Source organism: Cnephaeus nilssonii, assembly GCF_951640355.1.
Source record: "Cnephaeus nilssonii genome assembly, chromosome: 14".
Lineage (NCBI taxonomy): Eukaryota > Metazoa > Chordata > Mammalia > Chiroptera > Vespertilionidae > Cnephaeus > Cnephaeus nilssonii.
Window position 1 is genome coordinate 45,490,132 of NC_137085.1, and position 144,179 is coordinate 45,634,310.

Consider the following 144,179-nt stretch of genomic DNA (forward strand, 5'->3'; position numbering starts at 1 on the left):
GATGTGGATAGCCCGGATATCATTCTATTGAATTAGACGAATGGGTGTTACACTATTTGGCCTACTTTTACACATTCTAAAAATTTCCGTTATAAAATGTGTAAGTAAAAGAAAAGAGAACAGTTCAGCGTCTAGTTGCAGTTGGCAAGCAGCTTCGCAGACAGAGAGGGTGGAAGACGAACCTTTTCTTTCCACACAATAAGTTTCTTTGGGATAAATGAGAAACATTTGCGTCAACCTGTTTATTTAGCAAGGTTTTTATTACCTTTCTGCATTCCTCCTGCCTTTCAACGTGAGAATACTATTTTCTTCTCAGTGCTTCCACCGGGATACAGAAATCTATGCAAACATTTCCACAGCTTTGTTCTCTGGTGGCCACGGGGGAGGTAAGGCACTGGCTTTTGTATTTGGCTGATGAAGGAATGTAATGGCAGCTTCACGTGAGAGGAGGGTATTGCTTGAGCAACCATTAATAAAACAGCATCTGCGTTCACCTCTGTGGCCTTTCACAACCATCATCTTTTTTGATCCTATCTACTGGCTTACTCAGGGCATGATGTTCCTGGCTGGAAAGTGGACAAAATAAGACAACAGGGACGTCATTAATAACGTATGCTCAAGATGCTTTATGATATTTCTAAGAATTCCATTTCTTTTTCATTTTGAGCTTAGGAAACTGTTGATACAGGCAAGGAAAATATTTATTATCCCTTTTTGCAAGTGAGCAACCGAGGCTGAGAGAGGTGAAGTGACTTGTCCAAAAACCCTCAAGAGGCTCCAGGAATGACTTGGGTTGGTTATGCTTTCCGAGCCCAGGCTGGTCTACACAGCTGCCTGTAATCTTTATATGACGTGGATTCGTCTTGGGTCATTTCCTACCACCGCATTTTAGCCTGCCTCGCTGGCTACAAAGTGCAGTTCTGAAAATGTTATGCACGGAAAATGCCCCCTGATCCTCAGGGCGGTCTCTGCGTGAGAGATTTGCCACATTGAAGCCGGAGTGGAGAGAGGATGGGCGTGGAGGAGGGTATGGTATGGGGTGGGGGCGGCTTTGAGAAGAGCCTGCAGAATTTGTGTTCAGGGAGATCAAGTTGGCTTCTTCTGGAACAAAGAGCTGGAGGCTTGGGACGGGCTGGGGTGGGTTTCCTAGAAGCAGCTGGCACCTAGGGCCCCACAGCTACCTCCTGGTGGGAAGCATGCGGAAATGGGTTGGTTCTGCTTCAGATCTGGGTTCTGTTGTCTGAGTCCTGCCCCCAGGATAAGACAGCCTCTGGGAACTTGCTTCTTGAACTGTAAAATGAAGAGCTGTGAAGAGTCAGTAACCCCAAGCTGGAAGGGTCTGGCACTGAATCTGATGAATGGTGGGCCCTCAATAATGGTAATGGTTTCTCCTGTCTTTCCTGGCAAAGTCATACCAAGAATCAACACAAGAAGAACTCTCTCCATTCTTGGAAGTAGACGCTGAAAAGCTCGAAGGAGCAGGAATTAGACCCCCCACATCCCCTGGGCCCCCCTGGCAGCGAATCACAGGACCCCTACAACCTCCCCTTCCTCTGCTGGTGACCCTCCACATTTCCCAATGGATTACTGTTCACTTGCAATACCTCCTCAGACGCCTCCTGGAAATGGGAGGTGGCAAGGATCAAACGCTGCGGGTGTGCGCTGCTGCTCTGTTCCGGAGGCGACCATGGGACCCTGAGCCGGTGGTCAGTGGCTGGGTCGCTATGCCTCAGGCTCTGCTGAAGGAGGGTCGACAAGCCAGCCCCACAGCGCCCCCGCGCGGCCTCTTGCTCCAGGGTGGACACACCTGCTACTGGTTTCAGGGAAGCTGGGTCCTCCAGCAGTGACCCCAGCGTTTGGCAATGCAATCGGCTGGGGACCACTAGACACTGGGGGAGGATCAAAGCATTCTCGCTGGTCCGAAGCGCCCAGGGTTGCAGTTTTGTTAGCCTGGCCTCACCTCGCTAATAAATTTTCTGCGACAGAAGGGGCAGGAGTGGAGGGCTAAGGGGGCTCGGTGGGCCAGTGTAGGGGGCTGGAGTTTCTTGCATCTGCGCTCCCCGCCATTGCGTTAAATCGGCGTGAAGCAAGTGACAACTCCCCTTTGCTTGCCCCCTTCTACCTGCCCATCTCCCTCCTTTAGAACACCCGCTTGCTCTCTGAGGTCAGCCTTTTCCAAGAGAATCTATTTCCTGTGGGCTCTGAAAGTTTTTGTAGCACTTTGCTATAAGGGATGCACCCTCAAGCTGGACTTTCTCTCTCCCTGTCCCCTCGTTTTCCTCCCCGCACACTTCCTTGCAGAAACCTTCACATGAGCCTTTCCCATTTTTTTTTCACCCCATGTAGAAGTATTAAAAAAATATGGGGAAGAACATTGGAGATGATATCGTTCAACTTCGTCTTTCATTTTGCAGAGTAGCCAATCAAAGCCTAAAGGAGTGATGGTGAGTAAAATGGCTCAAGATCAAGGGTTACTTTAGCTGGAAAAGCTAGCAATAGAACAGGAGCGTCCCTGGAGTCTTACTATTTTTCCCCCCACCACTTATTTCATAGACTGAAAGAATCCCAGAACTCTGTCTTAGGCAGGTCAAGTACTTTTAGAGGTGTCTGTGTTTTTGCCAGTTGGCTCCAAGACATGGGATCATACTTCAGTCACTTGGATATATGGACAGTCACTTGTTGTCCATTTGAGAGCAAAGACTGAGCCAAATACAGTTTGATCCTCTCTTCTTATCCACTCCCTCCCCTCCCCACCTCACCCCACCCCAATCCACCAGGACAGACACTATGGAACATCTATGTGGTGCAAGTAAGTCCCTCGGCTGGAGGCTTCCTCACGCTAGGGCAGTGGTCGGCAAACTCATTGGTCAACAGAGCCAAGTATCAACAGTACAGCGATTGAAATTCCTTTTGAGAGCCAAATTTTTTATACTTAAACTTCTTCTAACGCCACTTCTTCAAAATAGACTCGCCCAGGCCGTGGTATTTTGTGGAAGAGCCACACTCCAGGGGCCAAAGAGCCGCATGTGGCTCGCGAGCCGCAGTTTGCCGACCACGGTGCTAGGGTAAAGCTTGAACATAGGGATGCTTCTGGTAGAATTCCAGGGGAACCCCTCCTGCCAGCAAGAACACTCCAGAGAGACTTCCCAGAGATAACAGCAAAGGAAATATTTTGGCCCTTCCCAGAGCCCAAACCCAGACCGCAGAGGCTGCTTATCACACAGGACAGGGCTCCGGAGGCTGGTTTCAGCAGGCGGGTGATTTATTTGTTTGCTTGTTTGTTTATTTATTTTTGCTTAAACTCCAGCCAGAATGGACCTAATCTAGAAGCCACAGGATCGTGGGACCTTTATGACTTGTGAGAACTCTTTGTCACCTGAACAAATCGTCATTGGATCTGGGCTCTAGGGAACAGCATCTTTTGCAAAACTATTCTGTTTTCATCTTTCACCAGGTGACAGGTTTTTTTTTGGTTTGGTTTTCACATTATTGACTAGGACTTTGTCTAGACAGGATCAGTCGCACAAGTACAGAGGAACAGAAATGTCACCAAGATGTCAAAATCAACACCAAAGTTTGTTTCTAATCCCATCCCCATCCCAGTGTGCCCTTGACCTTGTTACCTAAGCCATGAGTGCATCAAAAGGAAGTCAACATTTGTTAAAGTTTTTAATGTGTGAGATATAATTTAGAAATCACTGAGTTGTACTCCTTATTTTATAGTCAGGGAGTCTGAGGCCCAGGAAGGTGAATGGATTTGCCCAATGGCTCTTACACATGGATGAAATTAAGTTTCCTCCATTGTGCCTGCCCCATTAACGCTTTTGTTTCCCTTCTCCCTCTCTTGATTCTTTTCTACTTGGTAGTTGTACTGCTGGGAAAATATGGAGAGTGAGTGATTTCAGTGTGGATAAAATGTTAAGCACCAATATGGGATGGGAGTAGGGGTGGACAGTTCTCAGGGTTAAGGGTTTTCAGTTTTGGTTAATCAGGAGGTCCCCTAGGGGCTGCAGGGAGGCACAGAGCTGGAGTCCCCTGTGTGTGCCTGGCCTCCTGATGTGGCCACAAGCCACATGCCCTCTGATGGCTGCCTTCCACAGCAAGGACACCACCCCTGGGCTGGAACCCAGGGCCCCGCTACCTCCCCTGATGACCATTTGGAATGGGTACTGAGAAGTCAAGGAGGCCTGCGGTTGCCTCATCTCCTAGCTGAAAACTGAGTCACATTTTCCAGCATGGAGGATGGAAGTTTCCTGGTGGTGGGGTGGGTGGGCTGGCAGATCCTTCCATATGCTCTGTATGATTGCTTTATAGTCCCAGTATCTGACTCCAGATCCTGCTGCAAAAAATTGTATGAAGGCACGAAGGGCCCTGAAATTACTATGGCCTATTTGGCCCCATGCAGGCACTATAGGGTGTCCTCCCCAAATGTACACACACACTTTGAATAATTATAAAGGCACTGTTTATTAAAATACATTTCGTTTTCAAAATTGAGTTATCAGCTTTAAAGTGTGTATACATTTTTGGGGGACACTCTGTATTTATCCCAGGAACTTGTCTCTAAGCCTCAATTTTCCCCACTTGTGAACCGAGGGGCGCGCACTGAGCGCATCTTAAATGCCTGTAGGTTTAAACCCTGCTTTCCACGGAAGAGGGATGAGAGCCCAGATTGCATTGTCCTTTTCTTCAGCTCCCCCCCCCCTCCTTTTGTTTTGGACACGCAGAGCAGAAAACGAGAGAATTCTAACAGCCTCGAGAACAGCTATATCTCGCAAGCACCCCCCCCCCCCATTGCTTGTGACAGGTCGTATATTTCATTACGCAAAGCAAATTGGGAAATCATATCTCTGCAATCCCATCTGGGATTATTTATTTCGCCGCGTCCACAGCCGGTCAAAATTGTGAGACGATACAATGTTAAGAGGAGCTTTCCGCGAGAGGAGGTGGATTCGAGGTCAGTTCTTGAGAAACCAGAGCCATAATCAGGCCAGAGCAAAGCGCTTCTACGGAGCTGCCCAGAAACCCCCCAAATCATTCACCAACGTAGGCGGTGCACGCAGCAGGTAGAGATAGCCAGGCTAGCGGTGGAGGCGGGGTTCCCGCCGCCCAGCCTGTCTCCAGGCCTAGGCCTGGGGCCTAGGAAACTGGTAACAGAGCCTCAAGACTCTGCAGGTCAGCTCAGCGAGTTAAAATGGTAAGACTCGCACAAACATAGCTCCCAAGTATTGAATGTTCAGCATGGGCCATCACTGTGCCAGGGGTGTCTACAGGGGTCATCGCCTTTCAGGTTAATTCCACTGAGGAAAGGGAAGCGCAAAGGGAGGTTAAAGATCCTCTTCGCTGCACCCCAGCTGAGAGGCACCAAATCCCGCATTTTAACCCCTGTCTGTCCGGTCTGAAACCCGGGCTCTCGGCCTCCGAGCCCGATTGCCAGTGCGGAGCCAAGACCCTCCCGCCCCCCGCCCCGAGAACCGCCCAGGGCAGCTCAACTCCAGTGGCCGAGGGTTCGATGAATCGCGCGACAGGTGGCTGCGCCAGGCTGCAGAGGTGGCCCGGACCTGGAGCCGGACCCCAACCGCAGGTCCCTCAGAGTGGCCGGGGCCTGCCCGCTGGGACCCACAGCAGGGAGTGGATGGGTCAGCAGGAGCCAATGGAAACACACATACTCTTTTTTTTGTAGTGGTACTGGTGGTAAAAAAACAAAGCCCTCATCAAGAAAGAAAAGAAGAAGGAAAACTTTGCCTTTCCAGCTTTATTTTTCAGGTTCCCTCGCTGGACTTGCCAAGGCTTCACACCGGGGTGGGTCTGAGCTACGCGGGACCGGAAGGGGTGCGGGTGAGAGAGATGTGGGGGAAAGGGAGGGAGATGGGGGAGCCTCCGCGCCGGCCAGCTGGGAGAAAAGCAAACCCCGCGCCACCCCGCCCAAGCACACGGGCCGCGGCCGCGTAAACAGCGGCCCCGCTGCTTTGTCATGGACAAGAGGGGGCTCCGAATGGCATTTTGTACTTTGGTGTCGGTTTACAAGCCCAAAGCACGTTTGTTTCCTCACCTAACAAACAGGTCTTCAGCCGAGGCCGGACCTCTTTTAAAAAAGAGAGGAACCCGGAGAAAGGAGCAGGGCTCCCTGCGCTCTCGCCTTTCAGCTCAGCCAGCGAGGCACCGGAGGCGGGGCCTCCCAGACCTGCACGCGCGGCCGCCTCTGGGATAAATAAGTGTTAATTGAGCTCGTACGAGGTGAAGACTCTCCGTCCTCATTATTACTGCCTTCTCGACCTCTAGGCCGAGGAAGGCCCCTCTTCCCGTTTTGCACCTGAGCGACTGAGGCCCAGAAAACTCATCGACCAAGGTCATGTAATCAGTGGGACCACCAGCCTGGAGCCCAGGCTCTCTGACTCATGGTCTCCGAATATTTACTCTGCTAACCAGTTTGTGCACCTTTAGATTCCGTTTTAATTTTCCCAGGAAATGCGGGTAATTCCGCATTTCCTATCGAAGTTCTTCATCTCAAATCCCCCTCCCACCCGACTTCACATCTCAGCAGTGGGTGGGGTCCTGATTCTCTAGGGGAGGTCAGGGCCAGGGAATGGAGTGTAATTCAACTGGATGACAGGTGTACGCCCCCCAAGTGCACAAGATGGGGTGCCGGGAGGGTAGGACTAGTGGGGAGAGGGGGGCAGTGGGAGACGGGCAGGGAATTCTGGAGGAAGCAGTGGGACTGTGGCATAGGATTTTGGGAGGGGTTTGGGGAGCATGCCTGGGAGGAAACGGTCCTGGGCCCAATCCCTCCATGACGGGGGGCGGGGGGTGAGGGAAGGGGGGTGGCAGTGGAAGGAGGGGAGCCACTCTCCCCTCTCCGGGCCGGAAGCTGCGCGGCTTCAGCTCTTACAGTTTACTGTACACAAATCTCACTTGTTTCCTCCTCGCAGAGCAGCTTTTACATTTCGGAACTAGTTCGAGGGCTGCCCATCTGCTTTATTTTAGTAAACAGCTGCTCAAGCCCATTTCTCCTCCTGTTCCTCCCGGTCCCCCTTCTCCCCAATCTAGTCACCCCAAATTAACAAATCTATTTTCTTGATTTTGTTCCTTAATCTTCATAATAACTGGTGAAAGGCTAATGACTTCCTGCCCTCCCCCACCCTCCAAGCAATTAATAAAAGCCCAGCTGGCCAACCGGAGTACACAGAGCCTGCGGGGGCGGGGTGGGGGGGGGGGGACGGGTGGCGGGTTGTAGATTGCATACACTTCGTGGAGCTAGGTTTCAAAGGCAGAAATGTAACTAGCAGGGACACACACACACACACACACACACACACACAACATAAGAGTTGATAAAAACGTGCCCTGTCCTGTTACAGGAGGGCTGCTCCTACCGTCAGGTACTACAATTAGTAGGGGTGCAGGGAAATAAAATAAACGCGAACCCGTTGTGAGTCTTTCTGGCTGGTAGCGAAGGGCTCCAGGAACTTTCTAAGAGCAGAGGTCGACGCAGTACCAAAGTGCTCACCAGTCCATTGCCCTCCCACTGCGTGACCAGGGCTCCTCTCTAAACCTCCGTTTCGTCGTTGGAAGATCTGGGGAAAATAACAATTCTTCCGCAGTCAAGAATCCAAACTCACCTAGGTGAGCAAATGTACTTGGGTAAGTACAGGAGGCTACGCCAAAGGTAAAACCCATTGGTGTGACTGAGTGATGCCAAGCGAGAGGCGCGCGCGGTTGACTCTGTCCCATGTCTGAGCCTGCACGGCTCCCAAGTCACCCTCCGAGCCGCGCGACAGAGCTGCCCGCAGGAACTAACAGGACTGTTTCTGCTTCCTTCCCTAGGCGTCGTCAGCGGCTCCGGGGAGAAGTACCGCACACGGAAATCACACCTGGGCGCCGCCTGGGGAGAACGTGCCAAACTCGCCCAAGGTTGGAGGGTACCTGGGCTTCCAGCGGATTGCGTTAGTTTCACCGTGTTTCCTAAGCTGCCTTGTTCCAAACTCTCTGAGCTTTGTTAACTTCTAACTTCCTGAGCGGCTCCCAGAAAAGTAACGTTCAATTCAGTTCCGCAATTTCCTTCCTTTAACTTACAAATAATGGTTGCCAGCCTACTGTGTGCTCAGTGCAATGGCACTCAATTTCCTAATCTGTCTCCTAAACTGATTCCGAGAGGTATTTAAAAGTGTTAACTAGAAAAGCGTCTAAGTGATTGTAAGTTTACTTCAAGATAGAGAATGCAGCATTTAATTAGGAGACTAATTCCTTTCCACATGTAAATTTAACTGTTATTAAACATTTATATATGATTTTTTTGAGGGAGACAGGAGGTCTTTTTTTCTTTATAAATTCATGCACACTAAAAAAGTAACTTTTTTTAAAAAAAGTTTCGTTTAAAAACATGCTTAGAGGTAATATATGTTATGTAAATCTCTTAAAGGCAAGTCCGTTCTCCTTCAAATCAACTGTAATAGTAATTAACATAGTCGAAAAATGTTGTGACAGGTGATTTGGCGACCTGCCTGTCTCACAGGCATGGTTAACTTGGCATTTCGATGAGAGGTGCGAGCCACAAACATATCTACAGATCGTTTGTCCGCTTATCCGGCGCTGCGGTGCAAGGTATTTATTTAGTCTTGCAAAAGAAAGTAGGATGGCGCTGTGCACCTGATTAGAGAGGCGTCATTTTGCACCCAATCTAAGTTAATGATTGAGTTGCAGAAATACTGGTGATGCTGACAACATCGAGATCCACAGTAGCCTTTTTATCTCTGCCAAGTCTATTACCTCCTCTGTGGACAACGCTATTCGTAATAGTGTGTTTGTTTTCTAGTCGGGGAGATAAATGGCGATTTCACCCCTAAGGCGCTGTTACGCTTTGGGTTTAGCGTCAGTACCCGCAACCCGGCTGCACCGAAGGCCGCGCGGGAGTCTTCTGGCGGGGCCGGGCGGGGAGGAGCGTGGCGGCTGCACGGCAGGCGGGGGAGCTCTGGGCGGCGCGCCTCGGCCAATCAGCGTGCACACCGCCTGACAACTGGCCAATCAGCGGGCGCGAAGTTCGGGGGCCGGAACGGATAATACTGGGAAAGGCAGCGGAGGCTGGAGACTGCTGCGGGGAGCGCCGCGCCTCAAGTCGCTGCGTGCGCCCGCCCGCCCGCCCGCGAGTCCGCGGTCTGAGCCAGGCCTGGGCGGCCTGACCCTCCCCGCCCAGCTTAGGGCCGAGGAAGCCGAAAGTAGTAGCTTCAGCGAGGTTTAGCGCCCCGGACCTCCGAGGACCGGTCTGATCTTTGCAGAGACCGGGATGTGTGGGGCGAGGCCGTAAGGACTTGACTCACCTTCTCCATCCCCTTTCTACCCAACTCCCCATCCGGTGGGCTCCGGGCCTCCAGCTGTCAGCCCCCCGAGATTTCTGTTTGCAAGCACAGCCAGCAGTTCAAGAGCCAGGTCCCAAGGTTGGATCTCTTTTTGCCTGGGCTGCTAGCCCGGGCCTCAGAGTCTTGGTGAGTGCTGTGATGTTGCTGGGGTGTCCGGGAGGGCAAACGGGTGCTAACCACCTTTCCTTATCTGTTCTAATTTACCTGAAAGCCTTGCCTTAAAGTGCAAAACATGCCCTGTGTGCATAGAGCCTGCACGGCTCAGCCCAGCATGGCCCAAGCACTGCTGATGCTGGAAGGGCATCTGCATCTCCCGGCCCGGCGGCCCTCTGGGGCTGTAATGACAACCCCCAACACTTTGGTTTGTCAGTCCCTTATTAGCCGGGGTGGCAACGGGAGAGGACAAGTCCGAGCCCCAGAAGGGGTCTTTGTGGTGATGTAGGGGGATGAGAGACATTTGGACCATAGGGCGGTACCCCTCTGAAGGGCCCCTCGTGATCAAAAGGAAAACAATTCTCTCATTGACATTTTTATATTCAGCATGGCCATCGCAGTTGGGGAAGGGGAAAGTCTGACCAAGGGGTCTAAGCCGGCCTCGCTGGACACAATGTGATTTGTTAAAGCGTGTATAGCTAGAGAGGCTGCGGTGAAAGGTCAGGTGTCCACAGAGCACTTAGAATTAATAGGTAAACACTCGTTAGGATGGGGGTCTCTGGGGGCCCAAAAGATACCAGGCAGGCACGTGTGGCCTGGCTGTCAGGAGCGGGTGAAGAGCAGGGCTGCTCCAGGGGCTGCAGGCGGGACGACCGGGAGGTGTGGGCCCAAGGCCTGGGGACGGTGCCTCACTGCGGCCTGTGGGTCTCGGGGTCTCTCCTGTCTCACAGGGTGCCGGCGACCGAGCGTGGGCCACGCGCTATGGCCGACCGGCAGGCGGGCCTGGCGGCCGGGGACTGGGAGATCGACGTGGAGAGCCTGGAGCTGGAGGAGGACGGCCGCGGGGCGCTGCCGCCGCTGCCGCCAGGGCCCAGCCCGCCGCCGGCCGACGGGGACGGCGAGGACGACGAGGACGAGGACGACGAGGGCGACGACGACGTGGAGGACGAGGGCGACGGCGAGGAGGCGGGCGCGTCCCCACGGGCGTCCGGTCGGCCGGAGCAGCAGGGAGGCGTCCCGCCGAGGCCGTCGCCGGCGCCGCAGGCCCCGCAGGCCCCCGCCGCCGGGCACCCGGAGCGCGGCGCGGGCGCGGGCGGCGGCGCGGAGCCGCGCAAGCTGAGCCGCACGCCCAAGTGCGCGCGCTGCCGCAACCACGGCGTGGTGTCCTGCCTCAAGGGCCACAAGCGCTTCTGCCGCTGGCGGGACTGCCAGTGCGCCAACTGCCTGCTGGTGGTGGAGCGGCAGCGCGTCATGGCCGCCCAGGTGGCGCTCCGGAGGCAGCAGGCCACCGAGGTGCGTACCGGCGCCCGGGCCGCGGGGGGTGGCGGGCCGGCGGGGGCAGGCTGCTCCCACACACCCGGCCCGCGACCTTGGGGCGCGCCGGGCAGGCCCTCGGAAGGCGGGAGAACACGTCTCTCGCGGTGACGGCGGGCGGGGTGGTCGGGAGGGAGGATGCCCTGGGCGTTGCCCGGGAACTTGGTGGAAAAGGTTCTGTGTTTAAGACGCAGTCAGGCCCTGGCCGGTGTGCCGCGATGGGCAGAGCGTCGGCCCGCGCTGCAGAGGTTCGCGGGTTTCATCCCGGGGTCCAGGGTAGGTACCTGCGGTGCAGGCTCGAGCCCGGCCCGGTCGGGGCGCCTGCGGGGAGGCAACCAAACATCTCGCCCTCCTTTCTCTCTTCCCTTCCCTTCCCTTCTCCCTCCTCCGTCCCTTGCACTCTCTAAAAATAAGTGGAAAAAACTAGCCTCAGGTGAGGATGAACAAAACGAAGGAAAAAGGCTGTCGGGGGCTCCGGAAAGTGCTCAGGCCCGCTTGGGACATCACGGGACAGGCATTTTATTTTTTCACATTGTAAGAGTTTATTTTGGTGGTGTCGGGAGGAGGAGGAGAGGGGTTGGTGCCGTGCCCGGCGTCCGTCGCCGGCGGCCGAGGTGCAGCCGGCAGGGCTCGGTGCTTCCGCCGGCCCGGGCCCCGTCCTGAAGGCTGAGCGTGGTGCCCATTTGACAGATGAGACGGGAAGTTGCGTGGGAAGCTGGGTGTCCGCCACTCCAGACCACGCAGCCAGAAGGTTCTAGGCCGGAGAACCACCTAAGCGCCGGCGGAGGGGTCTCGGCGGCCTCCCTCGGTGGGCCCCCCCGCAGTGAGGGGCGCGGAGTTTGCGTAAAGGAGCGGCGCCTGGACGTTCCCACGTGTTCCAGCGCCGGCGCGGGGAGCCCTGGGGGCGGCAGGCTTCTCGCGCCCCCTCCCACACGCAGGGCGGGGAAGGTTTGTTTGTTTTTTTAACCCTCACCCGAGGATGTTTTTCTATTGAATTTTAGAGAGTGGAAGGGAGAGGGAGAGACAGAGAGAAACACCGATGTGAGAGAGACAGCATCGATTGGTTGCTTCCTGCATATGCACCCCGACCAGGGCAGGGAGCCTGCAACCGAGGTGAGGTAGGTGCCCTTGAGGGGAGTCGAACCCTGGACCCTTCAGTCCGCGAGCCCACGCTCTGTCCACTGAGCCAAACCGGCTAGGGGGAGATTATTTTATTTTTAATTTTACTTATTGTCGAGGATTGGCTAGGGAGTGGATCGCCGTACACATGGAAAACAGTGACCCTCTTGGAAAGCAGGATCCCAAGGGCCGCGGAGAGTGCGCCCTGCTCTGGGTTGGGACTCGGCCTCCTCCCGCGCCGCCCGGTGTGTTTCTCCGGGGCCCTGCGTGTCTTCGCTCCCCACGGCCTGGCCTCCTGGGCCGGGCGGAGGCGGAGCAGGGCCGGGAAGCCTACCCACCAGGCGGGGACGGCGGCAGCTAGGTCTTGTGCTGCGTCCCTCCCGGCTTCGGAGGGTTTTGTTCGCCTGGGTGAGTCCCAGTGAGCTCTCCGGAGTTTTCGGCCAGACCGGGGAGTCGAAGACATGGACCCTCATCTCTCGCCCTCCACCCGGCACTCGGCCCATCCGCCCTGCTGAGGAGAAACCAGCCCAAGTCACTGCCCAGTGGCAGGTGCTGTTTCAGGCTGGGCTCCCCCCGTCTGTTCCACTGGACTGACTTCCTCCGGGAGGTCCCCCACTTCTGGCTGCTGGGTGTGTCTGGGGTGATCCTAGCCAAGCAGCCCCAGAGGAAGCCGGGCTGCGGACCGAGCTAGCTCGTTGCCCTGGGATTAAGGCGTGCTAATGATAAGTTTGGAATCCTCTTCACAGGGGATAGGAAAATTAAGTACATTTAGGTCGGGGGAGTTGCTGACACCTTTCCCTTCTCTGTTCTCTTCAGGGCATTAATGATTGTGTTTCTTGTGTTTACAGGACAAGAAGGGGCTTTCCGGGAAACAGAATAATTTCGAGCGCAAAGCCGTGTATCAGAGGCAAGTGAGGGCACCCAGTCTCCTGGCCAAAAGTATTTTAGAAGGTAAAACAACGCAGTCATCCTTGTAGCCTTTAAAAGCAGGTTCTGAGTGATTCTCATCATCCTGGCCGTATGGTATTTTTATTAACTTCGGAAGGAGTAACCTGAGGGGAACATACCTTTTATTAGAAGGTTTTGTTTGGAGGAAGGAAATCAGGATGTGAGGAAATGAATCTCACACACCTCCTGTTGTTTTTGTCACTGATAATTTTGTTGGGTTAAGATGGGAGTGCGTGTGAAGTTGGCCCTAGTGTGAGTGGTGTAGAAAGAGACACACTCCCACGTGATTCAGGGCAGATGTCCTGAAAGGAAATAAGTTTAAAACAATTATTTCGTTGTTGGAGCTGAATAGAGTATGTCAAGTGAGGAGTTGAACAGGACCCACACGAACAAAGACTTCTAGTCTGGGTGATCCAACCTGATTCCACTCTTTTTCATTTTACCATTTCCCTCCTGGATTATCTGTAATTGTGGTTATTCCACACTTTATTTATCATTTTGATAATTGAGATTGTAGAATCAAACAAGCGAAGTTGAGATTGAATTTGAACAGTGTGAAATGTCTAACTCCCATGTTTTCTAAAGCCTAGGGATACATTAATTTTTCTTAAAATATTACTGATTTTTCAAAGCATCTCTGTTTGGGTCTGGAATTTATTTATTGATCTGATAAATAATATACTGACTATCTTTCACCATTTAAGGAAAAGAAAAGTTTATATTTGCTCTAATTATTGTCACATCAGAAGAATCAGGTTGAAAGCAGATTTTTTTTTAAGTAGACATTTGAATTTTGTTTTTTCTTGTGTGGCTTCTGAATTGAGTTTGTTCTGGACAGGCTTTAAACTTTGTTTGTCTTACCCTGTGCTGTGTACTTCTGACCTTAGAATAGTTTCTGATGCATTAAAAGTGAATTTGATTACAAACTGGCTAAACAAATTTTATAACCATAGGGATCACACTAATAAACTGAAATTGTGCCAATGCAATTTGAGAAGTGGGAGGATGAAATGGAATAGTAAATTTAAGTAAATAACTTCCTGGCAAAAAACTTACTATAGAAAAGGAAACATTGATTTTCACATTTTATTTTATTTGCAAATGAGTACCATGGGTTTGTCACTATGTAAACAAAAACATTACAGTGGATCCTTCAAACAAATTTGATAGTGGCGAGTGCTTGGGGATGATGAAAGCATTTTATGCTACCAGGAATTCTATTTATGTTGTTAAACTGATTTTTGGTTTTGACTTTATAAAGTGTGCGATGACTTAATCTATGTTCTAATGATTGCATGTTCTACCATGTGGGTATCTGGCCAATATGATTAGTGCTTGGGAAAAACGACGTATTAGTTATATTCAATATAGCAGGGCATCTCAGTGCCTGCCCCCCACTTTTGTTTGCTTGTTTGTACTAGTATAGTAGTCAGGGGTAGAGGCCTGGTTCAAAGTTCACTGAAGAATCTGACTAGTTAACAGCTCTTTTTAGTTTTCTGTGTTTCCCTGTTTCCTATGTCTTTTCTGTTTTTCTCCTCACTAATCTGCTTTAACTTTCTCTTTTTTCCTAGTTCTCCTTGGATTATTCTCCAACTGTTACAATGTACATAATGAGCCATCTTTAGAAACTAAGTGACATCAGCTCTAGGTATAGATATCTTTTTTAATAATGGAATGAGATGATATGGATAGTAATAAATCATCGATTGAAGTAAGATCAGCAGCCTTATCTCTCAATGTGTAGGAGCCTGGGAAGAATATTGAAATTTCAGCCAGTAAAGTACACTTGTCAAAATAAACAAACACACTTATAACTACAAAAACAATAACAAAAAGTTACAACACACATATTCTTTCCCCCAAAGGGAACGATTTTAAATTGAACCAATGCTTTTGCTTTCTGTATGAAAATGTTAGTGATACAGAACTGTAAACACTTGTTCTGCCAATTTGCAGTGTTTCTGTTGCCTTTGGGTTTCCAGATTTTTCTTTCCTAGATGTTAATCTCTTTCATGTGCAATGCTTGCTTATTCTAGGCTACCGCCCCATTCCAGCAGAGACTTATGTGGGAGGGAGCTTACCTCTACCTCCCCCAGTAAGTGACCGGATGAGGAAAAGGCGGGCCTTTGCTGATAAAGAGTTGGAGAACATTATGCTGGAGAGAGAATATAAAGAGAGGGAGATGCTGGAAGCTTCCCAAGCTGCTGCCTTGTTCCTGCCCAACCGCATGGTGCATGGACCTGAATACAACTACAAAAGTGCCTACAGCCCCACCCCAGTGGAACCACCAAGCAAAGACTTCTGTAATTTTTTGCCCACCTGTCTTGATCTAACCATGCAGTATTCAGGGTCTGGGAATATGGAGCTAATTTCTTCAAATGTCAGTGTGGCCACGACTTACAGACAGTATCCCTTGTCCTCAAGATTTTTAGTTTGGCCCAAGTGTGGCCCCATTAGTGACACTCTCCTCTACCAGCAATGCCTGCTAAACACCACCACCTCGGTTCAAGCCCTGAAATCTGGGGCCAGCTGGGACTTGAAGGGAGTACCAGTCCAGGATGGACTCAGTGCCGAACACGACGTGATGCCACCCAAATTGGAAGGCTCTCTGGTGCTGCCTCACACTCCCGAGGTCCAAACCTCAAGAAGTGACCTTCAGGGTCACCAGGCTGTCCCTGAGAGGTCTGCATTCTCCCCACCCCGACGGAATTTCTCTCCAGTTGTTGACACGGACTCCCTGGCAGCTCAAGGGCACATCTTAACCAAGATCAGCAAAGAAAGCACCAGGCACCCTCTGCCACTTAAACATAATCCATTCCACTCATTATTCCAGCAAACTCTTAATGACAAATCAGGTCCCGAGTTGAAAACACCATTTGTCAAAGAGGCCTTTGAAGAGGCCCCTAAGAAACACAGAGAGTGTTTAGTCAAGGAGAACCAGAAGTACACATTTACAATAGATAGATGCGCAAAAGACCTTTTTGTAGCCAAACAAGTTGGAACAAAACTCTCGGTGAATGAACCGCTGTCATTTTCTGTTGAGTCTATTCTCAAGAGGCCTTCATCTGCCATCACTCACATCTCTCAGTGAAAGCCTGCTGAAATGGAAAGCTGGATTTTCTGCAGTCTCAGAGGGTTCTTACCAGTTGCTGATTTTTTTTTTAAAGGAAAACAAAGTTAAGATGTTTGTATAAAGAAATTTCTAATGTAAATGATGGCGATTAAAAGATTTATATTCATATGCATGTACTTCTCACCACATATTTAAACTTAAAGTTGGAAATTGCTTATGTGCAAATTGTAAAGTTTCACACTTTACACATTATTTCAAAAGCAATAAAATTGACACTGCCTTATAAAAGACGCAGTATTTGCTGAAGTAAATAGTTGTCTCTGTCTAGGTGAAAAAGCTAGTGTCCGTGAAATGTGATCTTTATTTTTCTATGATTCTTTGTATTTTCAAGTGCTCTTACTGTTTGCTGGGGGCCACAGGAGAACCTTTATACTGCCTTAGATTTTGCATTTTGGAAGGCATGTAAATATGGCTATTCAAGACTGAGGCAAAAATAGTTTTATGGAGAACATAGGGAAGATTGATTTGCATGTTTATAGAATCGTAATTTTGTGTGAGTGGATGAAGTTGAATTAAATTGAAGAGAAATGAAGTTTAATATCTTGTTCATAGGATGAGATAGGTTCTAGGAATGGATCTCTTAACTCTCTGGGTCCAGTGTCCTTCCCTGATGGGGATGTGTATGTAGGACCTCAAGCTGCCTTTTTCTATTGAACCTTCATTCTATGGTTTTTGGTTGCTAGGAGCCCAGAGCAGGTTCCCTTGTAAGGTGCAGCCCGTTTATATCATGATGGTACATGGTTGAACTGTCTCTAAGCTCTTGTGTTACTTCTGTTTCCTAAGGACTGGTGACAGCAGGCATTTAAAAGAAGGTCCAGGACTCTCAGCTGGTCCATGTGTCTCACATTTTCCACCAGTATGGAAGGTTTTCAATGTAGCTCTTTGTCGAGTTAAAAGCTCTTATTATTCAAATTGCTTCAGCAGCCAGTTGCTTGAAGGCATCAGTTGTTTATCACAGCACGGGGGTGGCTTATTGTTTCTTAAACCTTTCCCCTCTGTTTCCTGCCCCCTCTGTTTTTCATGTTCATTATTACTTTCTTGTTTTGCTCAAAAAAAAAAAAAAGTTAACTGTTCTATATGATTGATAAAGTAAGATATTTATGAGAGTTATTAAATGTATCTCTGAAGACCTCATCTGTGGACCCCAAGTTCTAAGATGTTATAGTCATTTCAACACAAAATCAAGAGCCAAGTATCTCACCTTTTAATTTTACCTTGGAGTGAGTTTACTTTCAGCTCTGCTCTGGTTTGGATAACAAGAACATTAGGTGGGTGTGTGAAATGTGCCAAGAAAGTCAGGAGTTTAAAGAGTTTCTTTCTTGCTCTGGAAAACATTTAAACTTACTTAGAAATGATTTTGCTACTGATGAGCTCATGTAAATCTCCAGGGGTTATCTGCATTGTTGCTTAAAATTAACATTGGTTTCAAAAACAAGCCAAACCTTAGGTTGATTTTCAGTTTGTATTTGTAAAATACTTGGTTTTGTTGAGTCAAATTTACTTATTTTTTACTATTGCAAGAGCCAGAGCAAGTGGAAGTTTGCCAGAGGAAAAGAAAATGAAAGTAGGCAGAGATCCCAATAACTGTTGAAGATTATCATTAAGTGGAAAAGTTATATCCAGGCATGAATGCCCTGGGGTCAGAGACAGACCCTCACTCTGCCCCCTCCCCCCCCATCTTTGCTTTATCTATACAGTTATTTTTATCTTTCTATCAGGAATTTATATTTTTGTCATGTGTTAAATGTAAACAGCATTGAAATCTAACTACTGCAAGGTAAGGGAGGACAATAATAAATCCATGTAAAGAAACAAACCACAAGGATGGCCTTCTTAATCCAAACATGGATTTTTCTGTCTTTCTTACTCTATTGTAGCCTCTTGAATGCTTACATTTGTCAATTATGTCCTTCTTGTGTTCAATGAACATTTCAGGATGTTTTTCTGTCCTCTATATCATTTTAATCTCATTAGGTGAATCCCAGTTGGCTATGGGTATTAGTGGTTTTCCTTACATTACCAGTGTCTAGAACTTTATACCTCCTGAACATTTATGAAGGTTAATACTTTACTTGGTGGTTTTATTATCATACCATGCTTCAATTCTACTGTAATGGTGAGTTCTCTGAATTTCAAACCTACCAGCTCTACCATCAGCCACTCAATGAGACTTTTGTGCTTGAGTTTTTGTTTCTTTTAATCATTTTTCTTCCATAAAAGTTACTATTTGACTATAGTCTTCAAAGGACACTGTCATCAACATATTAAATCAAACTTGTGCCTCAATTTAAGCATTTTCTATGTTTAAGGCAATAAATGGATGTGGCTTTAATCATTTTTAAGAATGTAAAAAAGCCCTAGCAGATTTGGCTCAGTGGATAGAGCATTGGCCTGTGGACCGAAGGGTCCTAGGTTCAATTCTGGTCCAGGGCACATACCTGGGTTGCAGACTCGGTCCAACGTGCAGGAGGCAGCCAATAATGATTCCCTCTCATTGATGTTTCTCTCTCCCTTTTCCTCCCCCTCTCTGAAATAAATAAAAATATATTTTTAAAAAATGTAAAAAATAGTCTGGCTGGTGTGGATCAGTGGTTGAGCATTGACACATGAATCGGGAGGTCATGGTTTGATTCCCGGTCATAGCACATGCCCGGGTTTTGGGCTTGATCCCCAGTAGGGAGGCGTGTAGGAGGAGCCAATTGATGATTCTGTCTTACTGATGTTTCTCTCTCTCTTCCTTCCTCTCTGAAATCAATTTTTTAAAAAGTATATAAAAAAGAATGTATAGAAGAATAAAACATGGACTCTCTTCCCAATTTAACTCACAATACAATAATGCAACTTTAATGACATTTTCCTTCAATCTCAACTGATCTAGCATTATTATTTTTTGCTCAATTTGCAGTTCTGAACAGTTAGTAGTTTATAGTTAATTTAAAAAGTTCCTTTCTAACCCTTTGGTAGCAGAAATTGGAATAAGCATAGGCAAACTCATAAAGTAGTAAAGTTGTTTCCCTTATCTTTTTTTAAAAACCTAGTTCTTTTAAAAACTATGTTTTTATTGATTTCAGAGAGAGAAAGTGAGTGGGAGAGAGAGAGAGAGAAACATCAATGATGAGAATCATTGATTGGCTGCCTCCTGCACGCCTCCTACTGGAGATCGAGCCTGAAACCTGGACATGTACTCTGACCAGGAATTGAGCCATGGCCTCTTGGTTCATAGGTTGATGCTCAACCACTGAGCAATACCAGTCAGGTTAAAAATACAATACACATTTTTAATTGTGATGAAATCCAAATGACATAAAATTTACCATATTCACCTTGTGCAACAATCACTACTATGCATTTACAGAACTCTTTTCATCTTTCAAAACTGAAACTCTGTAAACATTAAACAATTCCTTCCTCCTCGCAGTCCCTGGCAACCTTTCTGACTATAAATTCAACTACTTTAGGTAGCTCGTATAAGTGGAATCATAATGTATTTGTCCTTTTGTGACTGGCTTATTTCACTTAGAATAATGTCTTTGAGGTTCCTTGATACAGTAGCATATGTCAGAATTTTCATCCTTGAAAGACTGAATGCTATTTCATTGTATGTATATATCCTATTTTGTTTACCCATCATCTGTTGAGGTGCTTTTACCTGTTGGCTATTGAGAGTAAGACTGCTATGAACATGGGTATACAAATATCTCTTCACCTAGTCCCCACTTCCTGATTTCACTCTTTTTTAATTTTATCTTCAGGAGCTCACTTTTCTCAAGTATACATACTTCCCTCCCACACTGTCCCCACATCCTCAACATGTGCACCATCTTCACACCTCACCCAGGCAACACCACTCTGCCCAATATCAGTTGTGTACCTTTTAATGGGAGTTTGTGTTTTTGCACCATCTGCATCTAAAAGCTTAATTCTAATAGTGGAATGAAAGACTTGTATTAACTTGTTTTAAGAAACTTCCTGGAATTCCTTCTGCAAAGTCTTAGTGTTAAAGAGCAACGAAATGGCTAAAGGTCAAGATGAAGGAAGAAGGAGAGTCCACAATTCCCTGTAGAATAATAAAGACATCACTTAGTATTGAGGTTGGGGTTTTCAGTCAGTACTAGAATTCTTACTGTACCACCTATTTTATTTATTTTTGGATTAACTTTCTTTGTTCCTATTCTAGGTCTGGAGGCTCAGGCTTATTTTCTTCTAGGGTCCACTTTGTAAGGCTGATAGTTCTTGAGATGGCTGGATGCTGCAATATATAAACATGGGTTTGTGGCACCCGCTTACATTTATTTTAATGATTGTACCAAGCTTTTATCATATATATCCGCCTTAGTTATTTTGGTTTTTAATTTGTTATATCTAAACACGTTTAGGGCATGCTAGACAGAGACACCTGAAATAGGTTGGTCTGATATAATGATAAATATGTCATAATAATAATTAACATGTGATTAGTGCCTGGTAATTTATAAAACATTTATACTTAGCTCTTTTATTCCTCATAAATTCTATATAAAGTTGGCAAGTGGCCATATCAAGAATTGAATCTACATTTCTCTCTATGTGTGTACGTGGGAGATTTTTACCCCAATATATATGACTTGATGTGGCCTTATCCGTCTCTAAGAGTTTGTATGTAAATATTAAGTGCATCAAATTCTTACATATATATGTAATAAATTACACACATATGTTACCTGTGCGACATGTCCTTGTAGAAACACTTGTATATCTACCTTAAGTTCATAAAGTAACACACACACACTCTCATGGAGTTATGAAAACAGTTGAGATAAAGAATGAAAAGGGAACCTACTGGGGAAGGACAACTGACTGATGGTCCCAGCGGTTACACCTTTGGATCCACTGTTTATACCAAGGCCACACTTTCCCCAGACTGCTTGCCGCAAATGACAGAGTAGAGCAGGGTTGATAGAATGAGACTCCTCTAATAGGTATCTTTGGCTGGGGGACAGCCCATCCAGGTATTTTGTCATGGATGTTTTAGGAGCCTAAAAACCAGCACCACCATTATGTGCCTAGAGTTCAATCAAGAAATAAGACAAAGGAGTTGGCATTTGGAGATTAGAATATACCTTACCTAACTTTATTACTGATTATGATTATATTAGAGACTGACATATCTAGGAACAAGAGGACTTCTTGGATAAATCTCTAAAACCAGTCCCCAGAATTGATCTCTAATACTAAACCTCAGAATTAAATACACATAGTCACCTAGAAACAGCACTGGCCCACCACACCTCCCCTGCATGCAGAGAGCGATGGTTTCTATTCTCTGCTTGCAGGTTTGTTCTTGAAAGAAAGGGGAGAGAAATAGGCTGAGCTATTCATGCCTCCTTCCCTATTCAAAACTCACCAATCAGGTAAGTTACTATCCCTCCACCCTTTGAACACATATAATTTGTTATTTCTTTGTTTTGAGCTGAAACCAATCCAAAGACCACAAACCCTTGTATTTAATGACTGTAAAAGAGTTTAGATTATTGCTGAAGATACAAGTTAGCGGGCAAGGAATGGTGTGATTATATGTGCTAACTAGACTGAAGACTATGTGCACCTTTTTTTTTTTTTTAAAGAACAAAAATGAAAACTGGAGGGATGCCTTCATTTACCCCAGATGGAATTAAGACATTAAGTATAACATGCTGGCACGTACAGAGTATTATTTCACTGATGAATATATCATTTGATATTAAGTAGCATGACCTAAGGGGATTGTATTTCTGTCAGTCATCACCAAATTGTTGTCATGGAATATCATCATAAAAAGTTATTATAGGAAGGTACCTGAGATGATGTGAAAGTATCAAGCCAAGCAAGTATTTCCTCTTTTGAGAGGATTACTTGAGAGGTGTCCGGGAGGGGAATGCCAAAGACAAGATATGTCTGAATTCAGCAAGGCAGTTAACAAAGACATTCATGATAGGGAATTTTAGGATGAAAAACTGAATTCAGGTGTATTTTTAAACTATATATTAATTGGCTTCAGAGAAGAAGAAGAGAGGGAAAAAGAGAAACGTCAGTGATGAGACAGAATCATCAATTGGCTGCCTCCTGCATGCCCCCTACTGGAGGATCCAGGCATGTGCCTTGACTGGAAATTGAGCCGTGACCTGCTGGTTCATAGGTCAGTGCTCAACCACTGAGCGACACAAGCCAGGCCAGGTGGATTTTTTTTTCAGCTGTTTGAACAGCTACCTTCAAAAGACTGAGTAATAAATCAATGCCAATTTTGGCCTATCGTGGCTAGCAAATAAAGACATAAACAGTTTGTTGTCAATCTATGGATAACATTAAGTTGGGAGGTCTGACCACTATTGTTGATGGCATATTAGGCTTTACTGGGACTATACATCCAGGGGAAAATCTTATATTTGGATTTTGAAAACAACTGCCATGCAACAATGAAACTATATGTTGTGGGAGACTTGAGTTGACATTAGTTTATGTGAAAATGATCTGAGAGTCATAGGGGATCACAAAGCTCAAAAAGAACTAAGAATGAATACAGTTGATGTTTAGAGTTGTACACCTGAAACCTATATAATTTTATTAACCAATGTCACCCCAATAAATTCAATAAAAAAAGAACCAAGAATGAGATGGCTATAAGAAATTGCTAATGTAAACTTAGATTCCATTAACAGAGTCTCCAGATCAAGGGGAATGCTACCTACAGTGCACCCACTCCCGTCAGATCACATATGTGATTTTATATCTAGTTATGTGCATTGCATTTTTAGTGGGGGCATTGATGGACTTGGTTCCATAGGAGGAATGAAACCAAGGATGAGGATGGTGACAGGTTTTCCAGTCTTGTCTGACTATACACAGACAAGGGCATTGAGAATGATGATCTGGAGAAGAGATATCTTAAGGGAAAAGGGCTTGATTTGTGTTTTCATATATTTGAAGTATTGTCATTTCAAAGAAGGAATTAAGGTGACTTTGGAGTCTCTGGAAGAAACAATCAGGGTTAAGATATTACGGGGTGAGATACAGCTCAATAAAAGGGGGAACCATCTTTCACTTTGGGTTGTCCTTGACGGGACATTCTTTCACATGGCAGACTAGTTTATTTATGGACAACCCATACGTCTAAGATATGGCTTTCAAAAATTTATAATCTTGGAGGTTAATGTAGATTACATTCATTATTTTACTCTCCATTATACTTTGTTAGTTCAGACAGTCAGCCCTCTGCCTCCCAACTTCCTCTCTCCTTGGAGAGAGTCCACAGTAATTTCCTGTCATTTCAGGCATGGGTTGTTTGGATGTGACTTAGCTCTCTTTCATGCTTCCTGTCAATAATTTTTATTTCACTCAGAGCTTTTTAAAATGAAACTTGTAGACTCAGGAGTTTCCTGTAGGAAAGTAGTGGGTTTAGCCTCAGTTGCCCCAATTTGTTATGAAACTCAAGCTTGGTGGCAATGGTCATGAAATCAACAAAGGATGATCATTGAAAGGTTAACGTGGTGGTATGCGGGTAGTCTAAATAGCCATTTCAGATGGTGATTAAAGATAATTGAATTTATTTAAGGAAAAGGGGATGAGAGATGGGGATAACCAAAGGGAGCGCTACACAGAGAAAAGGCGGCCTTGGAGACAGATTCAGGGGGTAAGTCTGGGATGAGCTGCTGCTGCCTAGTTGCAAGTCTCATGGATTCCCTTAGACAGAGTTTGGGGGATATGTGCATGTGGGGGAATGGCACGGGTGTGCTCCTTGGAGGGAGAGGGAACACTAGGTCCTTTGTTTTGAGCATATTTATCTCTTATAGATGGAAATCTTAGGGGAAGGTCTGAGGTGAGGGTCTTAATAAAATATTCATCAGTTTTCTAGGTGAGCTTTTGCTGGGTTGTGGTCTCTACTGATTGGTTGGAGCTAGGGCAGGGGGTCATTAGTCAATGTAGCTGGTCATGAGGCAGCCATGGCATCACTTGTCTGGTTTTGCTGCTTTTCTGGGCCTGGAGCTGAAATACAACTGAGGCCTAGATGTTATCTTAGTGAGGAAAAAGTCAGGGGTTCTAAACCACCTGACCAGAGAGATATGAAAGTTCAGGAGTCCAAACCGCATGACCAGTGATATGCTAAGGGAGGCTAGGTTACCCTGGGTGAGGTTCTTGTTTTCCCAGTTTTGCCCCTTGCTAGGCATCCAGAGCTTTCTGCCCTCGTGAATTTCTGTACCTGGTCTGTCATCTGTCTTTATTCTTGGGGGTTCTAACAATCATTCTTCCACCCATATACTAAAGCAGTGAAGGACCCAGTGTGATCCACACTCAAAAAGCACTAAAAGACTTGCTATTAATGGTTATTTTGCATGAAACACTTGAAAAAGCCCAGTGAAAAACAAACACAAAAACCCCATTACTGTCTTCTGAGGAAACCCATCTAAAGACTCAGGGCAGGCAGAGAGCAGGTGGGTAAATGAGAGAGTTAAGTGATTGTGTGATTGGTTGTTCATGGAATTCAGTTCAGTTTAACAAACATTTATTGAGAACTTTCTGTGTGCCAGATAACGTCCCAGTAACTGGGCCTATTGTGCTATTTAGACTCTTTGAGGTAGAAAAAACTCCAAAGGCCTATTTAAGTTATTTTTAAAAAATAGCTTATTATAAGGAGAGAGAAGAAAATAAGGAAGATGGGAATTTTGATTCTTAGCAAGTCTCACAAAGACTGGAACGTGGTCTGGGCACTAGAAGGTGGTTCAGTCCAGGTCTAGAACCTTGATTCTTGTTCCCTTGGCAGCTCAGTAACTGCATGACTCAGGGAAAGTACCAGAAATTGCTAGTTGCCTCTTCAATGTCCACTCCTCTTTTTTAGTAACAGAGCCCTTGTTTTATGTGGACTGGTGCCGTGCCCAGCTAATGGCTGCATTACACAGCCTTGTTTGCATCTAGGTGTGGTCATCAAGATGCAGGTGGACAGCCATAGGTGGGACTTCAGGAAATCTAAAAGGGGACTGAAACAACAGGGAAGAGTGTCTTTTTCTACTCCTTTCTTTCTGGAATTTGGAATTCTGGTAGCCTCTTTGAGCTTGGCAGCCATGTTCAAAGGAGGTTGAAGCAGAGAAATCAAAGGAACCTTAATGCTTGCTCACTTTGAGGATTTTCTGCACCAGCTCTGTATTGCTTTCTTCTGTTTGTTCATCTTTTATGATAGATAATAACTCTTTATGTGCATGAGCTGTTGTCCTTAGGTTGTAGTTACAAACAGCTGAATGTAATTCCTCCTGATAAAGAAGGGCTTATACATTTGGATGAAGTGTCTATTGGCTGTGTCTGCTTTTCCTATGGTTCTCATTCTGTTTTCTCAAATTCCTTCCCATCATAACTTCTATTTACTGTTATCTCTGTGTGCATCTCTTGGTGTTTCTATCACCTATTGTTCCATCATACTATAAGTCCTCTTTTTCAAACCTGAGTGGGATCTGATGAATTACTTTATGTAATTCCTGTTGTCCTCTTTTGGCCAAGCCTTACAGGTGAGATACTTGCCCTTGGTTTCTGTGGGGAGTCATGTTGTATAAGCCGTGAAAATCTCCCATAAACAATACCTCATTGGAAACCTGGATTGTAATGATCTCAGAATGTGATAAACCCCTCTCCCAAATGAGTCCCTGTGCTCTAAGGGCCTACTGAAGGAGAAGCATTCATATGCTCTATGTTGTTTTGCAAAATCCATTTCCCAATTATAAGTCAGATGTTACTACTACTAATACTAGCTAACATTTATTGTGGTCTTTGTGTTTTGTCTGACACTTTGCCTGGCTTATTTAATTTAATAAGGCATGCAAAGTGTATAATTGTTCTTCTCATTTTACATACAAGGACACAGACATAAAGAAGTGACATGACTTGCCCAGGATCACATATTTGGGACATGACATTACTTTTTTAATAATTTTTTTTATTGATTTCTGAGAGGAAGGGAGAGAGAGAGAGATAGAGAAGAATCCCAGGTCATTGAAATTTCAGAGTGTTTACTCCTAACCATCTTAACCAGTGTCTTACACCATCTCCCAGAAATGAAAAAATGTTCATTTTCATGGCAGCATCTTAGTGTAGGAGGAAGGACACAAGATATAGAGGTAGGAGAACTGAATTCTGACTTTAGAGTTTCCTCTCTTTGTCCTTTAGCTTCTCTGGATTTCAGGTTTTCTATACCTATAAAATAAGAGTAGTAGATGAAATGGGACTTACAGACTTGGCTATTGAAGGGCCTGAGTTTGAATCCTGCTTGGGTCACATGCTTGTCATGTGGCTGGAAGACCCAACAGAACCAATGAGTAGTGGTAGTTCTGGCCAATCTAGTCAGCTTAGGTTCCACCTGTAGCATGAATCCTCTGTAAAGGGACTCTTTAAAAAATACACTTTATGTAGAACAGAGCTAAATTGTTCAAGGACACATCTGAGGTATGAACCAGAGGATGTGTTGTAAGAAGCTTACCCTGATGCTGAAAAGCCTACAAGAAAAACCATAGTAACTAACTCAGTTCTAGTCTACCAATTTTTATATGGCATTTCCCTTCCTTTCTCCACTCACATAAATGGCTAATATTCTTAATGTGAACCTGTTCCCTTAGATTACTTCCAGGAGGCAGCAGGGCAACCTGGACTGCATATGGGCTTGGAGTCAAGTGAAGCCTGGGTTTAAACCTCAGCTTCTCCTTGGCAAATCAGCTCACTTCTCTAAGCTTTCTCCCCCCCACCCCCGCCCTATGTGATGGAGCAATTAACATCACAGATTATTGTAATAAGGATTAAATTAGATAACATATATAAGTGCCTGGTTAATAATTAAGTCACTCTCCCCACCTTAGACCCAAGATATTCCCTAGAAGGTTTTTCCTTCTCACCGAGAGCTTGTAACTTTCAACAGCCTGCAAGGAAATTTGAGTGGTTTTAAGGGGGAAAAATTTAGCCTTAAGATTCCACAGAAGTGCAGCTATTTAATTTTTAATATTATAATAAATATAAAATTATAAAAGCAAATTACTTGTAGATGGAAATAAAGTTACTAGCCATTTTGTAACTTTATGTAATGTGGGCCTCTTTTCTAGGTTTTTAAATTACTAAAAAAATAGGTGAAGCATGCTCATGGTATAAAACTACAAAAGGTATATAGTAGTCCCCTCTTATCCATTGAGGAGACGTTCCAAGACCCCTGTGGATGCCTGCAACTAAGGATAGTACCAAACCCTAGATGCACTGTGATTATTACTATACATACATACCTATGATAAAGTTTAATTTATAAATTATGCACGGTAAGAGATTAGTAATATCTATCTATATAAAAAATAGAGAAATATGCTAATTAACCAGGATGCCGTAATGGGTCAACCGGACAGGAGGAGGTTGTGCGTGCAGCATTGGGGGCAGGGCGGCAGGGGCCTCTGCGTGCCTGCACTGGGGGAGGGCCTGATCAGCAGAGGCCACGGCTGCTTCAAGGGCCAGAGAGCGAGGCAGGGCCAGACTGGCATTGGCTGCGGGGCCTAGGGAGTGAGGCAGGGCAGGACTGGCAGTGGCCGTGGCTGCTGCGGGATCTGGGAAGCGAGGCAGGGCCGGACTGGTGACTTGAGGATGGGTCGCCGTGCGATTTCGAATCACGCACTGGGCTCCTAGTCTAATAATAAAATAGAACAATTATAACAATCTATATAATAAAAACCCAGTGGTCATAATGCCGTAATGACCAAAGACCAGTCACCAGGAGGCTGTGTGCGTGGCAAGGCATGTGTGAGTGGGCGGGGCCACACGATTTTGTGTGCTAGGCTTCTAGTATACTATAATAAAAGTAATGTGAATATGGTCTCTCTCAATATATTTTATTGTACTGCTTTCACTCTTGTGATGAAGTGAGATGAGATGATACAACATCTACATGATGAGATGAAGTGAGGTGAATGACCTATGCATTGTGCTGTAGCATTACGCTGCTATTGACCTTTTGATGATAATGTCAGCAGGAGGATCATCTGCTTGGGTGATCCTGGATCACAGAGCCATGGCAGTGTTGTGGTTGGATGTCAGGAACAGCTGATGTTGATGGTTGAGGGTCCCGATAGTTAGAAGGTTTTTTTTTCTGAACCTTTTTGAAGAACATTGTAATTGGAAGTTGCTGCCTTTTTTAAAAAAATAATATTTATTTTATTGATTTCTGAGAGGAAGGGAGAGAGAGAGATAGAAACATCAATGATGAGAGGGAATCACTAATTGGCTGCCTCCTGCACGCCCCACACTGGGGATTAAGCCTGCAACCCGAGTATGGGAATCAAACCGTAATCTCCTAGTTCCGTGGTCGGCAAACTGTGGCTCGCGAGCCACATGCTGCTTTTTGGCCCCTTGAGTGTGGCTCTTCCACAAAATACCATGGCCTGGGTGAGTCTATTTTGAAGAAGTGGCGTTAGAAGAAGTTTAAGTTTAAAAAATTTGGCTCTCAAAAGAAATTTCAATCGTTGTACTGTTGATATTTGGCTCTGTTGACTAATGAGTTTGCCGACCACTGTCCTAGTTCATAGGTCGATGCTCAACCACTGAGCCATGCTGGCTGGGCACTGCCTCTTTCTTAAAGGACGCACTTTATGGCTTCTTTTTGACGTAGCTGAATTGTGCTTGGGGCCATTATTGAGTGAAATAAGGGTTACCTGAGCACAAGCATTTGGTACAGTGACAGTCAATCTGGTAATAGAGATGGCTACCGAGTGACTAAGGGATGGGGTATATATGCGGCATGGCTACCCTAGAGTAAGGGATGATTCATGTCCTGGACGAGATTGAATGGGATGGTGGGAGATTTCATCCTACTGATCAGAATGGCATTAAATTTAAAACTTATGACTTGTTTATTTCAATAATTTCCCATACAATATTTTCAGTTTGCTGTTGACTATGAGGTAACTGAAACTTGGAAAGCAAAACCATGGATAAGGGGGAGGGGGTGAACTACTGTACAGTGCAAAGTAAGTCTCCCTCTTCCTGTCCTCCAAATCCTTTCTCCAGAGGCATCTACTGTTGCCAGTTTGTTATATATTTTTTCCAGAGAGAGTCTGTGAACACACATGGGTGAGTGGGAACATATATGTGCATAGTTATACACTTTGCCCTTTTCACTTAGTACCGTATCTTGGAGATCATTCAGTGCCAGTTCATATAGAGAGGCTTTAAAGTTGATTCAGACTGTTGGACTCCATATCTTGGATAGGTTCTTAGAGATGACCTAATACAACATTTCACTGCACAGGTGTGGACACTGTGACCCACAGAGTGGGTGTGAATTGTTCAAGGTTGCAGATCCCTTGATTTTCAGTCAATGAACTCTTCATATCATCATGCTGTGTATGAATATGGGTGTATGCACATGCACAGGTGTGTGAGCACATTGGCCAGTGAGCTAATATTTATTTACTGCATATTATGTGCTAAGTTTCATTTATAAGTAATAACAAGAGCCTGGTCTGTGTGGCTTAGTTGGTTAAGCATTATCCCGTGCACCAAGAGGATGCCGGTTCTGTTCACAGTCAGGGCACGTGCCTGGGTTGCAGGCTTGATCTCCCGTATGGGGATTGCAGGAATTCAGCTGATTGATGTTTCTCTCATTGATGTTTCTATCTCTCCCTCTCCCTTCCTCTCTCTGAAATCAATAAAAACATATTTAAAAAAAATTTTTAAAAGTCAAAATAAGAGCTATAGATACAAATGAGAAGAGTGAGGCTTAGGTAGTTAAATAATTTGCTCAAGGTTTCTGGTTCTCTCCAACTCTAAAACCCATACCCTTATGCACTGTGTTTTACTTTCTCTCCCCCTCTTGGAGGGGACAGGATTAGGATAGTGGGGACGGAAGATGAAGATAGTGTAAAACTAGCAGGTTTTGATGGAACAAAGGTTCTCCCGAGAAAACAAAGGACTTTGTTGACGCTTGGTGGAAGGGCACATTGTGTATGTTGGGAGAGGAGCGGGTAGCTGGGAAGATTGGTCATTAGGAGATACGGTCAACGCTGCCTGCAGGTGTGGCAAGAACATTACAGCTTCATGACGGAGGTGTGTTTTCAATGCGACACTGCTGACTGACTTCCCATCGGTAAGGATCAAACTTGCCAGCCAACCTGACCAGCATCCCTCTTCCTTTTAAACCCTGGAATATGCCACCCAGTTTCATTGTGGCTTCGCAGCTTATTGTGAAACCTTCCCACTTTCCCCAGGAGAGTGTTGTATTCATCAGGCCATGGAGGACAAAGAAAGTCCTCTGGGCCATCCTCACTCCATGACAGCACTGACCAGAGGAAAACATCGCATTTCTCACCTCTGTTAAAGGGTCAGGTTGGTTGTTTTTAACTTAATTGCCACTGATATCTTGCCCTTTGAATGGAAGACGTTGTCAAACAAATTTACAAATCAGATGGTGATTGGTAAACTTTTTCCAGGAGGGTTTTTGGAATTAGAACAAGCATGAAGCTGCCTTAGGCCATCAGGTGCTGCCAAGGCTGGGGACAGAGATATCTGCTTTGGTGGGGCAGAAAGGTAAGCCTTTTAGTGGTTAAGGTTGCGTCTCTTTGTCTTTCACGACTCTAAGATCTTGCTATTTTCTTTCTGCGTTTCTGTTTAGGAAAGAGTACATCTTGGCAGGGTCCTGCCCCTTTTATGGTTTGTGAATTACAGAGGTGAGTGTCGCTGTAGATATTCTGGAGGCAGAGTGAAGAATCCCCATTGAGTTGTCCCAAAGCTTCTATTAATTGTTTGTCATGAACACAGAGAAGAGCTGAGGCAGGCACACAAGAAGTGGAATAATTACCTTAAGGCATGTATTGGAACAGGCAGATTATTACCCTGCCAAGACTGCATTATTTGGGGAAACACTGAGAAGGTCCTACTCATCCTCAAGTCTTCATTTTTCCTGGCTATATCCTGAACTTCTACCTCTAGCTACAAAGTAAGCATCCCCAGGAAGGATAATACTTGAAAGTCTACTACTACATTTTTTATTTTTTCACATTAGCATTTGTGGGACACTGGTCACCTGGCTTATCCAGAGAAGAACAGTTATGGCCAATACATGGCAATCTTGTGGCAAGAGAGCAAGAACATAAATCTTGTCATATCTTTCTCTGGAAATAGAATTAGCCTTTCTCTCTATAGCTTCACAGAATGGAATTCATGGGGACAGGTAGAAGTTCCAGGTAATCTCAATTTTAGAAAGATCTTTCATACTTTGACATTGTCCCAAAGTGGAATGGACTGGTCAAATGAGTTGTCATGGGTACATGCTGGGGCGGGATTCCTGCTTTGGAAGGGATGTTAGTCCTTAAACCTTGCCAACCATCAGAATGGCTTTGGAAGCTTTTCAAAACTCATATTCCTGGGATTCATTTCTGGAGATTCTGATGCAGTAGATCAGGGACCTGGAACACTGTTTCTGAAAAGACTCCTAGATGATTCTGTCCAAATCTCTGATTCACTTATGTCTTAGGCTTCAGAAAATGAATGTGCTGGCTGGAGCAGAGTACTAATAGAAGGTGAGGAAAGGAGGCTGGGAGCCAGGACACCTGGGAGGTGGAGATGATGCCATCAAGATGAGGAAAGAGTTACTGTTCGAATATTAGTCCTGATTCTTACTCTGAGCTGAGGGAAGAGTTACCTCAGCATTGCAGTTCAGGAAGCACACTTTCATCAAGATGCAGGGGCTCCTTATGAAAGAATTAAAGAGCTTAGATAAACTGGTAGCAGATCAAGTGTAAGTTGATTGTACTACATATTATAACCAGGTTAGTTCTCATTTTACAATGATGATGCCATTTCCTATTCCAATTGGAAATTCTTCTCTGTCTTACACATTTCATAATACATAATGCATATTATGTAACACATAATGTCAGAACTGGAAGGGACCTTTGATGTGTCAATGGTTCAGCCAGTACCCTCAAGGTCACAAAGGTGGTTAGTAGTAGAGTTAGAATTAAAATCCAAGTTTCCTGTTCTTCAGATTTCTTTTCTACTTGATGATATTAGAAGCTATTTGAATATGTATAATAACATCTTATTGTTCAAAGCAAGTTGTATGGCCAAGTCTAAAGTCACAGGTGGGGATAATCCTCCAATGGAGATAGGCAAGGGGAGGGGGAGGAAGTAAATATATCCACTGGTGGATATAGCCAATCAGCGTAAGATGCCTAATGTTTTATTAGAGTTAAGTTACCTCTTGTTCTATATATTGTGCTTAATTACCCCAGTCTATCTTTGTTATTCCCAAGTCTTTAAAAGAAGTATATATACAACAACCTGTACAAATAGTGCTTGGGCTGGAATGAAAAAAAAAAAGAGGGTGATTTTCCATCCTACACGTATATGGACTTAAAGGAATGAGTCAAGGACAATGATTAACAGCCAAAAAATCAGTCAAAAGGCAGGCAGGGTTGGAAAATATAACCCTTTACCCCATTCTTAAGCCCTCCTAGAATAGAGGCGCTCAGAGTTTTAGGTATATAAAAGTCGTTTGATGTTTGTGTTCATAATGCAGTTTCTAAGATGCCTCTCCAAAGATTCTGATTCAGCAGATCTGGGACAGGGTCCAGGAACCTGCATTTTGGATGAGTAATTCTCTCTTACTGCCGACCAGGTCTCCCTCCCAAGCATTAGAGTCTCATAGCTTTCACCCCTGACAGTACTGAATTTGTGCTCTTGTCCCATTTAAAAATCCTAAAAAACAACTTTGATTAGTCGGGCTTGGACCAATTCCTGGACCAATCAACCTTGGCCAGGAAGATGAGGACATAAGGCATAGGCAAGGGTACTGGAGACCGGAAAAGAGACTCCTGAGTTAGGTAGACTTCACTTGGTGCCCACCACAGTGCACTGCTCCTCAGTCTTCTTTTGGGCAGGAAATACAGTGCCTATCTCTGTATTTCCTGCCCAAACCCTGTGCACCTGATAGGCTTCTGTGCTGATCTCCAGGTGCAGAAACCTGGAGGAACTCTGGATGATACACCTGGAGACCACATATAAATCTCTGGGCCAGGGGAAGAGATTCTCTTGGCTAAAGGAGAAAGTGTGGGAAAGGTATAGAGAAATTTCTTGTGCCTGAATCCTAAATGGATACACATTTCATAGAGGCAGAGGTGAACATGAGCCCTTTGACATTTTATTTTCCCCATGAAAAGACACGTCAAACCATCAACTCATTCATTAACTTCCCTATCTTTGAAAAGATGCAGCTCCCCTCTCTGTCTTTGAGATACTCGATAGAGACACTGGGTTTTATATCACAAATAGTTTGTATTTTTTTGGGGGGGGGGTAGGGGGAAGGAAGTGTTTGCTGAGGCAGCAGCTTCTCCTGATTGATTCTTTATTTTGTGCATTAAACAATAAAAGGTCTGCTGTTTTAATCCTGGAGCAGAAAGAACATAAAAGGCTTTTGATCTTGGGTTCATGATGGAGCTCCTCAGGTCTTGGATAGATTATTTCTGAATAGGTGCCCTTTGCCCAGAATTCCAGTGAGTACTCCAGGGTCAAAGATAAACTGTGTATCCAGAGATGAAAGGACAGTTGTTTCCCCACAAAGCCTCATAAATCAGTTTTGTACCATTCCTGTTTTATTTTATTTTTTTCTGGCACTACAACATTGGGGCTGTTGGATGCATTTAACTGAAAATATTTGTATAGGGCCCTTAGGTTTTCTTTTGTGATGGAAAGTGTTACCTAAAAAAACACACAAAAAACACCACACACACACACACACACACACACACGCACACACACGAGCTGATAAACTGAGAGGCAAAGTGAGGTGAACAACCACCCAGCATCCTGCTCTCAGAGTCAACATCTGATTGTACTTAGTGGGGAGGAAACTTTAAAAAAAAAACCCAATCCAACTTTCATTTCTTGCTTCTTTTATCCTTAAGCTCAGCAATAAACTAGCACTCTTTGGTTAAAAAGTCAAGGGAACAGATGTATAATTCTGGTGCTTCAGCATCTATATTTCAAGTGGAGCATGTAAATTATGAGAATGCTTCTCAGCGCTTAGGGGTGAGAGCATCGAAGAGCATGCGTGGCACTGCTGTCTGTCATCCAGCATTCCGCCCATCCTGGGAAATAGCTGCTGCACCTCCTGGCTGGCTGGTCAGTTGGCCGGAGCATGGTACAAAGGAATCCTCTCAAGGAGGCTGTTCATTTCACAGGGAGAAAATAAGTGGTTGAACTCCACAGAACCGAAGCACCAGGATTTGACAACTGGTAGGTCACAGGCAGGGCCCGGAAACGATAGTGCTGGTAACTCAGGACAAACATCAAAGGCAGCTTAAAAAGCAACGACAGCGCCCAGTCTCCAGTTCTGTCCTCAAAGGCCTGGCCCGTGCTAGTTATGTGACATTGGAAAAGGTACTTAGTTTTCTGCTTTGGAAACTGGGTATATAAGTGCCTTCTCCAGAGGGCTGTTTGGAGAATGAATAAGAAATTAGTGTGTAAAATGCTTAGCCATGTTCCAATGTAGTTGTCTTTTTTTTTTTTTTTTTTTAAAAAGCTAGAACTCATTTCATATAAAAAAGGTGGTAAAGCATTAAATTTTTATTCAAAATTTCCAATTCAAAAGCTGGAAAGGACCTTTAAAGCCATCTGGTCTGACCTCCTCATTTCGAGATGGGCAGTGGCTTTCCCCAGAGATGTCCCAGTCCTTCTTCAAAATCACATCACCAAGACTCTAAGTGCCACCAGGGTGGGGCCCCCAAAGGTGTGCTCAGCACTTGCCATGATGCCTCGCACTCAATGAAGATTTGTTCAGTTGGCAAATAAAACTCCGGGATGCTGGACAGGTCACCAGAAAATTTTCTTTTCTTTTCTTTCTTTCTTTCTTTCTTTCTTTTTTTTTTTTTTTTTGCTGCTTTGTGTTTTAGTTTCTAGGGCTTTCTGAAGAGTCAATGAATATAATATTGTGAATTGCTTTATATATGCCAATACTCTGAACTAAGCAAAAAAAAGTTGGGCTATTTTAAGGAAAACTGATAATTGATGTATGAAAGTACAGTTCAGACCCTAATTTGACAGTCAGAAAATACTTTTTTGGATGCCTACTTTATAGATTATGTTGTGTTAAATGAGTTGGGAATGGAGGTTAAAGAATTATGGTTGCCAAACATCCTATAGAGATATGCTCAAACAAATGCACAATTTTTTTTTTATTCCCAAAATGCCTTTAGGAATTAATAGCAGTCCATCCCCCTTTCCTTAAGAATTTGGGTTGCCTGGCTGGTGTGGCTTAGAGGTTGAGTGTCAACTTACGAACCAGGAGGTCACTGATTCAGTTCTTTGTCTGGTTTTGGGCTTGGTCCTCAGTAGGGGGTGTGCAGGAGGCAACCAATCAAAGATTCTCTCTCATCATTGATGTTTTTTATCTCTCCCTCTCCCTTCCTTTCTGAAATCAATAAAAATATATTTAAAGGAACTTGGGTCAAATAAAGATATTTTTCCCTCTTTTCAAAAATATCCTTTTGCAGGGTCAGGCCAAGATTGTTGGCTTGGTTTTTTGCGCAGCCACACTGGCTTTGCTCCATTAGCCAATGGAATCCATGGAGGACCCCTGGACTGACATCTGCCATTTGTTGCTCCTTCCTCTTCCTGCCTCTTAAGGAAGGATGGCTAGATGAAGGGCACAATTATATCTGAAGGCCCAGCACACGATGGGAGTGGTGGTGGGCTTCAGCATTCTAAATGGAGGACCTTCTGTAATTCTGTCCTGGAAGTAGACCCAGCCAGGAACAGCAGGTGGGTCCCCAGGCAGTCTAATAACTTGATGCCTGTTAGTACTCTGCTTGTCCTCTTTTCTTACTAGTAAACAGTTCAACTCCAGCACCAAACATGATTATCGAATGTATGAAACAAAAGCCTTGCCTTCTGATTGTGTGGGAAATGTGTACACCCAAATAGTTAAGTGACCCTCTTAAAGAGGCAGTTTAAACAAGGCCCATGGACAATCTCACAGGTTGTGTGTAAATGACAGATGCTGGACTTGTGCATAGTTCTACATTGTGCCTTTGTGGCCCTGAGTATAAATGACTTTTATTATTGTTTGTGTATTTCCCTGGGAGAGGGGCCACACACAGCCCCATCCCACACAATTTATAACTGGGTTCTAACCTCGCAAGGTGTTCTCTGTAACAGGAGTGCAAGGAAAAATAATTTTTTCCATTTTGCTATAATTCTACCAACATTTTTAGCACCTCTTAAATAAATACTAGCACCCCAGGCAAATCCTGTCTGACCCACCCCTTAATCCTACTCAGCATGGAATAGAATATAAAAAAGAGGAAAGAAGAAATTAGTGGTAATAAGAGGTCACTGGAGTGTTTAAAAGCTCATAAAATACAGATAAACTTCCAATGTGGGATACTTAGGTAATGTGTTAATCACCATTTTTCAGAATTCACTGAAGATCCAAAAAATTAGGAGTCAAATATATTTTGGTTCATTTCACTACTCTTCAAATGAAGGAAATAATAAACTATAAACTGTAAAACTTTATATCCTTTCAAAGGGGTTTCATATGTATGATATAATTTCTTTTTAACTGAAGGTGCAAACTTCTCAGTTCGTAATGTCTTTTTGTCATTTATCATTGGTCCATGTAACATCTTTCTTATTTTATTATTTTCCCCTTAATCCCCAACCTCTGTTCCTAGTCCTTTGTCCCCAATAACTTTCCAAATTAATATGTTGATAATGAATGTTTAAAGATGCACGTGCCCTAGTAGACTATGGAGTGTTCTTTGGAACCTGTTGGTGTTTTTAATATGTCATTCAATCCCATTTTTAAGATCATGTGGCTATAACTACAGTTAGCTCAATATTTTTAACTTCTGAAAAGTAAGTATTTCATAATGTGAATCCACTGTATTTTAAAAATATTTTTAAATGGTGGTAAAATATTTATAACATATTTACATTTTAACCATTTTTAAGTGTACAGTTCTTTGGTATCAGGGTACATTCATGTTGTTCTACAACCATACCACCATCCTTCTCCATACAACCATTCCACCATCCTTCTCCAGAACCTTTTCATTTTCCCAAACTGAAACTGGAACAATCTACACTAATAAAAGAGCAAGATGCAAATTGACTGTACCTTTGTGACACCCACCAGCCAATCAGGAGTGAGTATGGAAATTAACCCAACAAAGATGGCAGGTTAATTTGAATACGCAGGCACTGCACCAGCTGCTCTGGGCCTCTGGGCAGCATGGAAAGGTGGAAAGGCGGCTCTGGGCCGGAGCAAAAAGGTGGCTCGGGACAAAGCGAAGGCGGTGCCAGCAGCCAGGGTAAGGAAGGCCCATTCTTGCATGAATCTTCATGCATTGGGCCTCTAGTTGAACAATAACTCTCCATTCATCCCCTCAGCCTCTGGCAACCACCATTTCATCCACTGTATTTTATTATTCCCCTATGGATGGACACTTCTCCAAGTCCCACAAACCACACCACAATAAAAACAAACAAACAAACAAAAAAAACAGAAGGAGATTTTGGAGTCATAGAGGACATATTCATTGTTTTCTAGAAGGACTGTACCAATTTACAGTTCCTCTAAAAGTATACCAGAGTTTCTATTTTTAACATCCTGTCATCTCTGAAATTATTTACCTTTTCATTCTAATAATCTTATTTTCAATTTCTTTGTTTACTGAGGAGTCTGAGCATTTCTTATTAGTTACTTGGGCTTCCCTTTTGAGAATTATCTATTCAATACTTTGCTCATTTTAAAATTGGGTTTCCTACTTTTTTTTCCTTATTGACCTTTACGAGTTGTTTGCATATTACAGGAATTAAGTTCTTGCTGGTTTTTTATATTAGCAATCTTTTTATATTTCCCCAAAAACTCTCATCTTTACTTTGTCTGTGTTGTTCTTTATTTTGACAGAATCAAATTAATTAATTAAAAAAAATCTTACCATTTATGTTTTTAGGGTCTTAGTACAGAAGTTTTTTTCTCCACCTCTATATAAAAAAGTTTCCTATTGTACATTTAAAAAAATTGTCTTTATTTCTTTTTATTTTTAAATTTTATTTTAAAATTTATATTCTGTATTTTCTGTTTTTTAAAATATTTTATTGATTTTTTACAGAGAGGAAGGGAGAGGGATAGAGAGTTAGAAACATCGGTGAGAGAGAAACATCAATCAGCTGTCTCCCGTGCACCTCCCACTGGGGATGTGCCTGCAACCAACGTACATGTCCTTGACCAGAATCGAACCCGGGACCCTTCAGTCCGCAGGCTGATGCTCTATCCACTGATCCAAACCGGTTAGGGCTGTATTTTCTGTTTTTAATTGAAAATATTTAACATATAACATTGTAAATTTAAGGTATATAATATATTTCTTTATAAAAGAAACATACATTTATATTTTATAATATGATTGCCTTTATAGATATATTGATCACATTACATAATTATAGAACAATATTGTTGTCTATATTCATTACACTATGCATTAGATCACTATAACTTATGTACTACTCATTGCAAGTTTGTGCCCTAAAACATTAGTCTTGGCTCCCCACCTCCTATTCCCTGCTAACCAATATTTTGCTGTTTCTTTTTTTACTAATGTGACTTTAAAATTTTTTTATATTTTACATATAAGTGATATCATGAAGTATTTGACTTTCTCTGTCTGATTTAAACTACTTGAGCATATGCTCAAGGTTCATGCATGTTTTCGTAAATGGCAGGATATCCTTTTCATGGCTGAGTAATATTCCACTGTGTATGTACTACATCTTTTAAATCTGTTTGTCTGTTGATGGGCATTTAGGTTGTTGTTTCCATATCTAGGCTATTTTAATAATGCTGCAGTAAACATGGTGGTGCATGTATCTCTTTGAAATACTGTTTTCATTTCCTTTGGAAATATGCCCAGTAGTGGAATTGCTGGATTGTTTGGTAGATCTATTTTTAATTTTTTTGAGGAATCTCCATATTATTTTTCATAATGGTTGGACCAATTTACATCCCCACCAACATATCCTCACCAGCAACTGTTATCTCCTGTCTTCTTGATGCTAGCCATATATGTCTTTCCCACACACCATAGCATATTCCTTAAAAGATGCCTAGTGATAATATAAAAGAGATACATACAAAATGAAACCCATTTAGTCATAAAAAAAAAAAAACAACAAAATTCCATCTCAATATGTTACAAATTTGGGGAAAAAGAAAATAAACTAGGTCTTCTATGAGAAATGAGTGATTCTAGGCCTGGAACAGTGAAGGTACAAGATAAACTTGGAACATGTTATTCTGCCTGAAAGTAAAGAAGTCTTCATAAAAAATAGATAACTTAAAACAGCAAAGAAAAGAAAATTCTTAAGGTAGAATGACAACTGATAAACACGGGGGAGTACTATAGTTGGAAAAATTACTGTTTTGCCCTCATTATAGCAAAGATTGGTTTAGGATTGAATCATCAATGGATGCTAAAGCTAGGGTATAAATTCTGATGCATAGCAGGATATTTGCATGGTCTGATAATGTCTTTCTATAGATTATTTATTAGGTGCACAGGAGGAATGCAGGAAATATACAGTGGAGAAACTGGATAACACCTTGATCTAGTAATAAAAATTATCACCAGTGATGGACTTGTGTGTCTCTAGATATGATACTTGAGGATACAACATTGTGTTAGTATTTTGGCTGAGCATATCTAACCAAGTCTAATCATAAGCAAACATTAGCCCTAACCGGTTTGGCTCAGTGGATAGAGCGTCGGCCTGCAGACTGAAGGGTCCCAGGTTCGATTCCAGTCAAGGGCATGTACCTTGGTTGCGGGCATATCCCCAATAGGGGGTGTGCAGGAGGCAGCTGATCAATGTTTCTCTCTCATCAATGTTTCTAACTCTCTATCCCTCTCTCTTCCTCTCTGTAAAAAATCAATAAAATATAGATTAAACAAAAAGAAAACATGAACTAAACTCAAACTGAGGAGTATTCTATATTATAGCTGACTTCTGCTGAAAGACTGCGGAACTGTTTCAGATTTAAAGAGATTAAAAGGACATGATATATAAAATTCAATACATGATCCTTGACTATATCCTGTAGGAAGTATTATAAAGGGCATTATTGGTACAATTGGCAAAACTGAATTATGGACTGTAGATAAGATAAAACTATTGTATCTGTGATAAATTTCCTGAATTGGGTAACTATTGCAGCATTGTAAAAGAATATCCTTATTCTTAAGAAATATACACTGAAGCATCAGGGGGAAAAGGGGTATTCTCAAATGGTCCAGAGAGAAATAAACAATAAAATGTATATAGCTAGAAGAATGAGAAAGCAAATGTGGCAATGTGGTAAAAATTAGTGAATCTGAGTAAAGGGAACATGGAAGGTCTCTGTACATTTTTTTTACATCTTTTCATTTAGTATGAAATTATTTCAGAATTGAAATAAATTGGGGGAAAATTAGTAAGTATGATCATTTGTAAAAAATTTGACACATTCCGGAAATTAACATTTGCCCCATGGCATCTCTGTTTTCCCACAAGAATGGGTTAGTGGCACTCCTGAAGGGCATATTTGTTCTCAAGATGAACTCACTAGAAGCAGAGACTCCAGAAGATCTTGGTTTAACTGCCTTTTCTTGCTTATAAGTTTAGAAACATTATTATACAGAAAGGAGCCATTTGTTGCTGATAGAGGTTTTATCTTTTTTCTTTACTCGAAGTGGTATGTGCTAAGCCTAACAGTTTCAACCTTGCCAAGTGTCTCTCACATCTCTATTTCTCAACTCAACATACTTATTATAATCTATATATATAAGAAGGCAGTGACTGTAATGACCGAAGGCTCTACTGAACACCGGAAGTCAGTCCTGCAGTCAGTGCTGGGTTGCCATGGTGACCCAGCACTGACTGCTGAGGGGGCTGCGGATCAGGCTCAGAGAGAGGCAGGGTCTGATCCGCGGCCTCCGTGGCAGCTGTTGATCAGCCATTGCCTCTCTCTTTCTCCCCGGGCTTCACCAGCAGCTGCACCTCTGCTTCTCTCCGGGCCTCTGCAGGGGCTGCTGATCAGCCCCACCTCTCTGATCAGGCCTGGAGATAGGCCTGGAGACGCTGACTGGCATAGAAACCAACCAATGAGAACCAAATCTGGGTGAACTGTGAAGGCAGAACCTAAGGTGGGGGTTGAGGAGGGGTTTTAAGGCAGTTTGGGGCGAGATCAGGCCAGCAGGGGAGGGCCATTGGGGGTGAGATCAGGCCAGCAGGGGAGGGCAGTTAGGGGTGATCAGGCAGGCAGAGGCAGTTAGGGATGATCAGGCAGGCAGGAGAGAACAGTTGGGGGCGAGATCAGGTTGGCAGGGGAGGACAGTTGGGGGTGAGATCAGGCTGGCAAGGGAGGGCAGTTGGGGGCAACCAGGCTAGCAAGGGAGGGCAGTTGGGGGCAAGATCAGGCTGGCAGGGGAGGGCAGTTGGGGACGAGATCAGGCTGGCAGGCCGGGGGGTTGGGGGCAGTTAGGGACGATCAGGCAGGCAGGCAGGCAGGCAGAGAGGTTAGGGGCAATTGGGCAGGCAGGCAGAGGGGTTAGGGGCAATCAGGAAGGCAGGCAGAGGCAGTTAGGGGCAATCGGGCAGGCAGGTAGGCAGGCAGGCAGGTGAGCGGTTAGGAGCCAGTGGTCCCAGATTGCAAGAGGGATGTCCGGCAGTTGGACATCCCCCAAGGGGCCCCTGATTGGAGAGGATGCAGGCTGGGCTGAGGGAACCTCCCCGTCCCCCCCCCCCCCCCCCCCGTGCACAAATTTTGTGCACCGGGCCACTAGTAACCTATAAGAAATAACCCCTCAATGGTACCTTGTGCCTGATGGGACTTGCACATTTGATCTTTGGTTTAATCTCCACTGTCTCCAAAATTCTGTATGGAGATCAGAGCTGCTTATGGGATGTGGCTTGAGTATGACACATTACATAACCTAACATTTAGCTCTTTAACCATTTGCACGTGTACAGTTCAGTGGCATTAAGTACATCCACACTGTTCACCACCATCCACCCACAGAACTGTTTTCATCTTGTAAAACTGAAACTGTGCCCATTAAACAATAACTTCCTACTTCCCTCCTCCCTTAGGCCCTGGCAACTACCATTCTGTTTTCTGTTTCTATGAATTCGATTACTCTAAGTAACACATACAAGTGGACTCATTCTGTATTTGTCCTTTTGTAACTGACTTATTTCACTAAGCTTAATGTCCTCAAGGTTCATCCATATTGTAGCATGTGTCAGACATTCTTTCCTTTTCATAGATGAACGACATTCTATTGTGTTTATGTGCCACACTTTGTTTATTCATTCCTATCAATGGGCACTTGCATTGCATCCAATTTGGCTACTGTGAATAATGTTGGTATAAACACTGGTGTACACATATCTGTTCTCCTTGTTTGCAGTCCATTTGGATATGTACACAGAAGTGGGATGCTGGGTCAAATAGTAAATCTATTTTTAAGTTTTTGAGGAACTGTTGTATTGTTTTCTGTAGTGGCTGCACTATTTTACATCCCTACCAACATTACATAAGGGCTCTAGTTTCACTCTGTAACACTTGTTGTTATGTTTCTTTTTTTACTTGCAGTCATCCTAATGAGTGTGAGGTAGTATCTCATTGTGATTTGAGTAATATTTCTCTTAAATGTAAGCTCCCCTGAGAAGGAAAAACAGGAATATTATCAGATATTAATATTCTAAATTAGTTTATAAGATTTTCTTCTTTTCTCAGAATGATAGCTCTTGAGGCAGTTAACAGGTGTGTCTGGACGGAAAATACTTGTGTGTAGTAAAAAGAGCCCCGAGTTTAGAGGCAGAACATTACTGTCTGTAATATCTCCATTACATTTCTGTGATACCTTTGATAAGTCAATATAATCCACAGCAGCCGCAAGTTCTTTATCTGAAAAAATGTGCACAATGCTCTGTAGCAGTGGTTCTCAAACTTCAGCACACATCTGAATCTCATGAGGGCTTGTTCAAGTGCAGAGCTTTGCACCCACCATCAAAGTTTCTGATCCAGTGGATCTTAGGTGTGTCCTTAAAACTTTGCATTTCCAAAGATGATGCTGATGTTGCTAGATCAGGGACAACACTTTGAAAACCACTGCTCTAAAGAATTGTTTTGGGAGTGGTGTAACATGAATAAGACAATTCTATCCTACAATTGTTAAGCACTGTGAAATGCCAGAGATTTATTTAATCATGTGAGGATAGAAAGGTCTCCTAAGATAGGCAGCAGAATCTAATAGAGTGGCACTTTTCACAATTGCACTAAAATCTCTGAGACTTGAGCGTTCTGAGAAGTGGGCCAATGAGGTGAGGATATCAAGAAGAGAGAGATGAACTTTGGGAGTGAAGCTGGAAGGTTTAAAAAACTCATTTTATCTAAGACAAATGTTTGCCCAGAACTAGGTTAACTTCTTTTTGGAGTTTTTGTGTCAGTAAAGAATTCTTTTTTGGCTGCAAGGGAGAGAAAACTCAATTCATGTGTATAATACCTATGTAAGTATAATACAGCTCGAGTGGGGAATAAGTCTAATTACACAGGTATTATAACAGGCTGTTGGCAGGCAGGTGGCCTCAGGCATTACTTAACATAGGTATTATACCCAGAATAGTGTCTCCTTTTCCTTTTGTATCTCTGAATCCTACCACGTTACCCCTAAGTTTCTGTAGCCTCTCGTGCTTAGGTCTCTCCTAGAATATGGCATGCTTTCCAAATATCCCAGTCAAAATCCCAGCCTTTTCTACCTCCAGTTGCCCCTGGGAACCGTGTGGTGATGAAGCTAATCAGATGGACTGATTCATGGGGAAAACACATGAAGAGGTTAAACCTGCAGTGCATTTTGGCTATCACTGGATGGAAAAGTTTTTCCAGTCTGTGTTCTCAACCAGAGGTTAATGATTTTCTTAGCCTCCTAATCCACCTACCATGATGTGGAGGCACTAATGAAGTCCAGCTTACACGTTCTTGAGACTCTCCTTGCAATTGTGCTTTGTAAACATACTTTTTCATTTTCTTTCCTTATGAGCTTGCGTGGGGAGTAAGTAGAGAAAGAACCGTGTCTCACCAGGAAGGTAAAAGTTAAAAGGATGTTTGAGGAAGTGAATATTAAGGGAGGTTTGAAAAAGGAAGGCTGGTAGCTGGGCCAATAGGCTGGTGGCAGGCAGGTGGCCCCAGGCATAGCCACCATGGCAGAGACAGAGGAAGGAAGGGAGAGCAAGAAGGAAATACAGACACTGATTAGTGAACTAGCCCAGGCAGGTGAGATGGGAGGGGAGGAAAGGTGCGCTGACGTTGGTAATTGTTGCTAAAGGTGGAGTTGAAAGGTGTGCAGAGCTGGCAGGAGAAGGAGGCCAGCTCTGGGTGCGGCAGGGCAGACAGGAAAGTGAAAAGACAGGGCAGTAGCCTGACTTGGGGAAGGTACCTAATGCCTAGTAGAGAGTTGATGTTTCTGGTAAGTACGCGTCTGGGGAGAAGTGAGCCACCATAGATCAGTTTAGTCCATTTGAATCCAATTTAGCAAACATTGAATGAGTGTAATAGAAGAATAATCCCACCCCCACCCCCAATTTTTTTTTTGCCCCTTTCCTAGTCCCTAAAACCTGTGAATATGCTACTTTATATTTTGCTGATGTCGTTAAATTAATAATCTTGAGATGAGAATATTATGGATTATCCAGGTGAGACCAATGTAATCACAGTCCCTGATGAGTAAAGGGGGCGGGGGCGGGGGCAAGGGCGGGGGCGAGGGCGAGGGCGAGAGGAGGATTTGAAGACACTGCTAGCTTTGAAATTGGAGAAAGGGCCACAAGCCGAGGAATGCCCATGGCCGCTGGAAGCTCTGAAGGAAAAGGAATGGATGCTCCCTCCAGAACTGTAAGGCAATAACTTTTTCCCATAAAGGCACTCAGCTTGTGGTGATTTATTACAGCAATGATAAAGAACCGATAAACTGAGAGAGCACCAAATGGTGCTATGGACTGGGGAATATGAAGAGAATTAGAATGTTGACTGTAGCCTTTAGATGAATACCAGTGTGGTGGCCCAGGTCAGGGATTGTCAAACTTCAATGTGCGCAGAAATCACCTGGGGGTCTTGGCTAAAATGCACATTCTGATGGGCTAGGTCTGAAATGGCCGTGAGATTCTGGTCTATGGTGGTTCACTTCTCCCAGACTCTCACTTTGCCTTGCTCACCGCTGCCCAGGTGATGCCAGTGTTGTTGGTATGGGGACCACACCTCGTTTACCAAGGGTGTCTAGGCTATAAGTCAGTTCTAGAGTCTAGGCATCCAAGAAGAGCAAAACTTTTAGGTTATGATGGTGAAAATGATTCTGGTTTTAGACATAGAGCAGGCTGGAATGATCATCTGATTTAAAGTTTAAAGATCTGAAACTTACTAGCAGAGGGAACTTGGGGCTCTGAGCTTTTTAAAAGGATTGTTGTGATAATCAAGGTGGTATGTATGAAAGCAGTAATTTATAAAGCAGTGTACAAATGCGAGTCATCTCTTCAAATGTCAGATGAAAGATTTGGCAAGAAAGTACCAGTCTCATTCTGAATCATGCTTTTCTAGCTCAACTGAAGTAAAGGAAGGAATACTTGGATGAAAACAAATGCCAAATCCGACTCATTTATCCGACTGATTTTTTCTGTTATTTCTGGTAAGTTCTCTGTTCTACTCTGATTATAATACACATATGGAATAGAATACTTGGAAAACAAAAAGCTTACAGAAAATAAAGAATTGTCACCTGTAACCCCATAATTCAAAGAAAACTAGGAACTAGAGAATTTCCAGGAATTTGGGTTGATTTGATGTCCTTTAAGAGTCATTGCAGATTTTTGTCTTTTGAATATTATAGAAAAGCATAACTGGTTGCTTTTGTGTTGTGCACTATGATTGCTACTCTGTAATTACAGAGACCACAACAATTCCAGTCACACCAGAGGACACTTTACCATAAATCAGTAGTTCTCAACTGGGGCAATTTTGCCATCCAGGGACATTTCACAGTGTCTGGAGACATTTTGTTGTTATGACTGAGAGGTGGGAGCTACTGGCACCTGGTGTAGATTTGCCAGGGATGCCATCCAATATCCCACAATGCACAGTACAGCACCCACAACAATAATTATCTGGCCCAAAGTGTCAGTAGTGCTAAGGTTGAGAAACCATGCTGTAGAGCAGTGGGTTCCACATTTTAGTGGCTGTCAGAATCCCCTAGAAGGCTTGTTACACTAAAGATTGCCCCCACCCCCACCAAATTCCTAATTTTGGAAGGAGGCAGAGAATTTGCATTTCTATCACATTCTCAGGTGATGCTGATATTGCTGGTCTGGGAACAGCTCTTTGAGAACAATTGCCATAGGGCTTAAGAGCTACACCACTGTAATTGGTCTCATATAAAGTGTTAGCTCCATAATTTGTGCTCTCTCTCATATTTAATTAGACTTTCCCTCTTTTTCTGGTATGCTGCAAACATCTCTTAGGCACAGGCCAGGTCTCCTCTTTTCTTTGGCGTGTCCTGGGGTGCGAGGAACAGGCCTCTCTCATTACTGTGAACCAGACGGTTTCATTTGGCTGCGTGGACTTGGCACCATATAAGACCTGGCACCAAGGACATATGAGTGAGGTGTTGGCTTGGGATAGATTGATGGGGAGAGGGAAGTGATGGTGCAAGTGAATGTGGGAAGAAAAGAAACAACCATTTTTGTTGTGCTTAAGACCCCCCTCCCCCCCTCCCCACAGTGTCCTGAAAAGTCAACATGCCTGTGCATAGCTTTGCAATCTCTTTATTTAAAAGCCTGAGCGCCAGGCTGACCAGCCGAATGGCGACCAGCCGGCTGGTAACTATGACGCGCAATGACCACCAGGGGGCAGATGCACAATGCACAGGCATGGAAACATGCAACAGACTGATGAATCTCAGAGGGAAGGAGGGGGAGATTAATCAAAGATCTTATATGCATACTGGAGGCCCGGTGCACGGTGCACGGTGGGGTCCCTCGGCCTGGCCTGCGGGGATTGGGCCGAAACTGGCTCTCCAACATCCCTCGAGGGGTCCCGGATTACGAGAGGGCGCAGGCCAGGCCAAGGGACCCCACCGGTGCACAAATCTGTGCACTGGGCCTTTAGTTTCTTATAAAACACAGTCTTTGAGTCTGAAATGTTAGACTCCCCACCTAACATGCTGTCTTATTGATGTTGAAATCAGGTTTACTTTTCACTGTCTTCACACCAGTAGGCCCAAAGAGGGCAGATTTATCGCCTGTGTCCCTGAGTTCTTTTCTCCAGGGATTCTTTTTCTGACCTTGTTCCCTATTGTCCTTGGGCCATTCAGCATGAGGGCAGGGCTCACCCACTCCTGACACACATCATATTGAATTGGTCAAGGGTGGCCAGTGGATTCAGCATGATGAAAATAGAGGCAAGGTTGGGAATGGAAGGCAGGGGCCAGATCCAGGCATGGGTTGGACCAGGAAGTACCTGGACCCTTTGGTAACGAACCAAAGAACATATTGACCCTTGTGCTCAAAAATGAGAAACCAGGTAAAAGGTTGGGAAAACACTGGGTCTGAGGAGTCTAAGAATGTAAGAGCTCACAACTGAAATGAGGCCTGTCTTGGAAGCCTCTGATGATTTCTGCTGGGCCAGCAAGTAAACAGACGCCAGTCTTAATATGCTAACTTGGTTAACCTGGCTGATGGGGCCGAATGCTTCAGGGCACGAGAACAGTTAATAGTTTTTCAGGTGGAGGATGAAGAAGGGTGAGCAGGTGTTTCAATTTCTTATAAACTATTCCTTTCCTTATGCTATAACACAACATTTATTTTGTTATTTTAAAAAATATTACTTATTGATTGATTTTAGAGAGAGAGAGGGAGAGAAACATTGGTTCCCTGTTCCACTTATGAATGCATTCATTGGTCTCTTCTTGTATGTGCCCTGACTGGGGATTGAACCCACAACCTTGGCATATTGGGATGATGTTCTAACTAACTGAGCTACCCAGTCAGAGCCAAATATTATTTACTAGAAGCCCAGTGCACGAAATTTGTGCATGGAGGTGGTAGTGGTGGCGGGGGGGGGGGGGGGTGGGCGGAAGAGGGGTCCCTCAGCCCATCCTGCACCCTCTCCAATCCAGGACCCCTCAGGGGATGTCCGACCGCCTCTTGCAATCCAGGACCGCAGGCTCCTAACCGCTCGCTTGCCTGCCTGCCTGATCACCCCTAACCCCTCTGCCTGCCTGCCTGCCTGATCACCCTAACCACCTCTGCCTGCCTGCCTGATTGCCCCTAACTGCTCCCCTACCAACTTGATCGCCCCTAACTGCTCCCCTGCTGGCCTGATCGGCCCTAACCACCTCTGCCTTGCCCTGCACCTGGGATCCAGGATTCCCGCCTCTGGTAGGCCGCAGGTACCTGGGACCCTGGCTTCCCTCCCTCTGGCCAGCCACGGGCACCCAGGACCTAGGTTGGCTTCACCTGGGACGGCCACAGCCACAGGGGACCATGAGCAGGCAGCTTTGCCTGGGCTGCAGCTGCTGGTCCCCAGGACCTTGGGGCGTGCATCTTGTCCCTCTCCTGGGCTGTAGCCTGGCTTGTCCCCATTCCTCTCTCAAGAGCTCATTTGTGTCTGGCTGGTCCCCATTTCTCTCTCCCCAGTGTTGAGTGTCTGAGCAGTTATGGTGTGAAGTCGTGAGGTCGTGATGGCCATTTGCATATTAGCTCTTTATTATATAAAAAAATGGAAAATAACATACTCTGAACAATAAGAACTTACATAAACTATGCAAAATCCATAATGTAGCCATCAAACTGTTTACTTAAAATATTTAATGAAATAGAAATGTCTCACTATATATATATATATATATATATATATATATATATATATATATACATATATATATACATATATATATTTGCAGTTTATTTTATTATTTTTGATGTATATTTTTATTGATAGTATTGCAGATATCTCCTGTTTATCCCTCCTTATTTTACTGTTATTTTAATACGTATAATAATTTATACTTATTTAACAATTAAAGAAGGATAACAGATGACATTAATTAAGCATCTACAGTTCTTCTCACTAGTACGGCAATGTAATCGTCTCCCCCTCTCAGAGCTAAGGAAATGGGAGTTAAGTCATTTGTCCAAGTAAGTGTAGAGCTGGAATCTGTACTCAGTTCCCTCTGTGAAGGTCTATGGGCCTTTCCCTAAAGTGTGAGGCAATTTGGGTAACACGTGGTTTCCCAGGTTTCCTTCCTGATCATTCCAGAGTGCTCTCTCCGTGCAGGGGACACCTGTCTCCCAATAATGGGTTCCTACAACTGTAGTATTTGAGTCTGCTAAAATTTAGCCATCTCCTTATGAAAGTTTTTTATTGGTTTCCCTTTAAATATGAAAAAAAAATTTCAAACCATAAAGATATTAATGCATTTCCACCTTAACCTGCAATTTTGGGGAGGGAGAGTGAACTTTTGAGACACTGAAGATTAAGTTTGTAGTAGGACATGTCACCCTTATATTCCACACGACCATCCTTGAGGGAAACAAGGGGCAGTGCTCATGGAAGACCTCCCAATGCAAAGCTGCATCTGGCCACGCAGGAGTTCCTCCTTCAGCTGTGCCAGTGAGAGTCACACCAGAGGTTCCCATAAAACATCCTGCATCACTCAAGAACGTTCCGCCCTCGTTCACATGAGCAGTTTGAGTGGTGCTGTAAAACCAAATTTATCACCCTGAGTCACGGAGAGGGAGAGTTCTGGGCAGAGCTAGAGCCAGGAACAGAACCTGAGAGGCAGAAGGTGGAGACCAGGGTTGAGGGGTCACAGGGCCTAGGAATCATGGATTAATACTCACATCAGGGTGCCCTGTAGGATTGCAGCTTCCTAAAATATCAAGAACAAAGTGGACAGCCCAATCTGGCAGTTCTTACAGGACAAATTCTGATAGAAACCAGGTATGTGTCTAGAGCCAAACCAGAGATGTGTGCATTTATTTTGACAGTACTTTCTTCTAAACCCCAAAGTTGAGATGTGACAAACTTCTTAGATCTTGCTTTTAAATATGGCATTTTACATATGTTCTTGAAAAGCGCTTCTTCAACTTTCCAGCTTACATCAGAGCAACATAGCCCAGCTTGATTAGAATCCCCAGCCCCGCTTTGTAGCCAGCCTGGCCTATCTTCCCTGCCTGGAGTTCTTTTTGCTGCAAAGGGAGGTCTCAGCTGTTGCAGCTGAGTCCCAGGAAGTTGGGTGTGAGGCGTGTTGTGAGAGCCTCCAAGGCCACTTCCCTCTCAGCAATGCCCACTAGGTGACGCCTGTGAGTGGGCTGGGCCTTCCAGAACGCTGCTTCCTCACCTTCCTTCCTTCCCTGGCCCACATCTTGTCTAGAAGATGCTGAACTGGGAAGATCCTTAAAGAAGGTATTCTGCACCTAGTGCTCAGAGAGGACATGTGAGGATCTCAGTCAGCTCCCCACTTTTGAGGGGGACACTGATATCTCTGCTTCGTCTAGGTGATGGTCTGATTATGAAAGTAGGGAAAAGGAACAAAACCCTTGCATAACCAGAATGGCTCTAGATTTCTGGGTAGGTTCATAACTGCTTTAAAAATGCAAACAAGTGTGGCTGGCGTGGCTCAGTGGTTGAGCATTGACCCAGGAACTAAGAGGTCACTGGTTCGAATCCTGCTTAGGGCACATGCCTGGATTGTGGCTCAATCCCCAGTAGGGGTACACGCAGGAGGCAGCCAATCATTGATGTTCCTCTCTCATTGATGTTTCTATCTCTCTATCCCTCTCCCTTCCTCTCTCTCTAAAAATCAATGAAAACATTAGAAAAAAAGAAAAAGAAAAAAAAAGCAAACAAAATTTCCCCAAACTAAGGTGACTTCTGATGCTCCTAGGATGATAAGCTTTACTGTAAGCTTTCTAGAAAGAAGATTGGAGTGAGGCGTGCTTATTTTTCACTGTAGCAGTGGTTTCCAAATAAAGCAGTATGCATCAGATCGCCTGGAAGGATTGTTAAACCACAGATCTGTGAGTCCCACTCAGAGTTCCTGATTGAGAAAGTCTTGGGGTCGGGGGGGGGGCGGGGGGGTGCTGAGAATTTGCATTTCCAACAGGTTCCCAAGTGACGATGCTGCTGCTGCTGCTGTGGGAACTCATTCAGAGAACCATTGCATGCCAGCATTCTATACAAATATGTGGGGGCGGCAGGGATGGGGACTAGGAGCTGGGACATTGTGGAGAGGGAGGGGACAGTGAACTGAAGCGGCATAAACAGATTCCCTCTTGGCTACAGAAAACTCACTCCCCCTTTCCTTATATAGCTTTTCAGATATTCTCCTTATTCCAAAGAATGCCAACAGCACATTGTGCTTTTGTTAGATAAATCCACCGGGCAGGGATAAGTTAAATCTAATGGCAAGTCAGGGACAAATAACCAGGCAGCTGGGCTATTACTGGAGATACATTGAGGTGATTTATTTAAATTTGCTTGATGGTTTTTCTAGTAGGGAAATGAAATGTTCTCTCTGTACTGCAGGTGTTCCAAGTGCTTTTTTAAATGGCTAAATATTTAAAGTGACAGTCAAGAAGTCAAGGTTAAGAAGGTTAAATGAGAGTACATTCAAAGCCAGTGGTTTCCGAACATCCTGATTAAAACTCTTGTTCCTTTAGGAAGGTGAGAGCAAGTATGTAGTTTCATATGAAAATAAAACTCCAAACCACTCTTGATGTGTGTGTTAATACTGCCCAAAGTGTCCTTATGTGACACAGCCTCTTTACACAGATTTTCAGTTGTTTTTCCTTTTTTGTTTTTCTAAACTGAAGGTTCCATGCAGCATGAGATGGGTTAGTTTGATGATCTCCGTTCCACGAGGGAGGACTGTGGTCCAGGGTGGCTAAAGGTGAAGCCGGAAGTTATTTGGATGAGCATTCAAACTGGAAACGCAGAGTCCTGGACTTGAGTTCCAAACCCCACCTCCATTTTGCGGCCCTGTCTTTCCACCTGAAATCCCTCTATTAGAGCAATTCTTCCATAGTTGTGTCTTATCCTCTATTGTAACTGGGGTCCCCTTAAGGTCTGATGTTTCCCTCTCATACCAAAATATTCAGCCCTCGGGTTGATAGCAGGGCAGCAGGCATTTTTTTCTTGTATCTTTCATGTAATGACCATGAAATTTCTTCCACAAGAACACAGAGGTTTTGTTCTGTTCTGTTTCTAATTTCAGAACAATAAGTTCCCACTGCACCACCACCCACCGGAAAAAGAGCACACAGTGACTGACAAGATGAGGTCTTTGTTTGGTTGTATTTCAAATCTTGTGCTTTCTGCAGTCCCTAACACTTTGGTTATAAATCACTAAAAGGTGGATGCTCTCTAAAATGAATTTTGCATGAAATGTCAGCCAGAATCTAGGGGACAGCTACAATATTTACAACTGGCGGTATTTCTTAGGGGAGGTAAAAGAAAATGAAGCCAATATAGTTTAGCTTAGTACTGGCGGGTGGGGAAGAAAGGGGAGATAGAGAGCACATTTCTTTCACTCACCCATATAGTTTGTTTCTGCCATTTCTCAGAGCAAATAAAACCCATGGTGCTCAAAGCACTGGGTTCAAAAGTGTTGATCCATGGGCTAGAAGAATGTGGGCAGCTGTGTAAGGGGGCAAATAAACAAACTCGAAACTACTATGGGAATGTACTTATTAGTAGGGAGACTGTTTTACTAAGTTCTCTATTTCTGTAAGACAATTTGATCCTAATCACAGCTTTTGTTCATTTGCCTTCCAAAGAAAAGTGTTCTGTTTATTTGGGGGAGGAAATGTTGCAGAGATAAAGTAACATCCATGTGTCCTTCATTGACAAGAAAACACAAACCATCTCTGCCTGCCATTCAAGGGCCTCCAAGTCTGACACTAAATGACATTTTCCAATTTTTCTCCCTCGAGTCTTTTCCTAACTGTATTCTAGTCACCTGGGCTCTTTGAGCATTTCTGTCCTTGTGTAGAGACAGAAATTGTGTAGAGCTTGAAAACTTTCTACATATGGTACATTTCCTCCCCCCTGCCACCTCCCTGCTTTCTTTGCCCAAGTAGTTCTTGTCCATTGAAAAACACACAGACCTTTATTCCATTGTATATATGTACCACATTTTCTTTATCCAATCATCTATTAAAGGACATTTTGGTTGTTTCCATGTCTTGGCCACTGTGAATAATGCTGCAATGAACATAGGATACATATATCTTTGCGAATAAACATTTTTAAGTTTTTTGGGTAGAAGCCCAGAAGAGTGACTGTGGGGTCATATGGTAACTTAATATTTTGAGGGACCTCCATACTGTTTTCCACAGTAGCTGTACCACTGTACATTCCCACCAGTGAATGAAGGTTTCTTGTTCTCCACTACCTCTCCAACACTTGTCATTACTTGTCTCATTGATAATAGTCATTCTAACAGGTGTGAGGTGGTATCTCATTGGAGTTTTGATTTTGTATTTCCCTAATAGCTAGTGAAGTTGAGCATCTTTCATATATCTGTTAGCCATTTGTATGTCTTCTTGGGAGAAGTGTCTGTTCAGGTCCTCTGCCCACTAATCGGCCATAAGATGAAATACTGCCATTTGTGACAACATGGATTCATCTTGAGAAGATCATGCTAAGTGAAATAAGTCAGACAGAAAAAGTCAAGGGCCACATGATTTCACCCATATGTGGGATACAACACTGAAAGCAACAAACAAGAAAAACAAAAACTCATAGATACAACAGAATGATAGTTATTGTAGGGAAGGGGATTTGGGGGTAGTAAAGGGTAAAGGGGGTCAAATGGTGACAGAAGATTTGACTTTGGGTGGTGGGCACAAAATGCAATATACAGATGATGTATCATAGGATTGTACACTTGAAACCTATATAATTTTATTAACTAACTAGAGGCCCAGTGCATGAAATTCGTACACGGGTAGGGTCCGTAGGCCTGGCCGGTGATTAGGGCCTATCTGTGGGGTGACCGGCGGGGCGATCGGGGGAGAGTCCCCCCCCCCCCCCTCCTTGGCCACTGACGGGTCGATCCTCCGTTCAGTTTATTTGCATATTAGGCTTTTATTATATAGGATATCACCCCAATAAATTAAAAATAATCTTCATTAAAGTACCTCATTGTCTTAGCTCAAGCTGCTGTAAGAACATACCACAGGCTGGGTGGCTTAAACAACAGACATTTGTTTCTCAAAGTTCTGGAAGCTATCAAGTCCAAGATAAACATGCTGGCAGATTCTTTTCCCGGCTGGCAAATGGCAGCTTTCTTGCTGTGTCCTCAGATAGCTGAGAGAGCCTGTGAGTGCTCTGGTATATCTTCTTATAAGGACGCTAATCCCATTGTGGAGGCCTCATCCTCATTACCTCATCTAAACCTAATTCCCTCCTAAAGGCTCCAGCTCCAAATACCATCATGTTAGGAGTTGTGGTTTCAACATATGAATTTTGAGGGGACACAAACATTTAGTCCATCACACTCACATACCATACAATTTCCCAATTTAAGTGTAATTGGATTGTTTTTAGTATATTCAGTGTGTAATGGTCGCTATAATTTACATTTAGAACATTTTCATTGCCCCCAAAAGAAACCCGGGACTCATTAACTGGCTATGTCTACATATATCTATATTTAGATAAATAATTTCTCCATAGATTGGCCTACGTGGATGTTTCATATAAATAGAATCATATAATATGTGACTTTTTGTGACTGGCTTCTTTCACTAAGCATACTGTTTTCAAGGGTCATCCAAGTTGCAGCATATATCAGTACTTTGTTCCTTTTTATTGCCAAATAGTTCATTGTATGAAGCTAACACATTTTTATTTGTTCATTCATAAGGTGATGGACACTTAGGTTGTTTCTATCTTCTGGCTATCATTAATAATACTGCCATAAATATTTGCGTACAAGTTTTTGTCTGGACATATCCATTTTATTTCTCTTGGATATGTACCTAGGAATGAAATCGCTGGGTCATGGTAAATCTGTTTATCCATTTAAAGAAATACCAGACTATCTTTCAAAATGACTGTACCATTTTACCTTCCAACCAACAATAAATGGCAGCTACAATTTATCTACATCCTTGCCAACAAAAACTATTTCTGTCTTTTTCAAATTTAGCCATCCTAATGAGTGTGAAGTGGTTTTGACTTACATTTCCCTTAAACAATAATAAAATGACCAATGGAAGTATTTTCTAATTAGATATAGAAGTAAGGGTCCAATATTCTTTTGCATGATAGCTCCGTTTGTTGAAGATTATTCGTTCTCCATTGAATTAGCTTGGCACCCTTGTCTACCATAAGATCAGTTGACCATAAATGTGAGCACTTATTTATGGACTCTCAATTCTATTCCATTGGACTATATGTGTGTCCTAACACTATCCTGATTATTGTAGTTTGCTAGTAAGTTTTGAAATTGGGAAGAGTGAGTCTCCCAACTTTGTTTTTCTTTAAGATTATTTTGGCTATTCTGGGTTTCTTGTATTTCCGTATGGATTTTAAAATCAATTGTCAATTTCTGCAAAAAAGTCAATTGGGATTTTGGTAGAGATTGTGTTCAGTCCGTATATGAATTTGGGGAGTACTGCCATTTTAACAGTATTATGTCTTCTAATCTATAAATATGAAACGTCTGTTTACTTATATCCTCTTAAATTTCCTTCAACAATCTTGAAATTTTCAGAATATAAGCTTTGTACTTCTTTGGTTAAATTTATTCTTATATATTTCATTCTTTTTGATACTATTGTAAATGGAATTGTTTTCTTAATTTCATGTTTGTGTTGCTCTTTGCTACTGCATAGAAATAAAGTTGAATTTTGTATATTAATTTTGTATCTTGTAATCTTGCTAAACTCATCTATCCTAATAGCTTTTTAGTGGATTATATAGGATTTTTCTGTAGATAAGGTCATGTCCTCTGTGAATTGTTTTATTTGTTCTTCTCCAAAATTGATGCCTTTTTATATCACTGTCTTGCATAATTGCCCTGCCTAGAATCTTCAGTACAGTGTTGAATAGCAGTTGTTTGCCATTTTTTGTTTTGTTCTTAGTCTTAGGGTGGTAGCATTCAGTCTTTCACCATTAAGTATAATTTTAGCTGTAGGTTTTCTGTAGATGCCCTTTATCAGGTTGAGGAAGTTCCCATACACTGTATTTCTAATTTGTTGAGTGTTTTTATCATGAAGGCATGTTGACTTTTGTCAATGCTTTTTTCTTCTTCTATTGATCATGTAATTTTTACTCTTTATTGATTATGGTGTATTACATTAGTTAAACAAACTTACTTATGGGATAAATCCCACTTGCTTATTGTATATAATTATTTATATATGTTGCTGGATTCATTTTGCTAATATTTTGTTGAAAATGTTTGCATCTATATTAATAAAGAATATTGGTCTGGATTTTTTTCTTTGTGATCACTTCGGTATTGGTTTTGGTATCTGAGTAATAGTAGCCTCATAGAATGAGTTGGTAAGTGTTCTACTTTTTGGGAAAGATTTGTGAAGGATTGGTATAAATACTTCTTTAGAGTTTTGAAATTGGGAAGAGTGAGTCTCCCAACTTTGTTCTTCTTCAAGATTATTTTGTCTGTTCTGGGTCCCTTGCATTTCCATATGGATTTTAGAATCAGTTGTCAATTTCTGCAAAAAAGTCAGCTGGGATTTTGGTAGAGATTGTGTTCAGTTTATATTTGGACATAGGCTTTTCTTTGTGAGTTGTTTTAAAATTAATAAGTCACGCCCTAACTGGTTTGGCTCAGTGGATAGAGCGATGGCCTGAGGACTGAAGGGTCCCAGGTTTGATTCCTGTCAAGGGCATGTACCTTGGTTGCAGCCACATCCCCAGTAGGGGGTGTGCAGGAGGCAACTGATGGATGTTTCTCTCTCATCAATGTTTCTAACTCTCTATCCCTCTCCCTTCCTCTCTGTAAAAAAATCAATAAAGTATATTTAAAAATACCTTTAAAAATAAAATTAATAAGTCACTCTACTTGTTAGGGCTTATTTATATTTTCCTAGTTATTGATAAACTTCAGTAATTTGTATGTCTGTAGGATTTGTCCATTTTATCTAAGTTGTCTTATTGTTTGGCATACAGTTGTTCATGGTATTCCTTTATATTTCTTTTAGTAATAGTTTTGCCTCTTTCATTTCTAATTTTAGTAATTTAAGTCTTTATTCTTTATTTCTCCATCAGTCTAGCTAAAGGTTTGTAAATGTGTTCTTCTCAAAGAGCTAACTTCTAGTGTAATTGATTTTTCTATATTTAAATATTTTATTCACTTCTATGCTAATATTTTATTTATTCTGCTGGATTTGAGTTTAGTTTGCTGTATTTCCAGCTTCTTGAGGTAGAAGGTTACATTGTTGATTTGAGATCTTTTTTCTTTTACAATATTGTCTATTACAGCTATGTATTTCACTCTAAGAACTATTTTACTAGCATCCAATAAATTCTGGTAAAATTGAATTTTTGTTTTCATTCATCTCCAAATATTTTCTAATTTCCCTGTGATTTCTTCTTTAAACCATTGGTGGTAAGTTAGGAGTGTGTTGTTTACTTTCTACATTTGTGAATTTCTCAAACATATTTTTATAGATTTCTAATTCCATTGTTGGAGTAGATAACCTTGAATCATTTTAATCCTTTTAAATTTATTGAGGAGTGTTTTATGGATTAGCACATGTTACAGGTACACTTGAAAATAAGGTGTATTCTTCAGTTGTTGGGCGTAGTGCTAAAGACATTTCTACATGTCTGTTGGTCTTGTTGCTTTATGATGATTTTGAAGTCTGTTTCCTCATTGATCTTTAGATTACTTGTTTTATCCGTTATTGAAAGTGGATTATTGAAATCTTCAACTGTTAATGTTTAATTGTCTATTTCTCCCTTCATTTTGTCCTTTTTTGCTTCACATATTTTTGGGGTTTCTGTTGTTAAGTGGACATATGTTTATAATTATTATATCTTACTGATGGATTAACTCTTATCATTATGAAGTGTTCTTTATCTCTAGTAAAATTTTGTTTTAAAGTCTACTTAATCTGATATTAGTATATCTACTCCAATCCTCATGGTTTTTGTTTGTATGCTATATCTTTTTCCATCATTTTACTTTCATACTATTTTAATGTGACCAGATTTTAACATTGGTAAATCGGGACACCATTGACTGGGGGCGGTTTTTGATTAAAAATTTGGTCTATATGGAGCAACAAAAATTTTCATTGAACGCAAAAATAGTATTGTAATATTTTTTTAAAATTTCAACATAAGTACAATTTACAAATATAATAAATAAAATATTATGTATAGTATTATTTTATTCTTTGGCATATTTCTCACTTGAGTGAATTTTTTTTAGTAGATTGCTGTCGTTGTTTAAAAGGTCATGAATTTGCCGTAATGTAAGTCGTAAGTGTCACTTTCAAGGCCGGCGCTAGACTTTTTGCCGCCACTATAAAATATAAATAATACGAGTACTGTCTGCTAAATTCAAGAAAATTGATGTATTTATGAAATAAATAAATAAATTACTTACCTAAATTATCTGAATAGCTGATTTGTAATGACATCACTTGTTTAGCTTACTAGCACGCAGTACGATGTGTATCGTCTGAGAGACAGTTACAAAATGTTTTCGTCGTTGCCAATCCCAAAAATGCCATTGTTCATTAAGTCCAAACAATGGTGATCGAATTCTAACAACTGATCAACAATGCGAACTTTGATAAGCAGTTCTCGATAATCAGTTCTCAACAATTATTTGTTATTATTAAAGTTTAACATTATAAAATTAACAAAAATAATATAAAACTCATATCCTGGCTAAATAGCCACATGGCCGCGGAAAACCGTATATTCCCTTCCCGTTCTCCCGCCGTTCCCTAGCTCGTTGTGCATTCTTTCCAAAAATCGGGACTTTTTTAAAATGCCGCGGGACGCGGGACAAATTGTTAAAAATCGGGACTGTCCCGCCAAAAGCGGGATGTCTGGTCACCTTATACTATTTGTATCTTTTATTTTATTTATTTATTTATTTATTTTTTTAAAATTTCTTTATTGATTAAGGTGTCACATATTTGTCCTCATCCCCCCATTCCCATCCCACACCCCTCCCCTTGGATGCCCCAACCCTCTGTTGAACTTAAGCATTGGTTAGGCTCATATGCATGCACACAAGACCTTTGGTTGATCTCTCCCCCCTCCCCCCACCCTCCCCTATCCTCCCTCTGAGGCCCGATAGTCCGATCGATGCCTCCTTGTTTCTGGTTCTGTTCTTATTCATCAGTCTATGTTGTTCATCATTTCCCCTAGATGAGCGAAATCATGTGTCACTAGAGATATACTTATAAGAATTGAATGTGCGACGAGCAATAATAGTTATGCTGACAGGCAAATGAATCAGTCTGTAGTGAGTTTCTTTCTGGACCAACAGTTCTTTTGAGACCCAATATCAATGTCCACCAGTTCCCTACGAGTACATGTCGGCACTGACCCCTCAGCTCTGGATGGTGGACAAATGGTGGTAATGCAGGTCCGACTCCCTCTGGTTTGGTCTCGGCCGGACCCAGGGGCACTGCTTCACCCGGATCCAGGGGCCCACGGCCTCACCCGGACCCGGGGCCAGGCTCACCCGGATCCAGGGGCCCGCGGCCTCACCCGGACCCGGGGCCAGGCCCACCCGGATCCAGGGGGCCCGCGGCCCCGCCCGGACCCGGGGCCAGGCCCACCCGGATCCAGGGGCCCGCGGCCCCGCCCGGACCCGGGGCCAGGCCCACCCGGATCCAGGGGCCCGCGGCCCCGCCCGGACCCGGGGCCAGGCCCACCCGGATCCAGGGGCCCGCGGCCCCGCCCGGACCCGGGGCCAGGCTCACCCGGATCCAGGGGCCCGCGGCCCCGCCCGGACCCGGGACCCAGGCCCACCCGGATCCAGGGGCCCGCGGCCCCGCCCGGACCCGGGACCCAGGCCCACCCGGATCCAGGGGCCCGCGGCCCCGCCCGGACCCGGGACCCAGGCCCACCCGGATCCAGGGGCCCGCGGCCCCGCCCGGACCCGGGACCCAGGCCCACCCGGATCCAGGGGCCCGCGGCCCCGCCCGGACCCGGGACCCAGGCTCACCCGGATCCAGGGGCCCGCGGCCCCGCCCGGACCCGGGACCCAGGCTCACCCGGATCCAGGGGCCCGCGGCCCCGCCCGGACCCGGGACCCAGGCTCACCCGGATCCAGGGGCCCGCGGCCCCGCCCGGACCCGGGACCCAGGCTCACCCGGATCCAGGGGCCCGCGGCCCCGCCCGGACCCGGGACCCAGGCTCACCCGGATCCAGGGGCCCGCGGCCTCGCCCGGACCCGGGACCTATTTGTATCTTTTAAAGTAAAGTGTGTCTCCTGTAGACATCATATAGTTGGTCTTGATTTAGAATAAAACCTCAATCTGCTATTCTCTGCCTTTTGATTAGATTGTTTAATACAATCCTATTTAATGTTATTAATATGGTTAGATTTATTCCTACTATATTCCTTTTGTTTTCTATGTGCCTTATGTCATCATTGTTCTTTTGTTCATCCTTTATATTTTACTTTTGTATTAAGTAGATTTTTTTCAAGGGTAATATTGTAATCCCTTTAATATTTAGTAAAATTACATTTTTTTCATTGTGGCTCTATGGCTTACCATATTCAAAATAAATTATCTAAATCTACATTATACTAACTTAATGCCAGTACCATATAGAAACTTTATTCCTATGTAATTTCATTATCCCCTTCTCCTTTTATACTGTTAATTGTAATACATATTATATCTATGTATGTTACAAACTCAGTCATACACTATTAAAATTATCTAATGTAATCTTATGTCTTTTAAAAAAGCTGAAAGAACAAATATATTTCTGAGTTTTATATTAAATTTTTAAAATTACTCTTTATAATTTTCTTTATTTGTTTCTCTGAATTTGAGATACAATCTGGTGTCATTCTCTTGTTACAATACAGAGAATGACAATTCACTTCCTCATGCTATTATTCTCTCAGGGATTCTCAGACTCTTGAATTTCATAGAATATGATTTCAAATTTATTTTGGGATTGACCTAGGGTTGCCAACTTTTACTTTGTAAGTATGGACATAAAAAAATTTAACCAAATATCCTTTACTATCATCATCATTTTTTTAAAAAAAGGATATTTTTACCACCCCTCTTTCTAAATAGGAAGGTGATAATCCCAGAGACAGAACAGTTCTTCTTGAAGAAAAGACAGTTGGAAATGTTAAACTAGAAATTTTGCAGCAGTCTGATAAACTTCATCACAGATGAGCATTTGGAAATTTTGGGTTTATGTAAGTAATAACAATGTCATCATCAGCATTAACAACAATGACTAAATTTATTTAATCCATATTATGTCTGAGTCACACTGTTCTTAAGCAGTCTATGTATAATGACTCATTTACAACATAATCTATGGAGTGGATAAGATTATCATTATCATTTTATAGTGGAGAACAGACCCAAGGTCCTACACTAGAAGAGCCAGGATTCACACCTCACTCAGAGTTATGTCTCCAGCATCTGTACTCAAAACTGCTATAATGAGCTACGGCAGGTTGGTTGGGTGTGGTGCTAGTCAGTGATGGGTTAATAGAAGTAACTCTCACTCAGACATTGTTTTTAATGTGTTTTTTTAATTTTTTATTTTAGAGAGAGAGGAAGGTAGAGGAGAGAAACATTGATTGGCTGCCTCTTGCACACCCCCTACTGGAGATCGAGCCCGCAACCCAGGCATGTGCCCTGACTGGGAATCAAATCAGTGACCTCTTGGTACATAGGATGACACTCAACCAACTGAGCCACACTGGCCAGGGCTCAGACACTGGCTTTGTTAGGGACAGTGAAAAATAAAGTTCATAGTGTGTCGCAGAGAGAGGAACTTATACCTTTGATTGTGTGAGTGTTAGGTTGAATCAGGCAGGAGCAGTGATCTCTTTATGTGCCTTGAACCAGAGAGCATACTGGTTGTACAGAAGTATTATAGAACAAGGTGGGTTTATTATCCAACAAGCTGCAAAAGCCAAAAGTTTGGGTATCATTTTTGATGTTCTCATTCTCATAACCTGTCAGTCACTGTGTTATATTAATTCACTCTCCTATATACAATTCATATTTTTTTAAAATTTAATAAATCTTTATTGTTCAGATTATTACAATAGTTTCTCCTTTTCCCTACCATAGCTCCCCTCCACCCAGTTCCCACGCCACCCTCTGCCCTTACCTCCCCACCATTGTCCTCATCCATAGGTGTACAATTTTTGTCCAGTCTCTTCCTGCACCCCCTATACCCCTTTTCCCCTGAGAATTATCAGTCCACTCCCTTTCTATGCCCCTGATTCTATTATATTCACCAGTTTATCCTGTTCCTCAGATTTTTAATTCACTTGATTTTTGGGTTCACTTGTTGATAGATATATATTTATTGTTCATAATTTTTATCTTTACTTTTTCCTTCTTCCTCTTCTTAAAGAATACCTTTCAGCATTTCATATAATACTGGTTTGGCGGTGATGAACTCCTTTAGCTTTTTCTTATCTGTGAAGCTCTTTATCTGACCTTTAATTCTGAATGATAACTTTGCTGGGTAGAGTAATCTTGGTTCTTGCTATTCATCACTTTGAATATTTCTTGACACTCCTGTCGGCCTGCATAGTTTCTGTTGAGAAATCAGCTGACAATCGTATGGGTGCTCCCTTGTAGGTAATTAACTGTTTTTCTCTTGCTGCTTTTAATATTCTCTCTTTGTCTTTTGCTCTTGGCATTTTAATTATGATGTTTCTTGGTGTGGTCCTCTTTGGATTCCTTTTGTTTGGGGTTCTCTGCGCTTCCTGGACTTGCAAGTCTATTTCTTTCACCAGGTGGGGGAAGTTTTCAGTCATTATTTCTTCAAATAGGTTTTCAGTATCTTGCTCTCTCTCTTCTTCTGGCACCCCCATAATTCTGATCTTGGTATGCTTGAAGTTGTCCCAGAGGCTTCTTACACTATCTTCACATTTTTGGATTCTTTTTTCTTTTTGCTTTTCCGGTTGAATGTTTTTTGCTTCTTTGTATTTCAAATCTTTGACTTGATTCTTGCGTTCCTCTAGTCTGCTTTTGGGTCTCTGTATAATATTTTTTATTTCAGTCAGTGTATGTTTAATTTCTAGTTGGTCCTTTTTCATATCCTCGAGGTTCTGGCTAAATTTATTGGCCTTTTCTAGGAAATTCTTGAAAAACCTTATAACCGTGGTTTTGAATTCTATATCCAGTCGTTTATTTTCCTCCATTTCTTTTGTTTGTGATCTGTTACTTTGTCTCCGCATTTTTGCTGCTTCCCTGAGTTAGTAGGGTAGCTTTATGTGCTAGGTTTCCTATATGGCCCAGTGGGTCAGCCTCCCCAGTCACCTGAGGTGGACACTCTTGGTGTACCCCTTTGTGGTCTGTGTGTACAGCCTTGTTGTAGTTAAGTCTTGATTGTTGTTGGTATCACTGGGAGGAATTGACCTCCAGGCCAATTAGCTATGTGTATCAGCTATGTCTATGCTGGGAGACCTGTGCTGGAGACAGCCTTATAGGACCAGACTTGCAATATTGCAAAAGCCTCTGTGCTCAGCTTGGATGGGGCAGAGTCTCAGGGCTGAGCAGACAGTCTTGGCTTCCCGTCAGCCCTGCCCTTGCGTGCGCCTCCAGACCTCTGCCTTCCGTGGCTCCCCTGAGTTTCCGCCTGACAGTCCAGATTCCCCCAGGCTCGCCCGGAACTGGGGTCAGTGCAGTCAGAACTGGGGTTCAGTGCAGTCAGGAGCTTCTGACTCCCTTCCGCTAGGGAGAGCTAGTGGCAACCTCTGCAGTCAGTCTTCTCTGCGTGCACTCTCGCGTGCGCCTCCAGACCCCTGCCCGCCTCGGCTTCCCTGAGTCTCCAAGTCTCCATGTGCTTTTCTCTCTACCTGACAGTCCAGACTCCCCCCGTATGAGCCTGGGTCCACGGGGTTTCGGCCGGAACTGGGGTTCAGTGCAGTTGGAACTGGGGTTCAGTGTAGTCGGGGGCTTCCTTCCCTCTCCTGCCAGAGAGAGCCAGCCAGGCACTCAGCCGCCTGCGCATATGTCTCCGTACCTCAGCCTTTTTCAGCTCCTCTGATTCTCCATGTGCTTTCCTCTTCCCTTCTAGTTGTAGAATTTCCACCTAGCCAGCTTTCCTGTGCTTCTGGATGATGTCCGTTCTGTCTTTTAGTTGTAGTTTTGAAATTGTTGTGTGAGGCAGCAGTTTAGGTGTTTACCTATGCCGCCATCTTGGTTTCTCCCATTTCATATTTATCTACTCCTAATTTTCTTCGGCTCCATACATAGCTTGCCTAGCTTATTTAAATCTCCTAAACTGGCCTTCCTGCCATTAGTCTTGTTTTTCTTGAATCCATTTATTCTGAACACTGACTGAATAGGTTTTCTAAAACACAAATCTAATGAGGTCATACCTCTTCTTATAATCTTTAAATTGTTTTCTTCTACCTCCAGAACATTCCTAATGAACACTACAAGGCTTTCGCTTCTTCATTCTCTGTCCATTCTCTCTTTCTTGTTCTAATCTGCAGCCATAATAAACATCCTGTTTTCTTTAAATGCTTTTATAATAGCTATTTGTTGAATAAGTAAACAAAACCTTATCTTACCAAGATTAAAAAAATTTAATCATGAAAGTTATAACTGTTGCCTAGGGCTGCTGTAACAGTACTACAAACTGGGTGGCTCAGGACAACAGAAATATTTATTGCTCAGTTCTGGAGGTTAGAAGTCTGAAATCAAAATATGGACAGGGTTGGTTCTTTTTGAGGGTTGTGAGGGAGAATCTGTACCAGAGTTTTCTCCTAGCTTTTAGCACTTTCATTCTTTGGTTTATCAATGGTGTTCTCCCTGTGTCTTCACATCATCTACCCTCTATGCATGTCTCTGTTCAAATTTCCCCTTTTGATAAGAGTACAGCCATATTGGAAGAGAGGCCACCCTAATAACCACATTTTATCTTATCATCTGCAAAAGACCATCTTTGAAAAAAAAAAGGCACATTTATAGCTACTGGGGGTTAGGACCTCATGTTTTTAGAAGATACAATTCAACCTATAACAACATCTTTTTAGATATAACCTATTTCAGAAACTGGTCCTAATATGAGGTGACAGGAGAAGATTTGACTTTGGGTGGTGGGCACATGATGCAATATACAGATTTTGTAACATAGAAATCCACACATGAAACTTATTTGTTCATTATGACCAATGCCATCCAACCAATTAAAAAAAACAAACTAAAGAAAACCCTGACAGACAAATATAGATCTAGACACATAGAAGCATGCAACAGACTGACAAATATCAGAGGGAAGGAGGGGCAGGAAGAGATCAACCAAAGAACTTAGATGCATATATACATAACTACAGGCCCAATGCATGAAAATCGTGCAAGAGTAGGCCTTCCTTCCCCCTGCTGCTGGCACTGGCTTCCCTCTGGCATATGGGACCCGGGCTTCCCTCACAGCCCCGGCTTTGTCCGGAAGGATGTCCAGCCTAATTAGCATATTATGCTCTTATTATTATAGATTGCTGTACACAGATAGTAGTGTGGTTAAAAATCTAGGGAGGGGGCAGGGTTAGGGTTTAGGGGGTCCATGGGGGTGGGGAAGGGACATCTCTAATACTTTCAACAATAAAGATAAATTTTAAAAAATTAATAAATAAAATTCAGTAAAAATTGAAAAAGAAACTTTGAACACAGATAAAGGCACTTTCAGGAATAATTCTACCATTTTAAATAATTTGTTAGCATTTTGGTGTGTTTTCCTTTTTTTATTTGTGTAAGTACAGTAGGAATCCTTATCAGGAGTGTCTTTGGAACAGAGGTCTCTTCTCTAGGCAGCCTGTCAAAGACATTGACTAGGACCCAGAACAGTACTGGAACCCAGAATGCAGTCACCAAATAAATGCTCTCTGAATGAAGGACTGTACACGGCACCAGGGAAGTGGAAGTGCCTTCCGTTGCAGTGGACAGCAGAGTGGAAGGGGCGCCTGCTTGGCAAGGATGCCTTGGTGCTTGCTCACACTGCTGCTTCTAGATGCCACCCCCAGGACTTTTATGAAGTTATATGCTTTTCCAAGAAAGAAATATTAATGTTTTTATCATTTTATCAAAAGAGTTAGGCTATTTTGGACTCTAATTGAAAATGAAAATTAAGAAAATTGAAGGCTGGTATGACAATAAAGGGACAATTATATTTTTCTAGGCCTATTTTCTTTCCTAGTTAAGCATTTGAAATTTTTATTTTGCCTCTTTTTTCCCCCTATTTTTCTTGTTCTTTTACCTATACTTCTTTATTTTCTCCCATGTACAGATGGTACAGTCTTCTCTGATTGTGCTCTCAAACTCCCGAGGACAAACAAATTAAAATGCAACAGGACTTGAGTGAGGGCTGGATTCACTTGGGGTAGTTCAGAGCCCTGACCTATGTGTGTGTGGGGGGATCTTTCTGGGGAAGAGACAACCCTTAGGCAGGCAATATGTGTGTGTGTGTGTGTGTGTGTATGGGTGCACATGGCTTTTCCAACTTCTGCTCAAAATGACCTAATGTGCTTCTCTATGATGGTGCTATCACTTTGCGTGGCTTATCTTTTAACAAATACAGGGGTGGGCAAAAGTAGGTTTACACTTGTGACTACGCAAAACTTTATTCTTGTATTATTTATTAATTATTGTATTATAACTGTAAACCTTCTTTTGCTCACCCCTGTACATTGGAACCCCTATGCCCGTGAGAAAGTCTATACTTACTATAATATGAAATTGCTTTTCATTGTTTTTGGTTGTCTAGCACTGAGCATTCCCAAGTACCTCCCACCCCAAGAGATGTAAGGACCAGACCTTGCTTTTCTCTAGTCTCAAAAGCTGAGCCTCAATAAACTACTTTCAGAAGTTACTTAAAACTATTGAGGTATCATGGTGGAGTGGCGGGGAAAACCAAGTATGGAGCCTGGTAGGAGTGAGGAGATGCATGTTGTAGCTCCTGAACTGCCACCATTTCACTGTGTTGATCTTCAACATGTTGCTTCCTCTCTCAGTGCTGTTTCCTCATCTTTACAGGTGAGAATTGGGCAATACTAGATAATTCTTGATATTTCAGCTCTGAAGTTTTCCAGGGTTGTCCCTATTGTTAATATTAAGCAGATGTTCCTTCCAAATATTATCAAGAGAAGAGGTCCATGTGACTCAACTCCGGACCCACAGCCCTCAGGATGACCCTAGGGAACTGGGCAGGGCATATTACAAATACTCAGTACATTTTTTTGAATAAATAACTGAGTGACACTCCCTGAGTTCTGGGGTTAAATATAAATAAATTATGATTCCAGAGAGGTACAGGCAGATACAACACAGTGAAAAACACTTACCGGTATATTAAAGACTTGAGCCAAGAGCATTGGCAACACAGAGAAGGGGGACACACTGAACTGCCTGAAAGGTGTGTGGGTTGTGTTTGTGTGTGTATGTGTGCGAGTGCACATATGCTATGGAGGGAAGTTAAGGGAAGACTTCACAGGGTAAGTAAACTTTATGTTGGAGAAATGGATGAAGGGAACTCCAGGTAGAATGAGAGAGAAAGCTTACCGAACCACCACCAACTCACTGTGGCTAGAATGCAGGCTTCCAGGTGAGATGGAGGTGGGAAGCAGTGGGAAGAAAGGCAGGGGTTGGATCACAAGGGTCCTTTTAGGACAAGTTAAGGAGGTTACTCCTGTGGGCAAATAGGAACCATAGACATTTTTAAACATTAAAGGCCATTTGATGAGATCAAAACCCCAGGGCTAATTTTTGTTCAAGATGCTGGCAGATGAGGAAAGTGTCTTTTCTCCTGTAGCCAAAATATGGGGACACTTTAAAAAGTATACTTTTATTGATTTCAGAGAGGGAGTGAGAGAGAGAAAAAGAGAGAGGGGAGAGAGAGAGAGGGGAGAGAGAGAGAGGGGGGAGAGAGAGAGAGGGGAGAGAGAGAGAGGGGAGAGAGAGAGAGAGAGAGAGAGAGAGAGAGAGAGAGAGAGAGAGGGGAGAGAGAGAGAGAGAAAGAGGGGAGAGAGAGAGAGAGAGAGAAGCATTAATGATAAGAGAGAATCATTGATCAGCTGCCTCCTGCATGCCGCCTACTGGGGATCGAGCCTGCAATGTGGGCATGTGCCCTGACCAGGAATCAAACCATGACCTCCTGGTTCATAGGTCAATGCTCAACCACTGAGCAACACCAGCTTGGGCTGGAGACACTTTTTTTGGGTTATGTCTGGACAGAGGTTTGTAAAGTGACCCAATGCTGCCTCTTTATGAGCCATAGTTTAACTTCTCAATCTCCCGGGGATTAACGTGCTTCTTGGAACAAGATACTCAATTTCTGTCGGTATAGGCACATATTTTACTGGCTCTCTGTGCAGGTGAGACTAGGAAGAACATGAATATAAGTATCAAATATTGTAAAGAACATGTGGATTAAGTTGGTGAAAAGTGAAATTTCTCTCCTTCATGAGTAATGCCTTTTAAAAAAATTAGAAACTTTACAACAAGAGTGAGAAAGCCTCAAAGACCATGGAGATGTTTTTGAATACTAAAACACCCACATGTGCATGGTCAGAGTGACTGGAATGCATTGACATCTTAAAAGGCTTCCTTTGTTATATTTAAACTTGCATGTCAAAAATTACTCCCTGCATACAATTTATTCTCCATTCAGTGTTACCACACAGTGATGTTGCTATAAAGCAAGACAGCACACTTTTAAGGTCTATGTAAGCTGTGATTGTTGAACAAGAATCTTGACAATGCCAGGCTAATCTCTTCTGATTGGTGCTGGATTGATATGGGCTGACAACATAAACCCATGCTGGAATATTCTAATCCATCACCTGGCGTAAGAGGCATTTTACCTTGGGCTTTATAGGAAGAGAATCCATTTGCATCTGTGTTTCTAAGTGAGATTTTCTAGTGGCATGAATGTTCCAACTTGCCACCATCTCTTTATAAGGAGGGATCACAACAGGCAGTTTTGAAATTAAAGAAACAGCAACATGTTTGTATAGATGTGTCTGCACTTTCATTCAGAACCACTGTGACTCTGATTGTCTTTGAAATCTTTCCTTTGTGTGATGTTTCACAACTTGCTCTCTATCACGTGAAAAAATCTGGGCTAGGGTAAAGATCTTCACAAAATGGCCTTTACCATAACAATATTCTCCTTAAATAGTCCTTCATTTCTCGGTGGAAATGCAAGGGACCAGACATTATGGAGTAGAGACAAGTCTGTCCCATGCTCCCTGTCAGTGTTCCAACCTGCAGAATTCATGAGCATGCTGCCCTGGTGGCAGTTTCATGCCATAAGTATGGAGAGAGGTGTTATGCAGTAATAGACAGTAGAACAGGTATTAGAATTGGTACCTAGACAACCTTGAATAATTTATTTAACATGAAAGCTCAGTTTTTCTTCTTTGAAAGGGGCTAATGATAGTAATATTGATAATCTGTTAACTACTTTTTACTTGCTGAGCATTTGTATACACACATAATTATACATCATATATACATGGATATGCAATCACTTTTCATTATTCGTGGTAGTGATGTTCTATAAAATCACTGGACCTGCAAATAATGAAGAATTGTTTCTAGGGGAAATAGAGGGTTAAGTTCCTGACAGTCTCTGGTCACGCTATTTTCATCAACCAATCATTACAGAACCTGGTTTCGAAGTGTGTTTCTTTTTAAAGACCTTAATATATTCATTAACATTGAACTCACAGCCAGCCAACAGCACCATTATCCTGTCTGAATGAAGCTTATCTAATAACACATGATTTTTGTCTGTGAGGCACATCACAGTGTTTTGTGCTTAGGAGCACTAGACAGCCCGGCAGTACTAAGCTTGGAATCATTTTGAACAGCAAAATCACCAACAAAAATAAGAAAAGCATGGCACTAAATATACCATGAAAAGCCACCTGTTTTTAGTATGAGAACTGGCATAGTGCAGCCTTGTTTGACCTCAGCTAGGATTGTGTGTTTTGAGTGGGTCACATTTTCACCACTCTGCGCATGTCCCTGAATGCCTGCAGGAGAGCAGCAAATATTAACTTGGGGCTTACAAATAAATTTAGCAAGCAGGGGAATCAGCAAATATGGAGTCTGTGCATAATGAGGATCAAGTGTATATAAAATCTCATTTAGAGATCAGAGTTGCGCAGTGGAAGTGTGCTGGGCACATAAGATCTCATTTAATTATCACAGTACCTCTATTGTGTAGGATTAGATGCATGTTCTTGACCATTCCACAAAGCTGCTCTACTACTGCTTCTTAACTTTTGAATGTTAAGTGAGATAATGTGTATAGAAATGACATTATTTGAAGTCTCTGATTTCCTCTTTTGCATTGTTTTGGGCATGACTTTCCTCTATTCTCCAGAGGCATTGGTTTGCCTCAGAGAGAATGAAGAAATTATAGTAGAGATGCTAAGAGAAAGAGAGAGCCAGTGATGCAGCCACCACTGTTACAGTGCTTATTAGTTGCAGGTACTGTTCTCTGTGCTTTACATACATTAATTCAATCCTCATAATAGACCTACAAGACAGGTACAATTATATAATATCACGCAGGCAATCTGGCCACTTATGCTTTATGGTACATCACAGCAATCAGGTTTTGACATGCAGAGTATAAGGTTTTATTAGTCCAGAACAAAAAGTATGCTCAAGCAAAACAGAGAAGTAATTCCTTGCTTACAAATTAAGATCAAAGCCTGGTGACTAGAGATTTCCTTTGTAATGTACAGAGACTACTCCTCCTCTTTTAGGGCATGGGGACTCCATGAAGGAACAGGATGCAATGCAGATGGGAAGAAATCAAACAGTGTGTCTCTTTTTCCATGGTAGTCTGTGGGAAGGAATAGGCAAAAGCAGAAAATCAATTAGTTACTTGGGTTACATGTACTTCCCCATTGCCAGTCAAGGTCAAAATCCTGAAGAAGGGATATATTAGATATATTGAAGGGAAAGTAGAAAGAAGGAGTTTTGTAGGAAACAGACTTGTTCATCAGAGAACATCGTCGCTGTAGTAGGATTAGGCAGAGAGAGACCTGAATCAGGTTCGCTGCCGATAGCCGTGCAGGGGGTGAGTGCACGACTCCACAGGTCACTGCATACTTAGGCTTTGATGGGAATGCTTTGCTGTAATTTGTGGTGGTCCCGGTCTGAATTGGCTTTTGGGAGCCTGTTTTGGTTCCTACGTGTGGTAAGAAAATGTCCAGAAAGTCCCCTGTGCCTCATCGAGGTGTATGGATCGAGGTTGATGTGCCTAGCAGGCAGCACTCTCAGAATGGATAACTCCCTGGAATAGAAATCAAGTGGGAGTCTTGTGCTCAGAGGGATGTATTGTGCTAGTAAGAGCTGAAGGAGGGCCAGTTCAGCAGAAAGGACCTGCAGACCTGATGGAGCTGAGAGAAGGGATCCAATCTCATTGGCCACAGACTTCATCAGTTGATGCCCACATGATGAGTAATGACCAAGTCAATATAGGACCAGGGTGCAGTAAAGCCCAGAGAGGACTCAGAGCTGAGTACCTACTATGCTTTGGATTATAACAATGGCTAAAATATAGGCTTTGCTTTCAAATTTCTTAGGCTCATAGGAAATACAGACTGACATACATAAATGTAAATAAATGTTGGTAATATGGTATTAAAAGTGTGTTTGAGATAACATGGCGGGGGGGACACACGGGAGGGCAGAGCAGGCAGGAAAAACTTCACAGGAGAGGTGATGCCCTCTTGGGCTTTGAAGGATGATTGGGATTTTGTCAGGCTGACTAGGTGGGAAGAGACTTGATGAAAGGTGGAGGGCCCGGTTTATGCAAAGGGTTGGGGATGTGAGAGAATCTGAGCTCTCTAGGCAGGAATATGATCCATTTCTTGGACTTATAAGCAGTACAGAAGTACTTAGGATTTGCTTAGTAATCTTATCTATGAATTTTTGTTTTGTCAGTGAAGTTGGTGGGTCAAAAGAGCATGTGCTAGGGACTTGGAACAGTGGTTCACCCTGGGTCCCGCCTCCCTGTAAGGGAATCTTGGTCACCTACTCCCCATATCTTGGCTCATAGGGCCTTGCCTGGCTTCTCTCTTCCCCCCATTATTCCCTTAGCTAGTGACCACTGATGCCCTCTGCCCCAGTGGGGATCTGGGTGTGGGGGCTGGGAGGCCTGGGGTAGGAGCATGCGCCTCACCACATCTTGGAGTGGGGGGCATGCTGGTGGCTATCCATGTCCTGGGCTGGCAGCACCGCAGTGCACTGTGCAGGGCAGTTGGTGGGGGTTAGCCTCTTGTCCATACTTGTTCTAAATACTTAGCACATCCTGGCTTGGGGGTTGCCCACCTACAGTGGATGGGGGTAGCAGGTCAGTCCCATCCTGGTGGAAGGGGAAACTGGCAGCCAGGGCTGTGCATGTTTCACTTTGCCTTGGCACCTGTGAGGGTTTGAACGCTTCCTGCAAATATTCCCATGCCCGGGGAGCATGGCATTAAATGGCAAACAAACAACACCATGGCAGGTCAAGAGAGAGACTGTGGAACACAAAGTGCTTTTTATTTCATAACTTTTAATACTTTTTCCCACACTTTTTTTTTTTTAAACAAAGGACCTAGAATTTTCATTTTGCACTCTGCTCCAAAAGTTATGTAGCAAGTCCTGAGTTTGGGGGAAGGGATGGATGGATGAATGAATGAATGGGAAGGGACAGTTCTAAGTGCAGACCCCAAGCCACTGCCTCTTCCTGCCCCCTATTTGGGTATTAAGTGACATCACGTTACAGGAGTACTAATTCAGTTCTCATTTTACAAATGAACAAGGTTCACAATAGTCATTCCAGTTCACCTGGGAAACAGATGACAGAGCCAATGTCAGAGGTCCCAGCTCTAGGATTCACCCTGTTGTCAACCCTGGAGGCACCCACTCCTCCGTAACCCTCCACAGCCAGGGTGATATACAAAACACAAGGTTAACAACAAAGGAAAGGAGGAATGTGTTAAATCATACCCTAGTGGCCTAGGAGAGTTAACACCTGTTCCAACGCAGGCAGTTTACTGGCCAGCAACAGAAAGAAGAATATGGAGTCAGGAGATTATAAACTCTGGAGTTGGTGGTGTTGGGGGAGTCTGTGATTATATGGCCCAACCCTTAACAGACAATGAAATTGACTTGAGGTAAAGTGACTCACACAAAGTCGTTCAGTTACTTGCTTCCAGAACTGGACTTGACTCAGGTTTTCTGACTTCAAGGCCAATGCTTTTCTAACTTTCCTGTCTCTGAGCCCAATATCGAATAAAAGTGACCATAAATCTGGTGGCAAAGATTTCACTTGACATTTGTATAGCACCGGATATTTGTAGTTTCAGAGTGATGTTTTTTTCTTTTTCCTTCTGGACAAGAAACTTGAGTGGCCTGATATTTAGGCAGACCAATGTTTTTTGAGGATGAAATTTATGAAGCATACACAATTGGCCCCTATCAGCAGGGTTTCCCAGCTTGGATCTGGACACAAGCAATAAGAAATAGAGCCTCCTCCTCTGGAACAGGGGCTGTTTCAGCCTCACAGAGGCAGCAGTGCATCAACACAATTCGCCCTGCTGGTTTCTTGGAGTAGGTGTGAAGGACTTGCTGGAATGGGCCAGGGGCAGCTGAGGAAACCACATGCCCTTCTGCAGTAGTAATACAAAAAGACAATGCTCTGGAAATTCCTTCCAATATGGTCTGTTTATTATAATCCAGGGTAGTTTTGCTTGCTGTCTAGGGCCAGTGCTTTCCCCTATTAGGTCAAAATAAATCTTTGGAACTATGAGAATAGCCCGAGAAATCCCAACTGAACAGAGTAGATAGATGATATAGTAGCTCAGAACACTTGGCTACGTGTTAAAGTGAGACGTAAAGTGGAATGGATTATTTTTCCCAAAGAGTGGTCTTGCCGCCAACTGTCAGTTAATAAGTCCCTTGCTACTTCTGGGATCCTGAATGAGATGGAGATGCTTGCTTAGACATAAGAATACTCTTTCATTGTTGGACTCATTTCTGGGATGAGACTTGGAGGGAATTGTGTCATACCTTCAGTGTCCTGACCTGGAGTTTTAGGGTTGGCTGGTTCCATTGTGAGCCCCACTCAGTGCTCCCCTGCTCTCTCTCCATCACTTAAAGCCTTGTGCTGACTATCTATTGCACCCTAGATAGATTCTTAAAGTGCTATAACTTGGAGGAGACTTTGGGTCCTGTTGATCACGTTCCTCATTTTATAGATGGGGAAACTGGGGACCAGAGAAGTTTAGTCACTTATTCCAAGTGATCCAGTTTGTTGGTGGTAGGTTGGGGAGTAGAACCCATGTTTCTTCCCTCTATTCCATGATACCTGGACACACGCCTATTACATATCCTATATAATAAAAGGCTAATATGCAAATAGACCAAACTGCGGAACAGCTGAACAACCAAACAACCGAACAACCAGTCGCTATGACGTGTGCTGACCACCAGGAGGCACGCGGAACATGGTGGGCGTCGGTCATGGCAGGATGGTGGAGCAGGTGAGTGGGGGTGCTAGACCAAGGCAGGGTGCCAGTTGCTGCCATTGCAGCAAGCCTCTGGTGGTTACTGAAAATTCTTTGCTCCCACGCACCGTGGTCCTGCCTGGCGCTTGCACCCGCTGCCCATGCTTGGCACTGGTCCCGATCGCTCGGCACCATCAGTGGGAGTGAGCGGTGGCTGCCAGCCCTGATTGCCCCTGAGAACTTCTCTACCTCCCCTTGCTCCTAGTGGCAATCAGGGCAGCAGCTGCTGCTTGCACCTGCTGATGGCGCCAGCCCTGCTTGCACCTGCTGCTGGCGCCAGCCCCAATCTCTCCGCGAGGTCAGCAAGTGTATGCAGGGCCAGTGCCATCAGTGCATGGGAGTGGTGGTGGGAGCTGCTGCTGCTGGCAGACAAGGGACTGGGGGCTGCGGTGGGAGGGGCCGGGTGGGGGTGCGGAGGATGGGCCGAGACCCACCCCTGTGCCCACTGCAGCCTCATGGCCCACAGTTTCTTTCAAGGTGCACGAATTCATGCACTAGGGCCCTAGTATTTTAATAATTTGAGGAGAAACTCTTGAAATAATAAACTTGGCTTTCAGGTATAGGATTTTAACGCTTTGGAAGGCTGTTTCCAATGAATTCTGGTACTTGATAACCCCAATACCCTTTGGATTCATGTCATAGGATTGCTGTGGATGTGAAATAGACAGGTACCTTGGCTTATTTATTTATTTTTATTGATTCTTCAGTAACAGGAAGCAGAAATATCTCCTCTAGGGCAGGACCCTGTGTTATTTATTGTTAACATCACAGTGCCTAGCATAAAGTAGCTACTTAGGGTTTATGGGTTTCTGGGGTAGTTCAGCAGAAACTCTTTGTCTATCACATTGTCACTAACTACTTAAATGTAGTTGATCAGAAGACATGCTATTGATTGGAGTATATCGGAACAAAGAGAACATCAGAGAAAATATGGCCTTGCTGCTTTTTGATCTTGTAGAATTTATTTAACTTTTTTGAACTTGAGTTTCCTTATCTATAAGAGAGTCAGATTAGAACACTTAAGTTTCTTTCCTGTACAAACATTACATGATAAAAAAAAAAAAAGAGGAAACGCAAACCCCGGACCATAGACTTTTAAATAATAAGAATTTTGATTGAGACATCATCTATGCACGTCTTTGGCTTGTTCTGTAGATATAATATATGGGAAAGGGTTGTTTAGTTCTGAAAATCAGAAACACCTGGGTTTAAATGACTTTATAATTGTATAGGCTAGTCATTTCTTCTTGGCCTAATGAACAACAGTAACAATACCAGTGGATTAGAAAACTGTGGTATATCTACACAATGGAATACTACGCTGCTATAAAAAAGAAGGAATTCTTACCATTTGCAACAGCATGGATGGAACTGGAGAGCTAAGTGAAATAAGCCAATCAGTGGAAGAAAAATACCACATGATTTCACTCATTTATGGATAATAAAGAACATTATAAACTGATGAACAAAAATAGATACAGAGGCAGAGAAGCATTGAACAGACTGTCAAATTACAGTGGGAAGGCTGCGGAGGGTTGGGGGGCGGTGGGGGAGGTAAGAGACCAACCGAAGGACTTGTATGCATGCATATAAGCATAACCAATGGACACAAGACACTGGGAGGGGGGTGAGGGCATGTGCCGGGGGGTAGGGGAGGCTGGGAGAAGGCCAATTGGGGGGAAAAAAGGAGACATATGTACTACTATTTGTAATACTTTAAACAATAAAAAAAGAAAAAAAAAACTAAACACCACCATGGAAATCAAAAGCTCTTTAGTGGCTATAGAGAAAAAACCCCCAAGAAATTAATCCTCAACTAAATTAAAATGATATTTGAGGATGGTATTGTTTAATTTACAAGGGACATTATGTCTATTTGGAAACCCCACAACTTATTCTTGTTTCTACCATAAACCACTGTAGATACCATCTTGCTTATTATATTTAAGCTGAAGAAGATACTATAACTTGCTTTCAGGGTGTTGGATTGGGCTCCAGGAATTGATTTATAACTTGAGGTGAAACCATGAAACCATATGGACTGCTGTCTGAGAATAAGTATGACCAATTGCACCTGTATCCCTCAAAGCAAACACTACTAAAATCTCAACTCAGCATACTTTTACTCTCAATAGTATTCTAAAGATATCAATCATATACGGCTTCATGGAAAGAATTCATTTAAGGGGAATTGACAACACTTTGTTATATTTCTCCAAAGTCCAAGCAGTAGGGGTCCAGGCATCAGAGTCTCTTAACTGTGAGAAGAGACATTTAATTCACCTTCTTATTTTACATACTAGGGGCCCAGTGCACGAATTCGTGCATCTTGAAAGGAACTGTGGGCCACGAGGCTGTGGTAGGCACAGGGGCGGGACTCGGCCCATCCTCCACGCCCCTGCCCGGCCCCTCCCACCGCAGCCCCAGGTCACCTGTCTGCCAGCAGCCCAGCTCCCGCTGCCACCGCTGCCACGCACTGACTGTGCCTGCCTTGCTGAAGGTGTGAAGCAATTGGGGCCGGCGCCAGCATTGGTTGCGAGTGGCAGCTGCTGCCCTGATCACCCCTCAGGAGCAGGGGGAGGTGGAAAAGCCCTCAGGGGCGATTGGGGCCGGCAGCCGCTTGCTCCCGCTGATGGCGCTGAGCGATCTGGGCCAGCGCTGGGCACCAGCATTGGGAGTGAGCTGCAGCTCTGGTGCCGGCAGTGGGACTGCGGAGCGCGGGAGTAACCACCAGAGGCTCGCCCTGATGACAGCAACTGGCGCCCCGCCTTGGTCTGGCACCCCCACTCACCTGTTACACCATCCTGCCGCGGCCGACGCCCGCCATGTTCTGCACACACCCCCTGGTGGTCAGCGCATGTCATAGGGACCGGTTGGTTGGTTGTTCGGTTATTCCGGATGTTCCGCCATTTGGTCTATTTGCATATTACCTTTTTATTATATAGGATAATACAGTTGAGACCTAGGGAGGTTATGGGATTTGATTAAGGGTACACAGCTAGTTTGAAATAGTCAGGACCCAAACACATGTCTCCTAACTCCTGGTCCAGGACTCTTTCTTCTACATCCCTGAACTCCCGAGTGTAACCATTACTTAATCCTAAGGTGTGTCTGCTATTTAATGTTTCCTATATGCTGAGGATGTGCTGAGCATTTTACATGCTTCAAGTCATAGAATTAATCCTAAATATAACTAATTTGACCACTGAGGAAATGGGGCTCACATTGTTTGCATTACATGGCTACTAAGTGGTGAGACCAGAATAGAAATTCAGGCAAGTTAATTTGGAGCCTAAGCTAGGGTATATGGGCCACTCAGTTAAATTTGAATTTCAGATGAGCAAAACATAATTTTATTTTTTTTAGTGCAATAGTATATCCTGAATATTTCATGGGGCAATTCAAATTTAATCAAGCATCCTATGTTTTTATTTGCTAAATATGGCAACTTTAGCCCAAGCTATCCCAGGGTTCTCCATCCCATGGTTGTTTTATCTCCTTGAGAAGTACGCTAGGTTCGTTTTTCTGCTGCCATTTCTCTGACCCCATGATAACTTGAAATTAAAATCATCCTTTGTTACTAGTTTACATTTTGATTTCTTATAGTTAGAATTCATTCTAAGTCCATTGGGAGCTTGGGCTAAGAAGAGATCTGATTGGGAGTAAAATGGGGTTGCATGTTTTTGGGTATCGGATTTCAGAGGTGCTAGTTTCAATACTGAGAACTGCTGTGCAAGCCGTTTTCTAAGTTGGGTGGTTTCTTTCCCTGGCTATGAGGCTATGGTTTCTGGTTTTCCACTAGGTTTCCCCTTCCTCCTTGTTTACCCCAAGATAACACTATTTTATGTAAACTAGGTCCATGGCCTACACGGTATTTAGTTTTACTCCAGGACTTGGAGCTGGGGGTATCAGTATAACAGAAATCCTTTGGCCAGGCAAGGTAATTGAAGACTGCTCCTTTGTGTCCCTAGGAATGCATTTTCCCAAACATGAGGAGAAGAATTTTCTTCTTCACTCTTTTCAAGTCCACGCTGTACTGATATCTACACTGAGTCCAAGCCAATGCAAACATACCTCAGGAATTCAGGGAGGTTTCATCATTAGGAAACTTTTGATGTAATTCACTGTGTTTCCCCCCATGAGATCATCTCAATAGACATAAAATAAGCCTTTGATAACTTTCAACACCCATTCCCATGAAAAGAAACTGTAATCTAAGAGTAGAAGGAAAGTTTCTTGGAAAAAAAGAATATACAAGAAACCTATGGCCAGCAACATACTTAATAATGAAATATTAGAGACATTCCCATTAAAGTCAAGAGTAAGGCAAGGATTTAACATTTTCCTGGATGTGCCAGTCAATACAATGAATGGGGGAAAAAGTAATAAAGTAAGAGAAAAACAACATTGAAACATCACCTACTAGCAAGAAAATCCTGGATGATCAATTGGAAATATTAGGATTAATTAAAGGGAATTCAGGAAGGTATCCAGAAACAGGATTAATACATAAACTAATAGCATCTTACATTTTAACAGTAACTATTTAGAAAAATAAATAAGAAAAACTCCATTCAAAATGGAAAATAAATTCCTCAAATGTCATGCAATAAACTGGAGAGAGAATGTAAGGCATATGTGCAGAAAATAATCGATTTTCTAGAAGGGCAAAAGAAGGTCTGAATAAAAGATGGACCATACATTTCCAGATGAGAATACTATATAGATGTTCATTCTATCCAAAGGAAACTTTAACCCCCACCTCCAAATCCCAAGTGGGTTCTTTATGTCACAAGTTTACGAGCTAACATCATAAAATTATTCAAACCCAAAAGAAAAAATTAGTCACCTCAGGAAATATGTAAATAAAAAGCAACAATGAGGTGCCTATCATTTGTCAGATAGTGTGAGAGTTGGTGGGGGTGTAGAAATGGGAATCACATTTGGTTTATGGAATTATAAATTGGTACATATCCTTTTTGAAATTCAACTTGATTTGGGCTATTAAAATTCAAATGTGTGAGTAAAACTGGATATTCTTACTTAAAAGAAAGTGTTATGCCACTATCTTACACCACTCATAAAAGTTAACCCAAAATCAATTAAAGAATTAAATGTAAGACCTGAAACCATAAAACTCCTAGAAGAAAAATAGGGGAAAAGCTCCTTGACATTGGTCTAGGTCAGGGGTGGGGAACCTTTTTTCTGCCAAAGGCCATTTGTATATTTATAACATCATTCATGGGCCATACAAAATTGTCAACTTAAAAATTAACCTTCTATATTTGGTCAAACAATTAACTTACCACTAATGCCTTGGTAGGGCCAGACCAAATGATTTCTTGGACTTTATATGGCCTGCAGGATGAATGTTCCCCACTCCTGGAGGCAATGACTTCTTGGCTATAACACCCAAACCACAAGCAACAAAAGCAAAAGTAAACAAATGAACTAACAAACTAAAAAGCTTCTGCATAGTAAAAGAAACAACAAAATGAAGGGGCAACCTGCAAATGGGAGAAAATATTTGCAGACCATCTATCTGATGAATTAATATCCAAAACATATAAGGAGCTCATACAACTCAATAGCAAAGCCCCCAAATAATCCAATTAAAAAATGGACAAAGGACCTGAACAGACATTTTCCTAAAGAAGACATACAAATGGCCAACATGCACAAGAAAACATGCTCAGCATCACTAATCATCAGGGAAATGCAAATCAAAACCACAATGCGATACCACCTCACACCTGTTGGAATGACTAATATGAAAAATGTAAGAGCTAAGTGCTGGTGAGGATGTGGAGAAAAGGGAACCCTTGTGCACTGTTAGTGGGAATGTAAATTGGGATAGCCACCAAGGAAAACAGTTTGGAGGTTCCTCAAAAAATTAAAACCAGACCTACCATATGATCTAGCAGTCCCACTTTTGGGTATATATTAAAAGGAAATGAAAACAGGATATGGAAGAGGGATCTGCACCTCTATGTTCATTGCAGCATTATTCACAGTAGCCAAGACATGGAAACAATTGAAGTGTCCACCGAAAGATGAATGGATAAAGAAGATGTATATATACATACACAATGGAATATTATTTAGCCAAACGAATTCCTACTGTTTGTGATAAAATGGATGGACCTTGAGGTCATTATGTTAAGTGAAATAAATCAGACAGAGAAAGGCACTGTGATCTTATATGTGGAATCTCAAAACAAAACAAAGCCCCCTCACAACTCATATAAACAGTAGAATGGTGGTTGCCAAGGACTGAGGGTTTGGGAGAAATGGGATGTTGGTCAAAGGGTAAAAACTTCCAGTTATAAGATGAATAAATTCTAGAGATCTAACATACAGCATGGTGACTCTAGTTAACAATACCGTATTATATACTTGAAAGTTACTAAGAGAATAGATCTTAAATGTTCTTGCCACAAAATTGTCATTATGTGATGTGATGGGTATGTTAACTAATTTCATTGTGGTAATAATTTTGTAATATATACATATGAAGCCATTACATTGTACATCTTAAACTTAAACAATGTTATATGTCAATTACATCTTAATAAAGCTGGAAAAAAGGGTGGGGACTCAATATAAAAACATCCTATATAATAAAAGGCTAATATGCAAAATGACCAAATGGCAAAACGACCGGTTGCTATGATGTGCACTGACCACCAGGGGGAAGACGCTGAACACAGGAGCTGCCCCCTGGTGGTCAGTGAGCTCCCATAGCGGGAGCGCCGCTCAGCCAGAAGCTGGGCTCACAGCTGGCGAGTGCAGAGGCGGCGGCGACGGGAGCCTTTCCTGCCTCTGTCGCAGCGCTAAGTATGTCCGACTTCTGGCTTAGGTCTAAGTTTAAAATAAGAGAAAAAGATCTAAATTTCTGAGAAAAAAGCATGATATAAATGACAAGTATAATGGCAGTAGAAAAATAAATGTACATATATGTATACAGTGAATGAAAATGTGTACAATTATGTGTGTAGAAATATTTGGAAGACTATATTCTAAACTGTTTATAGTGGTTATTCTAAGAGTTTAGAAGCCTAGAGTGATGGTGCTCAAGCTTCTTTCTTAGATGCTTCCATATTACTTTTTTTTGGTCATAAAAATATTAAAAAGAATGGAAATCAGAGTCAAGTCCTGTTTTATTTTAATACTAGAGGCCCAGTGCCCAAAATTCGTGCACAGGATGGGGTCCTTTACCCCAGCCTGTGCCCTCTCACAATATGGGACCCCTTGGGGGATGTCCAACTGCCGGTTTAGGCCCAATCCCTGCAGTTGGACATTCGGCAGTTGGACATCCCTTTCACAATCTGGGACTGCTTGCTTCTAACTGCTTGCCTGCCTACTTGCTCCTAATCGCTTGCCTGCCTGCTCAGTGTGCATCATAGCAACTGGTTGTTCTACTCATTCCATCCTAATGGTAGCTTAGGCTTTTATATATATAGATTGGCAGTTTTGAGGTTTGGAGCAGGAATGTCCCCTTACTCCACGAATAAGCCCACAGCTAGTTTCTTTTAAAATTCTTTCATGTCCTTGAACAGTGAGAAAGATATAAAGAAATAAACCTGTTTTTGAGCAATGACCATCCATTCGATACCGTATCTGTCTTTTGGTAACAACTTCTTGCCAGAGCATGGTAAACAAACAACAGCTTCATGGATTCTTCTAGAAGCAGAAGGAAGAGGGATCAAAGTTTCCCACAAACTCTTGGTGAACCTTGTAAAATATTGGTTATTCTGCAGGTTGAGAAAGTTGTGACTTCCATTTGTCTTTCATATTCTAAATATTTTCTGTGATTTAAAGCATTCATTACTTCCTTTTGCTGTCAAGGAAATGAAGGAAACGCATTTCAGTAGCACTTGCCTGAATGCACTTATCTCTAGCTACTGCTATAAATATGTAGTGGTCAGATTCTCCCAGTGCCCAATAAATCAAGATCCTTGGCCAGAACTTGACTTGTGTCCTGTGAAGAAACAGTCTCTTCCCCAAGTTATATTGTGAATTCTACAGTAACTACCTTCCCTAGGGACAGAAAGTAACCAAAGGTAAATGTGGGTTTTAAAAATGCTAATTTCATGTCTTGATTTACAACAAGCTGTGGAACATCTGTGTGAACTTGTGACTAGAGGGTGCAATTATGTTTGAGAGTCACTTACTAAGCACCAACTATGAGCCAGGCACTGTTTTTGGTACAAAGGTACAAAGAAAAACAAGTCATGTTTTTTGTCCTCAGGGTGCTCAAAGTCTTGAAAGCAAGAAGCCATATTTGGGCCAAGTCAGAGGGTTGGCATTGAGTGGATTTACGAGGAGAAATCCAGCTTTAAGAATATAAGTATTTGATTTAAAATTTTTGAGTATTTCATGGCCTTCTCTAATCAAAATGCTAGAATGATGTTGTCACTGTTGATGTTTTGTTCCTTTTTGGTGAGATTTTATTTGAACATTTAGCATCCTACAAGGTCCTTGAGCACTGATAGAAACTGAGCTTCAGTTACAAGCATTTGAGGAAAGTGTAGAGTAACTCCCTCTCTACCAGCCTCCCTAGAATTTCCCTACAAATTCCCTCAAACTGAATATAAGGAGTCAGTTAAAAAAAGTTTCCAGAAAAGTGGGATAAGGGTACAAGTGTAGACATCCTTAACATATGAACTGAGCATACTGAAGGCAGTTGTTCGGTATCGGACTCACCCGGAGAATTGATTCTGGTTATTGGGCCCCATCCCCCAGTTTCTGAGTCAGTAGGTCTAGGGGTGGGGTGGAGAATTTGCATGTTTAACAACTTCTGGAGGGATACTGATGTTGCTGGTCTGGGGCCACACTTTGAGAACCACAGCCATAGGGCAATATCTTGAAGAGAAAGAGGATTCGTTTTAGAAAGAAAGCTGATAGCATGATGGTCATCAGAGGCAGCTTTAAATGATGTGCTGTGGGGAACACAGGTAGTCAACTCAGCATCTTCCTTACCACAGAGAGGCAGGAATGTTCATGATTGTATGTACAGGTTCAGACAGCCTGGGGTTTAATCTTGACTCAGACCCTCAGTAGATGAGTGAACTTGGGGGTGTACCCTGACTCCTCTTCGTCTGTTTCTCCATTTTTAAAATTAGATCTATAATTGCATATATGTCAGAGGCGCTTGTGAGGATTAGATGAGTTAATGTATGTAAAACAGCTAGTAAGAAGGCTACCACATGATAATCACTTGACTGGCATTAGATGTTATTATTCTCACACAGTTGCTGGGTTTTGCTGCGCAGTAATAAGCCAGGGGTTTTATGTCTTAAGTTTTAGCTAAATGCTTATACTTGTCTAGGCAAAGCTTCGGTACTCCCTCAAATTGATTAGGATCTAGCCTTATATTTCATTGTGATTGAGAAATCACCTTTAAACTTAAAAAAAAAATAAAAACTTAATCCCAAATACATCGTTGTGGCCATGGCTGCAAATCTTTCCAAAATCCCAAATTCATGCTCAGGGGTGGGTGTGTATTGGTCCTCCAATTTTTTGAATCTTTCTGCTGAGAGTCATTTGCTTTCTGTGTATCTCCTCAGAGTCCAAGGAACTGCTTTTCCAAGTTTACTGACATTTAAAATTTTCCAACTTGGCTGTCTTATACGAGAAAAAACATTTTACTCCTATTTTTAACTTCAGGGAGGTTTCTGAATATGCCTTGAGGAAGAGTGTTTTACAATGTAGGTTTATCATTATTCAGATATTGTGAGATCAGGAGACAACTGGAAAGACAGTTACTCACAGCTCCCCAGAGGAGGGCCCATAGCACTTCACTCAGGGCCACATGGGGAAGCACCAGGGTTGGCCAGGAGGCAGAAGGAGCAAAGAGAAACCAGGGGCAACAATTTTTCTATGGTTTCTATGGGAAAGGCAAGGTAGGGTAAGCAGGTTTAGGATTGGCTAGTTGAATAATTTCAGTGGGCTGTGGGGCAGAGGGGGCATCCCTAGTTGTCTTTTGCCAGATGCTAAGATGATTAGGACAGGTGGATAGTGGCTCAGCTATGAGAACCCATAAAGGAGATGATTGGGTTTGGGCTTTGGATTGCTTAGATTTTACATGCAGGGTGTGCTCCCTGGTGACCTATTTGCTATCTCTAGGAATTAGCTAACCCTGGGAGGGGGGCAGTCCTTCCCTAGTCACCAAGGTCCCAGATGCCAGAGCATCAAGAATACAGAAAATATGGTTAATTCAAAGAGGGAGTTGCTTTGAGATGAAGTTGATTGCGAGCAGCTCTCACTGGCTGGGTCACTGCTTAACAGGTCTTGGGATCCACTCATTTGATTCTCCATTGTTAGAGACCTACATGCCATGGACCAATTCAAATTCACCTGAAACTGGTGTTACTTTATTAATGTCCAAAAGGAAAGGGAGAGTCTTTCCATCCCTCTAGTCTAGAATTTACTGATAAAATGTAGGAATGTCCAGTTAAATTTGAATTTTAGATGAACAGTGAACATTTTTTAGTGTATGTATGTCCCAAATACTAAAACATTTTCCTTGTTTATCTGAATTCAAATTTGACTAGATATTCTGTATATTTATTCACTAAATCTGGTAACCTGACTCTCTTCTATTCTATCACCTACTCAGAGCTTGAAATATTTGTTGAAATAATGAATCCATAAATCCCACTTTGGATTGAATGATTTTGTTTCATCTATGCCTGAATTCCATTCTTGTGGAAAATTGACCATTAATACCAATTTTCATATGTGTTCTTTTCTTCTAAGCCTATTGGCTCTTGTAGTTCCTAGTTCTTGCAGTGTTCCTTCTCTCATATCTGAGGCTTATCCCCAGCTCCCAGACCCAAATCTTGAGCTCAATTAGGTCTTGGGAGTTTAAGGAGCTGTCAGGACTACACAGAAGTCTTGAAGCCAAGTTGAGCTTGCAGCCCAAAAAGGTTAATTAAAATGATCTTTCAATAACCTGTCCAACATCCCAGAGACTCTAAAGCTAAAGACTGAAATTCTTCTTGCAAAAGTTACCATAAATATTCTTATTTCCAAATTTAGTAGCCATTTCTCCAATATCATTTTTTAGGCCAATTTATTGGGATTTATATGAATACAAAGTTATACAGCAAGGACTGGGTGTTACCAAAAGAGGGCACTGATCGTCTGCTGCAGGGCCACTTCACGAGCATGCTACGGGATTCTAATGTAAAGTCTGGTTAAGAACTTGACCTTATGAGATTCCTCGGGGTTTGATTCTTTCCCTCTTAATTCTCTCACCACGGTGATCTTGTTCATACCATTTTAGAATACTTGCCCTCAAATTTACATCTCTAGGCAGACCTCTCATCTGAGCTCCAGGTTCACAAATCTGTGTATTTGGTATTCTACTTGGAGTTCTTCCTGATATCTCAAAGGTAGGTATGTATTTTGCTCTCCAAATCTCTCTCATACTTCTAGTGTTCTCCAACATGGAAATTGATAGTAACATTTATTCAGTTGTTCTGGCCTGAAATTTGGGAATTAACCTTAATTCTCTGCCCCCCTAAGTCCTCACTTTCATCCAGCAGCAAGTTCTCCATTCAAACTCCAAAAGACACCTACAATCCATCCCTTTCTCTCTATCTCCACCATTTCACGGAGTCTTATATTCCACCATCTTTCTCCTAATTTGTCCCACCCCTTTCTTTTTGCCCTTTTACAATAATTTCTCTCCCTAAAACAGCCAAAGTAGTATTCTCACATTGTGGATTACTATGTATCCTTCTTTTGTATAAAATTCTTTATTGACTACTCATTCATTGAGTTAGGAATAAAATCCAAACTGCTGAATGTACTCTTCCAGCCATTCAGTCTTCCAGTATCACTCTGCCCTACCCATATTGATCTTGTTTTAGCTCTTTAAATACACCAAATGCTCTTCTATCTCAGGGTCTTTATACTTGCTGTAGCTCTGTCTAGAATGCTTTCCTTCACATGGCTAGCTCTGTCTCAACCTTTGCATTGCAGCTAAGTGGCACTACACCAGGAAACGTGCCCTGACCACCATTTCTAAAGTAGGTTTCTTCCCCCCATATTCTCTACCTCAACGTCTTATTTGTTGTTTTTCATAACACCAATGACATTTAATAATTATTTTGTCTCTTTGTTTTCCTTAATTAGAGTAAATTTATTAGGGCAGGATTCATGCTTGTTTTTTTCACTGCAGTACATCAAGTCCTGGTATAGAATTGGCTCCATAAATATTTTTGAATGAACGAATGACATGGGACCTGCTTGTCATTCTACACCCTATCAAAAATGTGGAGTAATGTCACTTAGTCAAACTTCATCTCCTACCTGTTTAACCTGCCTACTTACCTAGATCTCTGCAGATCGAGGATAGTAGTTCCTCTTTTTTGTTTAACCTGCTCACTTGTCATTGCTCATCTGTCAGATTCAGATGTTTCTATATTGCACTTACCATGCTGAACTTTCTGAAACTAGGTCTGCTCCCATTACATAGGTATTTTTTATCTAAAATATTTCCTCTTTGTTCTGGGCTGCTGCAATTAACTCTCTATGCCCAAATGAGTCATAGGAAGGGGCAGATTAGATTTCTTTACTTTCGGAATAGATTAGAAATTCATCTTCAGATGTCCATGGTTGTATGTAATTGTCACCGCCCCCCTCTCCCTTTTCCAGTAAACTGATAGAGTAGACCTAAAGTTCATTTAAAGAAAAGTTTCTTAGTGAAGAATTTTAAAGAAAAAGTTATCACAAACATTGTCTGTGGTACAATGCAAGCCTTTTGGACAGGACTACATGAAACTAACATAAATAGCAAAGCAAAAAAGGTATGTGTTTGTGTTTATACCGCCTTGTTAAAATCTTGCAGGGATTTTTGTCATGCCTTCTCAATGAGACCATAAAGTAGGAGAGTAGGAGCTGTATTGTATAATTTGTTTTTCTGGAGGATCGCCAGCAATATGCCAGTACATTCTTATCCCCTTGAAAGATATTTGACTGAAGAGACTCCAGTCAATAAGAAATGGGGTGTGTGTGTCAGAATGGAGAGTCCACACTGCAAATTGTGGGACCATATGGATATGGAAAACAGGAGTGGTACATTACTAATCTGTTGGTTTATGACAATTTTTTTAACAGGCAAATGAAATAATTATTTCCACTTCCCCAAGAGGGGATCAGGAAGAACATGGAAGCACTTGAAGTAATTGATGGGATCTGCTGTAAATAAAAATAACACAGGGAAGACGTAGCTTAGGAGGTCTCTGATGCCTCCTTCTACTAGTATGGTAGACATACTGCTCTCTTTGCATCTTTGTCGCGGTTTACTTCCTTTTTTTTTCTTAAATCTGCTGCTAGAAGTATGGCTGAGGTAGTTGAAAAAATTGATGGTAATTGTGATGGGGAAATTCACTCAACTTTTGCTAGTACAATTCCTACCATTTCCTTTGTTGTTCTGAGGTTGATTAAAAAAATTATAGTTTGCATACAGTATTTTGTTAGTTTCAGGTATACAACGTAACAATTGACATTTACATACCTTATGATGTGATTTTCGTGGTAAGTCTAGTCACCATCTGTCCCCGTAAAAATTATTATGATATTCTTGGCTATATTCCCTGTTCTGTACATTACATGGCTTATTTACTTTATAACTAGAAGTTTATTCTGAGGTTATAATAGAATTGGGAAGTCATGCCTTCTTGGACTATGGCTGGATGGTTGGGTGACCAAGAGCCCTAGTTTCCCAGGGCTGTCCCAGTTTCAGCACTTATAGTCCCATAGCCAGGAAACCCCTCAGTCCTGGTAAGACTGGGAACATAGCTAAGCTCACTGGGTGGAACACTGGCAGATCCTTGGGAAAATGGAAAAATGGGTGAAATGAACACTGGTATCTCTGTCCAGTATATTTTTCTCTAAAGAAGCCACTCACCTGGCTACCCCCTACCCTGTCTCAGCTCCAGATAAAAATAAGTTAACATATAATTATAATAATATAATAATAATAATAATATAAATAAAAAAATAAAAATGTGCTTATATTTTTCATTTATACCACTTTTCTTTTTTTTTTTTATTAAGGTATTATTATACCACTTTTCCATGCCTTTGTCCAAGACTCTTCTTTGCCTAAAATATTCTCTTCCCACCTTTTATCTACCTTGAGAAGTCTTACTTATCTTTAATATCCATCTAAGATAAGCTCTTCTCTCACAGGCTTCAATGCTCCCTCCTCCTGCCAGAAATTTAGTTACTTCTTTCTTCTTTGTACCTCCTTTCAAGGCATGAATGTGTGTATATATATATCTACACTGATAAAAGAGAAAAATGCTAATTGACCGTACCTTCGCTATGCCCACAGCCAATCAGAGGGAGTATGCAAATTAACCCAACAAAGATGGCGGTTAATTTGCATACACTGAAGGAGGGAGGAGTGAAGACTGAAGACAGCTTAGAAGGAAGAGGGAGGAAACGCAAAAAGCAAGGTGGCTTCCAGAGGGAAAGCGCGGGCAGCAGTAGCGGTGGCGTGTGTGGTCTCAATGGCAGTGGCGGTGGGCGGGGCGGGGCGGGCAGCAGCGGCAGCTGTGTGCGTGGCCACGGCAGCCGCTTGCAGGAATCTTCCTGCAAATGGGCTCCTAGTATATGTGTGTGTATGTATATATATATATATATATATATATATATATATATATATATATAAATTTATTGATTTGAGAGAGAGAGAAACAATGATTTGTTGTTCTACTTATTTATGCATTCATTGGTTGCTTTTTGTATGTCTTCTGACTGGAGATTGGCATATCAGGACGATGCTGCAATCAACTGATCTACTTGACCAGGGCTTCAGTGTACAAATATAAATTAACTAGAGGCCTGGTGTACGAAATTCATGCACTGGGGGGAGGGTGTGTGTGTGTGTGTCCCTCAGCCCAACCTGTGCCCTCTCGCAGTTCAGGACCCCTTGCTCCTTACCACCTGCCTGCTCGCTGCTCCTTACCGCTCGGCTCGCTGCTCCTTAGCGCTGCTGCGGAGGCAGGAGAGGCTCCTGCCACCGCTGCTGCACTTGCCAGCCATGAGCCTGGCTTGTGGCTGAGTGGCACTATCCCTGTGGGAGCTCACTGACCACCAGGGGGCAGCTCCTGCATTGAGCGTCTGCCCCTGGTGGTCAGTGCACATCATAGTGACCGGTCATTCTGGTTGTTCTGTCATAATGGTCGCTTAGGCTTTTATTATATAGACTAGAAGCCCAGTGCATGAAATTCAAGCACTGGTAGGGTCCCTAGTGGCTGCTGGCTGCCCGTCAGGGCCTCCCTCCTTCCCCCCAGCCGGCCCCACCCCCTGGTCGAACTTCTGGGTGACCTCCCGGTCGAGGGGGCAATTTGCATACTATGCTTTTATTATATAGGATTATTGCTAAATGGAATATGAGCCAGTTAACTTGGGTCTGTTTAAATGTGCCCAGCATTGGGGACCCACTCATTGAAGGTGTGAGGGCAGGCATTATGCTTGGAAGTACCTGCTGCCTTCATGTCTCTGTCCCCAGGAGTGTCTAATATTCCCCCTTTCAAAGTGGCTAGGTAGAGGGGCAGTGAAAGAATATCTTCATGAGAGCCATTTGGGGGTATGAGATATAAAGAAGGCAATTAAATATGAAATTTATGTGACTTCTATGATAGGTCAGACTTCCTGCTGGGCTTGTCTCTTGCTTGGAGGGCTCTAACAGGAAATTGGGCACTGTGGACTCACATGGCAGGAGAGTTCAAGAAGAGTATTTAATGTAGCTCTTTAACATGTGGTTTGAGAACACCAGAGTCCAGGTATGACTTCGTGAGTCTCCCATTTCAAGGCCTCCTATGATGGAACGCAGCATTGGATTTCCCCAAATTTAGAAGGCAACTGTGAGTTATCTCTTGATGTTTGATGGCAGTAGGCTGCGTCAGTATAATGGGAAACAAAAAGCTGTCAGCAGCAGGGGTATATCTGCCTCCTAAAGTCTTTCACAGACTTCCAGTGTAGCATTAATCACAGTGGCTTATAACTTTTATTTTAAAACCAAGCTTCATGCTAAACCTGTGTCTTTCTGGGTCTCCAGTACCAAAAAGAGTTCCTTACCAAATAGTAAGCACTCAACAGATATTTGTGAAGTTGAATTGAGTATATAAATTATTGGTAATGACTGAGCATTATAGTGAAATTGTACTATATATTGTAGAATATGGTCCTAAAGCGAGGAAAAATCCCTTAAATCACTTTGACATCATAAAGAATGCAAACAGACACACTGTCTCTCAAAAAACTCAGCATAGAAATCCTTTCCTCCTCCTTGGGTTAGAACAGTTCTTTGACAAAATGAATTACTCTGCTCATGTTTTAGGGATAATTGCAGGGCATAGATGTTGTATTTTTAAACATGAAGATTACACTTGAGTTGGTATGCTGACACAGAGAGAAACATGTGGGAACTAAGAGAGATGAGGCAACAGCAGATTCACATCTCACACTGCACTCCTATTTTAGGACATCACCTGAATGAAAGATGTTTCAGATAGAACTGAACTTTAAAAATAGTTTCTCTGTAGTGAATAAGTTGAAATAGGATAAGCAAGAGTGCACATGTATCTGCTATACCTTCCTGGGGTGTTTGTATTTTACAATGCTCAAATCTTGAGCAAAAGAATTATCTTCTAACCATTTCTTACAAAATGTGCTTATTTCTTTTTGAATAGGAAATATAGTTACTCAAATCACAATTCAAAAGGTATAACAAGGTATACTATGAAAAGTCTCTTTTTTACCCTTACAGCCACTTGGTTCGCCTGGCCAGGTATAACCATTATTACAGATTTCTTATGTATTTTTTTCAGAAGTATTCTATACATATGTAAGCAATCCATCCATCCATCCATCCATCCAAAAAATGTGGTTGAGAATCTATGATGTGCCAGGCACTGAGCTAGGTGCTAGGATAAAATGATGAGTAAAACCAAACATGTCTCTTGCCTTTATGGGAGTTACAGTCTACTCAAGGGACAGGTAATTACAAAATCATAACAATTATCAACTTGCCATTGTGACAAATTCTATGAAGGAGAGACACTAAGTACAATAAGAGCCTAGATAAGTCTGACCTGACAGCCAGTGAGATCCTGGATAACTTCCTTGAGGAAAATGAAATAGAATTAAGATCTGAAGGATGAATAGTGGTTGACTAGTTGAAGAGGGAAAGAAAAAACAACAACATTCATCGCAAAGGGCCAAACATTAAAAAAAGTTCCTTTGGTAGGGAAGGGAGGATGAGGAAGTGAAAGGAGACTAGTGTGGCTGGAAGAAAGGCATTGTAGGGGCACAGGGTAGAAGATGAGGCTGGTGAGGTAGGCAAGTTTCAGACCATATATGCACATTAAGGTATGTCAAGGGGTATGCTTTTTCCTAAGAGAAATGGGAAGCCATTAAAAGGTTTTAAAGCAGGGAGTGCATGAACCATGATCAGATTAAGCTACCAATAAGATAGATCTCTCTGGCCACAAGTGGATAACCAGTTGTAATGGCAGAAAGAAGAGGGAAAAAGGGTAGATTGGTTAAAAGTCTGTTGCAATAGTCTACATGAGAAATGATGGTAGCTTGAACTAGGTTGAAGGGGGTAGAGAGGAAGAGAAAAGGGTGGAGTTGAGTGATATTTAGGAAATAATATTCTTAGTACTTGGCAATGGATTTGGTATGTGGGATAAGGGAGAGAATGGTATCCAAGATAAATACTAGACTTTATGCTTGACTGTAGATGACTGTGCCATTTACTATACTAGGGAATCTTGGAGGAGAACCTTTTCCTCTGCTTTTAATTATGGGTAATTATGAGTTTGATTTTGATTCTTTTGATTTTGAAATGACATTATGATTCTCAAGAGAAAGTTTCAAATAGCTCCTTGGATTTATGGATCTAAAACACATGGAAGAGGTCTGAGTTGTACATAAAATATGAGTTATTTATAAATAAGTTATTCGGCTTGGATGAATGGGATCATCTAAAGAGTGTCAAGTGTGAAAAAGAGAGGGCTGTATTTCAACACTTGAGCAACAAAACATTCATTTTCTAGGCAGAGAAGGATGAGCCAGCACAAGGACAACATTTAAACATGGAAACAAAGGGAAAAAGAATAGTTCAGGAAGGAAAAGAGGGAGATATCAAGTGGCATGTTGCTGAGAAGTCAAAGGAGACGAGGACTGAAAGACATTATGTTGGCTTAGCAAAATAGAGATCATTGAAGATTTTAGCCTTATATTTTTGGTGGATCACTGAAGCAAAATAATAGAGTGGGTTCATTTGTGAGTATGAGGTGAAGAAATGGATGTCATAAATATAAAATCTTTTAAAAAATAAGCAGTATATAAAAGATTATTATTGAGCTTTAAAAAATTTAGTGGGGAGACTTCTACTTCTGATAATCACACACGATCTGCTGTAGACCTACTTTTCCACTTAGAACAACTAGAAAAGCTGGCCAAATACTTTTTAAAAGTCCCTTTAAATATATAAGAAAGGCATTGAGATATTCCAGCACCAGGATCTGGGAAAGATGAGTTCAGCATTTGGGACTGATTTCACCCTGGAGCCATTTGCTTATTTCACTTGCTGATAAAGAGCTGCACAGAACTTTTGACAGACTCGTGGGTTTGCAATGCCAAAAATTGGATTTTAGTGTCCTTCAAAGAGAAGGGGCCCAAGTAAACTGCGATATTTGGGTTAAAACCACAAAGAGGTTAGCATTAGTCTATGAGTAAGGGTGAGGCAGAAATAGACCAGTCCTCATAAAAGCTGAAGTTTAGCTTTGAATAATTTCAATCCCTGATTACATTATGGTGATCTGGGATTGTTAATGCCCCAATCTCCTTGCCTGCCAGAAGAAAGTTAAATCCTCCATAGAAGCTAGCATATCCCAAGGTTCAAATCATCTGTCTATTTTTACATACTAAAAATTCAAGCAAAAAACTACCCGGCATGAAAGTAGACAAGACTTGACTATAAATCAAGGGAGACAATAGAAACAGCCGCCTAGGATATCAAACAATGGAATTATCAGACACAGACTTAAAAATAACCATGCTTAGGGAAGTAAAGGTATGATTGAAAATTTCTGCAGAAAATTAGAAATTGAAATAAAAACCTAAATAGAAATTCTAAGGATAAAAACAATAATTGAAATTAAGAATGCAATGGCTTGAATTTAACAGTAGCTTAAACCAAGTTAAGGAAGAACTTCAGTGAACTGAGAGATAGGTCAGGAAGATAATCCAGATAAAACATGGAGAGACAAAAATATGGGAAATAGATAGGAGGCTAAGAATTATATGGATTATTGTAAAAAGATATAAACATATCTGAAAGTGGAATTTCAAAAGGAGAAAAGAGAATGAATGCAGCAGGAGTAATATTTGAAGAGATAATGGCTGTGAAATTTCCAAATCTGATAAAACCTATTATGAAACCACAGATTCAAGAAATACTATAAACACCAAGGAGGATAAATAAAAAGAAAACCACATCTTGGCACAGTAGAGAAAACTGCTGAAAACCAAAGAAAAAGGAAAAAAAATATGAAAGGCAGGCAAAAGAAAAAAAATCTATATTACCATCAAAGGACCAGTAATGAAACTAATAGTTGATTTTTTCAACAGAAGTGGTAAAAATCAGAGGAGAATGGAATAATAATCTTTAAAGTAAAGGGAAATTGCCAATTTATAATTTTATATTCAATAAAAATGTCTTTCAAAATTGAAAGAAAAATAAAGATATATATTGAATTAAAATACATGTCAAATGGGTAGTGAATGGAGTTGAAGTGTTCTAAAGTTCTTCACTGGGAAGTGATGAAGATTTTAAGAAGTCAAAGATGTACTATAATCTCTAAGGTAATCACTAAAACAATAGCAAAAAATGTATAACAATATAATGGAGAGGAAAAATGGAATAATATAAACTACTTAATCTAATAGAATACAATAAAGGATAAAAACTACGATGGGGAACTAGTAAAATACAAATGGAAAAACTATTTTAAAGCAAAAAGCATATGACAGATATAGAAGAATATTAATAATGATGAAAAGCTTATTCACCAGGAGGATGCAACAATTCTAAATCTTTATGTACCCAATAACTTAGCTTCAAAAATATATAGCATAATTTGACAGAATTAAAAGAGAAATAGTCAAATCCACCATCATAGTGGGAGATTTTAAATATACTTTTTCTTAGTAACTGATATAATAACTAAAAAAATCAATACAGATATAAAAGATTGGAGCAACACAATAAAAACTTTACCTAATAGGCATATACACTACACTGTGCCTAATGTCTGTAAAATCCACATTTTTTTCTAAATGCACTTAAAATTCATTAAAGTTGAATATTGCTGTGTCAAAAAATAAATGTCTTAAGAAATTTTAAAGGATTAAAACTACATGAACTGTATTATTTAACCCAGTGGAAATAAATAAAGTTAAGCAGTACAATAAAAAAAAAAAAGTTGGTTTTAAAAAATTGATTTTTAGAAAAAGAAAGGGAGAGAGAGAAACATCAGTGAGAGAACCATGGATCAGCTGCCTCTTGCATGCCCCTTACTGGGGATTGAGCCCACAATCAGGCATGTGCCCTTACTGGGAATCAAACCAGAGACCTATAAGTGCATGAGAGGATGCTCAACCAACTGAGCCACACATGCAAGGGCAAGCAGTGCACTTCTATTGGTCAAAGAAGAAATGCAGTACAAATTAGAAAATACTTTTGACATATTATGGGATACAGCTAAAGCTATGCATAAAAGGAAGTTTATAGCCATAAATGCATATTATAAAAGAAAAAGGTAAAAGTAAATGATCTAAGGATCTAGCTCAAGAAATTTGGAGAAAAGAACAGCAAATTAGACACAAAAAGGGAAAAATAATGAAGATTGGAACAGACATTAATAAACACATTTTCTTATGTACAATAGAGAAGATTATTGAAGTCCAAAGCAGGTTCCTTGAAAAGAATAATCCTATCTAATGAAGAGGGAATATGCTAATGGAACCTCACACTGTCACAAAGATGGTAGTGCCCACAGCCAATAAGGAGGGAATATGCTAATTGAGTGCCCTGACCTCAAAAATGGTGCCCATAGCCAATAAGGAGAGAATATGCTAATTGACTGCCACGCCCTTAAAGATGGTGGCGCTCACAGCCACAAAATGGTGGCACCCAGACCCCTTATCCCCACCAGGGCAGCAGGCGCACCTGGGGGCCCGGCCACTCCATGCGCCTGCCTCCGGAGTCCCCCAGTCCCCTTAGCCCCCCAGCCACCCAGGGCTGGCCCCAGGCACAGGCAAGTCTCAGATGGCGGCTGCCTAGCTGCCCAGGGCTGCCAGAGGCTCAGGTAACCAGGGCCGGCTGAAGCTTGCACTGCTGGCAGTGGCAGCAGCAGAGGTGTGATGGAGCATCGCCTTCCGCTGATCACCAGGTTGTCTCCTGCCCCTGAGGACTCCCAGACTGTGAGAGGGGGCAGGCCGGGCTGAGGGACACCCTTGCCCCGCCCCAGTGCATGAATTTTCATGCACTGGGCCTCTAGTTGGTAATAAACACATAGGCAAAATTGAGAGATGAAAGGCAAAGATGAAAATGAGACTTAATCATATATCCTACAGACATTAAATAACATTATAAACATAATATTATGAACAATTTTATTTTCATAAATTTCAATACATTAGAGAATTTGTATGAAATGGACAAATTACTAGAAATACAAAAGTACCAAATGTAGATGAAATGATTCTTTAAGATGTTAATATTTATATATTACCCTTAAGAGAAGTATACTCACATTCACTGCTATACTTTTTGTCTCCCTGATCAGTGCCATCATATTGATATTATCTAGAATTTCATTTCTGATTTATTACAGGTATACTTTCTCTTCTTCTTTAGTTCTTCAAAATTGTTTGGACAATGATTTATTTTACCAGGAAACTTGATACCCTATTATCTCCCATAATTCTTGTTCTTCTGAATGTTTTTTTCTATTATGTACGTTTTTGTGTAGCAAAACATTTGAAGTATGTGTGGCCAAGAATATGTTATTACTAGAGGCCTGGCACACAAAATTCATGTGCAGGTACACTCCTTAGGCCTAGCCTGTGATCAAGGCCATCTTCCCCAGATGCTGGCAGCTGGCCCCGCCCCCTGCCACCACCCACCTCTGGTTCCCTGTTCTCCATTAGGCATTAGAGCCTGACCACAGGGGAGAGAAACTGAGAGGTTGGCTATTCCCACCTGCTCACTGGCCCCACCCCTCTCTGTGTGGGGCAACAGGCAGGGTGGGGGCTGTGCCCTGGCACCGCCCACATCCCCCGCCACCCACCTCTGGTTCCCCATTCACCATCGGGCGATTGGAGCCTGCCGGCCAGGGGAAAGGGACCAAGAGGTGGTCAGTGCACCTCATAGTGACTGGTGGAGCAGTTGTTCTGGTCGTTCTGCCGTTAGGGTCAATTTGTATATTACCCTTTTATTATATAGGATAGGATATCCTCACATTTGAATGCAGATTGCATAAGGAAATCTAGTTATAAATTTATATTTTTTCAATATTTTAAAAAGACTGCTCCATTGATTTCATCTACCTAGTGTTAAGGTTGATAAGAGTAATTACAATATAATTCATGTTCTTTTATAGGTAACCTGCTCCTTCTATCTGAAATCTTTTAGAATTTTTGCTTTGTTTTGACAATCCTAAATTTCATTTCTAAACAGAGTTGACTTTACCTTATATCTTCTGTTTGGCCTTCTATGGGCCTTTTTAATTTAAGGTCTTTTATCTAGCTTTATTTCTAGAAAATTTATATTAAATATATATTTATTGATTTCAGAGAGGAAGGGAGGAAAGAGAGAGAGAAACATCAATGATGAAAGAGAATCATTGACCAGCTGCCTCCTGCATGCCGCTCCCCTCCCACCCCCCCAACTGGGGATTGAGCCCTGGTTGTCTGGACTGGGAATTGAACCATGAACTCCTGATTCATGAGTCGACGCTCAACCATTGAGTCACACTGGCCGGGCATATTTGTTATTATTTATCTTCAAATATTTTCTCCTCTTTATATTTTGTCTTCCCATTACCCAGATAGATGCAGTTTTTCTTTCTTCCTCATATCTGAAATGCTATTTTATATTTTCCTTTATTCTTTCCTCCTGTCTCCTGGGAGAGTTGCTCAATTTGTGTTTCAAATTCTCTTCTGCAGCAGTACCTGTGAGTTCCCATTTCCCTTGGAGGTGTGAGATACCCCGACTGTTAATGTGTCAGGTAATGTGTTGGAGAGTCAAAAGAAGGGGACAAATCTCAGGGCACTCAGCCTCAAATGCTCCACTGCCTAACATTGTTGTTTCACTTTTACACTCTTGGGAGGGCTGCAGTTCTTGGAGGAAGCAGCCTCCTTAGCTTGTAATCCACAGCCTTGGGAGATTGGAAAGGCTGTGCTTTTCTTTCATCAGAGGTCACCATACTTACCAAAGAGCATTTTCTCAAAAATACTCCACTAAAAAACCAATAGCGACATCAAAATCAAACAGAAAACAAATGAAAAGGCAGCAAACCACTCAAAAATTTAAAAATTAAACACAAATTTTAATACACACATTCCTGGAATCTTCCAAACCAGTTGTAACGTGATGATCATTTTACCATAAGTTGAATGAGTATGTTTGTGTCTGGTGTATTAAAGAGCCCCAAGAACAGTACATCCTTGAGTACACATTTTCCCCAGGCAGGTTTCCAGTGTCTGGAGCAGTGTAGTTTGAAGCACTGGGTATGTGTTAGAATTATGGGGGAATACCTGGCTTTGTCAAATGTTGCTATTTAGGAGAACAAATGCATTCTAAACTAGTTAGTATAGTACTCCCTATTGCCGCTTTTGGCTTCTCCCTGATCCCATTAAACAAAAACTAAATCAAAACAACCCCAAACAAAAACCAATCCATTTCTAGACTTTAGAACTCCTAGATACATAATAGGTATTTTATAACTTTTACAAAGGTAGTTTTCCATTCCAGTGTGCTTTTTTTCACACTTCAACATCATCCAGATAATAAGTAAGCAACCACTAGTAGGATTAAACTTATTAAATAGAGTTAATAACCACAAAGACCAATCAAACCGAACCACAACAATAGAAGTAGCAACAGGAAAAACACAAAACACCATACTCTGAGTTTGTCAGAATCCTATCTAATAAAGAGGGAATATGCTAATTGACCCTCACACCATCACAAAGATGGCGGCGCCCACAGCCAATAAGGAGGGAATATGCTAATTGACTGCCCCGCCCTAAAAATGGTGGCGCTCACAGCCACAAGATGGTGGCACCCAGTCCCCTCAGCCCTGCCTGGGCACCTGCCTCTGGAGTCCCCCAGTCCCCTCAGCCCCCCAGCTGCCCAGGGCCGGCCCGAGGTGCAGGCAAGCCTCAGATGGTGGCTGCCCAGCCGCCCAGGGCCGCCCAAGGTGCAGGTAACCAGGGCCGCCCGAGGTGCAGGTAACCAGGGCCGCCCGAGGTGCAGGTAACCAGGGCCAGCCAAGGCTTGCACTGCTGGCAGTGGCAGCAGCAGAGGTGTGATGAGGTGTCGCCTTTCCCTGATCACCGGGTCACCTCCTGCCCCTGAGGGCTCCCGGACCGTGAGAGGGGGCAGGCTGGGCTGAGGGACACCCCCCCTCAGTGCATGAATTTTCATGCACTGGGCCTCTAGTGATATATAATGTATCTGATATAACCTGCAGAGGTTTCTCCTTCAAGAGTTTAACTACAAGCAAAGGTCCCTGAGACCTGCATCCCAAGGTCATGGGTGCTATTTTGAAGAGTATTGCATGTGTGCATCTTTCTTTCTTAATAAAGATTTTTTATTGCTTTTTGGAGAGAGAGGAAGGGAGAGGGAGATAGAAACATCGATGTGAGAACGAAACATGGATGCATCGATTGGCTGCCTTCTGCATGCCCCTACTAGGGATAGAGCCTGCAACCGGAGAATGTGCCCTGGCCGGAAATCCAACTGGCAACCTTTCAGTATACAGGGATGATGCCCAACCAACTGAGCCACGCTAGCCAGGGCACATGTGTGCATCTTTGCTATGAGGTGGAATAGCCATTCTCTCTTCACTGAACCCTCTGTCTGTACAGCCTGGGTGCTTCCTCTGTATGATGCTCTGTAATTGTAGTTTGACCTGCCCTAGCTAAGAAGACCTGTAAAGACTGACCAGCTCAGGGGGAGGCAGAGTGGGAAGAGTCAGATTCTCTGGACTAGAGACATTACTTGACTTTCCCTAGAAAGTCATAGGACTCCAGGCCTCCAGAAAAATTGTTGAAATGTGACTTTGTGAAAGTTAGATAATCTCTCTGGGAAGGGGTTGGCAAACTTTTCTGTGAAGGGCCAGATAATAAATACTTTTGGCTTTGTGGACTGTCTGGTTTCTGTTGCAACTACTCACCTCTGACATAGCAAAAGCAGCCATAGACCATGTGTAAATGAATAGCTGCAGCTATGTTCCAATAAATCTTTATTTATAAAACATATGCAGCAGGCTGACTTTGGCCCATGAACTATAGTTTGCCTCCATGTGCTTCAAGCCTTGGTAATCTTATGGTTAAAATTACTATCTATAGTGATATGTTAGAATGCAGTTAGGCTGTAAAGATGAATATTATTTTTAAGCAAACTATATGTAAGTGGTTATAAATGGGAGTTTCTTTTCAGGGGGAACTCAAATGCCTTGGGAGAATCACCAGACTTTCTACCACTTAGGCAAGTCTAATTTCCTAGATGGTTTTCTGGTTACCTAGCAGTCCTAATGGAAAGGAGCTTGCATGAGTCAGCTGTCAATAAATAGGCAACTTGCAGTAGAGAGAACTGGGAGGTAGGAAAGGAAAGGCCTTTGGCCATATATACCTGGACTTCGCTAAATTGTCTCTTGAAATAAATAATGATTTTGCACAAAGCCATTTGGCTTGGGACATATCTTTTAGTTACTCTGACAAAGTGTTTGTGGTTGCCTTTGGCTTGCTCCTAGGGAGGAAGGCTTAGCTTAGAAAAAGTTGCTCAGGAAGGCAGAGGCGAAGGGACCTTCTAGAAGGGTTGACCTGGGAGGTGACAGGACTTCTGGGAAGGGAAGCATGAGATGCAATAGCACTGTGAGTCTAGGGTGTGCAGAGTGCAGGAGGGTGGCTGTGAGCAGCTCTGCTGTCTCCTGGGCTAAAATCCAGGAGACCCTCCTCACCCTGGGACCTACCCAGAGAGGGAACTGTATTGATTGGTTGGCTGGTCTTGTCTTGATTTGTCTGATTTCATGCAGAAATCGTTTTTCTTAGATGGCTGGTCAGCTTTTTCCTTTTAAAGTTGGAAATAACAGTGCATGGCCTGAGGGGTCACAAGCAGCTTGCTCAGTTTTTATTTACAACCTATGATCTAATTTTAACAAGAGAGACTAGAAAACTGCTTCTTTACTCCTGTGTTTCACATTTGCCCAGATATTAGCATTTAGGTGATTAAAATGTGGTATCTCTCTTAAAAGCTGTGGCTGACATTTTTATATTCTTAAATGCCTTCGCTAGAGCAAAGCAAATTGTTCCAACCTTAAAATATAGACACAGGGGCCCCAAATATTTGTTTAGGAGATGTGAAAATGTTTCTTTCTCTTTTATTTGTGTGATTTCAAATGTCTACAACTTAAAGTGTTATATGGGCAGAACAATGCAATCTGTTTAATACACTGGTAAAAAAAGATACATCTCTCCATGGCCGTGTGACTCAGTAAGTGTCGGCCCATGGACTGAAGGGTCACAGGTTTGATTCCCGGTCAAGGGCATGTACCTGGATTGCAGGTTCAATCCCCAGCCCTGATTGGGGTGCATGCGGGAGGCAACTGATTGATGTGTCTCTCTCACATTGATGTTTCTCTCTTTCCCCCTCTTTCCATTCTCTGAAAATCAATGGTAAATATTCTTGGGTGAGGATTAACATAAATAAACAAACAAATAAGATACATCTCATCAGTCCTGGAAGCGAGCATGAGAAACCTGAGTGTGGCTCTGAAGGAGGAGGAAATGATTGCGTGTGTGTGACGTGGTCTACAGGAGTGGAAGCACACCCAGACAGATGTTAGTGATGATAGAGGGAATCACATTTATTATTGGAATGTGTGCCATCTGGAAATGTTCTTCTCTATTTATAATAATAAATAAATGGTCCAGAAACTTTTAATTTTTCTTGATCTTAAACAAGCAAGCAAGCAAGCAAACAAACATAGTATGTCTCAAATAACAATCCCAAGGTAGGCTTTTGGATGGGTGGGGACTTCTGCTCTCTTTGGTCACTAGGTTCCTCTATGCTGTTGCTCCAACCTCCGCATCCCATGGTGTATCCTCATCTGTTTGATGTGAGCTGTGTGTGAATACATTATAAGAATATACATTTATTCCATGGGATAATATAAAACTATGTTAATTCTAAATGGAAAAATGCATCTAATAATATTCTTTTCTGATATCCTTTTCAACAACAAAGCTGTTCACCTATAATTTATGTTGTCCTTTTTCAAGGAGTGAATCTTTTGCAGGCCTGTCCTTACTGAGTCCTCACCTCCTCACAGCAAGCTACAAGCCTGGCGTTCCCGAGGCTGGAGTTCTCAGTAATGAGTCCAAAGTGTGGGGAAGGAGCTGGAGGCTGCTTGAATAATGAGAAAACCAAAGGGAATGAGAGTAACAGTGACAACAGATAGCTTTGTCTTGTGTAAATTAGGTTTGTCTGGAGCAACAGAAGCTCAGATAAACTCAAAGTGAAATTTCAACTACGGGCTCATGTTACCGTCAAAAGCAATTGAAAAAGCTGAAAAATAACCCAAGCCACTCTCTAATCAGGAATATATTTTCTAGGTCATGTGGGCAGAGAGAGCCAAGTCCTAACTGTTCCCTTTTGGGTGGTCCTGGTAGGCTTGGTTTGGTGGGTGCACCCATTGGCTCACCCACCTCCGCACTCCTAGTTGACTTGGCTGGAGAAACTACCCACGGTGTCTTGTGTTTCCCCAGCAGACCCTCTGTGCTCCCTGATACTCACTTCTTTGTATAAACACCACACTTTAGAGTTGACAGGCCTTGGGTTTCACTTCACACTCAGAGGCAGAGGTCTGTCAGCTTTTAAGTGAAAGGTTATAGCCTGTGTAAACCTTATCCATGATAAGCTGGAAGGAAAGGAGAACTCCGAGTGCTCAAAATGGCTTGTTTTCCTTAAGATAAGCTCTGAGAAGAACTTTCATTGGCTGGCACATTTCCTGGCAAAACAAATAATGATTCTAGGGGTAACAGACATGGAGGAAGAAGTGTGGTTTTTAGAATCAGACAAAATTGGGTTCTGATCCTAACAATCCCAAACACCAGCTAGTTAGTTGCTGGAGACAACGAATTATTTCTAAGTGTTCATTTCCCCTCACTTGTTTTGAAAATAGAACAGTTGGCCTCATCACTCTTCAGGTTGAAAATGTATTTCCAAGACTTTGAATCTAGGTGTGGGCAAATGGCTAAGTTTTCCTAAACGAAATGTGAGTGGAAGTGTTGTGAGAAATACCAGCATCACTTCCTTAAAGGAAATCATCAGCCTTTCACCACTTACCCAGAGCCATTTTTTATGGGTTGAAACTGATGTGGCGTTGAGGAGCCGACTCCCACCAGGCCAGTGAGGACTGCAGTGTAGAGAATGGTGAAGCAGCAGCAGAGAAGGAACCTGGGTCTCTGAATTATAACCCAGAGCAGCTGCTAACTTTTCCTAGCCCACCTGTGCCTGTACCATCAACTGAGAGAAAATAGAGCTACCTTATTTTTTTGTCACTATATTATTTGATCTAGCTTATATTCTAATTAACAAATTGACTTTGAGGAAGTTAATTAATTTCTCTGCCCTTCAGTTTTCCTATCTTCTTTACAGGTGTGTTGTGAAGATTACACAAACAAATGAATATTAGCCTGTTTGTTGTTGTTGTTTTTTTAAATTTAATTTTTTTATTTAAAAAAAATCTTTATTGTTCAGATCATTACAGTTGTTCCTCTTTCTCCCCCCACACCATAGCTCCCCTCCACCCGGTTCCCACCCCACCCTCTGCCCTTACACCGCCCCCCCGCCACTGTCCTCATCCATAGGTGTACGATTTTTGTCCAGTCTCTTCCCGCACCCACCACACCCCTTTCCCCCCAAGAATTGTCAGTCTACTCCCTTTCTATGCCCCTGATTCTATTATATTCACCAGTTTATTCTGTTCATCGGATTTTTTATTCACTTGATTTTTAGATTCACTTGTTGATAGATATGTATTTGTTGTTCATAGTTTTTATCTTTACCTTTTTCTTCTTCCTCTTCTTAAAGAATACCTTTCAGCATTTCATATAATACTGGTTTGGCGGTGATGAACTCCTTTAGCTTTTTCTTATCTGTGAAGCTTTTTATCTGACCTTTAATTCTGAATGATAGCTTTGCTGGGTAGAGTAATCTTGGTTGAGGGTTCTTGCTATTCATCACTTTTAATATTTCTTGCCACTCCCGTCTGGCCTGCATAGTTTCTGTTGAGAAATCAGCTGACAATCGTATGGGTACTCCCTTGTAGGTAACTAACTGTTTTTCTCTTGCTGCTTTTAATATTCTTTCTTTGTCTTTTGCCCTTGGCATTTTAATTATGATGTTTCTTGGTGTGGTACTCTTTGGATTCCTTTTGTTCGGGGTTCTCTGCACTTCCTGGACTTGTAAGTCTATTTCTTTCACCAGGTGGGGGAAGTTTTCTGTCATTATTTCTTCAAATAGGTTTTCTATATCTTGCTCTCTTTCTTCTTCTGGCACCCCCATAATTTGGATGTTGGCATGCTTGAAGTTGTCCCAGAGGCTTCTTACACTATCTTCATATTTTTGGGTTCTTTTTTCTTTTTGCTTTTCCGGTTGGGTGTTTTTTGCTTCTTCGTATTTCAAATCTTTGACTTGATTCTTGGGATCCTCTAGTCTGCTGTTGGATCTCTGTATATTATTCTTTATTTCAGTCAGTGTATGCTTAATTTCTAGTTGGTCCTTTTTCATATCCTCGAGGGTCTTGCTAAATTTATCGGTGGTTTCTAGAAGATTCTTGAAAAACCTTATAACCGTGGTTTTGAACTCTATATCCAGTCATTTGCTTTCCTCCATTTCTATCATTTGTGACCTGTTTCTTTGTCTCCGCATTTTGGCTGCTTCCCTGTGTTGATAGAGTGGCTTTGTGTGCTAGGTGTCCTATAGGGCCCAGTGGCTCAGCCTCCCCAGTTACCTGAGGTGGACACTCTTGGTGCACCCCTTTTGTGGGCTCTGTGCACAGTCTTGTTGTAGTTAAGCCTTGATTGTTGTTGGTATCACTGGGAGGAATTGACCTCCAGGCCAATTGGCTGAAAGGATCAGCTGTGTCTATGATGGGAGAACTTATGTGCTGGAGACACCCTTATGGGGCAAGACTTGCTTCAGTGGGGCTTTGGTGCTCACTGAGTCTGCCCCTTGAGTGTGTCCCTATGGATCTGAGGAGTTGTAATCTGGATGATCCCACTCTGACCACTGGGTACACTGGCTCTTGAATCTCCAAGGAGGTGCAAATTTAGCCTCTGCCTGAGGCCACCCAGCAGGAAATACAGAGAAATCTGCAGATTCCTCTTCTTTGTTTGGGGTTTGGAGGTGCCCAGATGATGCCCAGCTGTGAAGCAATGCAAGCTGCTGTGGAGCCCTGGGCCTTCTTGGAAGTTCTGGTGCTCTCTGACCCAGCTGCATTTGTTAGGTAATTTTAGATGGCAAAGGGCCAGGCCATTCATATGCAAAAGCCTTCTGAGCTTGGGTAGGCGGGGTCTCAGGGAATCAATAGGGCAGAGCAAACAGCTATGGCTGATCCTCAGCCCTGCCCTAAGAGGCCCCCAGGTCTCAGTGTCCCTTGGTAATTGCTGCAAGCACCTCTGAGAGAAAGCCGCCCTCAAGTTCCACCTGAAGCCAGACAGTCCAGTTTCTCCCCATATGAGTCTGGGTCCCCAGAGTCTTGCCCAGAAGTGGAGTTAAGAGCAGTCGGGAGTTTGTGTCTCCCTCCTGATTGAGGCAACACCATGTCCTCTGTTGCCAGCCCTCTCCACGCGAGCGCACGCCTCCGTACCTCTGCACTTTACTTCCGCACCTCCTCTGAGTCTCAGTATGCTTTTCTCTTTCCTTCTAGTTGTAGAATTTCCACTCAGCCAGCCTTCCTGTGGTTCTGGATGCTGTCCGTTTTGTCTTTTAGTTGTAGTTTTGAAGTCATTGTGCGAGGCAGCAATTTCAGGTGTTTACCTATGCCGCCATCTTGGTTTCTCTCTAGCCTGTTTGTTGTGTGTTCTGCTTGCCTAGTGCTATTATTGTTTATGTATGCATGTAAGTCTACCAGGAAACCATAGATTTTCAAGATTGAAGAAATGAAGACGTATAACATGTTTTCATTTTCTCTGTGTCACAACAAGAGTGACCAACCATTCCAGTTTTCCAAAGACTGAGAGGGGTTTTGGACAGTGGGACTTTCAAAACTTTTAAAAATGATACAGTCTCAGGCAAACTGGATCAAGTCCAGAAAGAGGAAAGAGTTGGTCATCCTAGTTCAGCACACCAGCCAGAGAAGTTCTTTGAAATAAGTGATAATTCCGAATTTGAGGTAACAAACATCCAGATTCTCTCTCTGGATCTGGTGGGAATTTAACCCATCAATGCCAACCCTACAGTTCTTGTAATTTCTTTTTCTTTGAGACACTCATTATTGCAGATAAGAAATGCCTATTACATACCTCTGCCATTACTAACTAGCTCATTGCCAACCTGAAGAAGTGATGTTACCATTCTTTTGTAGTAAGGAAATGTAGGCTGTAGCTATAAGCAAATGGTGGCATAGTCATAGTTACTTTGGGTAACTTTATATCCAATTCTAATGGATTACTAGGTGATCACATTGGTGGTTCCACACATTGGGAAGATGATTGAAATATTGATTGCTTTCCTGGGGCAGATTTGGTTCACTTATTATGACTATAGGTTCATTCAGGGGAGGAGAGAGCAGAAATACAGCTCATTTATCCATAAATACTGAACCCACTGGTTCACTATTCATTGCTTATGCTATATCTACTACTAAAATTGGGGTTTGAGTTTACCTACTAGTAAATTGCTTTGGTGAGTTTTAACTTAGTGAGAACTTAGAGAATAAAATCCAGCTTGTTTTTTCTTGATATAACTTTACTCAGATTTTACTCATTACCCCCCACCACCACCACCACCATTTCCTCCTGAGTATGAAGAGGATTATGATTATATCCTAGACCAGGTCTGAGCTCATTCCTCCAAATATGACTCGGTGTCTCCAGCAGTCACCTGAACACTAAACACACGTATCTTACATTCTGGGGTGATGTCGTGGGCCAGGGCCATGTGCCCTCTGCAATTGCTGTTCATCTTTGATTCTGGAACTTTTTTTGTTGGTCTTTCTAACTGCTATAATAACTTGATAGTGATATTTTCCAGGATTTACTGGCTTTATCTCTAGAAGTACCTGGAAGAAATCTTCATCTTAAGTGAAATCATATGAGGACAATAGCCCCTCTGGCAGTAGTAAAGAACAACTATTATATAGTTAACATCAAGTGCAAAGCCAGTGTCACTGTGGGGCTGTGATAGTCACTATTGTTGATTTCATTGGACTGGTTAGCTAAAGGGATGTTCTCCACCCCTCAATTTTCCCAAGGTTCATGCTGGACATAAAGAATGGTTTTTCCAAGTCCTAAGGAGACCATGATTTGCCAAGGATACATGAGTATTGTAGGTAAGTAGGCAGTCCAGTTCTTTCTATGGCAGGAGTTATCTGTCTTCACAGACCAGATTGCATTTTCATTGCTGAGAGCTATCACTTTCTTATCAAACAGATATTTTGGCTCTCTCTGCCAGAAAAGCAACCTAATGAAGTGTTGCATACTTTTACAATGTTTTTCTTTGGCATCATAATGTTATGATTTTAGCTTGTGTAATATTTATGTGAGGGGAAGTACAGATCTAGAAACTAACTTTTTAGGTTCAACAATCAGAAGACTGTTAGCTAGAAAAAGAGAATGTACTTTCTCATAAACTTGCTTTTTTCATTTTTAATAGCAAGGAAAAGTTCTTACTATAGTAATGGAATCTTAAACAATACATATATGATCTATAAGGAGACCTACATGGCTAGAGACGTATTTTTATTGTATTCTGGGGCTTAGGATGTTTCTGAAGTTTCCTGTTTCAGAAAATTTGAAAATTCTAAGCAAGAGTAATATTTCTGCTTCTGGCACTCTGATAATTTCCTAAAATTATCAAGAAGAGGAGCTAAAATGTTATAGCATTGCATATATTGTCCTTGAGAACCTGAAAGAAAACATTGCAAATGTTTATTGACTAGATTTAAATGTCTTACTAACATTGTTTTCCCTTGGGGCAGTTTTCTTATTTCATATAGAAAACAGATATAATAATACTGCAAAGGTTTGCTATGGGAATTAAATATGTAATGCTTATAAAGCTCTTAGTCTAGTGTCAGGAACATGGCAAGAACACAAATGTTTTATATTGTATTATAAATGTCCTCATTATCATTATACTGTCTAAAAACTGTGGAGGACATAAAGAAAGATCTGTCTTCAAAGAATTTATAATCTAGTTGGTCAGATAGGGCTTAAGCTTGTGGATTTTTCTATAATATATATAGGGGCCAAATTTCTGCTTCTATATGAACTGTTAATATTGGACTGACTGGGAAAGTTAGATTTTAGCCTAGTGGGTAGACCAGAGAGCAGACGTTCAGAGAATGCAGGCAGAGGTTGAGTACTCAGAAATCAAATATGGATATTCATAACCTAAGTAAGCAATTGCAAGACACAAAATTTAGGCAGCAGTCCATGGATAAAAATGATTAAGAAAAATGCTTAGCTGGGGAGTAAGACATAGATTTACTGGAAAATTTGAATTGGGCAGTTTTTCTTTCTTTTTGTGTTGCCTTGCTACTTTCATAGATCTAGAGCAAGCATGTCAAACTTGCGGCCCAGCCAATATAACGTTTTAATAAAAATTTTGTAATTTAATTTTTACAATATCGTGTTATATATAATTGTTAATAATGAACTACAACATTCGCTAATGACTGATTACTATAATCGTGTTGCATTCATTCCCTTACTCGCCTTAATGTGCAGGTGCACCATTTCACTCCACTAATACCAGCAGCGAATATTTTAGCAGCTGATTGCCACGTCATTAGTCTTGTACTGACTTGTTTGGTGTACACAACAGGAAATATTTTGCTTTTGGAGAACAAGAAAAATAGGTTTATTTGCATTACGCTTATTAATTTGTGCAGTTATTCAGTGTCTGGTAAGTTAATGTTCAAGAAAAAATATTAATTATTATTAAAATGTCCTATTATTTTATGTTAACGATTACTCATTTGTTCCAGCCCTTTATATTCAGCATGTCTCTATCGAAATAATTCTACATTTCTATGAAAATTAAAGCTTTTGTTTTTTTGTGCCCCACATAAACAAGCCTTGTTTATTTGGCCCGTGTTAGCCTTTGAGTTTGACATGCTTGATCTAGAGTTTCCCTCTTGGTCTTTGCCTCAGTCTTCCCCTGTCTAGCTACTAACAACAACTGTACTGGTATAATTGGGAAAGGCTTCATGCAGGAAATGGGACTCTCACTTAACCTTGGTAGCTGGGAAGAATTTAGACAGGATAAAGAAGAACAGAATTGCATATCAGATGGGAGGAAAATGAGCACTAAATGAAGGTGAGAAGAGCATGTTCCTGGGGCCCAGTAATGAGGTTATAGAGGGCGCTAGGGGGTTTATATAAGGGAGTAGTGGGATAGGTGAGCTGGAGCCATATTGTGATCAGCTCAGTCCAGCAAATCTGGATTATCATTTAGGTAGAGCAAAGTGTTGATAAGTGTTAAGATTGCCTTCTTTTGAGTTCATATCTTTTATTAACCCATGTTCAATGATTTGCTTTCTGGTTTATTGAAGCAGTAGGTCTGACCATCCTTGCCACAAAGTGTCTGTCAGAGCACTGACCATAAAATCTTGAGCAGCACATTCATCTGAAGGGCACTTCTAGCAATGGCCCCTGATTTTGACATTCTCACCCCCGTTATAGTGTTTCAGGACAGCCAGCTTACTCTTCTTTCTCTATGCCTGTTCTTGTTGGGAGAGGTGTACGAGTTCTCTCTTTTCTTAGCACCATTATGAAGCCTCAATGTAAGATGAAGGGTGGGGTCCTCCTAAATATTGTAGTCATAGGATGTCCATCCTCCAGTTGCTTGCCAGCAAACTTTTGAATATGCAGTACAGTATTATTAACTATAGTCACCATGTTGTACAGTACATCCCCATGACTTACTTATTTTATAACTGATAAAGCCTTTCTTCAGAGCCTCTCTTCCCCACTTCACCCATTTCATTCACCTCTCCACTCTGGCAACCACCAATATGTTCTGTATCTACAAGCTTTCTTTTCCTTTCCATATACAAGTGAGATCATAAGGTATTTGTCTTTCTCTGTCTAACTTCACTTACCGTAATTCTCTCCAAGTCCATCCATGTTTTTGCAAATGGCAAAATTTCCTTCATTTTATAGTACATATATTGTACCACATCTTCTTTATCCATTCATCTATTGATGGAGACTTATATTGTTTCGTGTCTTGGTTAGTCTATATAATAAAAGGCTAATATGCAAATCGACCAAATGGTGGAATGACCAGTTGCTATGGTGTGCACTGACCACCAGGGGGCAGATGCTCAATGCAGGAGCTGCCCCCTGGTGGTCAGTGAGCTCCCACACGGGGAGTGCCACTCAGCCAGAAGCCAGGCTTGCTGCTCCTTAGCACTGCCATAGAGGCTCACGGCTAGCAAGCGCAGCGGCGGTGGCAGGAGCCTTTCCCGCCTCCGCGTCAGTGCTAAGGACCCCTCGGGGGATGTCCAACTGCCAGCTTAGGCCCATTCCCGGGGAGTGGGCCTAAACCAGCAGTCGCACATCCCCTGAGGGGTCCGGGACTGTGAGAGGGTGCAAGCTGGGCTGAGGGACCCCCCAGTTCATGAATGTCATGCACTGGGCCTCTAGTTATAAATAATGCTGTGGGGGTGCAGATATCTTTCAAATTAATGTTTTTTTTAAATAAATGCCCAGAAGTGGAATTGCTAGATTATATGGTAGTAATATTTTTTTAAAATTGATTTTAGAGAGAAGAAGGGAGAGAGAGAGAGAGAAGAGAGAGAGAGAGAGAGAGAGAGAGAGAGAGAGAGAGAGAGAGAGGAGCATCCATACGAGAGAGAAACATCCACGTGAGAGAGACTCGTTGATTGGTTGCCTCCCACCTGTGTCCCAACCGGGTATTGAACCTGCAACCTGGGTATGTGTCCTGACTGGGAATTGATGTATAGGACTATGCTCTGATAAACCGAGTTACACTGGCTAGGATTGGTAGTTCTGTTTTTAATTTTTCAAGGAAACCCCATGCTGTTATCCATACTGGCTACACCAATTTGCATTCACATCAATAATGCACAAGGGTTCCCTTTCTCTACATCCTTTGCGACACTTGTTATTTTTTTTGATAATAGCCATTCTGACTGGTGTGAGGTGATATCTAATTGTGTTTCTGATTTTCATTTCCTGATGATTAGTGATGTTGAGCATCTTTTCACATATCTATTGGCCATCTGTATGTATTCTTTGGAAAATGTCTATTAAGATCTTCTACCCATTTTAAATATCAGATTGTTTATGTTATTGTGTTGTTTGTTTTTTATTCCTGTATTTTGAATATTACTCCTTATCAGATATATGATTTGAAAATATTTTCTCTCATTCAGTAGGTTGCCTTTTCATTTTGCTCATGGTTACTTTTGATGTGCAGAGCTTCATAATTTAATATAATTCTCTTGTTTGTTTTTGCTTTTGTTGCCTTTGATTTTGGTGTCAGATCCAAAAGATCATTGCCAAGACTGATGTCAAAGAGCTTAATGCCTATGTTTTCTTATAGGGATTTTATTTAAAGTGGTAGAAGAGAAGTAGGTGCCCCTGCTCGCAGGCTTCTGAAAAGCAAATGCAAATGCCTTTTGGAGGAAACTGCTTTCCTTTCATTCAGGACAATAAGCAGCTTACTGTTACGATTTACTAAACATTTTAGGGAAAAAAGTCATCATTAGTGAAAACCAACAGAAACAACATGTAATAGAAATAGATCCATAAAAACTTCAGATACTGACATTTTTAGGCATAAAATATGTGTTTATCATATTTAAAGAAACAAATTTGTTGATAAATATTAAACCATAATCATTAATCATATTTGGATTGCATGTGAGAGTTGAATTATTTGGGGAAAAACACTCTATTGTGTTTAATGGCAGATTTGACTAGTTTCTCCAAAGCACATGTGTCTATATTGTATTTGCTGCTATTCTAATTACAGGGGAGTACTGGGGGTGGTATTTGAGCTTACTTGCTATGAATGCCAATTCAAGAAACTTAACTAATTGGATATTATTTGGAAGAATGAAGCAACATTTCACACTTCCAGAAATCCTTGAAAATCTTGTGTGGTACTGTGCTAGGTACTTTAAGGGAATACAAAAATATGCATGGGTTGCATTTTCCAGAACACTCAAAATATTGAGAGAATAAGACATACAAATCTCAGATACAGAATAGACTATGTATATGCTAATTTATAAGAATTGATGGCACAGGCATGCAGCATGGGATTTGGAAGAAATATTAATTGTTGGGAAAAATGATTTTCAGAGGAATTTTATTCAGGGTAAGTGCTGTTACTTTTTCAAAAGAAATTTCTTGACAGATCATTGTGGGTGGAAGCTGAGATGCCAAGTGTCCTGAATGAATTGCCCTACTCAGGATAGAGCAAGACATTTGTTGGTTGTGGGAGAGAGGGAGAGGGAGGGGGAGAGAAGTGAGGAGGGAGAGGGAGCTTGACATGGAGCCAGAAGGTAATACATAGTTGCATGCTTCTCAGTATAATTTCTCTCTAAATCTTCAATAATACCTACAAAGATTATGAAATGCTTAATATAAAGACTTTTGTTTTTTGGACTGAGTCATGTGTTCTGTCTTTAGTGAGACAGAATGGAGATATTTTGGATGCAGGGTATAGGCAGCAGAGTGAAATGGGAGGATATGAGTGATAGGAACTCATGGATATGAAGAGGAAAACTTCATGCCAGCCCAGAATATGGAACTGGAAACTGGGTCAGGTTTAAGTACATTTCTGAGAAGAATGAGGCCTGAGACCACATCTGGATAATGATAAGAAAGCCCATGGGACAGATAGCATCTGAATTGGAACCTTGAAGTGAGGGTTGGACTTTAGTAGAAAGCTATGCAGAGAAAAGAAGATTACAGGAGGACTGAGCATGAGCAGAGGCATAGAGGATGGAACATGCTGGGAGCTGTTATCATAATCAGTGGCTATGCCTACAGTGTTTACAAACCAGGCTAAGGGAAAAGCAGAGACTGACCCAACTTGAATCTGGCTGAGTAGGACAGAACCTAGGACTCTGGGTCCCCTGCAGTCCTCATGTGTAGGTGGCTCTTAGCTTTCCATTGCACTTGGAACCTGCATCTTTGTGGCCTCCTTCCTGCTATATCTGCTCCTGTGGACTGGCTTTCTGCCTCCTGCAAACGAAAGTGAGGGCAGTCTAGGTTTCAGGAATGGGGTGCCCACAGTGGCCAACTGTGCAATGCTGTGTCTCCTGGTTATGATTAAGTTGTCGTTTGGCACATTTTTGCTTGGATATGGCTCTGTGGAGCACCATGGGAGATGTCAAACTCCATAACTAAGCCCTGGAACCAAAGCATTCATATACAAATAAGTGAAAGCAGACCTGTCACTGGGGCCTGCCCCCTGAAATATGGCAGCTCACATCTTTGAAAGTTACAGATCCCACTGTCTATCATCCCCCATAGATTCTCCATCACTGATGCTTGTCAGCTCATATGCAACCTGAATCTTTTGACACTGGGGGAAAGGTGAAGTAAAAGTGCAGTAAAACTCACTGTGGACTGGCAGTGTACTTGAATGTGATACTCCAGTTCAAAAAATAATGTTTGAAACAGCCTGGAGTTTCTGACAAAGATGTAATTAATGACCATCAAATGCTTTTTATTAAAAAGGGCATGAATCTAAAGCCACATAGAAGGTGAATTCTCTAGTCATTTTTTTTTAAGGCAAGGAAGTTGCATCTTTGAGTGCTATTTAATGACCATAGTTTGGTTCAGACAGTTGAGGATTTATCCAATGCTACATCAAAATCTATATTTGCTTTATAAACATAGTTGCTCAGTCACCAAGTGGCCACTCAATTGAAGTCAAAAGTTATCTGATTACAGGAATATAATGTGATCATTCTGGTTACTGTCAATATTTAGTAAACTTGTTCCAACCAAGCTCTCAGAAAATTCCCATGTTTTCATCTTGTATTTATACAGCTTGGGTAATATTCCCCCAGTTGTGGAAAGAGCTGCAATTTGAGAAGATGGCTTTGAGTCCTTTCAAAATGCTTTGCAATTTTTTCACTGTATTAAAGAGTTTGCAGGCCATTCCAAAATGGCCTTAGTCTAATATGATAAATTAGTGATACATGCTGTGTTTAGAGGTAAGATATGGAAAAGTTCCTTCATGCTAATTTCCTGCCCATTTGTACTCATTAGATCTTAAAATTCCCCATATATCTCTGTCAGGTAGATAAAAGTCTCCAATTACTTACCTTCTGCTTAGACATTTCACACACCTGGTTTTCGGTAATATTTCTAGAGCAGGCAGAGGGGGAGGCCTAAGGAAAGAAAACAAGGAAAATGCTTCCAGTTTGCAACATCCAATTTTATTACGTTGGGTCATAAACAACCCCAATTAGCAAAGCATGTTCACAGTTAAAGTTTCCCTTTGGAAAGCAGTTGTGTATACATTTCCCTGGGAGCAGATGGCAACTGTAGGATCATTGCAGTGTCCTTCATTTTGGAGATTTATAAGGAGAGGTGGGGCCGTGTTTACCAAGCATTCTGCTGTTCTCACCAACTCAGTTCCTTGTCAGGTCCAGTCAGATCTCTGGGAGAGGTTAAGTGTAGGAGTCCAGGGGGACCATTTGACATCTGCTCTACTTACGACTTTTTGATCTTGTTGTTTTTGACTTTTGAAGGGCAGGCCCGTGTTTGTGTGTGTGTGTGTGTGTGTCTGTGTGTGTGTGTGTGTGTGTGTGTGTGTGAGAGAGAGAGAGAGAGAGAGAGAGAGAGAGAGAGAGAGATGGTAGGCTTTGGTGTGGGAGAGAGAAGGAAAACAACTCCATGATGACAGATCAAATGAAAGCAAAATAACTTTTTTAAAGTTGAGTAGGATCACATGCTGTGAAATGATGACAATGGGAAGGAAAACACTGGGGGTCTCACATGTGAAACGCTTTGTGAACAGGAATATAAACCATGTGGTTGTTTTGCTATCATTAACCAGCACTTTAACATGGGTGTCAATGAAAACCAAATTATATACTTGAGTCATGGCCCTCAATTTGACTGAGCTCCTGGCATGGAACTTTTTTTTTCTTTTGCAACAACAAAATGAAATCTTGCCAAGATGAATACGGGGAAGCTCGGGCAGATAGTGGCCTAGTGATGATTAAGTTCACCAATCACTTCCTGTCTGCCCATTTGGGTTGCTGACATAGAAATACCATAGACTAGGTGGCTTATGAATAACAGGAATTTATTTCTCACAGTTCTGAAGAGGAAGTCCAAGGTCAAGGTGTTGGCAGATTCAGTGTCTGGTGAGGCTCTACTTTCTGGTTCATAGACATCTGTCTTTCTTCTGTTATTCCCTGGGGTTTCTTTTTCAAGGGCACTAATTCTATTATGCGGGCCCTACCCTCATGACCTAAGCACATCCCAAAGGCCCTGTCTCCAAATGCCAACACATTGGGGGTTAGGTTTCAACACATACATTTGGGGGAGGGGGACACAAACATTCAATCTATGGCACATCCCAAACTCTGGTCCTCATCTTCCTTGTGGGGGGTGGGAAGATAAATGAGGGGGAGGGACTGGGGATAGAAAAGGAAAATTTCCTTAAAGTATTAAAAAATCTGAAGTGTTCTGAAGCACCTTTGAAGAGTGGGGCAGAGAAATGGTGACAGAACCAGTCATTGCTGCTTAACATCAGGATTTGGAAGGTCAGGGCTGCAATAATCTCATCCCTGGCCTTCCCTGGTATACCACTGGGTGACTGTACAGCCTCCTCTAGATCCTGGAAGGATTATTAGAGGAAGGCCTGGAGATGGTGAAGATGGTCTTCACAGGTTTTAGCATTAACATGTCTTCCTGTCTTGACTACTCTCAAATATAGTCCCTGATTGTTTTTTTGTTAACTTCTCTAAAAAATGATATAGCAGGACCTGAAGCAATTCATCAAGAAGGCCTTTGTGTTCCTTGCAATGTCCCCTTCCACCTTTGGTTGAAGACTGGAACTATGTGTTCATTTGAGTTTGTGTTCTCTTGGTCTATGGCAAACGTCCTCTTCAGTTATTCTCAGACATGTACCAATTTGGTTTATCTGAGTATTTCCAATATGGCACCTAACTGAGGGTGAGAATATGAGTTTGGCTGTGGGGAGCAGGAATGTCAAATCCAGGATTTGGCAATAGGAAAGCTTGAAAGGCAAGCAGAGTGAAAGGGTGGTGTATCACAGGAGGACACGGAGGCCCAACTTTATGGGGTCTGGTTGGAGGGAATCTGATAGCTCCACTGCACCCTAGGATTCTATGTTTATGGAATGTCTGCAATAAGTAATTAGCATTGTTGTGTTGGTTTAGAGATCCTGAAGTTGGCATGTCCTCAGTCAAGACCTAGAAAGTGGTCAAAGTGAGATTTGACCCCAGGTTACTCGAACTCTGGTAATTAGTACCCTAAATCCTATTCCTTGGTCCTAAGAGACTTGGTGGCTAAGAAGTTTGTCAGTGTGTACTTTAGAGTTCAGATCCCACTAGAGGAGGCAGTCTGACTCCTTAATGACAATCCCATCTTTACCTAGGGATGAAAGGTTATTGTTTCCAGTGACATTTTTCTTGGGGCAGGGGGAGGTGCTACAGGTGGCTGCTGTTAGGCGGAACCTACCCTGGTTGCATCTTTGTGATCCAGCTGCCCTGGACATCCATCTCCACACCCTGGGTTCTGAGTCCACACATCTGGAAGGGGGCATGGGGCTGGGCTGCTGCCCCTCCTCTGCCTTTCATGTCACCTGGAGTCTGCTCAGCAAGGTCTACTGTGAGGGCTTAAAACTAATCTCCTATAGTTTATGAGCCCAAATCCATTTGCAATGAGGAAGACCCTGGCTGACCAGCGGCTTAAACAAATGTCCGCCTCTCTAGCATTCTTATGGCAAGACTCGAGTTCCACACACATGATGTAAGTGAGAGCCCGGGCAGGCCTTTCTCCCACACGTGGCTCAGAAATCATTTACAAAGCAAACAGAAAAGACAGCCCTGGGCAGGCAGCTCTTCCTTTCTCTCTGGGCCAGGCCTGCACTCGCAGGCCATTCCTAGAGGGCTCTGATCTGAAGGTGGGATTGAAAACAGGTGTCTACCCAGTGCCTATAAAATATATACTGGCAATAGGGGAGATCCTTGGAGATTCTTTCAACTGGTGGAAATATGGAGACAATTCCCAACTCTGACTCTGCCTGGATGCAGGCCTTCAGCTTCATCTCCCTTGGAAAAAAAAAAAAAATCCCCAGAAACTTTCAGGGAAACTGGGAGCATATGGTTCCACCATCCTGCTCTGTAGAAAGAAATGTGAAAAAGATTAGAGAGACTCTGTCAAAACGTCAGACTGGGCATTGTGTTGTTGGAAAAGTAGATCTTGTCTCCTGCCTGGGTCCTCCTTGCTCCCTCAGGACGACCCAAGTGACCTTGGGCTGTGTGGGCAAAGCTATGACTGTGATTTGGACGCCAGATTTACCCAATTTCTATTTAGCAAATAAATTGAATGTACTGCTGTTCGTGTTTGGGATAAATACCTGATTAAAGTCTCTTAAAATATGACTACTACTGCCCATAAAGGAAAGGAATTTCAGCCGGGCAATGTCTGTCTGGGGTGAGAGGATTGGGTTTCCTCTTTATTTGTTGTCAGCAAGTGCTCCTGATCTTTTCTACCTTGCAAGCTCATTAAGCAGATGCTTGAATGTGGGGATACTGACAACGCAGCTGCATTTCATTTGTAGATAATTGATGCAATAAATGTAATAACCAAACAAGATATGTTGACTTATGAGCTAATTTGGGTGTAGATGTTACAGCACTAGTGCAGCTGGAAATGTTTGCCCATCACAAATCTGTTTCAGATAAATGCCCCTTGTTCCTGTCCTCATAAGACACACACACAAAATTAAACCATCCTGTATATCTAACAATACATGTTCAGAAGATATGGTCAGGCTAAACAGTGTTAGAAAGAATATTAATATTAGCAATTCATTACAGAAACAGGTGACTTAACCCTTTACACTGTCGGGGGGCAGGGGCAAATTGAGGTGCTCAGACCTGGTTTCCTGAGGCACTATTGGTCTGGAAACCTGAAAAACCTCAGTTGGAAGGGTATGGATTCATTGTTTTTCTTCTGACCCCTTTTATTGCAGGCAGGATTTCCTTTTTATGGTCCATATATTTCCAGAGGCTCCTCACCTTTTATCTTCTCTGATATTTAAGCCAAGGCAATCTGAGCAGTGTGTGTGGGAGGCACAGTTCTGTGACTTTACAGCAGTGGCACTTGGTATTGACAGCTTTAACAGAAAGGAGTTTGTAATATATGAGAGACCCACACCTTGAAGAAGCCAGTCTCACCATCACTGATAGCCTAGGCCAGGGGTAGATAAACGATGGCCTGTTGCCTGTTTCTGTGTAGCTCAGGAACTAAAAATGTTTTTTACATTTTTAAGTGGTTGCAAGGTATTAAAAGAATAATATTTTGTGACACATGAAAATTATGTGAAATTCGCTTTTCAGTGTCCATAAATCAAATCTTCTTAGAACACAACCACACTCATTCATTTTTTATTTTTATTTTCTATGGCTACTTTGGTGGGTAGTTGCAACATTTACCATCTAGCTCTTAATAGAAAAAAATTGCCAACCTCTGGCCTAGACTAAAACACCACTAATTCATGCAAGTGGGGACAAGCTAAACTTGATTGCAGTGTATTTTAAATGGAAATGATCTTACTTCAATTAATGCACAAAGGGAGAACAGATCCATCACTGGTTGTTCAGAGGTCCTTCTCGCAGGAACCATTGTTAGGAGCATATCTCAGTATAGCCTAACTCTTCTGTCGGTCAAAGTTTGTATGCAAACACTATTTCTAATCTGCTTGAAAAATTTGGGTAATTTTTAATTTTATAATCTCATTTTTGTACTATAACTGTTCAGCAAATTGTTTTCTCAGTAGATATTTTTAAAACGTTTATTGAGGTAAAATTTTCATACATAAGTTTATAGTTTGATGAGTTTTTACAACAGTGTTTATTCACTTCATCGCCATCACAATCAAGATATAGACATTTCATCACCCCCGAAGCTCCCGTGTCCCTATGTGGTCACTGGCCTTCCCCTCTCCCTGGCCCCTGACTATGACGGATGTGTTTCTGTTCATATAGTTCTGTCCTTCCTGGGATGTCACAGAAATAGAATTATACAGGATGCAATAGATATTTTAAAGTACACTTCAGTTCCCCCACTGCAGTTTGACACCAGTATCTCTTAATTGACGAGCTTCTATTGTACATGCAACAACACTATATAATTAAGGTTATATCTATTTTTCTTTGTTATCTGGATGAGAAATTAAAAGTTTGTTGTACTGTTGTCTATATTGATACATTAAACTTATGGGACTAGAATTCTGAACTTAATATATGATGCTCTTTTTAAGAAAGAAAGAAAATTTTGGTATTAATTATACTGAATCTTCCCGAATGATTTTTGTGTGTGTGTGTGTGTGTGTGTGTGTGTGTGTGTGTGTGTGTGTTATACTCTGAGACTTTTAATAGCCCCCCAAATGATTTCTAAGATAGGTTTCTCTGTGAATGAAAATCGAGAAACTTGTTTATATGATCATAATCTGCCAGTCTACACCTTCTCTACACTTCATATATTGTATCTTAAAAAACAAAAAAAATTATTACCTGAAGTATAAGATTATTCTCTGGGAATGGGGAATTGGAGGAAATATTACTCACCATATGTCTAAACAAAAGGGAGCTGAGTACATGTGTGCTTGCTCTAAGACAAGTGTATATTTCCTGTGTCTATATTGCACTGATTTTCTAGCAAGTAAATTTGCTCTTTAGAAATAGTTGTTAATGTGCTAGTTTTCTTTGTAGACAATCTGACAATAATGGGACAATGCCGTTAGTGAGTGCAAATAAACTATAAAGCAATTAATATTCAAGATCATCAGCACTAATCTAGCACCTCCTTTCCCCTCTCATTTCTTCTCTTCCTCTCTATTTAGTGTCACACACCATTGCCCGTTGGTGACCCTCTTCTTATTGGCTAGGATGAGGAAATCCACAGGACCCATAAGTGGAAGCCACGCATGAACTTCAGTAATGTAGTGAGTATTTAACTATACCATGGGTCTTGCTAGATCTGGTTATCTGTCTTGACATTTTTATGCCTTTGCATAATTTTGTTCTAGAGCCCAGAAGAGTATCAAATATAGGTTTAACAAACTTTAAGCATCTTTCACAGTGGTAGGTTTTTATCTGAAAGGACTAGAATTTGCCTTCACTCTCTATACAAGTGGGTTTTAGATTGAAATTCAAGGTAGCAAGTTCAGAAATTGGGTTGAAGTTTTCATTTTATTTCAAACTGAACTCATGTTACTCCTGCTGAAAATTGTACTGACAGGCCTGTACATATAATTTATGATATTTCCTATCAAGATGTTTAGCTGAATTAGAAACATTTGTGAACAAGTTCTTCTGCAATTGGTTAAAAGGTATTTTTCTGCTGGGGAAGGGAGGGTGCATGGAGGGCAGAGGCACAGAGAGAACCTGGAATACCTTTTATTTCAACGACTGTTGATCAAGTAATTGACCATAAACTGTTTACAACCATGACCCCTGTTGCAACCACAGGGGAGGTGTTTATGGATAGACATTAAGCTCTTTTTTAAGTTGTTCACAAAGTGTACTGTTTACAGAGCAAATTTCCCCAAACATCTTATTTTTCTCTGAAACATTACATGAGGTAGATAACAAGGTTGGTCAGACTTAGCATCAAGAAAGAAAAGGAGAAGAACAAGGGAAGTTTTGCCTATATTTTTGGGAGAACCTGACTTTTTCAACAATGATTCCATTTTCATATTTCAGATTATGGAAAAGGGAAACCTCAATATAAGGTCTATTAGAAGCATTTTTTAAAAATAAAGAGAACCTCAGCATTTTAGACAGAAGCTATTGTATTGGCTTATTCAATTGCATAAAGAGAAACGAGATATTGACCACTTTGGTTTTTATAAAGGATCAATAAAACTTAATAATGAAGGGATGTAATATGACTGAGAGCAAAAATATACTTGAAACTACATTTTCAGGAGGTTAAGTAAGACACTACTAGTTTAAACCAGATTTTTTGTCAAAGTAAATGCCAAAAAAAATCTTTATATGAATTTTTTGTCAAATAAAAGAAAGGCACACTTCTTTTTAAAAGAATGTATTTTTGGAAGGTGTGATTATGGCCTAATGAACAAACTTCTCGAAAGAATGTGGTGCAAATGGAAAGCACTGCTCTAATCACGTGAGTGCAGCTTCCCGGCTGCAGTGCACAGCTGTGCTCACGTGGAACGAAAAATGATGCCATCCAATAAGGTCTTTTTTGAAGGACTCTTATGTGTCTGCACTTGCTAGATGCCACTGAGATATAAGAGCCATTTTCCTTCCCTCTGCTGAGGAAAGACTTGGAAACAGTGAAAGGATAGCTGGCAAATTCAGGCATTGTTATGAGCAAAGCAGTTAGAAGCTTTGGCAACATTCTACTTGTGAGGTGAAGAGAACCAGTGCTCAGGAGGCTGCAGGAGAAAATGAACAGACTAGATAAGTAGGCGAGGTTTTGGAAAGTAAATAGTGCCAAGATTTGTGCCTGGGCTGGGAGAAAATGAAGATGACTCTACTTTTCAAGTCAGAGTGACCAAGAGAGACAGAGGAGTTTGAGGAGAGGGTTTTGATGAAGGGGATGCCAAGCTTAATTTCACAGAAGGCAACTTTAATGAGGTTCTGGAACATGTAAGGAAAAATGCCCTGAGGTAGGAGGATAACATTGATGACTCTTAGGTTCATCTCAAAAGTAAATGCTGGTTTTGACACTTAAAGTATTAATTAGATGGTTCGTTGAATTGAAAGGCAGTCATTTTGACAGCACCATGTATTGGTAAAGAGCCCAAGGTCAGAGTAAATCACTGGAGAAAGAGAAGCAGAAAGAGAAACAAATATTTCCTGAAGAATCAACCAATTCTTGGCAATGGGCATTTGTTGGACACACTTTCTCCTTCTCATGTCCATGACACTTCATCCTTCTCTAAGCTAGGTGACATGTTGGTTAGACATGCTCAAGAAGGTTTTATCCCTACTTCACCAATGAGAAAACAGAGGATCAGAGAGGTTCACCAACTTTCACAGCCTGAGAATTAAAGCCATGTCTTTTTGACTTTTAAAATCCACATGCCTTTCTCTGCACTGCGCAACTGGCCTGATCTATATTTGTTTTCATATTTCAGTTGTGGTTTTTATGACTTGTCCCCATTCAAAGTGCTTTAAATGATTGTTCACTAGATTTAAGACTTCCAACTCCTATTAATTACATTACTTGACATAACCAAGTCTGAAACAATGAGCTTTGAGGACCCATTGTTTCAAGTCAATAGCTGTCTACACCATCTTATACACTGTACTCCTCATTTCTCACTTATGCAACTGAGCAAAACTTAGTTTTGAGTAACTTGTTCAGTACCACAGGTGCATTTATTGAACAGTTACTATGCTGCAGACATGTTAGGTGTGGAATACCACAGTGTCTTCTAAGGGGGTTGGGAGCTTCTTTCTGGATGTGGACACAAGTCATATGATGTCATAAGAAACTTTATTAAGAGATATATTTTCATTTTCCTCTTGTATTTTGCCCTCACCTGATATACAATGGTAGTTAGGCCCTCTTGGGTTCCCTGTAAGTCTTAAAGCAGACATGGACTCCACGGTACCAGCTGCCTTCTCTTTTCATAAAGGCCAGGCTCACTGGAGAGTGGAGTGGATGGGGAAGAATTGTGTGCAATAGGGAACAGGGAGGAATTTCTCTGAGACCCTCTAAAATCCAGGGGAGGGTCAAAGAGCAGCGGGGCCAACTTCCTGGTCAGTGGCAGTACAAGATATCTGAGGCAAAAAACTGCACAGCGCCCTGAATAAGGCTGGCTCTATACTCTACAACTCTTAGCTTCATGATAATTTCTTTAGCCCACGTGTGACTTGTATACAGAGTTCCAAACTCCACTGGAATAGACAGGGCTTGGACAATTAGAATGTTGGCGGGAACTGTGACAGGCTGAATGATTCAAAATAACAAGTAAGTCTTTTGTCTTTGGGTGTGAATTAGGAGTGTTCTTCACATAATAACTGATGTATATGGGGATGAAGCCAAGAGTCAGACTCAATTTGAGTTAAAGAAATTGAAAAAAGATATTTTTTTACACATCAAGAAATTTCTGCCTACTATTTTTGTATGTAGATACATCTCTGATCAGATTCATTATTGTGGATGGGCTCCAAATGGGAGGAGACCAGAGTAAATGCTGAGGGATTTTTTTCACCGGGAGAGATCTTTACAGAAAAAAGGAGTCCAAAAAGGTTTCGTTGAAGATTTAAGTATGATATTTGTGGCAGAAACTGCTTGTTGCCTACCCAGTGTCCTTTCTCCCATTCTTTCTTACTGATCAAACTCCAGAAAAATATTAGTCCCCTTGCAGCTTGGGTAACAATGTTGCATATTCCTGGCCAATAGGTTGAACAAGGCAGGGCTCCCAGGAAGACTTACATAGCCTCAAAAACTTGCTTTTGCCCATTTCCTCCATCTGATGCTCTTGTGATGCTCAGAGGTGGGATTGGCCATTTTACAACCTACAGGACAAAAGCTATATGTAAAGCAAGATGGAATAGGAGGAGGGAGGGTCCTGGGTCTTCAATGAATCCTTGCACAACTGAACCAGCCCTGGAAGGTGCACTTCTGAACTTCTTGGGCAGGAAAACCAAATGCCTCTTGGGTTAAGCCACTGTCACTGGATTTCTCTTCTGGGTTACTAAATCTTAATTGGCATGAGCTTGAAGGAGAGGATCTAGGAAAGCAGAGGAGAGAGGGCAGGACCATTCAGGGGAGACACATACATTCAGGGGTGGGAATGTATGTGGTATATCTGGGGAAGAAGGCACAGAGGTGGGAATGTACGTGGCATATCTGGGGAATAAGGCATTGAATAGTCTGGAGAGTAATTTATTCTAGCTGGAAAATGTCTGGTGAAAATATGGACAAGACAAGGTAAACACTAAGGTTTTTGGCTTTTAAAACACTGGGAAGAGGACTAACAAATATGTTTAGGGCTAAGTGGGTTAAATCTGGCTTTCATTGATGATAGTCTTGTTATGGGAATGGCTTAATTATCAGTTACTGAAACGTATCAAATATGCTTTTTTAAAGAAGACTCCACTGTATTTTCTAAAAACTGGCTGGTGGATTTATTGAGGTTGGGATGGCAGATGTGATGGTACTGGTATATGATACACAGTGTGTCTACACAATGGAAGGCAGAGTGGAAACCTAGCGATGGTTCTGAACTGATTGAATTTTCCCCTCTCTACTGAGTGAAACTATTATTCAGTTGAAATCATTCAAGCAGAGGCTTGGTGCATCTTCAAAAGCTTTAAGCAGCTTCCTTCACCTTTCCAGTGGCTGTTGGACTTCAGTGGGCAGCAGATTTATTGGGAGAATTTGCTCGGTACAGATTACTGGGCCTGACACTCAGAGAGACTGGTATAGCAGATTTGGGATGGCTGCCAGGAATATTCATTGAAAAAAATATTTATTGATTTCAGAGAAGAAGGGAGAGGGAGAGAGAGGTAGAAACATTAATGATGGGAATCATTGATCAGCTGCCTTCTGCATGCCACACACTGGGAATTGAGCTGCAACCTGGGCATATGCCCAGACTGGGAATTGAACCGTGACCTCCTGGTTCATAGGTTGATGCTCAACCACTGAGCCATGTTGGCTAGGCAGGAATTTTCATTTTTATCAAATGCCCCTGGCGATTCTGTTGCAGTGTTTTCCGAGTGTCACTTGTGAAGCACTGATCTGTAGTCTGTTCCCCTTTATTTCTTCTCCTTCCCTGTGCCAGCGCTGTGGTGCTTCCCAGAAAGAAAGGAGTGTCTGAAGGTGAGGTTCTCATTTAAGCTCCCATGACTTTCTACTAGTAGGGAGGCTTCACCAAAGGACACAACAATTTTAAGATTCTTCTCATACCTCTTTAATATTTTTGTTTTTTCAAATTCCAAAGGAATGGTGTTTATTCCTTTATTATTGATAATTCTGTTTATTAACTACAAAATTTGTAAAAACCCAGGAAGGGTTTAATCAGAAAATACAAATAATCACCATTCCTCTAGTTAGAACCATTGCTAATGTTCTGGTATATATCCATTCTCTCTCTCTCTCTCTCTCTCTCTCTCTCTGAAAATTGAAATCAATCAGCTAAAAGACCTTTACAGTTTTTCATATCCTTCATGATGAGAATATACTGAAGAGGGCCAAACACTAAATCAAGATCACCAATGAGAAAGCTCATGCAATCATGCAGATGGGAGATGATTTGGGCTTGGGCCAGAATGACCTCAGTGGAGGTGATGATGAGAAGTGATCAGGTTCAGGATCTCTTTTGAAGAAGGAGTTGTCAAAATTTGATGGCAGCCAGGATGTAGGGCCTGAGAGAAAGAGATGCAAAAGTGACTCCCAGGTGTTTTAGCCTGAGCAGTTTTAAAGATGGAAAAGACTGCAGGAAATAGCAAGTTTGCTAGGATCGGGAGCTTGGTTTGGATGTGTTAAGGGTGAGACCAGGTAGGAGTATCAGGAGTAGGCAGTTGGACATGCAAGTAAGCAATCTGGGGTTCAGGGGAGATGTATGTACTGGAGAATGGTATTTAAAGCTATATATTTAAATTCACATAAATGATATTTAAAGCCATGAGATTGATTGAGATTAACTTGGGAGTAAGTATAGATGGAAAAGAGAAAAAGCTCTAGGTGGTGGTGGAAGCATGGAGGTCTTTAAAAGAGGAGGAGAAGGAGTGATCTAATTGATTGGACTAACTGGTATCTTATGGCCATGCCTTGGTCTGGGAGTGGGAGCAAGCTTACCAAGTTGACAGTCTCAAGAAGACTGTAAACAGTGGTCAAGGTGGTTCCACAGTCATTTTCAGAAGAAGGAATGGAGAGATTCCAAGATGGCGGCCAGGAGAATGGCAGTGAGGGAGAGAGAGTGAGTGAGGGAGCGAAAGGGGAGTGTGTGGACGTGTGGTGTGTGTGTGTGTGTCTGAGTGAGGGACAGCTAGATCTCATAGGACCTTCGGGGGCTGGCGGACCGGGCTCGCATAGCTGGGCAGCCTCTACTACTGCTGTAATCTTTCTCGGAGCACCAGCTCTGCTGCAGAGGCCTTGCTATCTTGAAGGAGAGAGCTGCTGTGACTGTGAGCCCAGCTTCATGTCCACCCATGGTGCTCTCAGATACTACCTGGGATCCTGCAGCCACTCCGGCCAGGGACCTGCTGTTTCAGCTGCCAACCCATGGACACCGGGACTCCAGCCTCCCCAGCTAAGGGCTCCTGTGAGTTCTGGAGGGTGCTCCCCTCCTGCTAGCCAGATGCTTTAGCCCCAGACTCTGCGACTGCATGCACAAACAGCCAAGCCTTATGCAGCAGCCCTGGGCTCTGTGACCGCTCCAGCAGCTGTGTGAGCAGCTGTTGCCTGCGACTGCTGGAGGAGCAGCCACTGCCCATGACCCCATGAGGAGCAGCCACCCCGCGACCGTGTGAGGAGCAGCCACTGCTTGCTATCGCCCAAGGAGCAGCCTCTCTGCGAGCAGCTGTTGCCCGTGACCGTGCGAGGAGCAGCCGCCACCCACAACCACCCAAGGAGCAGCCACCGCCCATGACCGCGCAACTCGCCACAAGCCCACTGCTGCAGCCACAGGTCCTCCCCCCCGCCCCTGCCACGATTCAACACCTAGATCCTTTGGTGACAGCAAAAATGGGGAGACAGAAGAACAACGCCCAAAGGAAAGAAAAGGAGGAAGCGCCAGAAAAGGAATAAAATGAAATGGAGGCATGCAAAATGTCAGAAAAAGAATTTAGAATAAGGGTCATACAGTTCATAAACTGGATGGATGAGAAAATCAGCAACCTATGTAAGAATCAGGAGGAAATAGAGTGATATAGCTACAATAAAAAACAATATGGAAGATTTTAACATTATACTAGGAGAAGCAGAGGACTGAATTAGCAAATTAGAAGACAGGGAAACAAAACACACCCAATCTGAACTGCAATTGGAGGAAAAAAATCAAAAGATAGGAGGAGAGCCTGAGGGAGCTTTGGGACAACATGAAACAAAGAAAAATATGTATAATAGGGGTGCCAGGACAACAAGAAGAGGAGCAAGGGTTAGAAAACCTGTTTGAAGAAATAATGTCAGAAAACTTCCCTTATTTGGGGAAGAAAAAAGTCACACAAGCACAGAGAGTCCCAAACAAGATGAACCCAGAAAGACCCACACCAAGACGCATTGTAATTACAATGGCAAACGTTAACAACAAAGAGAGAATCTTAAAGACTGCAAGAGAGAGACAGAAAGTTACCTACAAGGGATCTCCCATTAGATTATCAAATGATTTCTCAACAGAAACACATCAGGCCATAAAGGAATGGAAGAAAGTATACAACGTGATGCAAAGCAAGGGACTGAATCCAAGAATATTCTATTTAGCAAGGCTAGCATTCAAAATTGAAGGGGAATCAGGAGCTTCACAGACAGAAAAAGGCTAAGGGAGTTCATCACTACCAAACCAGCAATGCAAGAAATGCTAAAGGGACTGTAGTAAAAAGAAGAAAAAAAGGGGAAGAAGGAACACAGGCACAAAAAATGAAAATGGCTACAAACAAGTACCTATCAATAATAACTTTAAATGTGAATGGCCTAAATGCTCCAATCAAAAGACATTGAATGGCTGAATAGATAACAAACATGACCCATATATATGCTGTCTACAAGAGACACACCTCAGAATAAGAGACTCACACAGACTGAAAGTGAAGGGATGGAAAAATATCTTTTAGGAAAATGGAACTGAAAAAAAAAAAAAAGCTGGGGTAGCAATACTTATATCTGACAAAATAGACCTCACAGTGAAGGCCATAACAAGAGATTAGGAAGGCCACTTCATATTACTAAATGGATCGATACAAAAAAGGATATAACTCTGGTAAACATATATGCAGCCAATGCAGGAGCACCCAAATACATAAAAAAACTTCTGGAAGATATCAAGGGAGAGATCGACAGCAATATGATCATAGTAGGGGAGTTTAATACCCCACTGACATCACTGGATAAATCCTCTAGATTTAGCAAAGAAACAGCAATCCTAAATGACTCAGATGGACTAGATCAGATGGACTTAATTGACATTTTCAGAACATTTCACCCCAAAGCTACAGAATATACATTCTTCTCAGTGCACATGGGACATTTTCATAGACCACATATTGGGTCACAGGCAAAGTCTCTCCAAATTCAAGAAGATAGAAATCATATCAAGCATCTTCTCAGACCACAGTGGCATAATATTAGAAATCAACTACAATAAAAACAATAAAAAAATTCAAACACTTGGAAGCTGAATAGCATGCTATTAAACAATGATTGGGTTACCAAAGAGATCAAAGAAATAATTAAAAATATCCTGGAAACAAATGACAATGAAAACACAACAATCCAAAACCTATGGGACACAGTGAAAGCAGTCCTGAGAGGGAAGTTCATAGCATTACAGGCCTACCTAAAAACAACAACAACAAAAAAAACACAGGAAAAACTGATAATAAATTATCTAACTCTACAACTTAAAGAATTAGAAAGAGAGCAATAAGAAAAGCCCAGAGTGAGCAGAAGGAAGGAGATAATAAAGATTAGAGCAGAAATAAATGAAATGGAGACCAAAAAAACAATACAAAAGATCAATGGAACCAAGAGCTGGTTCTTTGAAAGGATAAACAAGATAAATGAACCTCTAGCCAGGCTCACCAAGAAGCAAAGAGAGAGGACCCAAATAAAATCAGAAATGAAAGAGGAGAAATAACAACAGACCCCACAGAAATACAAAAGATTGTAAAAAAAAATACTATGAACAACTCTACTCCAACAAACTAAACAACCTAGAGGAAATGGACATATTCCTAGAAAAAGACGACCTTACAAAACTCAGCCAAGAAGAATAAAAATATCTCAACAGGCCTATAACTAAAGGAGTAATTGAAGCAGTCATCAAAAAGCTTCCAGCAAACAAAAGCCTGGGGCCAGATGGCTTCACAGGAGAGTTTTATCAAACATTCAAAGAAGAACTAAAACCTATCCTTTTCAGACTTTCCCAAAAAATTCAAGAGGAAGGCACACTTCCAAGCTCTTCTATGAAACCAGCATTGCTCTAATCCCAAAACCAGATAAAGACACCACAAAGAAAGAGAATTACAGGCAAATATCCCTGATGAACATAGATGTTAAAATCCTCAACAAAATTATAGCAAATCGGATCCAGCATTACATTAGAAAGATCATACACCATGACCAAGTGGGATTTATTCTGGGGATGCAAGGCTGGCACAATATCCACAATTCAATAAACGTGATACATCACATAAACAAATTGAGACAAAAATCACAATCATATCAATTGATGCAGAAAAAGCATTTGACAAAATCCAACACCCTTTCCTGATAAAAACTCAGCAAAGTGGGAATAGAGGGATCATACCTCAACATAATAAAAAGCCTTTCTATTATATGACAAACCTACAGCCAACATCACATCCAATGGGCAAAAGCTAAAATCATTTCCCCTAAGAACAGGAACAAGACAGGGATGCCCATTTTCGCCACACCTGTTCGACATAATACTGGAAGTACTAGCCATAGTGATCAGACAAGAAGAAGAAACAAAAAGCATACAACTTGGAAAAGAAGAAATAAAATTGTCATTATTTGCAGATAACATGATATTGTACATAGAAAACTCTAAAGACTTCATCAAAAAACTACTAACACTAATAAATGAATTTGGCAATGTAGTAGAATACAAAATTAATGAACTCACAGAAAGAGAAACTAAAAAAAAATCCCATTTACCATTGCAACAACAAAAAAATTAAGATACCTAGGAATAAATTTAACCAAGGAGGTAAAGGACCTGTACTCAGAAAATTACAGGACGATGAGAAAAGAGATAGAGGAAGACATAAACAAATGGAAGAATATACTGTGTTCATGGATTGGTAGAATCAACATCATTAAAATGTCCATACCACCCAAAGCAATCTACAGATTCAATGCAATCCCCATTAAAATACCAATGGCATACTTCAAACATCTAGAACTAACTCTCCAAAAATTATTGCTATACTACAAAGCCACTGTTCTCAAAACTGCCTGGTACTGGCACAAGAACAGACATATAGACCAATGGAACAGAACAGAGAACCCAGAGATTGACCCAAGCCATTATACTCAATTAATATTTGACAGAGGAGGCAAGAGCATACAATGGAGTCAAGACAGTCTCTTCAATAAATGGTGTTGGGAAAATTGGACAGATACATGCAAAAAAATGAAACTAGACCACCAACTTACACCATACACAAAATGGATAAAGGACTTAAACATAAGATGGGAAACCATAAAAATCCCCAAAGAAGGCTTTTATGCAGCAAAATAGCAGATATTTGTCGTAGCAATATCTTTACCAATACAGCTCCTAGGGCAATGGAAATGAAGGAGAAAATAAACAAATGGGACTACATCAGAATAAAAAGCTTCTGCACAGCGAAATAAACCATCAACAAAACTACAAGAAAGCCCACTGCATGGGAGAACGTATTTGCCAATGTTATCTCCAATAAGGATTAATTCTCTAAAATTTATAGGGAACTCATACATTTTAACAAAAGGAAGATAAACAATCCAATAAAAAAATGGGCAAAGGACCTAAGTAGACACTTTTCGAAAGAAGACATACAGAAGGCCAAGAGACATATAAAAACATGCTCAAAGTCACTAATCATCCGAGAGATGCAAATCAAAACAACAATGAAGTACCATCTCACACTTGTCAGAATGGCTGTCATCAACAAATCAACAAACAAGTGCTGGAGAGAATGTGGAGAAAAAAGAACCCTCTTGCACTGCTGGTGGGAATGCAGACTGGTGCAGCCACTGTGGAGAACAGTATGGCATTTCCTCAAAAATTAAAAATGGAATTGCCATTTGACCCAGTAATTCCACTTTTAGAAATATATCCCAAGAAAATAGAAACACCAGTCAGAAAGGATATATGCACCCCTACGTTCATAGCAGCACAATTTACAACAGCTAAGATTTGGAAACAGCCTAAGTGCACATCAGCAGATGAGTGGATTAGAAAACTGTGGTATATCTACACAATGGAATATTACACTGCTGTGAAAAAGAAGGGATTCTTACCATTTACAACAGCATGGATGGAACTGGAGAGCATTATGCTAAGCCAGTTGGAGCAAGATAAATATCACAGGATCTCACTCATTTGTGGAATGTAATGAACAACGTAAACTGATGAACAAAAATAGCATCGAACTGACTGTCCAACCTATGAGAGAAAGCGGGGGATGAGGGAGTAAGAGATCAACCAAAGGACTTGTATGCATTCATATGAACATAACCAATGGACACAGACAGGGGGTAGGGTGAGGGCATGTGTTGGGGTGTGGGAGCGGCTGGGGAGAAGTCAATGGGGGGGGGAAAGGAGACTTATGCAATACTTTAAACAATAATAAATTTAAATAAAAAAAGAAGGAATGGACCTTGTGCAGGCATAAGCAACACATTCTCCTTTTTTCCAGAAATTTTTAGGTATGTATTTAGCTCTTTTCACAAAAACTTGCAATAAATAAGTTTCATATTAAGTGCTAAGTCATATTGCTCTGGATTACATAGAGTTGCTAGATCCTTATGCTAATTCTTGCTATTTCATTTTTTTAAATAAAAATAAACTCAAGAATCTGTCCCTTGAACTCTTGAAACTGGATTTGTTGCCAAATTGGATACTAGATTATAAAACCTTTAAGGCAAGAATTATGTCTTTTTTTTTTTTTGTCTCTGGGTTCCTAACACCAAATATTGCGTTTGACTTACGTGAAGTTTTCAATATGTGCTTATATAATAAATTAATGTGTGGATCATTTGGGGCAGCTCACACCTTTAATTTCCTTCAAGTTATTGGGTGATGTATTTATCACAGCTCTTGTTTTCTGGAGAGAAACCTAGCTAAAACTGTTGTAAGCAAGAAAGGAAATTTATTCGTTTTCATGATGAAAATGAGGCAGTGATTCAGGCATGGTTGGATCCATTGTCAGACAATGTTATGTTTGTCTCTCACTTTTGACAGTGCTTTCTTCTTCAAGGGCATCATTCTTCCATAGGATCTCCCCCAACCCTACCCACGGGGGCAAGATGTCCACCAGCAGATCCAGACTTACATTACCAGCTTATCATTCCTTGTGGAAAGGGAACATCTCATAGTTCCTGAAGAAGTTCTTGGACATGGATCACATGTCTGTCACAGAACCAATCACTGTGGCTTGGGTGATGGAGTCCTCTCATAGGTAGGCCTGGTCAAATATTCACCTTGAGTACTAGGACCTTGGGGTGGGCTCTACCCAAATTGTGTCAAGACATGATCTGCCCTGGAGAAACTGAGGTACTAATAGATGAAGATGAAGGAATGGATATTGATAGGAAGAAGCAACATAAGACCATTACAAATACAAAATCTATCATAGGAGCACTTGGGGGAAGTGGTCAAATTCTTTGACTCTTCTATGGTATCCATTTACACAAACTGGTGCATATGGTTGTATTTGGTTTAACCATGGTTTGGAACGAGTTGGCAAATAGCAAGCAGTTGTGCTTGAACTTAGTAACCAGAGAACCACTAGGGTGATGCTGATGATCTGTTTCCTGTCTTTCTACACCTTGGACTTGGGAGAGCAGCTCCAGGCATTGTCTGCCCCTCTGAAGGCTCACAAGGCTGAGGCTGCCTGGAGCCCTGCCTGGGGGACACCCTGTTAAACAGGGAAATGAAGTTATCACAGGCTTGGCAAATTTTCCTCTGGCTGTTTTATGATAATACCCTCAGCCAAGGAGATGATCCAAGGCGGGGCTCTACAGAACAATGAAGCCCCTTCGTTGGAACACCACAGACCCTGGGAAAAAAAAGAATTTTAATACCCCTTGGGGAAAGTTGCTATAATTTTGAAGGTGTTTCACTCAGGAAAAGAGCCTGTGATTTGTGAAGCAATACTAATCTGCTCATGGGAAGCTGCAGCATGAAATGAGACAAGGTGTGATAACCTGTCAAGTTCCAAAGAGAAATGATTTAGGGGGAGATAGTGGTTTGAAAATGTGAGGATGGGTGTTACTAACTTAATCCATATGATGCCTTCAAAACAAAAAGTATATTAGGGGCGAAAGGCATGAAACAGACATTATTCATTGTCTCCAGGTGATATTTCTCCTGTGAGTTTACAAGCAAGTGTTGGCATGCTGTGTGCAGACATTTGTACAATAGATTAGAGCGCCCCGATCGCCACAGATGAAAAGTAGGGGGGGGGGACACCTTTGACTCTTTCCCTTCCCCCTCTAATTTATCTATATCATTTATTCCAGACAAGAGCTCCTTTCCTTTGTGAAAATTAGAGACATCTGTAGTTAATACAACCTGAGTCAAGGATAATCAAAGCTCACGCTGCCAGGTGTGAACAGATTGCTTGCCGGGTCCGGAAGGTGACTCTTTCCCTCCTCCTCCTCTCATGGGCACCATCCACAATCATTAGGAGGTGTTTTCCGGGAGTGGATGAGGAGGGAGGGGAAGAAGAGTCCATTTTCTGGTGGGAGAAGCAGATGTTGGCTGCACCAGGATGACTCATATAACTGGCAATGTGCTTCCACTTCTCTAAGACAGTTCCGCAGACTTGGGCTAATATTAGGGCTTGGGGTGATGCTGTGAAGGGGGAACATGGACCCTTGAATGGTTCCATATTGGGGTAATGTTCCAACTGCAACAAATCCCTTTTGCAAGGGTGCTGGAAAGACTTTCCAAATCTAGGTAACAGATTCTCAGAATGGTCTATTGCCTCTGGGAAGATGGGACTGCAAGGAGTCTCTACTTAGGAACAAATGAGGATGAGGGTCTATGGTGATTTCCATATGATTTTTGTTTTGAATTTGAAATTTTATTTATTTTTAACTAATTTAAATTTAAAAACTGTTGCTCAAGTGCATCACAGGATACTTTTAAAATTTCTTTGGAACAACTTGGGTATGTGAAGCTACTTTACAAAATATTTTTTGGACAGTTTTAGGTTATGACAAAATTGAGGGTAAGGTATAGAGATTTCCATTATACCCTATGCCCCTACATGCACATTTCCCCCACTATTAACATCCCCCACCAGAGTGGCACATTTGTTATAATGAAGGAATTTGTTTTGACACCCAAAGTCCATAGTTTACATTAGGCTTCACTCTTGGTGTTGGCCATTCTATGGATTTTAACAAATGTATAATGATATGTATCCATCATTTTAGTAGCATACAGAATAATTTCACTGCCCTAAAAATCGTCTGTGCTCTGCCTATATCTTCTCCAACCCCCAACCCCTGGCAACCACTGATATTTACATCATCTCCATAGTTTTGCCTTTTCCAGAATGTTGTATAGGTGGAATAAAATAGTTTGCAGCCATTTCAGATTGGCTTCTTTTACTTAGTAATAAGCATTTAAGTTTCTACCACGTCTTTTCATGGCTTGATAGCTCATTTTTTTAAAAAAAAAATGTTTTATTTTTCAATTGCAGTTAACATTCAAAACTATATCAATTTCAGGTATAGAGTATAGTGGTTAGATATTTATATAACTTACGAACTGATCCTCCTGATAAGTCTAGTACCCACCTGGCATCATACATAGTTATCATAATATTATTGACTATATTTTCTATACTTTACATCCCCATGACTGTTTTTATAACTGCTAATTTGTGATTCTTAATCCATTCACCTTTTTCACCTTCCTCCCCAACCCTTTCCCATCTGGCTAGATAGTATTTCACTCTCTGGATGTAACACATCCATGTGATTTAAAAAAATATAGATTTTTATTGATTTAACAGAGGAAGGGAGAGTGAGAGAGAGATAGAAACATCAATGATGAGAGAGTATCATTGATCAGCTGCCTCCTGCACGCCCCCCACTGGGGATCAAGCCACAACCCGGGCATGTGCCCTTGACTGGAATTGAACCCAGGACCCTTTAGTCTTCAGGCTGATGCTCTATCCACTGAGCAAAACTGGCTAGGGCCACACCCATGTGATTTTGAAATGGTGGGTTTACTTCCTGGGGACAGGGATGTCATAAATAGTGGGGCAGACCTGGAGGACTGCATAAGTCATGAGCAAGCTTTCTTCTGCTTACTGTCATTGGAATGCCACTTGTTGAAGTGACTTAGCATGGAAAACTTTTGCTGTCTTTTCACCTTTAATCCTCACCCAAGGACATGCTTTTTGTTGATTTTAGAGAGAAAGAGGAGAGGAGAGGAGAGGAGGAGAAGAGAAACATCGATGTGAGAGTGAAACATTGACTGGTTGCCTCCTGCAGGCACCCTGACCAGGGATTGAACCCACAACCTGGGCATGTGCCCTGATCAGGATCGAACCCACCTGATCACGGTATACTAGACGATGATCAATCAACTGAACCACACTGGCCAGGGCTCATTTTTAATTTTTGACTGGACTTCTTTGCTACCATTGTTGGAAGCAGAGAAATCAAGTGCTCAGAGGAGAAAACAAACATAGAATTTGGATTCAGGAAGATCCATGTTTGGGCCCTGGTTCCGCCACTTTTGTAATATGAGACCTTGGGAAAACCATTTTACCTCTGTGTCTGAGCTATGGTTTCTCTGTCTGTAAAAAAGAAACAGTGATCCTAGCTCAAAGGAAACTCGTGAGAATTAAACAGTGCATATCATACTACTTCATAAATGATATACAGTAGCACCTTTCAAATGTTAATTTAATAATTGTTCCAAGTGAAGTGACTGAGTCCCTGGTGTTCTTGTTCTTGACTTCCTGCTAGTCTGTTTCCCAGCGGTCCCAGTGATGGGGAACTGCAGGACCATTTATTGCATCTTGGTACACTGAAGGGTAATTCTCCCTGAGCATGGTCAATGTTAGGAGCCAGATGTTCTCCATACTTGTAACTCATGAATGAGCCTTCCCTCACCTATATAAACCTTCATCATTCCCAAAATCACACTCCAAACACTGGAAGTCTTATAGGCTGACCTAAATAAGGACTGCCTCAAACTAAACCTGGATAATCCAAACTCTATCCAAACTTTCCCAAACTTAAAATTTCCAGCTAATTAGTCCACAGTTGATTTCTAGATGATGTCATTAGATAAGCTGTTTTCCCTTGAGTTCTTACTGAAGCAAAGCAAGTTTTGGGTGAAATTGAGGAAGCTGTTTATAGAGATCCAAAGGAAAGCAAACCTTCCACATTTCTCTAGTTAGGCCACAGCCAGTCCAGGTTGAACCATATCATTGCTGCTTGGAGGTCTGATGTGCCCCTTAGTCACCCTGACAGAGGTGATTGTTGCCTTGGGATCATAATGATCATTCCTTTAAGTTATTCCACTGAAAATACAATGCAGAAACTCAATGTCAAGATGAAGGGAGACCTCTCAGATCACCTATCAGGCACAGAGTTTGTTCGTGAATGCTAACCTCTGTTACTCCCACATCAATGTAGATCTGGATTTTCCAGTATAAGATAAGCTCTATAAGCTCAGGGGCATGTGTCTTATATTACCATCTTGTCCTTTACAACTTGTAGAACAATGGTTGGAATAATTTGACCTAGCGAGGTATGAAAATGGCATAGGAAAGTGGAACTATGTCATAGATATTCAGTAGTGCATAAGAGGTGACCAGATATACAGAGCATGTGTACTGGTAAGACTTCGGTACTATTGAACCAGGATGAAGATATAGATACCAACAGTGGGTTTGAAAATTTGTAGTGGATTTGGGAAGGAAAATATCTATTGAAGAGAGGAGGTTGAGGTTTATAATCTCTAGAGAAATAATGCATTTCTTTGACCCCTTTAGCGTTTGTTTCAAATCCTTATTTTTTTGGAAGTAGAAATGGGTGTTAATGGAGAAAGAGTGGATATTTTGAGAAAGAAAATTGGAAACTGCAACAAGAATGCATTCCTAAAATGAATTCATAAAAAGACTGGATCTTTGGTTATTAGATGTGTGTTTCAAAGGCCAGAGGTTTTATGGTCAAATGTACCACCCTAAAGCAAATTAATATATTGTTGGTACTATTAGCATGTGAATGTCAATTGTAAAATTCCAAGAAGATTTCTATAGTGTGTATAATTTTCCAAAATTACTTAATCATGGAGCCCTAAAAATACTTCAGTACTTTATTCTGTACTATGATTATTTCAGGGGTTGCAAACTGGTTATTCTGATTTGCCTGGGAGAATGTTTAAAAAGAAATGGAATTTGAATACCTTTGAGCAGTGCATGGACTTATTAATTCTACCCAGGACTCTCTACTGTTTTATTCTCAATCTGATGCAGATAATTAATTACCTGCCTATAGGCATTTGGGTTTTCTGCTCCTCTTATAGCTGCTTCAGAAAACAAAGGAGTGTGGCCTGTGAATATTGGAACTAAATAGCTGTCGTGTTCTTAGGAGGCAAGAGAAATCCAGGACCTCCTCAACATCTGCAAAAAAAAGCAAGAAAGCAGATGGTAGGGCCTCTAGTGGACCATCTCATTATAGCTTCTGCTCAATGTGGGAATCCTTTCCAAACCATTCTGGACATAGACTTTTCATGTCTACCTAGACACTTTTAATGACAGGGGAATTACTATTAATATAAAGCCTTAATACACATATTAAACTAGGATCTTTTGTACCCCTTTGCTTAAAATTTCCACCTAGTGCTTCTGCCCTATGGAGGAACATAGAATGAATCCTTGTCTTTGCTATAATGTCACTTCTACTGGATGGTCTTTTAAGCATATGGATTCCTTCAATGGTTCTTCATTTGTAATCATTTCTATATCTCTTCCTCGGTTTTACCCCACTCCTATGGATGATCAATAGCTTGACCATGTAGTACATTGAATTTGAACAGGACATTCAGAGTTGCATGCATCACTCAGGATGTGCCCCGCCCAGTGCAGGCTGTTTTGGAACCTATATTCATGATCTGAGCATCAAACTTCTCATGACACAGGCCCAGATTGCCTTGGCTTGGCTTTTTCAGTGGCAGTGTCCCTCAACTGGTTCACTGAAACTTACAGTCAACCGAAGGCCACAATTTGTTTCATAAAAAGCCAAGATTCAGGAAAATTGTCTTGACTCCAATATAGTTAATTTAGAAGTGGCTGTGTTGACTGAGACCTATACAATGGGTTCTCTGTAATAATATAAAATTTGTGTAATCATGAGAAAGCAGGGTTATTAATCATTTCATTAGTATGTATGAAATACATAACATTAGTATGTATTTCAAGAACTCTCCAGTTGGGAAGAGAAGACCAAGGTTTATTTAGAAAGCAATTAGTGAAGAGTATGAGGAAATATGTAAATGCTAAATTGTGCCAAGTAGACCTGAAGTCCTGATCAGAGAAAAGTTGGGCAATGGGCAATGATGATGGGAGAAAGAAAAGGTTTCATGGAGGAAGTGAGACACATCCTGGTGCTTTGAATTGGACTAGTACAGACTGATGGGTGGATCTTGTTGGTGAAGGGATTGGCAGAGGTGGTCTCATTTGGTAGAACAAAGGGTGTCTTTGAGTATTAAAAGGTAGGATGGGGCTAGTTATAGGGGGTCCTGGTATCCAGATAAAGGAATTTAGCCTTGAAATTGTGGGCCTAGGGGAAGGTATGAAATGGCAGGAGAGCTGCTAAAGGAAGTCTAGTCTGGAAGTGGTATTTAGGATAGATTTGAGGGGCTGGAGGCAGGGACCACCTCCAAGGCAGTTAGAATAAGGAAGCAATGATGATCTGCCATGAAGAACCATTTTGAAAGAGGAAATACAAGATTTATCTAACTGTGTAGAGGTGAGGAAGGAGGGTTAGATAGATATGATGTTGTAGTTTCACATCTGGTTGATGTGGATAATGGTGATTCCATGGTCAGAACTGAAGAAGGAAATGGTTTGGATGAAAGAGGCTGATATTATTTGGGGCAAGATTGGGTGGCCATGTGGGTTTGGGGCAGCATTTAAATGATGTGGTCCAGTAAACCATTTGGAGATAGGATCTGGGTAAGCTGCTAATGGGAAATAAGTGTGAACAATGCACCATCTTCCATTCTTAGTACATGCCCTGGTGTTCAGTTATGAGTTAGCAGACAGGTGTATGCCTGGTGCAGAGGTTAAGAACAGGTGCTTCAGAGTCAGACAGATCTGGGTTCAAACCCTGCTCTGCCACTTACTAGCTATGTGACCTGGGCAATAAATGTAACCTCCCTGAACCTCAGGACAGTCATCTATGAAAGGAGGAGTAATAAAACTTCATAAAGGCTTAGGGAGGAATAAATAAAGTGGGTACAATTGTATTACAAGAAGTGCGCTGTTATTGATGTCACTGCTGTCTGGCTGCCTGCAGCAACTGCTGTCTACCCCTCAATGGGTTTGGGCTATCAGGAGACGGTGCCTAGGGACTGAGACTGAACCGAGACTGTTCTGAGTGTGGGGATCTCTCTGATAAACTTTTCATCACTCTGGAGCTGCTAAGCAGAGATAAAAGCATTCACCCCTTCTGAGAGCCTGGTTGAAGAAAGATACCCACTCACCAGGGGTGAAGAGTATTTTCTTTAAGCAGCCTCCAGAGTTCCCAGACCTGCCTACCTCCTGACTTCCACAGAAGGGCTAGCTTTGTACAGCTGCCATAACATAGTTATGGTCCTTTATAAGTCTTATCAGCTTCCCCCACCCCCAGTAGCTGCCTCTGGGCTTGACATCTGAGGACCATAATGAACTCAGAATGGACCTTCCTCAAATACTCCAGGTTCCCCATAGACATGGACATTAAGAAGTTCTCCCATGCCAGGATGTATTTCAGGTGCTTGTAGGTCACTTGACCTTGGCTATAAGACCACAGTGGAAATAACAGCACAGCTATTTCATGTGCGATGTCAGCAAATGCAGCAGGCAGACAAGCCAGGACTGGGTAGCCTGTGTGTGCTCACATAGGTGAGGGCAGGCAAGCCTCCTGTCTGAATGCAGAGAACTCCGGGAGACATGAATGGGGACGCTTGGCAGCTTTTGCAGGAGTCAGAATCCTCAGAGCAGGGCTTGGGAAGCTGTTTATACTTAGATTACATTTTTCTTTCTAGAGTAAGAGGTATTCAGCCTGATGATGGAACACCCTAGGACTGTGATAAAGGCTCCTCTCATATGTCATCTTTTATGCCAACTTCTTGGAGAATGACCCTTGCCTGATCCAGCTTCTAGTTGGTGTGTGTGTGTGTGTGTGTGTGTGTGTGTGTGTGTGTGTGTGTGTCTTCAATTGGACACCAAGGCAACTGCATTTCATTCCTCTGGACAATTGACTCAGGCCAGAAAGGCTCTAGGCTCTCTGTCAGCACTCACCTTTGGTCATTGGAACTTCCCATTTGGCACCCAGTGAATATAGTCTTTTGTGAGGTTAGGTGTGATTGTGGCTAACGATTTTGAAAGACAGATTTGCATAGGTAAGCATCTTGTAAAATAGTTTTCTGAAAGCATTTATCAAGGAGAAATGGAGAAATGTGCAAGCCCAAAGGTGGAAGGAAGCTGGGGGAGGAGCGGGAGCGGGAAAGGAGGTGAGAGTGGAATACCAAAACATATGCTTTTCAGCTGCCCTGGCTGGTCCTGGAGTAGCCCCGCTCCGGTGGGAGGGAGGCCCTGCAGGTTGCAGTGCATCTGAAAGATTTATGCCCTGCACACCGAGCGCACATCGACGACTCTCCACGGCACAATTTTGAAAAGGTGATTATGGGTCTGACATAAAGAAATATTTTATATGAAATTGCTGAAAGTTCTCTGGGTACTAAGCAATAATCACCTTAATGCTTTAGAAAGTCTTCCAATTTGTTTCCTATTGGCTTCTAGGCAGTTGGGATTTGCATGCTACATAATATCCAATTCTGGGCATCCTGCATGCCACCATGCTCAGCATCAGGCTTACCTGGACGAAGAATGCATTATGGGTTGGGGATAAGTCTCAGTATCTTTAAAATGTGCATAGACTTAGAATCTGTAATTCTACCTCTTGAAATGTTTTAAAGAAAAATTTAGAGAAAAGATGCTCATTGAAAAGATATTTGGTCAAAGATGTTTATCATCGTGTGATATTTTGTGTACGTCATTCCAGAATTTAATGCCCTGCATTTTAAGAGAGAAAAGTTGGAAACATCATGAATGTGCCAAAATAGGAGATTTGAAGTTTAAAAAAGTACTATAGAATATTATGTATAACTAAGCCTGAAAAATAAGTTGTAGCACAGTATACATGTATGTTCTATGATTCCATTTTTATAAAATGCATATACATTCATATTTTTATGGGAATGAATTCTTGAAAGACCTATGTAAACATGCAAAGGTGGCAAAGATATGGGTGATTTTGCTTTTTACAAAACATTAGCCTGACTATTTTCTGTAAAAACATAGATTATTTATGTTGAAAATAGCGGGATGCTCCCTTAGTGAGGAACTCACTTGTTGGCATTGGTCCATTGCCACATGTGCTTCCTGCTGTTGTTGTCCTAAGGTGTCCAGTAGGCTGCTTCTTGCAGCTGAATGGAGCTGCTGACAGTAGGCCTTGGCTGCAAAGACGATGACAGGCAGCTCCTCTTAAATGCTGGTCGGTGCCGCGGAGAGGAGCCATTGGTTAGCTGACATCTTTCATCAGCTGAGCTTGGGCTTCCAGATCAGACTCATGGGGAGAGCAGGGGCCTCTGCCATTGCCGTCATGATTGTGTCTGGCCTGTGGCCACATGTCAGTGTACCAGGAGGCCGCTTTCTTTTTCATTGGCCTCTGTGTTTCTTTTAAAAATTGTGTTATTTATTTAGATACTGTTTTCGTCAGCATCATGTGTTGTTGCCACTGAACTTGAGTCAAGGAATAAGTCTATTGGAATCTGGCATTTGTGCTTTGTAATTTGTAGTCCTCGTCGGCAGGTTGGCCTGAAATGTTCGGTGTAGGGATTCAGATATTGAACTAGGTCACGATGACAGTGCAGTAGCTCTCAGAAGACGGTGCCCTGATGTCCTCCCTCTGTGTCTTCTCTCTTAAGGTGGGGTGGGAGGGACTTAGTTTTAAAAATATACCTGGCTTCCAAAACGAGCCTAGTTTTGAGTAGTCTTTTCACATTACTACCCTACTACTAGTGAAATGAAGTTGGAGCAGAAAGAAATGCTCTAAAACTACACACAAGAGAAAGAGAAACTCCCGACTTCAGTTTTTTCCTTCTTTTCATGTGTGCCACTTTGGAGACAAATCAATTTAGCTATTTCTAAGCAAAGAAAAAATGATGCCCCAAGTATCAGATCTCAGTTTCTGTGCCAGCAGGCAAGGAAGCAATGAGTGTCCACAACAACTGCATTAGAATTGGGATTTCTTTTGTTGTTGCTGGCGTTGCACGGGTGAGATGTGAGTCTGGAAGCAGACTTTGGGCAGCCTTCACTCTTTCAGTGTCAGAAATACACTGAAGACCCTGGGAAAAGGTGTATAAGGGAGAACTAAGATTTACTTGGCCCTGACCATGTGCTAGATAATTTACATCCACGTTTCATTGCAGGGTTAAGATTACACTCAGCATTCTGACCCTGAAGTCCAATGGAAAGCACTTTGGAATTCCCTCTCCAGAGCTGACAGTTTGTTTTTCTTAATCTTTTTTTTTGAAAGGATGAATCTTCTGTTTCTCTTGGAGTAAATAATACAATGAGTCTGATAAAAAGTAAAATTTTAGCTTTGCTCAACCCAGTTAACCCTGAAAATTACTAGGTTGAGTCTTGGGCTTAGAAAGAAGCCATTTCATTGACACCTAATTTTACAGATGATAACACTGAGATCAGAGGAGGAAGGGACTTGCCAGGGTCACACTCAGAATTTCAGATTAGGTCCTTGAGTTCCAGGGTGCTGATCTTCAATTACTGATGATGACGCCACCTGAGAACTGATTTTCGTGCAGTTGGTTATCAGCCCACTCCTTTTCCTCATCCTCATCTCAGTTCAGCAACCTTCTGATGAGAAGTGATTTAGGGAGCCAGTCTCCCACCTTGATCCAACAGAAAGGACAGGAAGAGTCATGCTTCTGTTTTCTGATGATTCCACAACCATGAATCTACAGTACAAGCCAGTTTCCTACACTAGGTTCATGTCCATGTTGCATCCTGAATGAGTGATGGCAAGATGAAAACTCCCCACATAGTGCGCAGGAAAGCATTTGTTATACCCCAAGTCCTTTGGAAGTTCCCAAGAGAGAAGAGACAAGGGCTACAGAAACTGACTCATCTACCCCCTGAAGAGTTGGCAGATGAATCAACAGACACTTGTGATCACTGACACCACAAGTGTCGATGGACATGAACCATCTTTGGGCAAATAGTATCAAACTCCATAGCTTCATATGTATATTAGGCCTTGGAGTAAATTGAAAGTTCAACTCCATAAATGACAAAATGATGTTAATGTGTAGATAAAAAT

The 144,179-nt window shown here is 42.1% G+C and overlaps 1 protein-coding gene across 4 annotated transcripts; it reads left to right on the plus strand.

Moving 5' to 3' along the window:
• The first annotated feature begins 8,837 nt into the window (after positions 1-8,837).
• DMRT2 (doublesex and mab-3 related transcription factor 2) lies at positions 8,838-120,577 on the plus strand. Of its 4 annotated transcripts, none has more exons than XM_079790925.1 (4): positions 8,838-9,479; positions 10,238-10,799; positions 12,788-12,890; positions 120,511-120,577. In XM_079790925.1, exons 2-4 carry the CDS (start codon positions 10,269-10,271, stop codon positions 120,534-120,536), a joined length of 660 nt encoding a protein of 219 aa, XP_079647051.1. In that variant the 5' UTR covers positions 8,838-9,479; positions 10,238-10,268; the 3' UTR covers positions 120,537-120,577. The 4 variants fall into 4 exon arrangements, with proteins under 4 accessions (XP_079647051.1, XP_079647049.1, XP_079647050.1 ...); XM_079790923.1 differs by lacking the exon at positions 120,511-120,577 and adding an exon at positions 14,924-16,975; XM_079790924.1 differs by lacking the exons at positions 8,838-9,479; positions 10,238-10,799; positions 120,511-120,577 and adding exons at positions 11,834-11,938; positions 14,924-16,975.
• The last annotated feature ends 23,602 nt before the right edge of the window (positions 120,578-144,179 follow it).

Bases quoted from the DNA above. Each gene is read 5' to 3' on its own strand.
- DMRT2 (XM_079790923.1), top strand. From the start codon at position 10,269: ATGGCCGACCGGCAGGCGGGCCTGGCGGCCGGGGACTGGGAGATCGAC. The intron at 10,800-12,787 runs GTGCGTACCGGC...TTGTGTTTACAG, and splicing joins GGAGGCAGCAGGCCACCGAG to GACAAGAAGGGGCTTTCCGG. The intron at 12,891-14,923 runs GTAAAACAACGC...TGCTTATTCTAG, and splicing joins GGCCAAAAGTATTTTAGAAG to GCTACCGCCCCATTCCAGCA.